This window comes from Sarcophilus harrisii, chromosome X (assembly GCF_902635505.1).
Source record: "Sarcophilus harrisii chromosome X, mSarHar1.11, whole genome shotgun sequence".
Lineage (NCBI taxonomy): Eukaryota > Metazoa > Chordata > Mammalia > Dasyuromorphia > Dasyuridae > Sarcophilus > Sarcophilus harrisii.
In genome coordinates this window covers 13,041,385-13,183,717 of record NC_045432.1, presented here as the reverse complement: position 1 = coordinate 13,183,717, position 142,333 = coordinate 13,041,385, and the positions used below count along the sequence as shown (strand labels likewise).

The window sequence follows — 142,333 nt, the reverse complement described above, 5'->3', positions numbered from 1 at the left end:
TGGCAGAAAATCTGGCTTCGAATCTTACCTCTGCCACTGACTCGGGCAGCAGCTCTTTGGCCATCATTTTTCTCATCTGTAAAAAAATCAGAGGGGTTCGATTAAATTGATGGCCTCTCACTATAGTTTGGCAAGAGGAAGAAATGGGGAAAGGATCAGTTGAGTAAATCAGTCAAGTATCAAGATGCTGAAGGGGAAGGGAAGGAAAGGGAATAAGCATTTATAGAGCGAGTCCTATGTGCCAGGCACCGTGCTGAACTCTTTCTACAAAGATGATCTCATTTGATCTTCAGAATAACCCTGGGAAGCAGGCATTATTATTTTCCCCATTTGACAGTGGAGGAAATTGTGTTTTGCCAAAGATAGTAAGTGTTTTGCCACAGCTAATAAGTGTCTGAGGCTATAATTGAACTCAGGTCTTCTTGACTCTCAGGGAAAAATTAAAAAAGACTTTTCTTTAATACTTCTCTGTTGAATCAATCAGTCAATTTCCTGCTTTACCCTACTATGTGAAAAAAAAAAATCCCTCAGTCAACTGGGATGAAGGTGCATCCACAGGAAGTGTGTGTGTGTGTGTGTGTGTGTGTGTGTGTGTGTGTGTGTGTGTGTTTGGATTGGCTGGGGAAACTTGGATCCTCCATAAAATATAGAGCCAGTTTTGGACCTCCTGGGTTCAAGTGCCTGACCTCTCCCCCGCCTCCCAAAGGTCAAAGAAGGACTTTATGGCCTTCGGAACATTGGAGGTTTTGGACTTTTCACTGCTGACCTAGCTACCATCCCCATCCCCAGGACAGCCAAAGGAAGACTGCTCACCAAAAAACCCCAGCAGAAAAGCTGAATACACCAGCAGTTGGTGAAGCCAGTTCATAGAGCTGATGGTTAAATTTTCAATTGGAGCATTTATACTATAGAAATTAGCAAAGGCTACAAATAAGGGTTTGATTATTTTGTTGATAATCTAGACTTAATAAAGTGAGGAAGAAAATGTTATAAATGCTGATTAAACAAAAAAGCGAGTTGTACTATATGTGTGTTTGTTTTTTCCTAGAGCCAGTTGTTAAATATTTACCAGCATACCTAGGACTACCCATACCTACAAGGAATATCTTGAAGACTCTGGCCAAAGGATTCTAAGTGCTTTGAGTCACCCCTTTGTGTTCCCTTTCCCTGGCCATCCTTGTGAGGGTGTCACAGACAGAAGTAGTTTTAAAGTAAGACCACAGTTCCCATGGCTATGCTTTCTTCCAGTGCTAGCAATCATTCTCCCAGACAGCTTTTCAAAAGCATCTGCTATGGTGGCATAGTTGAGACCGAGCACCCCCGCCCCAGAACATCCAGGCCCCCTCCTCCATTGCCGCGCGTAGCATCTAGAAGAAAACGGGCTGGATTTTAAGGGGTGCATTTGGCTAAAGGCTACCTCATTTGGGAGTCATCCTCAAGATATTCTCCTCAGATCTATCATAGTTTTGGGTTTGCTTGCTGGCTTTTTGCTTTTGTGGGTTCCCGAAGGCACATTTAGTCTTTCTTTGATTGTTGATCCAGACACTATGAGCCAACACTGTCCCAGGGATAGAGGCACTGCGAGCACCCCAGAGAAAACTGCACATCCTCCCGTCTCCCAGAATTCCCAAGATCCTTTTCCAATCAAGGTAGAGAGGGAAGAGCGAATTGCTCTCCTCCCTTCCTCCACCTCCAAGCGGTGCCTTGTCCGGGCTTTAGTTGGAACGCTCTCTCCTCTCCATTGGCAGGCCCTAGTAGTCTGTCAGGCCCAAACTGGCTCGGTGTTTTATGGAGGACCCACAGGGTGTGCCCGGGTTTCCTCAGCCAATCTGAATGCACAGACTTCCTGTGCAAGGCCTGCAGATGACCAGGGCCTTTTCCTAAACACAATCTAATGCATTGTTGATTTCAGAAAGGTGTTTTCACCTAGTTTAGGCGGCAGAGCTGAACATCTCCACACTTCCTTGAAATGGGGCAAGAGGCCATTTGATCATTTGCTCAATCCCCACCCTTACAATGCCTCCGGGTTCTAAATCTGGTCTCTTCTGATCCCTCCTTGAGAATCAGTCCCTCGGTGCCCTCCCAATTATGTCTCCTTCAGCACAGACTGATGAAATGAAGGCCCATCTTTTTAATAACAATATTCTCCTGGTGTTATTATGTGGCTATGAGTCATGGAATGCTACAGCCTCTGAAGAATTGAAAATTAGTATCACCCACAGGGCAATGTGAGCAAGCTGGAACACATTATGAACAAGAATTATGGGGGAGATGGAGAGTAAGGCACGTCATCAAAGAAGAGTACGGGAAAAAAAGATGGGCTGCTCATGGGGGGAGGGGCCGCCGGCACACGGCCCTGTATTGCACCGGGCTGCATGGGATGGCAAAAGCAAGCGGGGAAGACACCCCGCGAGAAACTTCTGGAAGTCCATAGACGAGAGGGCCGCAGGACGGGGCAGGTGTGGGGAGCCCCTGTTATTGAAGATGTCACTGGAGGGAGTGTTTGAATCCAGGAGATCAGAGAGCTATGGGAGCAGCTGGAAACGGGGAAGAGCACTGGCCGAGAGCCATCAGGTCTGGGGAAAAACCCGGCCAGCTGTGTGACTTGGGACTTGTTGCTTCACCTCTCTGGGCCTCAACTAAGAGGTACCATAATAGCTAGAGTGCTGGGCCTGCTGGAGTCAAGAAGGCCCAAGTTCAAATCCACCCCCCGGACACTTGCTAATTTTATGATCCTGGACAAGTCACTTCACCACTGTCTACCTCGGTTTCCTCCTCTGTAAGATGAGGGGTTTGGACAAAATGCCCTGTGAGGCCCCTCCCAGCTCTGGAGCTGAGAGCAATTCTCGGTGGGCCTCAGTTTCTTCCTCCATCCAAATGAAGAGGTCAGATCCAGTGGCCCATGAGGCCCTTTTCCGACCCGAATCTCCAAAGATGCCTCGCGGCCTGGCCCGGCGGGAGCTTCCCAGCCCGCCCTCACATTAATCTCAGCTCCCATTGAACAGCTCCCTGGCCTGGCGCCTGCCCTTCCCTCACCCACCTGCCTCCCTTCCATCCACCAGGTGGCGGCATGCTCCCTCTGCATCTCCATCCTTCCCTCACGCACTTGTACGTCAATCTGGCCTCCTCTCCCCCTGGGCCGGTATGTTCCTCTCTCCCGCCTCTGCTCTTTACCTGGATCACTCCCTCCGCCCCCCCCCCTTCCCCGCGCCCCCATGGCCCGTCCTCAAAGGCTGGCTCCTCCAGGCAGCCTTCCCGAGCTGCCTCCCTCCGGTTACGATAAATGGCCCTGCCCCCTCCCGAGCAGCTTAGCACGTGACTGTGAATCCCACTTATCGGAGGGTCTCAGCCCCCTCCTCCCCATCCAGCAGCCTGCGTTTATTTGAGGCCTATTGTATGCTTGGCAAAGATAAAAGAGAACCAGAGCGAGCAGTCCAGCTGGAGATTACTTGTGCATATGTGCATAGATACAAAATAGATACTGGGGGGAGGGGGAGACAAGGGGGAATGGGAAAATTTTCCGTCTCGGCGCAGTCTCTCACACTGTCTTTTTTGCACTCAGCACAGAGCCTGAAACAGGGCTCAATCAAAGCTCTCCATCCCTCCGTGTGCCCACCTGCCCTGCATCCCCAGGGCCCAGCACAGCGCCCGGTACACAGTAAGCACTTAATGTTTATTGATGAAGTCATTGCTCCAAAGTCCTTGAGGACACGTGTCTGCTCTGAGCGCTCTGCCCCTCACAGTAATGGAAAGTGGCCCCACCCGTGGGCTCACTGGCAGCACCGGGGCCGGGAGGGCGCCCCTGGGGGCCGTGCCCAGGATCCCGCGGCAGGCCTCGGGGAAGGTCTCAGCGACTGAGCAGAGGCCTCTGGGAATAAAGGAACAGGAGAACCTGCCTGGGGGCAAAGGAGCTAGGGCTGGGCCATTTCAGGGTCTCTTCCACCCTCAAGTCCTAACCCCTGCAATCCAAGCCCCCCCACCCCCCACTGCCTGCCTCGGCCACTCACTGATCCCCCGGCCCAGGCAGCCGGGGAAGGGAGAAGGGGCGCCCCGGACTGTCCCCCAGGGAGGCCCGGACTGTCTCCAGGGAGCTTCCAGCCTGAGTTGGGGCAGATAAGGCTCTGCAACAGGGGAATAGTTACCGTTGGGACAGCATTTAGCCGAAGGGCCAGGTCCCCAGGGTGCAGGGAGTGCCCCCCTCCTCCTCTCCCCCAGAACACCGGGTCCTGCTGTTCTCTCCCTTGGAAAAGGGTCCACAATATAGTTCACACACACACACACACACACACACACATACACACCACACACACGGAGATACACACACATGAAGTTTCCCCTGGTCCTTCTTCCACCCCCCCAACTTGTCACACACACTTCAGCCTCCTCCTTTCCCTAGAACCAATAAGGCAGAGATATTAGTATCTAAGCAACTCTGTGTGTGTGTGTGTGTGTGTGTGTGTGTGTGTCTGTGTGTGTGGTGTGTGTCTGTGTGTGTGGTGTGTGTTGGGGGGGGGGGTTGGGGAGGCAATGAGGGGAGGATCTGTTAGCACCTATCAACACCAATGGAGCAGGGGGCCCTGCGGAGCCTGTGAAACACATGTAGCATCATACTGAGTCAGAACCTCAGAATGAGGGGGCAGGAAGAGGGAGAAAAAGGGGCAGGGGCTCACCAGGCAGGGCAGGGGTGCCAGGAACTGCCCCAAGGCTAACCTTCTCAACCTGCTGCCCCACCTCACCCCACCCCATAAGTTTGCCACCCAGTACTACTGCCAGCGCCATAACAGCAAGCCCTGCCCGAGGTCTCACTCAAAGCCCCGAACTGCAGGATGTGAGGATTAATCCCGGCATCATTGCGTTCTCAAGATCTCCCAGCCCCCAATTTTAAACCAGGCCCAACTGAGGCCGAGGAGCCCTCCCAAGCACCAGGAGCGGGAGGACGGCAGCAGGCCCCGGAGAGCCGGGAAAGAAGGGGCCAGTGGCCTCCACAAGGAGCCTCTCGAATCTCAGCATAGTGGCAGAATTGAGGGGGAAAAGGAGCTAACTTGAAATAGGTGAGGTGACCAAGACAGGTGGCTCCTGTGCTGCACAATAACCGGACAACTAGGGCAGGAAAAGAAAAGAAAGAAGAAGAAGTTGGGGTGAGGGAGAAAGGAAAAGAGCGCTTTTCCAAAGCTGGCCCAGCACTCCCTTCCCCATCTCTGCAAGATTAGGAGGAAGCTCAGGTCCCTCCCAAGCTCTTTTCCCCAAATCCCATTTCCTAGACTCTACTGCTTTCTACTTTTTTAAAAAATACATCCTGATCATTTTTGAAATCTTTTTTCATTCAATTTTTGAAATATTCACTTTTTGCCATTTTGAGTTGCATATTTTGTCCCTTCCCTTTCTGCCCTTTTCCCGGAGGACCTTTCTTTCCCCTGTGTCTCGGTTGAAGGGGGATGACAGGGAAGGAGTCAAGATTCAGGAAGGGGGAAATGACTTGTAGGAGCTAGCCACTCGTCCCCCACAGCCTGAAGATGGGGAGGAAGTGGCAGCCCTTTGCCCCTTTTTGCTTCTCTCTCTCTGACCCCCCATATCTCTCCTTCAGTTTCCCCCCTTCTCTCTCCTATTCCATTCCCTCCCCCTCTCCCTGTCTCTCTCCCCCCTCCCTCTCTCTCTCTCCATCCTCAGACTCCTCTCTGCCCCCTCCCTCAACAGAGTCCTCCGCGGCCTTGCATTCGGGCCACCAGCTGCAGGCAGAGGAGGGAGATGCCCCAGAATTCTGGAGCGGAATCCAAGAACGCCAGAGTTATAGAACGGAATTACGGGATGGCAAAAATCAATTACATTAAAGCGATCAACCTCGGACCCAGAAGGGGGGAAACGACATCGCGTCCAAGTTCTTGACTAACCCCCTTCTTGGAAATCCTTCCCCAACCCCACCCCACCCCCACTGCCCAGAGAGGTGGGGGGTGCGAGCTGCAGCTTCCTGTTGGCTGCTGCTGTTGCTGTGGCAACCCTCCCTTCCTGTCTCTGGGAGAAGAGGAACACACACGCACAAACATACACACGCACCACACAAACCCGCCCCGCACACGTATCCCTTTTACAGACATCCTTGATTTCGGGTGGGGTGCGAGGGAGACAGAAGGATGGATGGAGGGTAGAGGATTTGCTGTGTGACCTCTAGCAAACGAGTCGGCCTCTCTGAGCTCCCCCCTCCCCTCCTTGCCATCAGGCTGGGAACGGGGTGCCAGATTGGCGGTTGCCCCGGAGACAGAGGAAGGGACTTGTAGGTGGCAGCAGAGGCAGAGCTGTGTTCAGACCTGTGACATCATCCGAGAAGGCTGCCTTCGGTCCAATGTGCACCGCGGGGCCCGGGGGCTTGGAACGGAGGGGCAAAGACAGGGCCCAGGTGCCCCCTTCTGGCCTGAGGACAGACTGCACACATGCAGTTTCCCAGCCTCCAGCCAAGCTCCCGGCCTACCCTCGATTTCCCTTAATCAGGCAGCTCATCTCCTTAAAAGCTGACAGCTGGAAGGGAGGGCCGAGGCCGGCAGGGGCAAACCCCTCTTTTCACAGCAGAGAAACTGAGGCCCACGGAGCGGGAGTAGCAGTTGGTCCAAATCAGGTTTCCCGCCTCCAAAGCCAGTACTCTTTCCTACTACTGCTATATGAAGCCCACAACATGTCAGGCGTCATGCTACACCTCAGGGAGATCTAAAGCGCTTTTATACAATAGCAACGACAAATCAAAACACAACTCGGCTCTTAAAGGCCTCCATTCTATTGGAGAAAGGCAAAGTATCAACAGCCAATAGACAAACGACAGGTTCTTGCAAATGGGAAGATTTGGGTTTGGGGTTGTGGTGGTGGTGGTTATTGTGGTGATGGTGGTTGTGATGGCTGTGGTGGTTGTTGTTTTTAATATAAAGAGTAGGGTAGAGTAAGAAGGGGCAGAAACAGCCCCAGTCCCTTTTAACTGACACCTTAACTAGGGGAGAACACATACATCTCCATTACAAACTTAGAAAACCGGAACAAAGGCCCTCAGGCCATAGAATCACACTCAAGAGTCCTGAGGAAACTTGATCATTGGCTATCTCTTTAAATTATCAAGTCAATTGAGGAGGAAAAGAAAGTCCGGAAAGAGAAGGAATGGGAATTGCAGCTGAAGCCCCCTGAGGAGGAAGCTCCTAAAGGAAGGGCCTGGCCTCCAGTCTCCACCAGGTCTGCCTGCCCCCCCCCCCCCCCCCCCCCCACCCCCAGCCGCTTTGACCAGAGGAGGCCCTTCCATCTTTGAAGGGTCTGGAGGCTGCTGGATTTCCCATAGTCCCAGAGGCATCCTAAATGGAATCCCTGAATCAGCACTTGGCAGCGTCTGCACCATCGGGAGCCAAGGAGAGACTAGACTCGCAGATCCCTAACGAGAAACCGAGCAAAGAAAAGTAGCCCGCGCTTCTGGGAGAGCTTCTTAAGCATTCTGTGCCCGCCAGAAAAAGCCTTCCAGCAACGAGTTAACCCCTGGTCACGTGTCTCAGCCCCGGCCTTTGTAGTTAAGGTCAAAATGAATGCGAATTTCAAATCGCTTTTTCAAGCTGCGACCATTTCCTTGGGTCCTACTCTCTCGAAATAGAGCTTAGAAAACCAGCCCTGGAAAACGGCGTGGAGTCGCTAGGTCTTTAAAGCCAAATCCGCCACTCTCCCGGGTCTCATTGTTCAGATGCGGAGGCTGGAGACGGGGCATAATTAGCCATTGTTTCCTAATCTGGTCAGATATTTTGAGGGGCTTCCCCTCCCAGATTCCTATCCTCCGGTTATCTTTGGGATTATTCGGCCTATCTTGGTCTCCTTTCCCCAGAAGCCCTTAGTCACTTGAGTGGGCGTGGCCTCCGACAGACCTGGCAGAGCCTTTCCTTCGGAGTGCCCAAGGTCACATTCTGGCCCGGCGCCATTCAGCTTGACCTTTGGGCTTGCCACTGAACTCGCTGGACCCTTCGTTCAGCTCGGCCTCGTTCTAATCTCATTCACTCCGGGGTCAAGACATCATGCTCACGTGATGCCTTCGGCCTTCCGGGAGAAGGAGCGCCCCTGGTTTTTCTTGCACCAAGGGACACGTGTGGAAAGGCGCTCGTCTTGGGGAAGGGCGACAGGGGAAAGTGGGAATACAGAGTCTTCCAAAAAACGCCAACTCTTTACGGGTACTTGGGAAAACAAAATTGTCTTAATGGGGAGGAGAGAGAGGGAAGGCCCGGTCCCACCAGCAGCTTCTCTCTGGGGGTTGGACAGTGTCCGACTTTGGTGGGGAGAGTCTGAACCAGCTGCTCTTGCCATCCCATCCTGCTAAATACTTCAAGAATCCACATAAACCTCACTGAGTCAATGATTTTCAGCCGCTAATCTGGCTAGTAAATCCTGAAGCTTTCTCCCTCCTCCTTTCCATCCACCTCCTGATTCCGGGGATTTCCTTCCATTCTCACCTTGCAGGTGAAGTCTTTCCGGTCCTGACAACCCTCTGCCACTACCCTCAATTGACAATGGCTACCTTACATAAATATACCCTGCAGACTTTTCTAGAACAGCTGTTTTCATGTTCTCTCCCCCAGAATGGGTGGGTTTCTCTGGCCTTCCGTCCCCCCCCCCCCAGTGCCTAGCACGGTGCCCGGCGGGTGGCGTCTCAGTAATGCTTGGGATGATTCTTGCTGAGTAAGCACCGCAGGGGAAGGGGGGGGGGGGGGGCTCGAGCCAAGGGCCCCAGGGCCAGTTGCCCCCTTGCCCTCCGGCAGTGATGTTCTGGTAAATGTTTGATGGGGAGGATGGAAGTAGTGCAGCTTTTCACTTTAATCTTCCTTGTTCACACTTTCCCCCCCCTCCCCCCCTGCACTTTCTTAGGTCTAAACCCACAAAGCAATAACTCCGAGGCCGGTTTGTGGCCTGCGCGGTCCGAGGCCTGGCTTCTCCCCCTGACCTCTCCCCCTGACCGTCTGGCCAGCAGCTCGGCTCTGGGAACCGGTTTAAGCGAACTCCACCGGCTTGTGCCTCAAAGGCCGCTCCGGAGCCTGAGAAAGGGGTAGGCAGCCCGGTGCCGGGAGCCACGCATCTGCGCCAGTGGGAGCTGGGCTGGAGATGCCCAGGTCCAACTCAAGCAGCGGCCCCGCCCGCTCCCTCGCAGCGGGATCCCCTGCAGACGGGCCAGACGCTCCGAGCGAGCCCTGGCCGCGTTTGATTGCATTTTTATGTGCCTGGTTAAGTCATTCCCAATTAGGCTTTATTCTGACTGGAACCAGCACTCAGCGCCTTGCAGGCTCGGGAGCCCCACCTGCCCTGCTCCCAGGCTGCCTGAGGTTACATTGGAGGGAACGGCAGCAAGGGAGAATTGGGAGCGGCTTCTGGAGGGGGGAGGGGAGTCCAGGGGCTCGGCTCCCCGGCCCGGACTTGGGGAATGGCCGCGTGGAGGGCAGCGGCCGGTCCCCGAGGCCTGGCGAGGGAGAGGAGGGAGGCTGGGGGGGAGGGGCTCAGAGAGTTCGCATCTTCCCCCGGAAGCGGGAGAGGACACCTGAAGCTCGCAGGGCAAGGTGACATGATCAGACCTGTGCCCCAGGAATATCAACTTGGCGGCTGGGTGGGGAATGGATTACCGAGAGAGATTGCAGGCAGAGATCAAAGGATCATAAATTTAGGGTGGGAAGGGACCTCAGAGCTCCATTAATCCAATCCCTCATTTACAAGCTAAAGCACCGAAACTGGAAAAAACTGGCCCGGATCACAAGTAGCAGAGGCAGAGCCAGCGCCTCGCTCCCCCAGCGCCACCCCCACCCCCAACACTTGCCAGGCTGCCCGGGACCCTGGCCATTATTTGCTCATCTGCCGAGGGCCGGGGCCCACTGGGAGCTCCCCGGGTCAAGTGGAGCAGGGGCCGCGCACGGGCCTGGCTCTGCCTGGGCTGCACGGCAGCCGTTCCTCCCGACAGTGGGAGGAAGGGGAGGCCTGCGGGCAGCCTTGGAGAGGAACGCGGGGCCTGGGGAATGAGCCTTTAGTTGGGCACTTCTGGGGACACTTGCAAAAACGTCTGGCATCCACATAGACTTCTCGGCCTTAACCGGCTGCCCAGGGCTCCACCTGCATGATCTTAACTGAGTCTCTTGGTCTCAAAACAGCCTGCTAACGAGGGGGAGGCAGGAAAAGAGAGGCTCTTTTTTTAAAATAAGTTCACTTTGTAACTTCATTTCTGTGGGAACTACCACCCCTAGGCTTAGGGGGAAGCCCCTCTAACGATACAGAGAGTACTATTCCACTTCTAGTCTCAGAGGGTGGCTCCAAGACTGACTTGCCCAGGCTTGCTCAGCCACAATGTGCCAGGGTTGGGATTTGAATCCAGAGCTTTCGGACTCCTCTCCTAGAGCTGTCTCTCTCAAGGTGGGTACCGTGAGTACAGGAAGAAGAAGAGTCTGAGGTCACAGAATTTTCTCACAGACCCTAACCCTAACCCTAGTAAGTAGCATTCAAATCCCCATCTCTCTTGCCTCCAAGTCCAGCGCCCCTCCTGTTCCGAGCATTGGCTAGCTAGGGTAGGAAAGTGGAGGCCCCCAAAGCCAGTCTCCACGTTGGGTGGGTCCGAGTTGGGGATTACGAACCAAAGAACGAGCTGGGCCCCGAAGCCCACCCCACACCCCAGTGGCCAGCTACCAAATAGGCACAGGGGTGTTCTAGGTACGGAGAATTGAGCAAGAATAAAGGCATAGGGCCTTAGCAAATTGGCCACCATCTGACTGGGTCATGTGCTTATTCATTATGAACATTTTAAATGGCCCGAAGCCTTATTCTTAGTGTTTCTAAATATTCTTCTCTTGTGAATAAGCCCTAGAAAACACACCCTGATGGTATCAAATCTGGATACCTGGGCAGGCAAGAGCGAGGGGGATGGGGTGGAGAGAAGAGTGGAGCTTAAACTGGGAGCAGATATAATCATAGACTAACAGGAATGCGAGGGCTGGCAGGGATCTCAAAGATCCACTTGTCCGACCCCTTCGTTTTTCAGAGGTGGAAACTGATGTCCAGAAAAAGGTAAAACCTTGCACAGCTGGCATATAGCAAGGGCAGGACTCCAATGAGCATATTTGGATTAGGAATCGGGAATTAATGAAACCCAGAAATCCTAGCGGGATCAGGGCCTCACAAGGAGACGGGGTGAGAAGCGGGAGGTATCCTGTCCAGGATTCACCATCAGGAAAGCAACAAATAGACTCAGAAGGAAGAGCCTTCGTGGGGGCCAAGGACAAGAGCCTCAAGTGGACTGTAGCTCAGAGCAAATCTTTCTTACTTTATCTCTCTTCCGTCCGGTCTCTTGGGAAAGAGCAGCCAGTCCAAGGCTGTTCAACCCACAGGAAGAACTCAAGAAGGTTGATTAATTGGTTGATAATGAGTAGAAAGAACATCAGGATCTCAGGAAGCCTCTCTCCCTAGAGCTCAGTCCTAAGTCCCCATCCCCACCTCCCACATATCCTATCAGCTCTGTGTCATCCATCAGTAGAATTCCTCAAATCTGGGGCAAGGACAACACGTACGAACCGCGAGCCGGGCTTTGCTTAGGAAGGGGGGAAGGGGTAAAAGCCCCAGCTGTCCGGCTACTTTAACCATGGATCTAATCCCGTTTAGGATTTTAGAGACTCCCCGGTCTCCATCATGGTATCTTCTCTCCCTTAATGCAGGCCAGACCTAGAAAGGGCAACAGAGAATTATGGGAATCTTGAAGGTCAAATAGTCCAGTCCCCTGTGAAGGGACAGTCTTTACCTGGGCTATGGAACTTCCCAGCAAAGACTCAAAAGGAAGAGTCCCCCTCCACACACACACACACACACACACACACACCAGAAGGCAGTGGGGCTGAAGACCTGAGCCAGGAAAGGGATGAGTGTTGCATCTTGGCCCCCGACCTGCGAGAGCTATTGTTATGGCTGTTATTATTTCCTCTCTCCTTCCTAAGAAGTCTAGAGAAGACTTAGAACTAGAGCCTCCTCGTCCCGTCCAGCCCCGGGGGAACCACAGTCACCTCTCACCTACAAAACGGGAACAGTAATGCGTACTCTCCACCAGTCCAAGGATGTTATTAAAGGGAAAGAAAATTGCATTTGGAGCCAGAGCAGCTACACTGAAATCTAGGCTTTGCTACTTAGGCCTTGTGTGACATTGGCCAAGTCCTTTTCTTTCTCTGTAAAATGATGGACCTGTCTTCACCTGTTTTAGATGTATGTGTGTGTATCTAGCTAGCTATATGTGTGTACCTCTGCCACATAGAGATACACACACACAATTGTTTTTTCTGGAAACTCTGGGTCAGCTTTCAATGCTGAGCTTCCATTTTGAATGAAACCTCACTGACTGGGCAAGCCAATAGTTTCTGCCGGACCGAGATGCTCTGCTATGACCTCGAACATACGAGAACCGCGACTGGTGTTGCCTTCTTGACTTTTCGATCATTTAGGATCATTGAATAATGGAGAGCTGGGATCTCAGGGGTGGGCCGGGTGTCCTTCCCCGAGAGGCTGAGACTTATCCAACACCATCCATGTGGGCTAAGGATAGTCTCAGAGAAGTCCTGTTCTTCAAATGTTTGTAAACACATTCAATGATATATGGATTAAAGTTCAATTCACAATTTCTCTTCCCAAGCCCATCACTTCTGTAGTTAGAAGATCCCTGATGAGCTATTTTAATTCAGTGTTACTATGATGGAAGAGGAGGGAGGCAAATCTGTTGAACGTTCCTTGTAATATCCTTGAAAGGAACAGTTAATAGCGTCGCTGGCACAAGGAAATAAGTGTTTCAACTAAAAAAAAACAAAACCCTGCATGGTTGCATCGGATCCCCGGTAATGTCTCTTTCAGCTCTAATTCTTTCCATCTCCATCATGTCCCCTCAGTCACCAAGAGGCAGCACGGTTTAGGGGAGAGAATGCTGCCCCAGCGCGATGAGGGTACTAGCAGGATGAATCTGGGCAAGTCCTTTAACCTCTCTGAGCCTCAGTTTCTCCATCTATAAAGTGGGGATAATAATAGTATTTACCCCCCCCCCCCAGGACTAATGTGAAGATCAGATGAAATAATAAAAGTCAGGTGCTTGGCAAGCCTTAATAGGGTTTTAGGAAGGTCAGCTCTGGTTATTATTATTTATCACCAAACTCTCCTTTTCTGCCCCCTCCTTTCGTGTGGCTGACTTATCCCCAGGGTGAGGTCTGCCAGATCCTTTCCCTTTCCCTTTCCCCAATGATCCTTCAATTGATCAGCCCCCTGTGAAACAGACAAAACCCCGGGGAAGAGGCACCTAGCCTGCTTTTCTCCTTGCTTTCTCTCCTGTGTGACTTCTAATCTCATCATTCAGTTGGAAGTATTCTCTCATAAATTAACAAGGAGTTCTTGGTTGCCCGATCTAATTGTTCTTTTCCTAGTGTTCGGCTTTCTGGGCCCTGATGTTAGTTCCCTCCTCTCTTCCTGGATAGACGCTTCCCTGAGTTTTCCCAAGCTGCTCTCTCCTGCTTCTCTTGCGGTCAATCCCACTGCTGTGAAACCCCCTGGGCCGCCTCCACATCTCTATCCTGACCTCTAGGCACAGGTTTCTCCCAGGTTCTAGCCAAGTCACGTGGAAGTCAGGACCTTACCCTCAGGATACCATGGGTGCTCGGAGAATGAAGGCTAAACAACAACAAAACTTTTAGGCCTTTCTGTAATCTTAATGTCTCCAGGTTCAATTATTATCTCTATGTAGATGACTCACAAACCTATTTATGGAATCTTCCAAGACTTAATGCAGCTGGAAAAGCCTCACGGTTATAATAACATAAAGCCAGGCTAACACTTTGGGGACCCCTTAGAGCTCCAGCTCTGGTCTCTCCAGAAGTCCAGGCCTGCATCTCCAACTGCCTATTGGATCTCCCCAAAAGATTGTCCTAACAATTCGTCCTCTGCGTGGCTTCCAAAGTCATGTCCCGGCTTCTTCCTTCAAGGTCTGTCTTTCCCAAGGGAAATCTTTCCCCATCGTCTGTCTTTAATACAAAAACTAACCAACCAAGGCAATGGGGAGGGGGAGGAAAGGGTTTAACTGACTTGTCCAGGGGCGCACAACTAGTAAGTGTCAAAGACCAAATTTAAACTCGAGTCCTCGGGACTCCAGGTCCTTAATTTTAGTTACTTTCCGAGGAGATGTGAGACTACTCCCTGTTTATCCTGTTATGTTTTGTTTGGAAGTTTGGGGGTTTTGTTTGTTTGTTCACAGATTGTCTATGAGTTCCTGGAGAGCAGGATCTGTCTTTCGCTTTTCTTTTTCAAAGCTTAGGAGAGTGCCTGCTACACAATCAGTGCTTAATAAATGCTTATTGACGTCACTTGACATTCCTAAAACATGGATCAAGGTTTCAGGTCCTTACTCAAAAAAACTTCAGCAGCTCCTTTATTGTCTCTAAAATAAAACACAGAATCTTCCACTTAGCTTGGAAGGATCTCCGGGATTAAGCTCCTTTTTCCTCTCCAGATTAGGCTGTATTGCAAATTACTTCCTTTTATATGCTCACTGTTCTGGCCCTCAAACCTATTTGCAATTCCCCATACAGGATATTCCAACTCCAAAGTGTGCTTTTTGGTAGATTAAACCTGGAAGGCAGTCTCTCCTCAACTCTTAGAATCCCTAACTTGTTCACCTCAAAAGCTGCTTTCTACCTGAGGCCTTTCCTAATCCCCCAAATTGGTAGGGTCCTCCCTCCAATATTATTTCATATTTATTATTATATGTGTATTTTGTGTATAATTTGTCTGTATAAACTATTAAAAATTATTTCACGAATTAGAAAAAAATCATAACAAAATTCACTTGAAAGAACCAAAGGTCAAGAATGTCCAAAAAATGAAGAGGGGAAAATGTAAAGGAAAAAGGCCTAAGCCTAAGCAATGCCAGATCTTTCTCATAAGGCAGTTATGAATTATCACAACTATCTGGTGCTGGCTAAGAAATACAAAGGTGGATCATCGGATCAGAGCAGACATATAACACACAGTACCGAATGATTATAGCAACCGTGTGATTGATAATTATACAAATTTAAACTTACAGGATATGAATTCACCATTTGGTAAAAATTGTACTGGCAGAAATTGGGTACAAGGCCAATATCTTACACCATTTTGCAAAATGAGGTAAAAATGGCTCTGACTTAAGATTTCATAAGAAAATGAGGAGAATATGGACCATCTAAACATCAAATTTATGACTAGAAGAATTTGTGAATAAGAGATAGAAAACATTTTGAGATGGAAAATGACCATTTTGATCACATTAAATTACAAAGGTTTTGTACAAAGAAAACCAACGGAGCCAAGGAGGAAAAGGAAAGCAAAAATTTAGGAGGAAAGCAAAAATTTTGAGGGAGAAGTTTTTATAGACAAGTTTTTCAGCTAAAAATCTCATCTCAAATGTACAAAGAGTTTTGTCAAATTTATAAAAAAAATGTGACTCATTCCCCAGGTGATAAATGATCAAAAGAGAGAGAGAGGGAGTTTTCCAGTGAAGAAAACACAACTATTTTTAATCATAAGGAAAAAATCCTCTAAATCATGATGGATTCGAGAAATGCAAATTAAAACAAATTTGAGCTGTCATCTCCAGCCCATCAGGCTGACTCAAATGATAAAGAGGAAAATGACAAATATCGGAGGGGAGGTTGAAAACTCGGTGGAACCATTTTGGAGAACAATCTGGAATCGTGCCCGAGTTACAAAACTGTGTTTACCCTTTGATCCAGCAATCCCCCTATCAGAGTTTCTCAAGGTGATGGAACCAAAATAAGCTCTTTGTTCCGAAATAGTTCCACCAGCTCTCTTTGTGGTGGCAAAGAAGTGCAAAGTGAGGGGACCCCGGTCCGCTGGGGAACGGCTGCCCAAACTGTGCTGAGGATTGTGACGGCACGCTGGTGTGCTGTGAGAAATGATGAGTTTGATGATCTTGGAAAACCACGGAGAGACTTGCATGAAATAAGGGTGAAATAAGGAAAACCCAGAGAACAAGAGCTATATTGTTCAAAGAACAAGTGTGAATGACTAAATTATTCTGATTATAAATACTCAAATCGATTCCAAAGAACCCATGAAGGGAGATATTATTCACTTCCAGAGAAAGAACTTGGAAATTGAAGTGCGAGAGGGGGAGACAGTTGGAAATTTAAAATATAACAAAAGAGCTGATTTTTTTTTTTTTTAAATAGGTTTTAAGTGCATGTCCTGGGGAAACGTGTGTCGTCAGAAGATGGCTGAGCCGGGAATGGGGAAAAGCCAAATTGATGCCTCACCTCTGACGGCCCAGCTATGTGACCTTGCACAAGTGACTTAACTCCTCGGTGCCCCAAGGGGCTCCACGTAAAGCCCCAGGGCCGGGCGCTGACCCGCAGGGAAGGGGGGGCCGAGGAAACAGGCCCTTCCTGCCGCCACCCTCCGCTGGGAGCTGGAAGGGGCATGTTTGGTAAATATCCCCTGCATATACTTGGCCTGGTAGAATGTGTCCCCGGAAGACAAGCCTGTTCTCGCTTCTGTTTGGCTCTTCCCGGATGCTACTGAAGCTCTTGTTGTGGTAAATAAGACGGAAAGTGCCCATTATGGAACCCTCAGAAGCTCGCCCAGAGACACCCCCGGGCGGAGGACAGAAGAAAGGGCAGGCCCTCCCCGCCGTCTCCCCCAGGGGTCTGCCCCACGTGGCTGGCAGGCGGCCCTTCTCTCTTCCACATTTGTTCGGCTGGAACCCCGTTATCCAGCATCCCCCCCCCTCCCCCCCCGCCAAAACCTGTCTCCAGGAGGCTGGCGTCTGGGAGCCCGTGCTCCCCACTAGCCACACACACTCCGAAGGGAATATTCGCCTGCACACACGCACACACACACACACACGCACATGCAATGCATGGAGAAAAAGCCGGCATTAAACATTAATTAGGTGCTAAACTCCGCTAAGGGCTGAGGGTAAAAATGCAAAAGCCAAGGAATTCCTGCTCTCCAGGAATTTATATTCTAATGGGGGGAAACAATAAACTTAAGGCAAAAGTCATCTGGGAGGAGGACCCAGATCGAGAAAGTTTAGGGAGGGATGGAAGGGGGCACCCGTGGGGCCAAGGGGAAGTAGATTGACACACCCCGTCCAGGAACAATGGCTAAGTTGATCTGATTGTGATTCATGGCTCCCACACTGCAAAGGTGGGGGTGGGGAAAGAAGCTGGTGTGGAGGCCGTGGTGTGGGCAGCCAGATTAGAGAGTACAGTCTCTATCTCTCTGTGTCTCTGTGTCTGTCTCTCTCTAATGTGTGTATGTGTGTTGTGTGTCTCTGTCTGTCTGTCTGTCTGTCTCACACACACACACACACACACACACACACTACAACCAGCACCAGTGACCACATCCTCTCCCCCTCTCTCTTTTTTTTAAGTAATTTTATTTGCTCGATGAAATGGCAATGCTGGGGCTAGGGCTGCTAGAGACAGGAAGGAGCACAGACAGACAAACGGACGGGCATGCCCTGGGCCTGAAGGAAGAGGGAAAGGAATCCCCATTCATGGAGGCAACACACTTGGAGCTAAGGGGGACTGAGAGACCAACTGAGTCCTTCGCCCTCCGTGTTAACTGCTGGAGAAATGCAGGTTCTGGGTGTGAAAACAGCTCGCCCGAGAGCCCAAAGGCCCTCCCGGATTTTTAGTTCCCAAACCTCGGTCACTGATCTCCCCCATGTCCACTTTCTTCTTCGCTGCCTCCCCTGTGAAGGGGGTGGGTCCCCAAGCCTTTACTGCTCCCTTTCAGCGGGACTCAGAAAAGCAGAGAGGCAGCCTCGGCCATGGGAAGCAGGATGGGAGCAGTGCTCAGGCCCCGGTCCCTCCTTCCAGCTTCCTGGGTTGCACGTTCCCGGCCTCCTGCGCTCCTCAGCCACCCTCCCTGCAGCATCAGTCTCCCTTCTAGCCAGAGGCTTCTCCACACACCGGGGTCTCCTCAGACGCATCCAAACAACCCAGCCCCCGCCGAGACCACAAGATGGGGGGCAGGGGTGTCAGGCACGGGCACGGGGGTGGGGCTTGGGGGTGGGAGAGGAAAGGACAACCAGGGCAGTCGGGGCACGGGCGGGGAAGAAATTGTGAGTGACGTCCATAAGATCCAAAGGGGGACTCCTCTTCCAGCACTTCCAGCTCCAGGTGAAATGATTTCTGAAGTGGGGAATTGGAAAAAGAAAACTAAGGCTCAGACCTCCCGACCACCTCACCCCACCTGCCTCCAGTCTTCCAGAAGGCTCAGTTGAAATGCTGGGGCTCCCTATTCAAGATCAGATTCAAATCTCTCAGCCTGACATTCAAAGGGAGATCTCCCTCCTCCCTCCTCCCTCCTCCCTCATTTCTCCTCCCTCCTCCCTCCTTCCTTCTCCCTCCTCCAGCCTTTTCTTACTTCTCCCAGAAGCCTTCCTTGTCCTTCCCCTCCTCCAGGCCTCACTGGGCCCCAGACTCCCCAAGCGAGCTGAGGAAACCTACCTTGATGAGTGAGCCGCCACTTGACAGGAGGCCTTATCACTTTTTCTGCTGCCTTCCCTGAGGGACAGGTTCAGCGGGGCCCTCATCCCCGTCCGCCTCGGTGCTCTGTCCCATCTTGGTGATGTGCCGCAGAAAGGATGTGGCGTTGATTGCCCTCTGCAGTGTGACAGGGTGGTTAAGGCCTTGGCTTTGCCCTCGTCCCCCTCCCGATCTGTCTCGGGGTGACCTCATTACTCATCTTGTTCCCACCTTCCACCCCCATATCTGTCCAGAAGGCAGATACTTCCCTCAGCCCAAGGGGCCCAGAGAGGAGGGAGCTCTCCCCACTCTCCCCACCACGAGCTGGGCCTAGGCCAGCCATGTCCTTGGAGAACTCGTCACCCTCCCCGCCCTCTTCCAATCTTACCTTCCAGTGGGTTCGGGCAAAATTCTTCTGGATCTGCTCACTGACAGAACTGAGAATGTTCTTGTCCAGGGCTGTGTCTCCGGAGATCCTAGGGACAGGAGGGGAATCCAGAGGGTCAGGGGGCAAAGGGGGCAGAGGGCATCACCCCCTCTACCAAAGATGCTCACCAAAGGTGCTGCAAGGCTTGCTCACAGGTGAACCGTCTCTCGGGGTCTCTCTCCAAGAGGTGCCGAATGAAATCTTTGGCTGGGAGTTAGGAAGCTGTCGGTTAGGGAGTGACCCTCTGACCACAGCAGCCTCTTCCATCACCCTCAAGAAGGCCCTGGGACTCTGCCTTCGGGGCCAAGAATTGCAGAAAACTCACCCGATTCAGAGATGTCGTCCCAGTACGGGGAGTCAAACTCATAGTTGGCTTTCAGGATCTGATTGAAGAGCTCCGAGTCATTCTCATCATAGAAGGGGGGGTAGCCACACAGACTGGGGGCACCACGGAGGGTAGATCAGTGTGGGGTGAGAAATATCAGGTAGGAGATTAATGAGAGGGACAGAGGGGAAGGGACAGAAAGAAACAGGCAGAGACAGAGAGAGAGATAGAAAGAGACAGAGAGAAGGGGGAGAGGGAGAGAGAGAGAGAGAAAGGGAAGGAGGAAGGAGAAACAGTGGGAGGCAAGGCAGAGCCATCAGCTGTTCAGGTCCCACCTCCCAACTCCCCAAGCTTTGACCCATCCTCAGGCTTGGTCTGGGCTCCCACCTCCCCATCTTTTGAAGGATTCAGGTTAGGTGGCAGGACATCCCTTCTCCAACCCCTGGAAGGAGCCTCCAAGCTGAGTAACAGATAGACAGCTAGAACAACCAATGCTAATTCTGAGTAACTCACAGGATATAGGAGATGACCCCCAGGGCCCAGACATCTACAGCCTTCCCATAGGGCTTCTGTTCCAGGAGTTCGGGGGCTGGGAGCCAGACACCAGGCCACAGAGAAAACAAATGGACACACACACAGAGAAATAGGCAAGCACACAGACACAGGTAGACAGAGCTCAGGAGGCAGAAAATGCAATCCCCTTGGCACCGCCCTCTCCCGGCCTAGCCCATGGAGGAGAGCATTACATGTGGCCCTCGGCATGCAGGGAGCCGCGAATTTACATCCAGGCCAGCCCTCTCCGCTCCCTTTTTCTAGTCCCCTCCCCAGGCACCCATCACGTCGTCTGGTACCGCCCGCCGATGCCTCGGCCCTCACCGACATAGCCCGGGGTTCCACAGGCAGTGCCCAAGACGTTGCTTTCCTGGATCTTAGACAGGCCAAAGTCAGAAATCATGATCTTAGAATCCTCAAAGGGGGTGGCGTACAGGAGATTCTCGGGCTGGAGAGAAAGCGCAGATCAGGAGGAGGAGGAGGAGGAGCCCTAAGCTCGAGGGGAGTGCAGGGAGGAAGGGAAGCACTCTGGAAAGGCTTCAGCCCCCAATTTGGGGGCAGCCCAGGCCCCGGGTCTGGGGGAAGCTGGTCCAAGGCCCACTCCTCCCAGGATTTCTAGGTGCATGGGAGAAGAAATTCCAAGGGTCCCCAGGTTGAGATAGGATTGTCCCAGTCATAGACCGCAGGGACCTCCCTCTGGCTCTGGAGGGTGAGCTTTGTCCTGGGGGAAAGGGGGGAGAGACTAGACAGCGCGGGGCTCCCCATACTTCGATTCGGGTACCTTTAAGTCCCGGTGCACGATGTCCAGGCTGTGTAAGTAAGAGACGGCTCCCAAGACCTGCCCCACCAGGTGGCTGGCGTCCTTCTCTGTGTATGAGCCCCGTTCCATGATCCGTTCAAAAAGTTCCCCCCCTGTCACCCTGGGGAGAAGGGAGCACAGGGGCTAATACTTCCTCCTCCCTCAGGCAGCAGCCCATCTCCCTCTAATAGAACAGGAGCTACTTGAAGGCAAAGCAGGATTCACTTTTGCTCCCAGCATAGCATCAGACACACAGGGATTTGGAATTGTGAATATTAAATTGAATTTGGCCCAGCACCACCTGGGGCTCCCCTTTCCCGATCCCCGGTGGTGGCCACCTCCTCCCCACCCCCTCCACTGTCCCATTCCCCTCACAGTTCCATGGCCAGGTAGAGATGGGAGCTGCTCTCATGGACATCTTCCAGGGCCACAATGTTGGGGTGACTGACCCTGGAATGGGAACAAGGGTTTACTGTGAGGGAGGCTTCAGAGGGATGAGAAGAATGGGGCTGAGGAGCACAGAAAAGGGTACAGAGAAGGGGAGCATTTATACAGAAATACTGCTACACACAAACCCAGAATCACACACACAAGACGCGCGCGCGCGCACACACACACGCAAGGAAAACCAAAATCAACACTGGTTGAGATTTTATCAAGTGCCTGCCACGGACTGTGCTGGATGCCGAATTGACAAAAACAATGATTATCTGTGCATCCCTCCTAGATAAATACATATACCCAGGCAAACGTGTGAATTAGTGGAAAGCTCTTTGGTATCCCAGATAGCCCCTTGTCTTCAATGAGCCCACAGTCATCACATCATAGATTTCAAGCTAAAAGGGGGATTCCAATTCATGTAGACTTCCCCTCCTCGCTTTAAGAGAGACAAAACCAGGCCCAGTGCAGAAGTAAGGACTTGGCCAAGATGATTCTCATAGGAAGTGACAAAGCCAGAATCTGAAGCTCTTTCCACTGAAGAATGCTGCTCTATTCCTACCCCATCCCCTGGATTCATAAAGGACATGTTGCATCTTAACAAGGGACAGCTTTTTGCAAAAGGAATGACTGTCTGATGGCAATATTTCAGGGATCAGCTCCCATGGATCTGACCATTTTTATACAAATGACTGTGTCATTAACTGCCTGCTAGACATTTCTACTTGGGCATCCCATAAGCACCTCAAACTCAACACATCCCACTCTGAAGTCATTCTCTTCCCCCCAAATCCACCCCTCTTGCAAAGTTCCCTACTTCTGTATGGGACTCTACCATCCTTCTGATCACCCGGCTCAAAACCTTAGGGTCATCCTCCATTCAGTTGTTTTTCAGTCATGTCTGACTCTTTGTGAGCCCATTTTGGGTTTTTTGGCAGAGATACTGGAGTGGTTTACCACATCCTTCTCTCAGATCATTTTACGGATGAGGAAACTGAGGCAGACAGGGTAAAATGACTTGTTTGGGGACACACAGCTAGGAAGTATCTGAAGCCAGACGAACCTTCCTGACTCCAGACCTGGCACACTATCCACTATCATACAAGCTAGCTCATCTTTCACCACCCACTTCATTTTCCAAGAAAATCGCCAATTTGACCGCCACACTCTATCTTGTGGCTTTTCTTCACCCTCACAGCTATGGTCCTAGTCCAGACCCTAGACCTGCTGCCTAGAGTATTGCCATAGTCTCCTCTTCGCCCTCCCGCTTTTAGTCTCATCCCCTCCAATCCATCCTCCACACAGCAGATATTCTTAACACACAGCATGCCACCTGACCTGCTCAAGAACCCCAGTGGCGGTGAAAAGACTCATCCAAGATCACCCACATAGGAAGTGCTTATAGCTCTGAAGAGAAAATGCAGACTCTTTGGCCTGGCCCTCCACGAGCCAGTTCTAGGCTCACTAAAACAGAAATCTCCTCGTGCCACCTCTTTTCTCGCCCAGTCGGCCTGCTGGCCTCTAAACTCGGCCATTTTCTCTGCACTGTGGCTACAGGAAGAGCCTGTCCCGATTCCCCCAGCTGCCGTGCTCCCTCAAAAATAGTCCTCTCCATATAATTTGTATTTCATTGGAGACTGTAAGTGATTGGCACCCTCAGCATGGAGCACATGCCCGCCACCCAGTAGCTGCGCCTGCTAGATGTTTGTCGTCCAGATGGGAGATGGTTGCCGGGGTGGGCTTCCTTCTCGGAGTCTCTGGAGAGTCTCAGAGTCTGCCCACTCCTAAGGTCCACCCTGGATAGGGAAACACAGTCATACATAGCACATATATGTGTACGTATGTGTGAGGGAAGGCTGGGAGGGGATGGGAGAATTCTCTGCTCAATTCCCAGAACCCATGGGGCAAGGAGCTTTTGTGAGGATTCTTCACATGGAGGATGTCATCAGAGCCAGGGGCTGGGCCCCCCTTAGGGACCCTGCTGGTGTCCTCTCCTGGATATCTCTTCATCTAGAGAGAAAGGGATCAGCCTCTGGATGGGAAATGACTTGTCCGGCTCTATCTAATCATTTCCAAAGCTGAGACTTCAGGAGGAGCCCTTTCCTCAATGTGCCCGTCAGATCCTAAGCTCCTGACTCTGGGACTTGTAAGGACCTTGGGGACCGTGAAGTCCAGCCCTCTCATTTGACAGAGGAAGCAACTGAGGCCCAGCCTGGAGAGATGACTTGTCCCAGAGGAGATGTGCCCCACTCTATTCAGGGGCCTAGAGGGAGTCAACCTCACCTCCTCCTCCCCAGCCCACAAGCTCAGTGTGCTAACCCTGAATACACAGAGCCTCCTCTCAGGACGCCTTGGCAGGAAGACCAGAAGCTAGGAAAGATTTGACCTAAACAGAAAATAACCAGTCCCCATGAGGAATGAGCTGAACCCTCCTCTCATTTCCCACACCCCTCCCCTTCCTTTTCTGTTCCTTCCCTGCTTACCCTTCCTTCTCTTCTCTCCCTCCTCTCTTTCCCCCTCCTCTCCTACCTCTTCTCCATCCTTCTCTTATCTCCTCCTTTCCTCCCTTACTTTTCTTTCTCTCCTTCCCTTCTTTTCCTCCCCATTACACAGCACGCACACGCGCGCACACACACACACACACACTGACACACATAACTGCACAGACACAAGAAATGCACAAGTGCAAGGGGCAGGGTGATGTGGGGTCAGTCGGGGGAGGCTGGAAAGCTTCTCGGAAGGGCAGAGATCTTCCCCCCATCCAAGTGCACTGTACCCCAAGCATCGGACACTTGCTTACTTCTTGAGAACAGCGATCTCATTCTCTACAGCCACCTCCTTCCCCCTCAGAGCCTTCTTGGGGATGCACTTGAGAGCCACCAGTCTCTTGGAACATAGGTTCTGGGCCAGAAACACCTCAGAGAATGCTCCCCTGTAGAAAAAGAAGGAGGTAAGGGGCTGGCAGCCCAGTGGTGCTTACACCTTGATGGGAAGGATCATTAACAGGTCAGGTGCAAGGTCCTCCGGATGCACTCACACTCAGGGCCACCTGAGTATAATTGAAAGGAACTGAGTCCAAATCTCATTTCTGCTGCCCGTATGAACCTTCACCTCCCTGGGCCTTACTTTCCTACTCCGTCAAATGAGGAGGTTGGATTAGATGGGCCCTGAGGTCCCCACCATCTCTAGATCTAGGTGGGATCTTCTATGTGTCCCTTCCTTTCAGTGAACTTCAGTTTTTGCACCTGTAACATGCTGAGTTGGATTAGATGCTCTCTAAAGTGCCCTTTGGTTCTATCTAGGATCCTAAGCCCCTCGAACCCCAGCAGGGGCTAACCCCTTGGTTAGCTGAGAGCATCTAATACCAGAGTACCCAAAACAAAGGCAGAGAGACATCAGGTGGGCCCCGATTCCGGAAGGGACAAGCAGGCTCTTACCTTCTCTCCGCCCAAAGTACCCCCTGCCTTTGGTGCAGAGGCAGAGGCGGAGGCATTGAAGAGACCTGAAGTCAGAGACTTAATGAAACAGGAGGGGCTGTGTAAATGCCCCCGGACTGAGTCACTGGGGAAGGGAGGCGGAACATCTGTCCAAGGGTTGGGGCCATCTCCAAATGCTCTCTGGGAGAAAGGGTCGGAAAGGCCAAAGCAGTCACCCCCAACCCGGCTCCCGTCACTCACGCGCCGAGTTTCTCTCTGATGTCGTAGATTTTGCCAATATCATCTGTCCTCTTCTTCCAGCCTGAACCCAGCAGCATGTCTGGGGAATGGAGGGGCCGGTCCGGCCTGGAGACAGAATGTGGAGAAGTAGAAGTGGAAGGGCACATCCCGGTTAGTCCCACCCAAGACCCCCGGGGGGGGGGAGAACCCCCTCGGGACGAGGCAGGGCCTCCTGGGGCCAAGGTGCATTTCAGCTGGAAGATGTGACACCCGAGTCTGGACAGAGGCAGGGTGGGGGAGGTCTGATGCTGCCATGAAATCCCACCCCCCCCAACAGGCCCCGCAAAATCAGAGGGTGGCTCCCTCCCTGTTCTAACATTTTATGGCTCTGTGGTTCCATACTCCAACATACATCCGCAGACTGACATACAATATATACATAACCCATCACAGCGTACAGCCCAACTCAGATCTACCACCCACACAAGTCCCCCACTACACACACACACACACACACACACACACACACACACATACATACACACACTCCCAGTCACAGATACACACACAGTAACATACACACATACACACTCACACACAGTCACACAGTCACAGATACACACACAGTCACACACACTCACACTCACACAGTCACACAGTCACAGATACACACACAGTCACACACACACACACCTCCAGACTGCTCCAACAGCAGGAGGGAGACATAGCATCAGTGCTGTGCCCTGCCCTTGCCCCCCCAGCCTTCCCCTTCTCAGACACACACAGATCACACCTACCTCAGTGGCAACGCTGGCTCAGGGCTCCCTTACCCGGCTCAAGCAAGGGGGAGAGAGGCTGGGAAAGTAGGGGAGGGGGCGGAGGGAGGAGTGGCAGCCCTGCGTGTGTGCGCCGCGTGAGTGTGTCTGCCTGACCACCTGCAGCTCTGCGGGGAGACTCCTGAGCTGCTGTGTGACTGGGAGGGAGAGGGCCCCTGCTTGCCTGGGTCTCTAGAGCATCCAGGTGTGTCTGCGTGGGAAGAAAAGGGGGGAGGAGGGAAAGAGGCTGGTGGTCAGGTGTACCTGTCCGTGCTCTGTCTGCCCGCCCCTCTGTGATGCGATGCGTGCGTGAGAGAGTGTGTGAGTATGTGAGTGTGGATCTATTGGGAGCCACTAGGGGAAGGGAGGGGGTGGGGGTGGGGGGCGGCCTTACCTTTCTCCAGCAACTTTCCCCCCAGCCTCGCTGTCCTCTCTCAGCCCAGACCTTCTCCTCCCTCCTCATTCACTCCCTCCTTTCCCCTTCCTTCCCCCTGCCCATCCCTGCCTGCCTCCTCACTCCCCCCCCTCCCTTCCTCCCTCCACTTCTCCTTGTAAGGACATCTAGAGCATACTCCCAGGAGCCCGCAGCACTATGGCCACGGAGCCCCTAAGCTCCCAGGGTGGGTAGGCAGAGGAGGGGAGGTGGGCCCAGCCTCCAAGGGATGCACTTGCCCACTGCTGGCAGAGCCAGGGCGGGGCCGGGAGGGCATGCTCGGGAATCTCCCCCAGCCCCAAGAGGAGACCCCATGGATCGCTAAGCCAGCCTCCCACCCACTTCTCCCAGGCAGAGTTCACACAGAACCAGCTGCCCAGAGACAGAGGGGAAGGGAGCTATGGGAGCACGCCTGGACAGAGGTGTAGCGATGGAGCCTGAGAAAGCAGCCAGGCAGAAACGACCGAGACCTTCACACAAAGGAAGACAAGAGGAGGAAATCGAAGTTCCCAGCAGCCCCCTCCCATCCCCCAGCTCTTTATCCTGCCGGCGTTTGAATGGTGCCGAGGGTGGGCAAGAAGGAGGGTCCACCCTGGACATAGAGGATGCAGAGAGGGGCAGGAGAGCACTGTGGGGATTGAGCCAGGTCAGGGGACTTACCCGTTGCCTGGAGAAATGAGACTGGGCCCTAGAATTCAGATAAATTTCTCAGGACAACACAGAATAGAGGGTTCTCCAAGGAGGGGAGCCAGGCCTCTCCTGCGGTGGGTCCCTTTCCAAATCAGCCAGGGGGACTTTAGAAAGAGGGGAGGAGATTGTTTCCACCAAGCCTCCCCCAGAAGAAATGTCAAGGTCAGGGAGTGTTCCCTAGAATGCCTTTGCCTTTGTGTCACCAACACCGCTGTCTGGTACATGGTAGTCACTTAATAAATATTGATTGCATGATTGGATCTACCCCTGTGCCTGCCAAGTTTTCAGGAGGCTAAGAATCTCCTTAAAGAAAAACCCTGATTGCAGATGGTTCCTGATCCAAACTATGTTATGACTACCTGTTCAGCTAAGATCTGACCGGGCAAGCACAAGACCCTGTACTTCGAATGGTACTGAAAATCACATTCATTCTACCTCTTTGTTTGGTCTGTATCCCATCTTACACAGAGTAGGTGTTTACTAAGCACTTATTTTGCCGAGGTGCCACATGATATCCATCAGACTGGCAAAGCTGACAAAAAATGGAAAATGGCAACTGCTGGAGGGTCTGTGGGAAAACAGGCTTGCTGTGGCACCTCATTGGTGGGACTGAGAACTGGTCCAGCTATTTTGGAAAACACAGTAAAACTATGCCCCAAATGTTATTAACTTTGCATTCCCCTTGGATCTAGGAATACTGTCCTTCTATACAAAGGGTATCAAAGAAAGAGGGCAAGGATTTACATATGCAAAAATATTTATAGCAGTTATTTGTTTCCAATATTTCATTTTTCCAAATACGCGCAACGATAGTTTTCAACATTCGCTTTTGCAAAACCTCGTATTGCAAATTTTGCTCTTTCTTTTCCCCCCTCCCCAAGATAGCGAGCAATCCAATGTGGATGAAACATGTAGCAGCCAAGGAGGTGCCCATCGATTGGGAAAAAGCTAAACAAGTGATAGTAAAATCCACTTCTAGAGAAAGAACTAATATTAATTGAATACAAACTGGAGTATGATATTTTTCATTCCTTTCTTTCTTTTATTTGAGTCTTCTTGTACAAAATGACCACTATGAAAATGTTTTATCTAAGTGCAACCTGTATAACCTATATCTGAATGCTTACACTCTCAGGGAGAAGAAAGGGAAGGAAAGAGAGAGAGGGATAGAATTTGGAGCTTGAAACTTTACATAATTTTTTTTAAGTACATGGATGTGACCAAATACTGCTGTGGTGTTTTAAAAAAAAAGGTGGAAGAAAAAGTTTCAGAGAAACCTGGGAAGACTGTTGATGCAGTGAGTTGAACAGAATCAGAACAATTTATACAGTAACAACAACATTGTAAAGAGGAACAAATGAAAAAGAATAAGAATGATCAGCATAATGATCAAGCATCATGACTCCAGAGGATCATGATGAAATGTGTTACCTAACTCTTGATAGAGAGGTGATAGACTTAAGATGCAAAACGAGTTACAGTTTTTGACATGGACAGTGGAGGGGGGGGGGTTGTTTTGCTTGATTATACATAACTAAAATTGCTTTAGAAGATCATAGTAGGTTATCATTCCGTCTTTTCCTCTGCCTCACAGCCTTATTCTTTTTCCTTTAATCTCTTGGTTCTTTCCCAAGCCATCACCCCTGTACTGACTACACACATTTTTTTTCCTTCCCTATCTCAATCTTCTAGTGAACCAATTCAATTCTATACTATGCTCCACAGTCGAATTTTTTTGCCTCCCTATCCTTGCCTTGCTAAACATCAACTCCTAATCCCTCCCACCATCCTCTACCTTATCGTGTCCATTCACCTGTTAATAAATGGGGATAGAGAAAAATCACAACACTGGGCTTACTGGATCCCCTAGAAGTCAGTTTACACGTGAACTGTTCATCCCCTGCGGCGAGACAAGCCTTTTATATCTGCCTAATTGAGTCACTATTCCACACACAACAGTGGCTGTTCCAAACTTTCTCATTTCCAAGCCTCTCGTGCCTTTCCCACCGCCCTCCTCTCAGCTGAAAACCTTGTCACGTACTTCACTGAAAAAAAATTCAAGCCATTCCCAGAGAACTCCCTCTTCTCCCCTCTCTTCAATTTTACATCACTAAGACGCCTTCTTCCCCTTCACCAAGTGACCCTTTTCCTTGACAAGGCCGAGCCCTCTACACGTACAAGTGATCCCACTCTGCCCCATCTTGTTCAGAAGATCGCTTCTTCTTTCATCCCCACTCTCACTAAAACTCAGTTGTTTCCTGTCTACTGACAGGTTCCAGGCTGCCCACAAACATGACTGTCTCCCCAATCCTTAAGAAAAACACCTCACTTGAATAACCTAATCAATAAATAAAAATTTAAAAATCTCACTTGATCCATTCATCTTGTATCTCTCTTCCCTTTTGTAGTTAAAGTCCTGGAGAAGGTGCCTACAAAATGTACCTCCACTTTTTTTCCTCTCACTCTTCTTAACTCTCTGCAGTATGGCTTCTGACCTCATCATTCAACTGAAACTGTTCTCTCCAACGTTACCGGCGAGCTCTTAAATGCCGAATCCAATGGCTTTTTCCTCAGTCTTCATTCTCTGCGTTCTTTGGCATTGCTGCTCACTCCTGCTTTCTTCTCTCTCTGTTTTAGTGACACTGCTTTCTCCAGATTCTCCTCCTACCTGTCTCACTGCTCCTTCTCAGTCCTTTGCTGGATTTCTTACTGAGTCACTACTACTAATTATGGGGTAAACACCAAGGCTCTGCCCTGGGCTCTCTTCTCCCTCTATCTCACTTGGTCGTGTTATCAGCTCCCATGAGTTCAATTAACACCTCTATGCAGATAATTCTCAGATCTATTTATCCAGCCCTATTATGGGCCAGAACTTGAAACAAGGTGCTAAGTCAGTGGAATTGATAGCGACAATAATCTAATTTAGCCTGGTGCTTAACGGTTCTCTAGTTCACTAATGTCCTTAGTACTTACTAGAGTTCTGCAAGATTCACACCTTTAAGAGAGCATATAGAAGCTCAGAGCCTCAACCAGGATTCAGTCCGGGAGATTCAGAAGCCAGAGAAGGTGCTTAAGCAGGAGCTTAAACTCTCAGAACCAAGGAGATAGGCCTCTAAGAAAGCTAACCAGGCCCCAGGAAAGGAGACAAGACTTGGAAAGAGACAATAAAAGATTTGGCCTTTAACCTCTGGCTGCATTTGGGGGGATTACTGAACTGAAAGGGAGGCTGCCTCCAGAGACCCCAAGGAAACCTCAACAGAGAACATTACATTTTAGAGAGAATATTACATAGCCCTAATCTCCAGTCTTGTATTGCAACTCAACATTTATAACACTAACCTCACTAAGTTTTCCCTGGCCCAACTTCCAGAGAACCATCTTGACCTTTCCTCTCACCATTGTATCTTTTTATGGTCAGGTTCTTTTTTTTCCCTGACTGCTCATTTTTCCAGCATATTTCTTGACTTTGAACTTTATACTAAAGTTGGGCTCTATTTCCAAAGTTTGGAGTGGGAAGAGGCACTGTCCCCGAGCTTCAGGCTTTTTTGTATTGCTATTTTTAGAGGTAGTTCTGGGTACTTCCCAGATAGTATAATCTGGGAAAAGTATGTTCACTGCTCTCTTGGTCTGTGCTCTGTCAGGAAAGGTCCCTGATGCTTTGGGATGGCAATTGATACTGCTCTTTAGGGTCCCTGCTCCCTCATGACCAAAAGTGTTCCTCTTCACCCTTGAATTATGATCTGGAAGTTGGTATAGGCAATGGAGTTGCCAAACAGCATCCTGTGCCCAGTGCTGGAACAGAGGTCCCTGGTAATCTCTTTATAACCAGTTGCCAGATTCTCTTACCATCCCTGGCTTGAGAACTCAGAACATGCTGTTTCTACCACCTAGTCCTGCCATGTTGTTTTATCCATATGGACTCTAAATTAGCCTTCACTTCTATGTCACAGGTCTCTCCTTCCAACTTCCTAAATTGTCTTGGGCTGAAGGAGTGTCTCAGGCTGACCTTTTGTTGGCTCTGCCACTGAGAAATCCAATTTGAGATGTTATCTGGATAAATTTTTTAAAAAGTAAGTGAAGTTGTCAGAGACCATAGTGATTTGCTACTTTACAGGATTTGTGATGCTGCCTTCTGATTCCAACCTTCTGGAATCATAGGATGTCCAGCAAGTACCAAGTTTTATCTAAGTTTTTCCAATAAAAGATAAGTTTCTTGAGGTCAAAATATAAATAAACAAACAAATAAACAAACTTACTGGGGGGGGGGGGGAAGTGTTGGAATCTTCGCAAAGTGTTAAGCCATTAGAGTTGATAGAAACAATAATTATCTAATTTAGCACGGTTCAATATGATTGATTTGATCTTAGAAGGAGATATTTTGGGCCACAACTTGAAACAAGGTACTAAGTACAACTGATGGAACCGATGCTTGTGTTCACACCTTTAGAGAGCTCATAAGTATCTAAGTACTCAATGGAGTTCACACATTTGGGAGATTTCAGGCTTAGTATGAGATATCCAAATTCACACCTCCCTTAGGGCCAAAGAGCACTCTGGGAGATAACCCAGAATCCCTCTCTCTCCAGAAGGAGGAGTTAACCTTTGGGAGATCACATATATACAGGAAGCTCTTAGAGCTTGAGAGAGTTTTTACTTGGGAGCATTCCCAGGATTTGGAGAGGAGCACTCTGGGAGGAAGCCTACAAGCCCTATCTTCAAGGCGAGAGAGATTCATCATATCTTCTACCTTGGTGCTGGCTGGAGTCGGAAGGACAAATTTTTGGATTTGGAGACATTTGGGCGGAGCTCTTGGAACCAAGCAGAGAGATAGGCCTGAGGTAACCGGGCTATATTGAAGGACACAATAAAAGTTCAGATCTTTTATTAGCTGGCTGCGATTTTGGAGTAGTTATTTATTTCAACTGAGACTAAGGCTACCTCCAGAAAAACTTCTCTGAGAAACCTGCTTTCTCTCAGAGAGAATTCTTATATTTTAAAGAAGAAGATCACCACAGGGAAGCATTTTAATCCCATTCTTTTAATATGGCTCAGCAAAGTGGAAATTTTGAAGGGAACATTGAACACAGAATTTCATGGAGAGACATGATCCTGAAGGAGTTTTAGGGAGAAAAAAGACAAATACAAACATATATATATATATTTGGAAAGTAAATCTGTTTATCTAAATGCAGGGAATATATGTGAATAGGAATAATAGCATGTGAATATATCTACAGATGTGCATATAGATACTATATCAAAGCATATATAAATATATGCATATGTGTGTAATTCTGCAATATATATATATACATATCAAACAGATTTTAAATAAATAACACAGAAATGCATAAACAGATACAATCATTTCTACTATTTCTACCTAATCCAACAATATTTGGGAAATTTCATTCAGCCGTGTTTTATTTTTCCAAATAATGTAAAGATAGTTTCCACCATTCATTCTTGGACTCTGTTCCCAATTTTTCTCTCTCCGTCCCTTACTGGAGAATGCTGGGAGTGAGCACTTCCCCTACTCTGCCATCTACTTCTGGGTTACAATCGGGGCATCCTGATCTCCCCGTTACCCAAGCTTAAAACCTCTGTGCCATCCTTGACTCCTCACTCACGTTCAGCCCACATATCCAGTCTGAACCGAACTCTGCTCTCTCTACCTTGCCAGCATCTTCCCAATACACCCTGTCCGTCCCCTGACGCTGCCGCCACCCTGGTGCAGGCCCCTTCCCTTCCAGCCCGCCCCATTGCAATGGCCTGATGACTGGGCTGCTAGCTTCTCCCCCTCCAGTGGACCTCTCATCAGCATTTAGACTGATCTCCCTAAAGCCAGATCTGACCCTGTCACCTCCCTCCCCCTGCAGACTCCCAGTGGCTCCCCCAGAAAGGATTTAAAACCCTGTGCTTGGCTTTTCCAGAGCTCTCTTTCCAACCCAGCTGCTCGCTACCTTTTCAGTCTCCTTACACCTCCCCCAAGCAATTACTCTGTAATCCAGCAACACTGGTCTCCATGGTGTTCCAGGAACTTGATACTCCATCTCTCAGCTCTATTTTTCACTGGCTATTCCCCCCCCCCCCCAAGCCGGCTCTGCTCTCCCTCCTCACCTGGACCTCCTACTTTCCCTGGCTTCCTTCAGGACTCCGCTCCAATCCCTGAAGGCCTTTCCCAGGCTCCTCACTTTCCCCCTTTCTCCCTTCCCTCTGCAATCATCTGCCATTTACATGATACAGCTTTTATACATACATAGTGGTTTGCCTGTCTGTCTCCCCAATTAGAAGCTGAGATCCTTGAGGGAAGGGACGGGTGATCTCTTCCCCTTTCTCTGTATTCCCATCCCCCACACACACACGGATGACCAAACACACAGCACAGTGCTGGAAACAAAGTTAGTGCTTAATAAATGCTTATGGGCTAGATGGTACAATGGCTAGAACGCAGACTTAGTCAGAAAAACCTAAATTCAAATCTTGCCTTAAAATTTTACTTCACTGTGCTATCCTAGGCAAGTCACTTTAAACTCTCTCTAACCTCAGTTTCCTCAATTGTAAAATGGAAATAGTAATAGTACCACAGGATTGTTAGGAGAATCAAGTGAGATAACATATGTAAAGCACTTTGTCAATCTTAAAGCACCATGCAGACACTAACATTATTATTATTATTATTATTAATCACTTTATTATAAGAGTTCTGTTTTTTCTTTTTCTTTTTTTAAATGGGAAAGAGTGTATGGAAGAACATGTGGCAGCCCTTTCTGTAATGGCAAGGAACTGGAAGCTGAGTGGCTGCCCATCAGTGGGAGAATGGCTGAGTAAGTTACGGTACGTGAATGTTATGGAATATTATTGTTCTGTAGGAAATAATGAGCAAACTGATTTTAGAAAAGGCTAGGAAGCCTTCCGAGAACTGATGCTGAGGGAAATGAGCAGAACCAGGAGAACATTGTACACGGCAACAACAAGACTAGACAATGATCAATTCTGATGGACGTGGCTTTCTTCAACAATGAGATGATTCAGGCCAGTTCCAATGGTCTTGTGATGGAGAGAGCCGTCTGCACCCAGAGAGAGGCCCGTGGGGACTGAGTGTGGATCTCAAATAGTATTTTATTTTCATCTTTTTTTGTTGTTGTCGTTTGCTTGCTTGTTTTTTGTCTCATTTTTTTTAATCTGACTTTTCTCATGCAGCATGTGGAAATGTGTTTAGAAGAATGGCACATGTTTAACATATATTGGATTACTTGCTGTCTAGGGGAGAAGGGAGAGGGAAGGGAGGGAGAAAAATATGGAACCTTCTACAAGGGTGAATGTTGAAAACTATCTTTGCATGTTATTTTGAAAAATAAAAAGCTATTATAAAAAAAGGATGTCACACCCCAAAACTAATTGAAAAAGCAAATAGTGGTTGAAACAATATTAATTTTGTCATTTTGGACAAAAGTTTGCCAAGAACAATTTTTATTAATTTGACATTATCCTAAATTCAAGGATTTCTGGCTAGATGGCACAGTGGATGGAACACTGTGCCTGGAGTCAAGACCTGAGTGTAAAACCAGCCTCAGAAACTCACTAGCTGTGTGTCCCAGACAAGTTACTTAAACCTCTGTCTGCCTCAGTTTCCACTTTTGTAAAGTGAGAATAATAAAGGCACCTACCTCCCAAGGTTGCTGTGAGGAGCAAATGAGATATTTGTAAAGTAATTCACACACCTTAAAGTATTACGTAAATGCTAACTATTATTAAAGAGAGAAGTATTTAACTGGCCTGTCAAACATCTTTCTCTGTCCCAAGATATCTCAAATGAGTTAACATTTATAGTAATCTTTTTGTTGTTGTTGTTGAGGCAGTTGGGTTAAGTGACTTGCCCAGGATCGCACAGCCAGGAAGTGTTAAGTGTCTGAGGCCAGATTTGAGCTGGGGTCCTCCTGACTTCAAGGTTGGTGCTCTATCCACTGCCCCACCTAGCTGCCCCCATTTATAGTCATCTTAAAGAAGTCAAAAATCACAACGTTAGTTATGTAGATTGGGGTTACCATTCCAGAACAATTTTTTAAAAGCTAGCATTTATGTAACGTTTTGAGGCTTACGAAGTGCTTTACAAATGTTATCTCATTTGATCCTCACAGCAACGCTGGGATATGGATGTTTTTATTATCCCCATTTTACAGATGAGGAAACTGAGGCAGGCAGAGGTTTAAATAACCTATCGAAGGGCACACAGCTGGAAAGAACTACTCAATCCCTTCCTTGACCACTGTCCTCCTTTCTGAATGGAGAAGGGTAGATTAGAGCACTATCCCTTCCAGGGACCTTAACTGGGCAAGAGATAGTTCTCCTTTTGTCTTTGAATTCTTACACATTTTCCTAAAGGGAAAAGTCTAAAATGAATTTTAAACTGGAAAAAAAAATTGTTTCTTAATGCTTCAATTAAATTAAGGAAATTTGTAATATGCTTCCACGGAGTATAAAATGGGGAAAAGAAAGAAATGCTTACCCTATCTCACCGGTGGCCAATCTCAACGGGTTTCAAATCCACCCAAACTATGGGGGCTTTTTCAGCCAGCTGTTGCCTCGTCATGGCTCTCCCCCGGCTTCTCATTGTCATGAGTCCTCCAGCTCCAAAGCCAGTCCAGCCCAGACTGATGGAAACTACAACTTATTCACTTCAATACCCCTGACCGTCTTCGTTCTCCGTGACCACATAATCAACTTCCTCCCTGCCTCCCCACCTTCTCCCCGCCACGCACTCTGGGAACAGTCATCAGCTCCACATTACTTTCCTGGAAAGGATGTGACAATCAATTGTTCTACGGCTCCACTCACTGTCCTCGGGATTTCCCACACAAAATACCCTTCCACGGCTGCCACGTGCCTAGATGTGTTGTTTCCATCTATTAACAATAATATTTATTATTTACATAGCACATTAAGGCTTACCGAGCACTGGATTTTCTTTTTTAACATTTGATCCTCCTGACGTGGGTGGGGGAGAGACTAGGTGCCATGATTATTTCCATTTTATAGATGAGGAAACTGAGGCAGGGTCACATAAATATCTAAGGCACAACTTGAACTCGTATCTTCTCCAAGTGGAGTGCTCTGTGCAATACTACTATATGCTCCTTGAAGGCAGGGTCTATCTAACTTTCTAGTTGTATTCCTGGTTCTTAGCACCGAGATTGGCACTTAATAAGTACTTAAATAGTCTTACATTCATTCACCTGGTACCTGTTCAGTTTGGTTCTGAACAGAAAACATTTGATTTCCTATATCTGATCTAATGCTCCTCTGGCACAATTAATGTTTATTATGCACCTACCATGTGTCTGGCATTTTGCTAAGCACTGGGAATACAAAGGAAACCAAAATACAAATCCTGGATAAATTGATGGTAGGCTCAAAGAGAAGGCCATTGTCTGTCCCTCCTCCCGTCAGAGACCTGTGACTTTGGGGAGGCGGCGCCATGACTTGCAAGTGATTTGGATTCAAGTGAGGGAAGGCCCGCACAGTCACCAGGCTCGCTTTCTCCTCTGGGTCCAGTGACCAGCCATAGATCAGGATGAGTGGAGATGACTCTGGATGCAGGGGGAGACCTTGGCAGTAAGATTAGGGAGGACTAATGGGGAAAGACAAGTTGCAAGGTGAGATGTTACCTAAGACATAAAGAAGCCAGGAAAGCCCAAAGACAGAGAACGTTCCATGCATGGGAGCCAGACAGGGAAAATACTTGGAATCCAGAGATGGAGTGACGTGCTAGGAACGCCAGGAGATAATTGGTACTGGGCCGCAGAGCATTGTGGGAGAGAAAGGTACAAGAAGACTAGAAAGATGGAGCTGCTTAGGAGGGGCTTTGAATACCGAATCAGAGTTGATATCTGAGGGGTGTGATCATACTTGTGCTTTGGGAAGTTCGATTTAACAGTCGAGTGGACTAGAATGAGTATAGACTCGTGGCAGGCCAATCTACCATCGGGCTACTGCAATACTCCAGCATGAGGTGATGAGGACCTGCATCAGGGTGGGGGCAGCGTCACAGAAGGGGGCAATCTTATAAAGGTAAAATCAACAAACTTGACCACTGATTGGACCTAGGGGATTAGAGGGAGTGAGGAATCAAGGCGACACCTACGTTGCAAGCCTGTGTTACTGGCAGGATGGAGGTACTTTTGGAGAGATAATGAGTTTAATCTATTAAATATCAATTCAAGATACCTAATAAGATGTGGAGAAATGAGACCGGAAATCAGGTTAAGGCTGGACAAGTGGATTTGAGAGTCATCAGTGTCGGGAGATGTGATCATTGAAACCAAGAGAACTGATGAGATAAGCAAGTGAAAGAGTGCAAAAGGAGAAAGCCCAGGCCAGAGCCTTCGGGGACCTTCTGTGTTAGCAGATGTGATGTGGATCAGGGTTTCTTAAACCTTTTACCTGGAGAAATTTTTACATGACCCTGGCTTGAATCTGAGTAAGAGATTTTTGACAGCATTTGTGCACGTGCACACAGCACAAGTGCACGTGTTGTGTATTCAGAACCAAGGCTGCAGTGAAATTGGGCAATGCATCACAGGCAAGTACTGCCAGAAACACCTCGGATTCATTTGATTTGGAATTAACTTCTGGTTATTGTGTTCAGAAACCTTTTACTGCTGCCAAACTTTCTGCAACCCCTACATTCGGTTACGCAACCCTCTATGGGGTTGTGACCCACAGTTTAAGAGGCTTTAATATAGATGAAGATCTAACACTTGAGATGAAAAAGAAATAGTCACATAGGTAAGTGGAACCCAGAAAAAGTAGTGTCCTGAAAACCTATAGAGAAGAGAGTGTCAAGAAGAGTTTGATGCAAAAGGTCATTACCAAAAGGTCCAGAACAGGACATTAGATCTGGCAATGAAGATGAGCAGTTTCTGTTGGATGATAAAATTAGAAATCTAGCCCCAAAAAGGTTAAGAAGAGAGTGAGAAGAAAAAAAGAGAAGGCACCAACTGTAGATGATCTCAAGAAGTTTAGCCCCAAAAGGGAAGAGAGATATAGGACAATAGCTGGAAGAAATGGATGGAAAAAGTAGTTTCTTGAGGAGGGAAGACGTGGCTACAGCTAGATACAGTAGGCAAACAAGCCAGTAAATGGGGAGTGATTGAAAATTAAGGAGGGAGTGGGGAGGACAGTGGAGCAATATTCTGGAGAAATTAGGATGGAATGGAATCATTCATGCATATAGAGGGATTTGTCTTGGCAAGAAGAGCCACCTCTTCGTTTGAGACAAAGTGAATAAGAAATCAGTGGCAGAAGGCACCTTGATGATGTGAGATGAGGAAGAGAGAAAAAGAGCTTATGAGGAATGGCCTCAACTCAGTGAAATATGAAACAAGAGGGAATTGGAAAATGAGTAGATGCCCATCAACTGGAATGACTGAATGAGTTGTGGTATATGAAGCTAATAGAATATTATTGTTCTATAAAAAATGATGAACAAGCCGATTTTAGACTGGAGAGATTTACATGAACTGATGCTGAGCGAAACAGGCAGAACCAGGAATACATTGTACACAATAACAGCAAGATTATGCGATGATCAACTATGAAAGACTTGGTGCTTCTTAGTGCTTCACTGCTCCAAGGAAATCCCAATAAACTTTGAAGAGAAAATGCCATCTGCCCCCCAAAAAAAGAACTATGGAAACTGAAGGGAAATGTGTGCTATAAAGTAGCTACTTACTAATAGATGGATAATGGACAAATTGTTAAAGAATATGAACAAAGAGTTCTCAAAAAAACTGCAAAGTTTTCAAACGCATGTGAAAAAATGTTTTAAATCACTAATAATAAGAGAAATGCAGAATAACTGGAAGGTTTTACCTCACATCCTGCAAATTGGAAAAAGTGACCACAATGTTGGAGAGGTTGTGAGAAAATAGGCACACTATAAAGATCTTTTTTTTTTCAATTTCTTTTTATTAAAGCTTTTTATTTTCAAAACATATGTTTAATTTTCAACATTCACCTTTACAAAACCTTGTGTTCCAAAATGTTTCCCTCCCTTCCCTCCCCACCTCCCCTAGACAGCAAATAATCCAATATGTTAAACATCACACCGCAAATATCGGTGGTGGAATTGTCGAATGGTACAACCATCTGGGAAAGCAATTTGGAATTATGCAAATAAAATGACTACAATGTCCATGCCTTTTGAAGCAGAGATCCTATTATTACTGGGTTTATATGATGAGGAAAGCCATCAATAAGAAAAAAGCATCCATATACTCCAAAATATTTATAGCAGCACTTTTTGTGTTAGCTAAGAATTGGAAACAAAGTAGATGCCCATCGCTTGGGGAATGGCTGAACAAACTGGGGTACAAGAATGGAATGGAAGAGCACTACTGTGTTGCAAGAAATGATTTCTATGAATACAGAGAAGCCCAAAAACTCTGTGAACTGATGCAGAGTGAAGTAAACAGAACCAAGAAAACAAAAGACATAGTAACTACAATAATGTAAATAGATATAACAATGACATACCCCAAAAATCAAAAGGAAATTTAACAAAATTATATGGAGTCTCTTAATCTAACAAAGATATAGGAGAAGACACCCCCAATCTAGTCTTTGGGAAAATGGAAGGTTCACAGGTGTTACCCATTGTACATGTTTTTGGACTTTTTCCATGTATCTATTAATTATGCTATTAATTATTCTCTCTCTCTAAAAAAAAAAAATCCCACAACATTATTTGTCATATGGGATAGTTCTTGAGGAAATGGAGAAGAGAGAGATGGAATACTTAGAAAAGATGAAAAAAATCAGATCATAAAAGAGGGGAAAGGACCCATATGTGCAAAAATGTTTGTAGCAGCAATTTTTGTGAAGGCGAGGAATTAGAAACTGAGCGGATAGCCAGCAATTGGGGGATGACTGATGTAGGTACATTATGAATGTTCTATAAGAAATGATGAGCAGGTTGATTTCAGAAAAGCCTGGAAAGATTTACATGAAACGATGCTGAGTAAAGCGAGCAGGATCAGAAGAACATTGTACATAGCAACAGCAAGATTGTATGATGATCAGTTATGATCAACTTAGCTTCCTCTGCAACACAATGATCCAAGACAATTCCAAGAGACTCGGGATGTTAAGTACCGTCCACATCCAGAGAGAGAACCACGGAGACTGAATGCAGATTAAAGCACACTATTTTAACCTTTATTTGCTTGCTTTTTCTTTCTCCTAGTTTTTCTCTTTTGTTCTAATTTTCCTTTCACAACATGACTAACGTGGAAATGTTAAGTTTAAACTGATTGTCCATGTATAGCCTATATCGGACTGCTGGTTGTCTTAGGGGGGGAGGAGATAAGGGAGGGAGGGAACAAACTGAAACTCAATCTTACCAAAATGAATGTTGAAAACTATCTTTACCAATAATTGGAAAATAAAATATTGAGGGGGGAAAAAAACTCAGGACCATCAATTAAAAAAAATGTTTTTTAAAAAATTGCCCTTGTCATAGTGAGAGTCCAGTTGAGATTCGGTAATGTAAACATGTAGTGGACCGGGCCAGCACCCGTTTCTTGAGTTTTCTCCATCTCTGTTCAGCAGCATGGAAGTAGAAGCAGAGGCAATGTTTGTTGGGAGTAATCCAAGGCCAGGATTTAGAAGCAGAGAGCTTTAAGAAGGATAAAGGGGGAAGGGACTCAAAAGAAGCTAGTACCAAAAAGGGAAAAATACACTAAAAAAATAAGCTTCTTATTGTACCCCCTGGGTATGATTTATCCGCCTACAGCTTTTCATTCCCCAACCCCAACAGAATGTAAGTCCTTTGAAGGCAAGGACAGCATTCTCTTTCTCGTGGATCCCCCCCCACTTCCCCTCCTTTCCCTCTCCCCCCCCCCTTCTCCCTCTCCTCCCCTCCCTTCCCCTGCCCCCCTCCCCTCTGCGGCAAAAGGTCGATTTATTTAAGGGAATAGGTTACAGACAAAATGAAGGGATACGAGCAGATAGGAAATCGAGTTGGGAGGGCTCTTAGATGAAGTGGATTTAGACAAAACAAAGAAAAAGATGCATTGGAAGGAAGGCGCGGACAGGGAGAGAGAAGAACCTCCTGGGGAGGCGGGGGGGGGGGCTCAGCCCCCGAAAGAACGTGGCAAAGCTTTTCTTCCCCAGCAGACCTTTTCTCGGGGAAATGGAGGCCCGAGGGTCCCCGGCCGACCTCCAGAGGGAGGGTCCGAGAGCCACCCGGACTGCACCTGGCAGACGGGCCCAGACTGACCCAAAGAGATGCTAATCAGTGCCTCCCACGGTCTTTCAGAGATGCAGACAGGTTGGAGGGAAACACAAAAGAGCTCCTGGCTCACAATGGCTCTATTCAAGCGGGCCGCCGCCGCCACCCGAGGATGTGTCCTAGCTGCTTTTAGCCATTTAGGCTTCTTCCTGGCCCGGGAAGAGAGCGAGTCCGCTCGTTCCCCGCTCTTTGATTTGCAAAAGAAATCTTTCCAAAGGGGGGGGCCTCTTTTATTTTTTGATCTCTGGGTCGTCTGGACCTAGCCCCGTGTCTGGCCTGGAGCCGGTGCTTCACAAACGCTGGTTGGATAAATCCGGGCGGCCCGTGCTCCCCTTAATAATTCCCGAGTCCCCCGATGGCCACCACCGCGGGATACCCGAGTGTCCCCCCAGCTCAGTGTTAAAACTCGCACGGGAGCTTCTTAATCATCCTCAGATGGGCCGAGGAGAGGCTCAGAGCTGTCTTGAACGTTCAACTCATCAGGAGCTGCCCAGTTCCATCTCGGGGAAACGAAAGAATTAAAGCTAGACGGTCTCCCTGGGCCGTTGTTGGTGAGATTTTGTAAATCAGGCAGCTTAGGAGAGAGGGAGCTGGGAACTGGAGGGAAGCTGACCACGGGTGAGAGAAGAGGCACAAAAACCCGGCCAGTCTGCTCTCCGACGTTTCCTAGATGTGTGACCCTGGGCGAGGCATCTGACCCTGATGGCCTGAAAGAAAAAGGGGGGAAAAAAAGGAGAGTGGTAGGCAGCTCTTTGACCTCAGGCTTACATGCCAGGAGGCAGGTAAGTCCCAGAGCTATAATTGTCCACTCTCCGCTGTAATGAATGCTTTCTGCTCCGGCTGCCGAAAAAGAACTAGGAAAGAGGTGGCCGAAAGCACAGGCTCCGGGGAAAGCCCCTGCCTAGGACTCGGACTAGATGTGACTACCGGAGGGAATGAAGAATTTGGAAAGATATGGAAAGGCTTGGGTGAGGCCGCGGCGAGCCAGGCTGAGCCAACGAGCAGTGAGCCACGCTGGCTGGGGACACGTTTAAAAACCAGCCAGGCTCAGCTGGAAAGCACGGGGCCACTCCGGACTGGCCTGACTCAGAATGCCCACACTCGTCTCTCCTTCACTAAAGGGGAAATGACCTCGCCGCAGAGATGCCACACGGAGTCGGCGCTGGGATCTTCTCTTTTCTGCTTTGGGGGAAATTCATTCGGGAGCGGGCTGGGGATCTGGAGGATGCGCCAAGACAACATTAATCAACGGGAGGCCAAGAAAAATGAGAGCCCTTCCAAAAAGGCTAAGGCGTCTGGTCGTTGACGGGACGTGGCGGAGGGCAAAGGATGCCGGGTTGGGATTTATCCGCTCCTTGCCAATTACCTCTCAGTCCCCGGGCGTCTAGGAGTGAGGCGCTTGATCACTTTGAGTCTTTAAATTGGACTAGTTGACCTCTAAATTCCCTTCCACCTCGGAAGCTGTGATCTCACGGCTGAGCTGACTGAGACATTGATAAATTAGGCTATCTACTCCATACGCCAAGGAAATCCCCTTACACCAGTCTAATTAATTGTTTCCTGAATCTCGGTTTCTGCCATCTTTCTCCGGCACAATGCTTCCTCTTGTCATCTCCTCTCTCTAATCTTTTTTTCCCCCCTTCTTTCTTTCCTTTTTTTTGGGGGGGGGGAGATAATAGGGGTTAAGTGACTTGCCCAGAGTCATTCAGCTAGTATCTGAGGTCACATTTGAATTCTTGATCCAGGGCCATTGTTTTAGCCATGATATCACCTAGCTAATCTTAACTCTCTTTATCTAATTCTTTCCCTACAGACAACTAATGAAACTTTTTAAGAGAAACACCTCTGAACCCTCCCCAGATATCTTGGGGTTTATGCGTAACCCCAAATCAATCTGATTCTCATTGACCACCCATAAATCCCAGGCCAAGTCCTGCCACTATTTGGGTTCAGATTAACTCTGTCATTTCTGCTTTGACCAGAGGGTCATTCCTGCCCAGATTCATTCATTCATTCATTCATTCATTTATCCATTGATCCAGATTTTTTTTTCCCTAGATCAAAGAGATTCTTTTCCTCAATTGCTACTGAGCTTTAATCACTGAATGAGTGAAGACCTTAGCTAGAACTAAGGACAAATCGTTAACCCACTAACTTAACCCAAATCTCCTCCTTCCTTAAAAATCCCTCACTAATCCCTACCATCCCCTCAAACTATTGTCCTAACTCTCCTCCTCTTTTTCTCTGCCAAAAAGGTTAAGAAAGTTATCTGCGCTCACAGCCTCCGCTTTCTCTCCTCTAAGCCACTCCTTAACCCTTGGAAATCTGGCTTTTGACCTCTTGGCTGAAACTGCTGTCTCTAAAATAATCAATGATTTCTTCATTGCCAAACCTTATAATCTTTTCTCAGTCCTCATTTTTCTCTACCTCTTTGCTGCATCTGATCATGTGATTAGCCTTTCATCCGGGATACTTCTCGAAATTTTGTGATGTTGTTCTCTCCCGACTTTCTTTTCATCTCTCTCACCACTTCTCACTCTCCTTCACTGATTCATCACTCAGGTCATACCTCCTAACTGTCAGGGTACTTTAAAGCTCTGTTCTAGTCCCTTTTCTCGTCTCTCTTCACCCTTTTTCTTTTAGTGACCTCATTACCTCCCTCCATCAGATGAGTTCTACATCTATATATCCAGCCCCAGTTTCATACCACATACCTCTTTCAAACTGGGTATCTTAAAAGGTGATATCAGAAGCAAATTAGTGGAGCGTGGAAGAAATTACCTGTCATATCTATAGGTAGGAGAGGAATTCATGACCAAAAAAGAGACAGAGAAGTTCACAGGAGGTAAGATCCAAGATTTCGATTGCATAAAATTAAGAGGTTTTTGCACAGACAAAAACAATGCAGCTACAATTAGAAAAAAAAAAAAAAGCAAAAAACTGGAGGAGAGAGGGAATCTTTTGCAGCAAATTTTTCTGATAAATGTTTCATTCCTAAAATATATAGGGAACTGTGTCAAATTTTAGAGAGTAATAGCCATTCCTCCACTGACAAATGGTTGAGATAGGAATATGAAGTTTTCAGAGGAAGAAATCCAAGTTGCCAATACTCGTGGGGTAAAATTTCACTAAAAATTATAGCACTGCAAATTAAAATAATTCTGAGGTATCTCTCATTTCCATCAGATTGATCAACATGGCAAGAAAAGAAAAGGAAAAAAAAATACTCATGGGAAAACAGGCATACTAATGCACTCTGGTGGAGCTATAAATTAGTCCAACAATTCTGGAAAGCAATTTAGAACTGTGCTTCAAAGGCTATTAAACTGAGTAGATCACACTATTACTACTAGGGCTATATATATTTATACATACACACATATATAGTAATTGCAATATTGTAAAGATAATCAATTTTGAAAGACTTAGGAACTCATGATGAAACAAGCTATCCACTATCAGATAAGAGAACTAGTGGAGTCATGAACACCTCAAATTTAACATATCCCAAACTGAACTCATTGTTTTTCCCTACCTCCTCAAACCCTCCCCTCTTCCAAGCTTCCCTATATCTGCCAAAGTACCACTATTCTTCCCAGTTTCATAATTTTGGCATCATCCCAATATTATCACTCTCCCTTATCCCACACATCTAAAAGTTACTGCCAAACCTTGCCCTTTTGACCTTGCAAGATCTCTCCCATCTGACTCCTCTCCACTCACATGGATAGCAACCACCTTAGTTCAGGCACCCATTACCTTTTCCTACGTTACTGCACCAGTCTCTTTGTGAGTCTCCCTGCCTCGTTTCTTCCCTCACTGTAATCTATCCTCCACTCTTGAGGCCAAAGGGATCTTTCTTCAACATAGATGCAACCATGTCGTTCCCCTAGACAATCAAGAGGCCCACAAATTTACTTAAATTTTTTTTGACAACTGTATTTCAATATAATTGATTTCCTTTGTAATTCCATGTATTTTATACATTTAAATTATCCTGCCAGAGGATTGTTATACAACAAAGTTAAAAATCCATGCTCTAGGGTAAAATATAAGCTCCCCACTCAAGCTTTTAAATTCCCATACCTATGTTTTTATTATCAGTAGACATACTGCCCATTCCTTTCTCTGGGATCCAGCCAAAATGGCTTTCTCTCCGTTCTCAGGATGTGCCATCTCCTCAATGTCTCAGCTTTGGTCTTTCCAGTGTGGAAAGGGCTCCCTCCCCACCCCTTCATAAAGGACCTTCTTTCTTTCAAGAATCAACTCCTTCGAAGAAAAAGGATCCCCACAGGTGCAAAAATGTTTGTAGCAGCCCTTTTTGTGGTGGCAAGGAACTGGAAATTGAGTAGATGCCCATCGATTGGGGAATGGCTGAATAAGTTATGGTAAATTAATGTAATGGGATATTATTGTTCTAGAAGAAATGATAAACAGGCAGATTTCACAAAAGGCTGGAAAAACTTACATGAGCTGATGCTAAGTGAAGTGAGCAGAACCAAGAGAATATTGTCCCCAACGAGATTATGTGATGATCAACTGTGAGAGACTTGGCTCTTTTCAACAATGAGGTGATTCAAGGCAAATCCAATAGACTTATGATGGAAAGTGTCAACCAGAGAGAGAATTATGGAAACTGAATGTGAATCGACACAGTATTTTGTTGTTGCTTGTTTACTCGATTTTTTTTCTCTTTCTTGTGTTTTTTTTTTCCCTTTTGAACTGATTTTTCTTGCACAGCATGACAAATATAGAAATTTGTTTAGAAGAATTGCCCATGTTAACTTATATCTGGTTGCTTGCTGTCTAGTGAGGTGGGGAAAAGGGGAGAAAAAATTGGAACATAAGGTTCTGCAAAGGTGAATATTGAAACTATCTTTGCATGCATTTGAAAAAGTAAAATACTATTAAGACTGTAAAAAAAAAAAAAAAAAGAAGAAGAACCACCCATTCCCAGGACTTGAGAAAGAATGAAACAATGAATAAAGCAAAGAGTCAGTCAACAAGGATTTATTAAGCACTGATTGTGTAGAAAGCACTGGAGAAACAAACAGAAAAGTAAGATTTTTCTAGGAATTCACATTCTAAGGGTTTAGACAACACATATGGAATAAAATGACTAGAGAACTCCTTCCCAAACAGCCTTGTACTTAAGGACTCTGTATATTTTGTATATATTAACTACCAATTGATTCAGTGAATGTAAACACCTCTAGAATAGAGATTATTTCGTTCTTTGCACTTTCCCCAACTAGGCAGCTTTGTGGATAGAGTACTAGGCCTGCCTGAATCAGGAAGATGAGTTCAAATTGAGCTTCAAATGTTCACTAACTGTGATCTTGGTCAAGTCATGTAACTGCTCTGTGTTTCAGTTTCCTGCACTGCAAAATGGAAGATAATGATAGCACCTACCCGACAGGATTGTTGTGAGGATCCAATAAGATCAAACTTGTAAAAAGCACTTAGTACAATGTTGGGTACATCATAGGTGCTATATAAGTAATTCTTCCCTCCACTTCCTTTTTTAGACAATTAAGGTTAAATGACTTGCCCAGGGTCACATAGTAAACATCTGAGATTAGAGCTGAACTCAAGTCCTCCTGACTCCAAGGCCAGTGTTCCATCTAATTCCCTCCTCTTTTTCCCTTTCCTCTGTAGGGCTCTACTGCTTTTTCTATAAACGGATTGCTACCAGATTGTGTCCCAAGTTTCTAGGGATCCCTAGAGACTTTTCCATGGTTTCAGGCTCTCCAGATCCTTCATAAGGATTGGCAGATCCCAATAAAATGTAAAGAGGTGCAATTTGCATACAGGATCTTGATCCCATTAGAGCCCAACAATATAGCCAGCTCCCTTAAAGCAGAGTAATTCCTGCTGTCACTAGATTAGGTCTGGAAGGTTTATGACTTCTGACTGGGGATGGATAGTGGACTGGAAAGTCTTTTGTTTCCTAAAATTCCCCAATTCTCCTACTGATACTGCAGTATCTTCTAGCCTGACCTCTAGAGGTTTGAAGTGTTATTGCAAGGGATCTTGACCATTGGCAAACCAGGCCCTGCGTATTCTGGTTTCCTTTTACTCAAGACAGCAAACAGTTCAGTCATGGCTCAAATTAGCAATGCATCCTCTTTGGATGAGGGTGCTGCATGATATACAAATGATAGATTTTGGTCATCCATCCTGTCTTTTTCCAACCAACAAAATTGTTGATGATGGTACTTGTGGTCAGTGGTTTCATTCAGGTCCCATCTTCCATAATCCCATTTGGGTTTTTTTTTTGCCAGAGATACTGTAGGGATTTTACCATTTCCTTCTCCCACTCATTTTACAGATGAGGAAATCGAGGCAGAGTAAAGTGATTTGCCCAAGGTCACACAACTAGGAAGTGTCTGAGGTCATATTGGAACTCAAGGACTCCAGTCCTGGTACTCTGTCACCTAGCTGCCCAGAATCAACAAATAATAATGGTGAATTTACACTTGAGTTCAAATTCTGCCCAAAATACTTAGTGGTTGTGAGACCTTGCACCTCTGGGTCTCAGTTTCCGTCCCTGTAAAATGAGGTAGAACTAAATGGCCTCTCATGTCCCTCCCGGTTCTAGATCTAGAGTTCTATGTCAGTCCTTTGGCAAATCACTTTCCTTCCCTGAGCCTCAATTTCCTCCTCTGGAAAATAAAAGGAGTTGGACATTTCTTCCTGTGATCCCATTTCGGAGACAGCCAAACAAAAGGATCATTCAACTAAAAAGGGAAAGGCCCTCAAAGGCACTGTACAGAGTTTCCGAATGAAAATAAAAATCTTTCTTCCTTGAAGTTAAATCAAGCAAGCCACGTCACAGCTTGAGGAGACATGAGGAAGATTAGGATATTATGGATTCTGTTTTCTTCTGGAAATCTAAGATTTTAAGGAGATAAAATTCCTGGTCGATAGGTTGGGAAAGGGACTGGGAATAACTGCTCCCTGGACTTCAGCTTTCCCACCTGTAAAACGAGCGAGTCAGATTCCATGAGCTCCCAGTTGCCTTTCAGCCCTCAATTCTCTGATCTGCCACTGCAGATGAGAACAGCTAGCATTTATGTAGTGCCTTGAAGTTTGTGAAGTGCTTTCTGTAATGTTATTTCTATAATGAAGGGCCTTCTTCCTCTAGGGCAAAGGACAGAAGAGTGTGTATTTTTCCACCATAAGCCCCTCTCATTCAAAAGAGAGCTCCTTCTTGTCTGACTCAGAATTAGAAGGCTTAACCACTGGGATGGAAAAGCCCTCTCCATTCCATGATAAAAATTCAAGAAGGTGGAGAGGCCGTGGGGCTACATTCCCAACCCCTACTTCTCAGGTCTCCAGATCACATATGCTACTTCTCCTCTCTCGGTACTAGGGACATGATTTTATTAACACTATATAGCTCATAAGGCCCCACCGGTGTGCTGCTCCCAGCGATTGCCAATTAGCCAGACAATCTTACTGAGATTTCAGTTTGTAGTATTTACTGAGATGTCATGGTAATAACAAATGGATATGAATTATCTTTCCCCCCAAACTGTGTCATTTTCACACCTGTACCAGATAGAATCCAGGGGAAAATAGCCTCAAGCTTATAGAGCACAGGTGGCAACTTATGCCATAAACTCATGGGTCACAGAACTTTCCTCTCCCAGGTGGACATTAGAATTCGAGAATTAAAATGAATTTAAAAGCCCCTTTGGACATGACTAAGTGTACTCGACGAATCCCAGAATATTTCTTATGTAATGTTATTTCATTGTATCCAATAACCAGGAGCATTCTATTCCTTCTCTATCTGATTCCTCAAATCAGCAATTCTCCAAAGAGTGATTCTTGGGCTCCAGAGGGTTCCTAAGATCTTTTCATGGAACTGGAAAAGTCAAAATGAGTTTCACATAACACTAAGACATTATTTGCCTATTAAAATGCTCCTCCAAGGGTGGAACCAAAATGGCAGGAAAAAGTGAGGGACTTGCCTGAGCTCTCCCAAATTCCCATCCAAACAACTTTCAAATAATGCCTCAAAATGAATTCTGTGGTGGCAGAAGCCACAAAAGACGGGGCAAAACAATTTTCCAGCCCAAGACAACTCAGAAAATCAGCAGGAAAAGTCCATTGCAAGAGCGTGAGAGTGGATCTCTTGGCAAGCCAACAGTAGGCTTTGGGAAAACTGAATCAGCAGCAACAGTTTCCAAAGCTCTCAGCCCACAGATGGTAAGGAGATCAGACAACTGGTCAGAAGGAGATTATAGGGGTTCCTTTTCTGGTAGGACTCTGTTACATTGCCCATATGAGGAGCTGGTTCAGTCCTAGGGCAAGAAGGAACACTAGTGCATCAGAACTTGGGACCCTGGTCACAATTTCAGGGTGGAAAAGAATGCTTGTGATTGTCCTCAGACCAGAGAATAGGTCAGAAGAATAGTAAACACAACTCTCCACCTTGGAAAAAGTGAAAACTTACAGACCCCCCCCCCTCCCCAGAACTAACTCTAAAAACAGCTGCACAAAAAAACCTTGAAACTTAGGACAGTGCTTCCTCCACCCTATGAGCAGAGCCCAACTTTCACATAGAGTTAAAAGTCAAGAAATAGGCTGGAAAAATGAGCAAATAAACAAAGAAAACCTGAATATAGAAAGTTTCTATGGTGACAGGGAAGCTCAAAACACAGATTTAGAAGGCAACAAAGTCAAAACTACTACATCGAAAGCCTCAATGAAAAATGTGAGTTCGTATCACGCCCCAAAAAATTCTTGAAAGAGCTCAAACAGGATTTTAAAAATCAAATAAGACAGGTAGCAGAAAAATTGGGGAAAGAAATGAAAGTGATACAAGAAAACCATGAACCGTGAAACCATGCAAGTCAACTGCTTGGTAAAGGAGGCACAAAAAAACACTGAAGAAAATGAGGCGCAAAAATCTACTGCAGAGAACTCCTTAAAAAAATCAAATTGGTCAAATGGAAAAGAAGGTACAAAAGCTCAGTGAAGAAAATAATTCCTTAAAAATTAGAATTGGCCATATGGGGAAAGATAGACAAATATTCACTGAAGAAAAGAACTCTTTAAAAAGTAGAATATATCAGATGGAAAGGGAGATGACAAAAGCTCAATAAAAAAAAATGATTCTTTAAAAATTAGGAAATTAGTTCTTCTTACTTCATTCATCATTAGTTCAGATAAATCTTCCCAGGTTTTTCTGAAATCTGCCTGTTCATCATTTCTTACAACACAATAGTATTCCATTACATTCATAAACCTCAACTTGTTCTGCCATTCCCTAATTGATGGGCATCCTCTCAATTTCTAATTTTTGCCATCACAAAAAGAGTTGCTATAAATATTTTTGGACACCTGGGTTCTTTTCCCTTTTTTATGATCTCTTTGGATACAGATTTAATAGTGGTGTTTCTGGTTCTCCAGAATGATTGATTGGATCAGTTTACAACTCCATCAATAATGCATTTGTGTTTTAATTTTCTCATATCCTCTCCAAAATTTATCATTTTCCTTTTCTGTCATATTAGCCAATCTGACAGGTTTGAGGTGGTACCACAGAGTTATTTTAATTTGCATTGCTCTGATGAGCAGGCAGATTTCAGAAAAATATGGAAAGATTTATAGGAATTGATATTAAGTAAAGTAAGCAGAATCAGGAGAACATTGTGCACAGTAACAGCAACATTGTATGATGATTAACTTTTGATAGATTTAGCTCTCTATTTCCGGCAATACAAAGATCTAAAACAATTTCAAAAGACTCGTGATTGAAAATGCTATCTGTATCCAGAGGAAAAGTATGAATGTAGATTGAAGCAAACTAGTTTCACTTTTTTCTTTTTTTTTTTTTCTTCCTTGTGGTTTTTTCCCTTTTGTTCTGATTCTTCTTTCACAACATGACTAATGTGGAAATGTGTTTAACATGATTGTACACGTATAACCTATATCAGATTGCTTGCCATCTTGGGAAGGGGAAAAGGGGAGGGAGGGAGAAAAAAAATTGGAACTCAAAATCTTATAAAAGTGAATGTTGAAAACTCTCTTTAAGATTAAAGAAATTATAGTAGGTAATGAGGAAACCAAATTATCACTCTTTGCAGATGATATGACACTATTCTTAGAGAATCCCAGAGACTCAACTAAAAAACTACTAGAAACAATTCACAGCTTTAGCCAAGTTGCAGAATACAAACTAAATCCACATAACTCATCAGCATTTTATATATTACCAATAAAGTCCAGCAGCAAGAGATACAAAGAGAAATTCCATTGAAAATAACTGTTGACAATATAAAATATTTGGGAATCTGTCTGCCAAGGCAAAGTCAAGAACATTATGAACACAATTACAAAACACTTTCCCCACAAATAAAGTCAGATCGAATGTCTTGGAAAAATATCAAAAGCTCATGAGCAGGCCAAGCCAATATAATAACAATGACAATACTACCTAAATTAAGCTACTTATTCAGTGTGATACCAATCAAACTCCCAAGAAATTATTTTACCGATCTAGAAAAAACTAATAACAAAATTCATCTGGAAGAGCAAAAGTTCAAGAATTTCAAGTGAAACAAAATGCCAATGATGGTGGCCTAGCTGTGCCAGATCTGAAACTATATTATAAAGCAATGGTCATCAAAACCATTTGACACTGGCCAAGAAATAGAGGAAATGATTGATGAAATAGGTTAGGATCACAGGACAAAATAGTCAGTAACTATAGCAATCTAGTGTTTTTACAAATCCAAAGACTCCAGATTTGGGGATGAGAACTCACTATTTGACAAAAACTGCTGGGAAAATTGGAAACTAGTATACCAGAAACTAGGCATTGGCTTGCACCTAATGTCATATTACCAAGATAAAGACAAAATGGGTTCATGATTTAGACATAAAGAGTAATATTATAAGCAAATTAGAGGCACATATGATATAGTTTACCTCTGAGATCTGTGGAGAAGCAAGAAACCTGTGTCCAAAGAAGAACTGAAACTCATAACTGAACATCAAATAGATAATTTTGATTATATTAAGCTAAAAAGTTTTTGAACAAACAAAAGTGATGCGAACAAGATTAGAAGGGAAGCAATAAATTGAGAAATCATTTTTACATTCAAAGGTTCTGATAAAGGCCTCATTTCTAAAATACATAGAGAATTGACTCAAATTTATAAGAAATCAAGCCATTCTCCAATTGCTAAATGGTCAAAGGATATGAACAGACAGTTTTCAGATGAAGAAATGAAAACCATTTGTAGTCATATGAAAAGATGTTCTAAATCACTATTGATCAGAGAAATGCAAAGTAAGACAACTCTGTGATACCACTACACACCTCTCAGATTAGCTAGGATGCCAGGAAAAGATAAGGAGGAATGTTGGAGGGGATGTGGGAAAACTGGGACACCGATACATTGTTGGAATCGTAAACAGATTCAGTCCTTCTGGAGAGCAAGTTGGAACTATGCTCAAAAAAGTATCAAACTGTGTATACCCTTTGCACAGTTGACCCAGCAGTGTTACTACTGGGCTTATATCCCAAAGAGATACTAAAGAAGGGAAAGGGACTTGTACGTGCTAAAATGTTTGTGGCGGCCCTGTTTGTAGTGGCCAGAAACTGGAAACTGAGTGGATGCCCATCAATTGGAGAATGGTTGGGTAAATTGTGGTATATGAATGTTATGGAATATTATTGTTCGGTAAGAAATGACCAACAGGATGATTTCAGAGAGACCTGGAGAGACTTACAGGAACTGATGTCGAGTGAGATGAGCAGAACCAGGAGATGATTATACACAGCAACAACAAGACTATACGACTATCAGTTCTGATGGGCGTGGCTCTTCTCAATCATGAGATGATTGAGACCACTTCCAATGATCTTGTGATGAAGAGAAACATCTACACCCAGATAGAGAGCTGTGGGAACTGAGTGTGGATCACAACATAGCATTCTCACTCTTTGTTGTTGTTTACTTGCATTGAGTTTTCTTGTTCATTTTCTTTTCTTTTTTATCTGATTTTTCTTGTGCAGCAAGATAATCGTACAAATATGTTTACATATATTGGATTTAACATATATTCTAAGATGTATAACATATTGGATTGCTTGCCATCTAGGGGAGGGGGTGGAGAAGGAGGGGAAACTTTGGACCACAAGGCTATGCAAGGGGCAATGTTGTCAAATGATCTGTGCATATGTTTTGAAAATAAAAAGCTTTAATAAAAAACCTATCTTTATATGTAATTTTCAAAATACAATACTATTAAGTGCAAAAAAATTAGAAAATTGGGGAAAATTTTGACATTCCAGAGGACAAAGGAGCTAGGATTACAACCAAGAATCACCTCTCCAGGAAAAAATGAATATAATCTTTCAGGGAGAAAATTGATATTCAATTACATAGAGGACTTTCAAGCATTCCTGATGAAAAGAGGAGAGCTGAATAAAAAAAAAATTCACTTTCAAATACAAGACTCAAGAGAAACAGAAAAAGATAAAAGGAAAGAGAAATCATAAGGGATCCAATAAAGTTAAACTGTTTACATTCCTACAGGGGAAGATGATATTTGTTACTCCTAAGAGTTCTTATTATCAGGGCAATTAGAAGGAGCATACATAGACAGAGGGCACAGGTGTGAGCTGAACATGATGGGAGGATATCTAAAAAATTAAGTGAAGGAGTGAGAAAGCAGAATGCACTGGGAAAAGGGGAAAGGGAGAAGTAGAATGAGGTAAATTTTCTGACATAAAAGAGGCATGAAAGGGTTTTTATAATAGAGGGGAAGATGGGGAGGGAGTTAACCTTACTTATCAGAATTAGCTCATATAGGGAGTAAATCTCAGTTGGGTATAGAAATATATCTTACTTTATAGGAAAGTAGGAGGGGGAAGGAGACAAAAGAAAGGGGTAAGGGGTCTGATAAAAGGGAGGATTAGGAAGGTGGCAGTCAGAAGCAAAACACTTGAGGATGGACAGAATGAAAGGAGAGAAAGAAGGATAAGCAGAGGGAAATAAGATGGAGAGTTATAACTGTGAAAAATATTATACAGCAAGTTTCTCTGATAAAGGTCTCATTTCTCAAATATATAGAGAACTGAGACAAATTTATAAAAATACGAGTCAATCCCCAAGTGACAAATGGTCAATACATAAGAACCGATTTCAGATGAAGCAATCAAAGCCATGATTAGTCATATGAAAAAGTACATTTTGGAATGATCAGCTGTGATGGACTTAGCTCTAAGACAATTCTAATAGACTCAGGATGGAAATTGACATCCACATCTGAAGAGAGAACGATGGAGACTGAATGTGAATGGAAGCATACTATTTTCACCTTTTTTGTTTACTTTGCTTTTTCTTTCTCCTGTTTTTTCCCCTTTCTGTCTGATTTTTCTTGAACAACATGACAAATAGGTTTAAAAGGATTGTACATGTTTAACATATCAGATTGTTTGTTGTCCAGGGAAGGGAAGGGAAGGGAGGGAAGGAGGGAGGAAAAGTTTGGAACACAAAATCTTACAAAAATGAATGCCAGCCAATCTTCATGTGTATTTGGAAAAATAAAACACTACTGAAGACAAAATGTTTTCTTCAATGCTAACAGTTTTAATTTCTAATATGGTAAATAGCAATAGACAGGAAGCCCTTGGATCTTCAGTAACTTTTAAGAATGGAAAGGGGTGCTGAGGCAAAAAAGAAAAACAAAAGTTTGAGAAGCTCTGCTCTAGCTTGTTTGATTTAATTCAATAGATGGGGCTCAAGCATGTGCGCGCACACACACACACACACACACACACATACACACACATTCCTTCTGCCAGAGTATCTAGTAGAAAGAAGGAAGAACACTTACACCCCTCAGGCCCTGGCAGAAGCCAAGTCTAAACCATGCCAACCCTTTGCCAGCTGTGGAAGAGGGTACTACTCACCTATCTCTATCATTTCACTCCCCCTTCCACCAGCCACCTCAGTACAGAGGCAGACCCAGGGCTGCCTGAGCTCCCTCCACAAGGCTCTTTGGAGACTGTGGGCTTCACTATTCACCTATCAACTGCTGTGATCCCTATGACTTCTCCTTTTCCTTTATTTCAATTACCACCATTTAGGAGAAAACTATTTTCATCCCCTTCCTTTTCTATCTTTTCTATCCTCAATTCTATCCCTGCTTTGTCCTACTGAAACTTTGCCTGCTCTTCTTTTTCTCCCCCCAGCAAGGATATCACTTTTTAAAATATAATAATAGCTTTTTTTTTTAATACATGTAAAGATAGTTTTCTATATTCATCCTTGCAAAACCTCGTGTTCCAAACTTTTCTTCCTTGCTTCCCTCTTCCCCCTCCCCTAGAAAGCAAGTAATCCAATATATGGTAAACATGTGCATTTCTTCTATACATCTTTCTGCATTTGTCATGCTACACAAGAAAAATCAGATCAAAAGGGGAAAAAGATAAGAAAAACGAGCGAGCAAACAATAATAAAAAAAGGTGAAAATATTCTGTTGTGCTCCACATTCAGTCCCCTCTCTTTGGATGCAGGTTGCACTCTCCATCCCCAGTTTATTGGGATTTCCCTGAATCATCTCATTGTTGAGAAGAGCCACATCCATCAGAATTGATCATTGTATAATCTTGCTGTTGCCTTGTATAACGATCTCCTGGTCCTGCTCATTTCCCCCAGCATCAGTTCGTGTAAGTCTCTCCAGGCCTCTCTGAAGTCATCCTGCTGGTCATTTCTTACAGAACAGTAATATTCCCTACCATTCATATACCATAACTTATTCAGCCATTTTCCAGCTGCTGGGCAGCCACTCAGTTTCCAGTTCTTTGCCACTAGAAAAAGAGCTGCCACAAACACTTTTGCTCAGGGTTCTTTCTCCTTATTTATGATCTCTTTGGGATACAGGTCCAGTAGAAACACTGCTGGATCAAAGAGTATGCACAGGTTGATAGCTTTTTGGTTGCCTATCCTTCTACGATGCCCTTTGAAATTCTTGTTCCATAGTAAGCAGATTTCTCTTTCTCCTGGACTTCTTTCTCTGACATTCCTTTCTTCTATTATCTGAGACTCACTGAGCCCTTGCTCCCTTCCGATAACACTATCCCCCACTCTCCCCTACAGCACTGCTGGTCCCTTGTCTTATACATACCCCTGGCACACTAGTCCTGGAGCGGGATGTCAGAATGCTCTTGGTTTCCCACTCTCACTCCCAGATGTTTGCTTCTCCCCCTTCACTCATCAATCTTCTATGTTCCGAAGTTCTCTGAATCAAAATTTACCACCCAATCTAATAATGGTAGTTATGGTTCGCCAACCCCGGGGCATTCCCCATTCTTTCTCAAGGAAGTCACTATCCCAGCTTGCCTTTTGCCTCTCTTCCCCAACTTCTGACTTTATACTAGGGGACTTTAACATCCATGTGGACCACACCTCAGTTCCTCAGCCTCTTTAAAATCCATGAGTCTCCTTCCCTCCACTGGAGCCCAGAGATCACCATTTCATCACTCCCTATAAGTATTCCACTTCCCTAAATAGAGATTCTGGCATTCCCCTAGCTCCTCATAACTTCCTATCGTCCTGCGTCTGTCCACGCTTCAACCCTCCCAAGTCTTATTTTTCACTCCCACCAATTCGTCCAGTTTCTCCAACCCTGACAACTTCCTCAGGCCATGGGCCCCGTTCACTCTCCTTTCTCCATTCTCATCCCAAGAATTAGCCATTTCTCCTCTAAACTGCCCTCTGTTCTGGAATTCCTTCCTCCTTTGCCCTATCAACATTCTTATCTGGACCAACCTCACAGGGGATTGTTTGGTTTATCTACCTCTTCTGTTCCCAAATCTTACAGCTGAGTGGGCACCTTATAAATACATGTCACCAGCCTCCACCACAGCAGGGCAGTCCTTTTATTTCTTTGTGAATTGATTTCTCCCCCGACCCTTTTTGGGTGGCAATCAGGATTAAGTGACTTGCCCAGAGTCATAGAAGTATGTATCTTGAGGCTGGAATTGAAGTGTGTTCCTCCCGACTCCAAGACTGTGCTACCTAGCTGCCCCCTTATCTCTCCCCTTAAGTATCCATTTTAAACCCTCTCTTCTCTCCAACCTTCGCTGCCTCCCCCTCACCCCACTCTCTCAGCTTACCTTTTACTTGCCTGAGGAAACTGAGGGCTTTGTGCAGGAACTCCCTCTCTTCCATTCTTATCATCTCCAAATCCCTTATCTCCTCCATTCTCCTTTCCCTCAGTCTTGGACAGTTATGGCCCTTCTCTTGGCCCAAGATAATTCTCCAATAGTACATTTGACCTTATTTACTCCCATCTTCTCCATCAGGTGCATCCCTCATCACTGTCCAGCTTTCTCAAATCTTCAGCCTCTGCCTATCAGTTGGCTCTTCCCCTGCCAGCTACAAACAAGCCCAAGTCCCCCATCATCCTTAAAAAGCCTTCATTAGGTGGAGCCAAGATGGTAGTTTCAGGGAAAAGTACTGTCAGCTCCACACCCACACCCACTCCCCTTAAACAAACCAAAAAACCTGAAAAAGCACAAAACCAACGAACCAAAACCCTTCCTCTAAACATATTTAGAAAACACACCAGACCAAATCCTGATCAGAAAATCCAAGAAAAAATCATAGTGAGTCATTTTTCCAGTCCAGGTCAGCAAAGAGAAACAGATAGAGAAGTCTTCGGACATTAAGCACTGGATCTGGCCAGAAACACACCCTACAGAACGGAGCATTCCAAGGCAGGGAGGGGCTGCATAAGTCCCAGCACAGAGGGGTCTAAACTTGTACATTAAGTGGGAACAGGTGCCAACTGACAGCTCTATCATTCAGTTACCCAGTTTGGGGCCAGAGATAAGGGCAGACTTAAAAAGAGAACTGCCTCGTGCCTAGGGGTTGTGTTCCACTTTGAGGAGAGGTCTTGGGCTTTATGCTGTACACCAAGAGAGGAATGTGTTCAGAAGCCAGCAGCATCTGTGTGGCTCAGAGCCCAGGAGCAGAGCAAGGTCTCAGCTCCAGCCTCCAGTTCAGTTTGAATTGATTTTTTTCTTGGCATCTATCTTTTATTATTATTATTATTATTATTAAAGTTTTATATTTTCAAAGCATATGCATGGATAATTTTTCAACATTGACCCTTGCAAAACCTTCTGTTCCAACTTTCCCCCTCCTTCCCCTCACCCCCTCCCCTAGATGGCAAGCAATCCAAAATATGTTAAACACGTTAAAATATATGTTAGATCCAATATATATATATATATATATTATATATATATATATATATATATAATATACACATATTTATACAATTCTCTTGCCGCACAAGAAAAATCAGATCAAAAAGGAAAAAACTGAGAAAGAAAACAAAATGCAAGCAAGCAACACAGAGAGAATGAGAATGCTATGTTGTGATCCACACTCAGTTCCCACAGTCCCCTCTGGGTGCAGATGGCTCTCTCCATCAGAAGATCACTGAAACTGGTCTGGATCATCTCATTGCTGGAAGGAGCCACGTCCATCAGAATTGATCATTGTATAATCTTGTCCTTGCCATGTATAATGATCTCCTGGTTCTGCTCATTTCACTTAACATCAGTCCAGGCCTCTCTAAAATCATCCTGCTCATTTCTTACAGAACAATAATATTCCATAACACTCAGATACCATAACTTAGTCAGCCATTCTCCCACTGATGGACATCCACTCAGTCTCCAGTTTCTTGCCTCAGTTTGAATTTTGTAAATCACTAAGGTAGGTTTTTCAGAGCAAGGAGAAGTCTATAGGAAAGCTGCCAGCTGCCTAATAGTCCAATATTAGTCTACTGAAACTCCCAATGGGGCAAGCTATATTCATCATATATTCAGTATACTGAATATAAACCAATCATTATATCACCAGGGAACCATTATTTGTTGTAAGATTAAACCAATCATAATGAAGTAGAAAACTATTAGTCACCATGCTAAACTAGATAACCATTGTCTCCTCGATTCCACCGGGTTAACCTTGTAAGAATCCTTATTTCAAGTACAGAGTTCTGGCCCATAACAGCAAGCACACAGACCTGTTGCTCAGACCCAAACCCAGGTCAGGAACTTGCAGAACTCACACAAGGGGAGCAAACAGATTTTCCCCCAGATCAGACCACTTTGGGAGCACTGAAAGCCCGAAGATACCTAGCCTGAGCTGTCCTTTCGATCCTGAAATAGCACAACACTCAGCACCCCAAAAAAGCTGCATCGCACCTTCTAGAAGCACACAGAGTCCAACTTTAATATAAGGTCTGAAGTCAAGAAGAATGGGCAAACAAATCCCACCATAAGCTATTATGGTGACAGGGGCATTCAAGACACAAACTGAGAAAAAGAGAATGACTAAAATATTTGCAAGCAAAGCCTCAAAGCAAAACACAGCTTGGGCAGAAGTTCAACTAATGTCTTTAGAAGAGTTGAAATTTGATTTTTTAAAAAAGAGTTCTAAATGTCTTTACAAAAAGTCTTTCCTAGACAGCCGTTTCTTAAAGCTATCATCTTATATCTTTCCTTCCTTTCTCAGCCAAACTCCTTTAAAAAGCTACTGTACTTCCTCTCCTCTCATTCTTCAGTCCTTTGAAATTTGTATTCTGACTTCTACACCAAACTGAAACTGTTCTTTCCAAAGTTGCTAATTTCTTTTAGTTTTATTTAATTGTTCATTTTTTAAAATTTTAAGTTCCAAACTTTCTCCCTCCAATCCCTCCCCCACCCACTGAGAAGCAAGCAAAATGATACTCATTATACATGTGAAGTCATGCAAAACATTTCCATATTAGCCATGTTACAAAGGGAAAAAAAAGCAGGAAAAATAAAGTGAAAAAAGTTTCAATCTGAACTCATTTTATTAGTTCTTTCTCTGGACAGAGTCTTTTCATGGGCAAATTGTGGAAAATGATGACTTAAAAAAAATTTCAGAGCAACTTGGTATCTTGATGGATAGAGCAGCAACTCTGGAATCAGGAGTCTGGTCTCAGTCCAAATCCAACCTCAGACAATTGACAGTTACTAGCTGTGTTACCCTCTGCAAGTCACTTAATCCCACTGAGACAGAGAAAGAGAGAGACAGACAGAGAGAGACAGAGAGAGACAGACAGAGAGAGAAAGAACCAAGACAGAGAGACAGAGAGAGACAGAGAGAGAACTGGCTATTTTTGTTTATTTTAAATACATATTGGTTTTTTTGCTTTTATATCACAATTTTTTTTTCCAGTATCCTCCTCCCAGTTATCCATTATAATTCAGAATATTTTTTAAAGAGGAAGAGAAAAAAGAATCCAGCCACACCAATCCATTTCAAACCATTGAAAAAAATCTGAAAATATGTGCAATGTGCCACACCTGTGCACATCCTGCCTCTGCCAAGGATTAGGGGTGGGGATGTCTTCCCATATCTTTTCTTCCATTCCCAGCATGTTCTTTTGTAATTTGACAACATTCATTTTAGATTATTTTGTGGTTGTTTTTTCTGTTTGCATTATTGCATTCATAGTATATATTGCTTCCTTGGCTCTGTTTACTTCCCTCTTCATCAGTTCATATACATTTTTTATGCTTTTCTATAATCATCATATTCCTCATTTCTTATAGGCCAGGAACTGTCTATCACCTCCCTGAACCACAATTTCTTTAGTTGCTCCCCTATCTCTGGCCATCTGCTACAACCAAAAATGCTGCTATAAATTTTCAGTATATATATAGATCCTCTCTTTGGTTCATATGGGGACCTTTTTCAGGTATATTTCTAATAGTGGACTCTTTGGTTCAAAAGACCCAATGGCCTCTTAATTGCTCAATCTTTTCTCAGTCCTAACCTTTCTCAAGCTCTCTGTTATATTTGACAATTTCCTCTAGTCCTCTTTTCCTCTCTTTTTTCTTCTTTAATGACCCCATCAGTACCTTGGATTTAACTATTACCTCCATTTGGATGACTCCCAAATCTATACAATTATTCAATCCCTTCCACATCAAGACTTTCCCCATCATGGTTTTAATATATCATTAGCCAGCATTAGAAATTAAAGGAGTTTTGCACGAACTGCAGACAACACCAAAAAAGTTTAGAAACTCAGAAATGCATAAAATATTTGTATGGTATTGTATGGTATCAGCACATTTTGTCTTTTAATGCCATAATAATTTCGGCTTCTTCACTGGTAAGAAGAGAGGGCCAAAATTTTTATGAGAATTTTCCAGATTGAGGGGTGTGTTGTCCCTAATACCTGAGAGGTGGAAGGGAGAGCTGCAGTCCCACATCACCAATTGCCTATTTCAAATTAGATGTCCCAGGAATGTAATATTCTCTCTAAAATGTAATGTTCTCTGTTGAGGTTTTCTTAGGGTCTCTGGGAGCAGCCTTCCTTTCAGTTCAGTAATCACCACACGAGTAGACAGGGGTTAAAGTCCAAATCCTTGATTGTCTCTTTCAAAGTCCTTCAGTTGGGGCTGGGCTAGTTTTTCTGGAGGCCTAGCTCTCTCCTTGGTTCCGAGAGCTTGGTTTCAAGAGAGGTTCCGCCTACCTTCTCTGGCTTCTGAATCTCCCTGACTTCAAAGGTTTGTGCTTCAGCCTCCAGCCACAACAAAGGTAGAAGATGGAATGAATCTGTCTCAGCCTCCTAGAGCTTCTAGTACGCTTGTCCTTTTGGTCCTGAGAACTACTTGCTTATGCTGTACACTGAGTACAAACCAATCATTACATCACTAGGAAACCTTTATTTGTTGTAGGATTAAATGAATGCTAAACTAGATTTAACCATTGTCTCCTCAATTCCACTTTGTACCTCGTTTCAAGTTCTGACCCATCACATCTCCTCATAGGATTAAATCAATCATACGGAACCATTCTAAATTAGAAAACTATTGTCTATATCAATTCCACTGACTTAGTGCCTTGTAAGAATCCTTTGTTTCAAGTTCAGTATTCTGGTTCATAACATCTCCCGCTTTCTTTTGTTTTAGAACATAGGTGGTCATGACCTCCCTGACTTCTCAAGGAGGTGAGAACCACAAAAAAAGAGATGATCATGTCTTCCCTGACTGCTCAAAAAAGGGGTGAAAACACCATAAAAGGAGGTGATCATGCTCTCCCTGACGTCTCAGGAAGGGAGATGAAAACACCAAAGGAAATGGGAAATCAAATCACATTAGCGGGTTTCTGAAGGGGCTCACTTGAAACAGGTACACATAAATCCATCAATATGGGAGGTATTACACAAATTACATAAATTACTTAAGCACATAGCAATATGTGTAATCATGTGACTACACTACTGTGTACAGGAATACACTATTGTGTAGTCATGTGACAAATAACATGAATCAACCTGAGGAATTATACATGTCCGTGAGTCCTAGAAATAGTCCAAAAGGAATCTATTGTTCATTAACTTCATGTGCCAGGAATCCAATAATTCCTACAAGTTTTGAAGTCCTGCAATAGTCTCATTATGTGTTAGGGAGTCCAATGATTCCTGATGGTTTTCAAGTCCTGCAAATAGTCTTTATCAACAATTTTTCATCTCTGCTGGTTTTAAAGTTCTTTAACAGTCTCATTATCAGCCATGCTCTTTCAGTGTCAAATGTTTTTTAGGTCTTCTCCTTTGTTTCTAGGTTTTTCTCTCTGTCTCTCTCCAATGGACAAGGCGAATACGGCTCATTGGCACCCATCTGATTCCTTCTCCATCTGTGGATATACAAGCAAACCCTTTCCCCCAAGCAGTTAACCTATCTAGTCCCTTCTATTTTCCACTTTCTCTCCACATCACCTGGAGAGTATATTGAAGCTGCTTGCACTGGACACTGCCCTTCTGTTGGGTTAAAAAGCCTGTATTCTCCCCAGTTGTGATCCCTTTCTGCCATCTGATTGCTTTTTTGCTGATTGATCACATCAGAGTCCCGAACTTCTAAAGGTGTAACCTCGGCTGCCATCATGCCCCACCTGGGGCCCTGAAGCTGGACACTGCCTCTCATTTCCTTGCGTCAATCTACATTCTGAGGCCTAATGATAATCTCGGTTGCATTTTGGACATAGGGTTTTAGGGCCTCTCTCACCCTGTCTTCTCATTCTATCTCTAACCCTACATCGGGCTCTCAGATGTCCAATTTTTCCACACTGAAAACATTGATGAGTCTCTCTAGAAGTCCCTTGCCAAGAGGGACCCTGTCTTCCCATGTTCATCATAGTCTGGGTATAATAAACATTTGTGCCCACTGTGGCACAGCATCTTATGATCCCCTCTAAAGGAGCATCCTTGTGTAGTCCTCTTATAATTCTTTTGCAAACCTCATTGGCATTTTCCTTAGCCAGTTGTCTGATGATTATTCTTGTAGTTGCATTTTCTCCATTGGTTCTTGTGGCAGCTCTTTGCAGATGTCCCACAAAATCAGCAAAGGGTTCATGGGGACCTTGCTCTATTTTTGTGAAGGCTTCCCCTTGATCTTTCCCTGGGAGGGAACCCCAAGCTTTTATTGCAGCAGTAGCAATTTGCTCATACACTGCTGTGGGCTAATTAGTCTGTACTGAATTGTCTGCGTACTGACCTTCACCTGCTAGTTGGTCAAAGGTGATTTGTATGTTAGCTCCAGTTTGCCTATTTCGGTGGGCTCGTATCCTGCATAATTTACTATATTCCGAAAGCCACAACAAGTTTTGTCCAGGTTCTAAACATGTCCTTGCTATAGATTTCCAATCACTGGGGGTTAAAATTTCATAAGCCAAATTCTCTAGTAACATTTTAACATAAGACGATATAGCCCCACAATGAGTGCAACCCTTTTTCAAATCCTTAACTTTTTCCAGCTCAAAAGGAGTATATCTTCTCCTTTGTTGACCTGAAGAGTCAAGCTTTTCAATCACAGGGTATGCATTTATTAAATCAGATATATCCCGTCCTTTTTTTTAAGCCTTAACCAATGTCTTTTGTAATCTTGTCATAGGCTGCTTCATAAGTTATGCTGATTGTGTCATTGCCCCTTCCCCTCCTCCTTCTCCCTCTACTCATGAAGGGTTAATTGAGGGAGGTAGGTCAAGGGATGGGGAATGCCCTAATTTCTCCTGCCGTGAAGTATCACACTCTAAATTGTACTTAACTCCTTGCTTGTCTAATTCTTCATCCTTTTCACCTAATTTATCTGGATCCTCTCTCTCCTGCTCTTTATTATTTTCCCTTATTCTATAACTTATATAATTTCCTAAAGCCAGTTGTATTAAATTATATGTATAAAGTGTTTCTTTGGAAATTGAGTCAGGTCCATTATCACTGTAGTATTCACACAGTTGCTCTCCTACTAATTACACTCGTCTGGGTGCAATTCTTTTTCCTTAGAGAACCAAGGAGCTGTGTACTGTACAGTTTCTAAAAGTTCAGTGATTTGCTCCCAAATGATAATCAAACCTTGGTTTTTCATAAGTCTGACAATGCGCTCTTCATATTTTCCTTGAATTGGAAAAGAAGGCTGCTTTCTAAACATCTGTCCCATTTTAGCTGAAGTACTACCTTAGCCCTTTAACAAAGTTTCCTTGTCTATTTTTGTACTCAACCTAATTTCTGGGTCACAAATGAAGATTCTTGATCCCACGTTCAGGTGCTAAAATGTAGTGTTCTCTCTAAAATGTAATGTTCTGTGCTGAGGTTTTCTTGGGGTCTCTGGAGACAGCCTTCGTTTCAGTTCAGTAATCACCACAAGTGCAGCCAGGTGTTAAAGTCTAAATCCTTTATTGTCTCCTTCAAAGTCCTATCTCTTTCACTTGAGGCTCAGCTAGTTTTCTGGAGACCTTCTGGATCTTGGTTTCAGTGGAGAAGCGAAGGAGGACAGCCTGCCCCCAAGATGGTGTGAGATGGGATGAACCTGCCTTGTGCTCTAGCCTTCAGCCTCCAGCCTTCTGTCTGCTTGTCTCCGAATCTCTGAATCTCTCTGGCTGAGGTTTCTAGCTTATATGCCCCACGCTGAGTATACATCAATCATGATATCACTGGAAACCATTATTTGGTGTAGATTAAATGAACGCTAAACTAGATTTTACCATTGTCTCCTCAATTTCACTTTGTACCTTGTTTCAAGTTCTGGTCCATAACATCTCCTTGTGGGGTTAAAGTAATCATACTGAACCATGCTAAATTAGATAACTATTGTCTCTATTGATTCCACTGACTTAGGACCTTGTAAGAATCCTTTGTTTCAAGTTCTGGCCCATAACACAGGAACACCTCAAAATTGAATTCAGTGCCTGTCCCCCCATCTTCCCAAATGCTCCCCTCTTCCAAGCTTCCCTATATCTGCCAAAGCACCTCTTTTCTTCCTAGTCTCACTACCATGGCATCACCTCACTGTCCTCACTCTCCCACATCCCACGCTTCCAAAGGTTATTGTCAAATCTTACTCTTTTGACCTTGCAACGTCTCTCCCATCAGACCCCTTCTCTCCACCTGGATAGATAAGTCATCATCTTAATTCAGGCCCCCATCAGTCTTCCTACATTGCTGCACCAACCTCTCTGTGGGTCTCCCTGCCTCCTGGCTCTCACTGCAGCCCATAGTCCATTCTGCTGCCAAAGGGATTTTCCTTAAGGACAGTTACGGTTCCCAGATGACCAACTCCAGTGCTTCTCTATTACCTCTAAGATGAAAGAATTTTTTCTGTTTGGTTTCTAAAGCATTTTGAAATCGTTTTCCAGTCTCATTAACATGCCCTCTTCCATCCTTGGGGGCGCTCCCATTTCTATGCTTCTACCCAGGCCATCTCCCAAGTTTTGAGGCACTCCGGGAGCCTTAGAAACACCGTTCACATTACATTGAATTTCCAATCCCTATATTTATGCCCACCTGCATTTTGGATTTCCTTCACAGGCTAATTGTACAATATTTCAGAGTCCGATTCTTTTTGTACAGCAAAATAACGGTTTGATCATGTAGACTTATTGTGTATCTAATTTATATTTTAATATATTCAACATCTCCTGGTCATCCTGCCATCTGGGGGAGGGGGTGGGGGGAAGGAGGGGAAAAATTGAAACAAGAGGTTTGGCAATTGTCAATGCTGTAAAATTACCCATGCATATAACTTGTAAATAAAAAGCAATGAAACACAGTTCAGCTGCTAACCTCTAGATATTTTCCTCTTTCGCCCCAACCCAGAGCGCTCATGCTCAGTCCCTTCCTCCCTCCTCAGGTACCAAGCCCTTAGCTAGTTTGTATTTTTCCTCCTTAAATGTATGCTGTATATATCTATATCTATATCTATATCTATATATGTATATATGTATGTATAAAGGTTGTCTCCCACATTGGAAAGTAAACTTCTGGAGGGCAGAGATGGTTTATGTCCTGAGGTCTGGCCCAAATCAGGGTATTGGTTATGTCACCTGATAAAGGATTAGTCACTTTACATGGGATGGGTGGGACGACTGATTCAGCCACCCCACCCCCACCTCCCTTATAAAGGAAAGATGTGCCAGACTAGATTTTAACTGGGAGACACCTTCCTCCCCACCCCTCGCACACACCCTCAGGGATAATGTCAGAAATGGCTTTGTTCCAGCACACGGGGCTCTCCCAGCCGGCTCTGGCTCCCTCCTGCTGCTCGCAGATCTCACCAATGAGCCACTCAACCCTGTAGCCTCAGACTCCTGGATCCCCCAGGGCAGGAGTTGTAGGGGACAGCAGTTCAATCTGGTTTAGTCTGGGACTGGATTTGCCAGCTCCAAGCTGTCTAGAGGCTTAGCTCACTGAGCCATAGGCCTGGGCACTGGGGCCCTTGGCTGGGATGAGGAAAGGAAGAAGGAAGGAAAGGAGGGAGGGAGGGAGGAGGGAGGGAGGAAGAGAAGAAGAGAAAAAGGGAGGGAGGGAAGGTGCTAAGAGGTGAGCTGTCCCTCACGGCAGCGCTCTAGACGAGCACCATTCAGCCTAGGGTCCAAGGCTAGGGGAGCCCCGACCTTAAGTGCTGAAAATTAGGCCTGGGATGGTGAGGCTCAGGAGTGACACGTACAGCTGGAGGTTCTGGGGAGGGGCCTCTCAGGGCGCAGGGGGAGGTTCCCATAGTGGTCACCAGAGGGCCGCCGAACCACACTCCTTCCTTCCTGAATCCCGTCCCTTTGGTGGGGTGCTGAGGATGATTGGAGAAGGGAGAGTCTGGAAGGGGGGGGGGGCACTAGGGAGGCAGGAGAGCTGGGAGGAGGACCGGAGCCTGGGGGCGGGCTGTGTGGGGACAAGCACCTAGAGGCCTACCAGGAGACGCCTGGCTGCGGATTCCACATGGGGTTGGGGCAGGGAGATCGAGGATGACTGAAGCAGATGAATGTGGGTGATTGAAAGAATAGGGGTGCCCCGGACAGAAATGGAGAAATTAGGAGGCCTGGATTTAGGGGGAAGGAACGGGTGTCCCCAATAGAAATGGAGAAATTAGGAGGCCTGGATTTAGGGGGACCGAATGGCTCCTGCTTTGGCCACACTGGTCGGATGTGGGCCACGCCAGTGGAGGTCCCTACTGTGCAGAAGCAATTGTTGCAAAGCAACGAAGAAATCTGGGACTTTTTAGAACTCCTTAAGGTCTGCCACATACGGTGGTTGCATCTCCTTTTTCCAGATGGGCAAGCTGAGGAAAGTTCCTGAGACCTCAGGCCGCAAATGTAGCCCTCCGGCCAAGGCTTGCTTCTTCCCTTCCAAGACCCCCCTATTGACATGCATGCATGCCCACAGGCGGGTGGAGTCAAAGGCCTTCCCTGCCAGTCTTGCCAAGTCATTCCCAACGAGCTGTGTGGTCTGGGGCCGGCCACCGGCCGACCCTAGCTGCTTCCTGACATGGTGGGACCCAAGCGTTGGGAAAAATCACTCGGGCGGCTAAGCGAGAGGCCAGATTAAAGAGGAAGGCTTGGGGCCTGGGCCTCGGGGCAGGTGGGTGACCGGGAGCAGGCTGGGAGCTCGATTTGATTCCACAAGCATTTATTTCTCTAAAGCCTGAGGCAGGACAGGAGAACTCCTGTGCACACATCCCCGCACCCCCACTTGCACATGTTCCCCGCAACCGGGCCAGAGCAGACCCCTCTCCTATCTCCTCCATTCCCAGAAAGGCCTCTCCTTTTTTCCTTAACGACCAATTGTTCCGCTTCTCTCTGGGAAGGAGAAATGGCCGGCCGGCTTCGAGTAGGGGGCCAGGAAGTGCATTCTTGCAATCGAGGGGCTAGGGGATTGAAATTCATCGGTCCTCCTCCACCCCAACTTATCGGAGCCCAGCCGAGGATCCCTACGAGGCGCCACCCTCTCAGACACACTTTTGCTGGGCCCCGGGGAGGCTGCTACCGGCCCAAAGCCTCCGGTAACTCTCCTCAAGGACAGTCTATAGTAACCTTCTTTGTTTCAATATCATCTCCGTTATTGTTGCTTTGTAATCTAATCTCGGCTGATAGTTTTTTCCAGTAGCGTCTTTTTTGCAAATGTATCGGTCTCTAGTCCGGACGCGAGGCATACTTTGTAGCAAAAACAAGCAGCTCGGCAAAATCTACCCATTAACTGTGTCATAGTGTAAGTCATGCTCCATACCCCTAGTCCTCCACCTTTGCGAAAAGGGAAGCCCGTCGTTCCTCTAAATGAGGGCAGTGGAGCTAGCGAGCCCCTGAAAGGGATATTCGCTTAGGACAGCTTAACTATCCCCCCCACACCTCCCCCCCCCACTCCCCGTTCTCAAACTCAAGCTTCCCCATTCGCCCCTTTGGGCCATCCTGCGAGCCCCATCCAGAGTCAGGGAGGGGCTAGAGATGGGGTAGAGAATAGAAGGGGGGGCAGGGAGCACCGCTCTAGGTTGGGGAGGGGAGGGAAGGTGGGCGATGTTTAAAGGTGCTCAGGTGTGTGTGTAGGGGGGGGCGAGGCGGGAGCGAAAGCCCAGGAAGGAGGGGGCCGGAAGATCGGAGGGGTGAGGGGTGGGGGGGGGGGGACAGACACCGTCGAAGACAGGGAAGTAAAGGTTACGGGGAGGGGAGGGAGGGCAGCGATAGGAGCCGGGGCCGGCCGAGGGATTGGTTCTGCGGCGCCGGCCCTAGCGGCGGGGGGAAAGCGGGAGGGGGAGAGGGGGTGCCGGCCAGCCCAGGGCTTGGGGGCAGGGGAATCCGCTAAGAAGCCTTTGCCAGCGGGGGCCCGGCCCATCCCTAGCGAAATGAGGGGAGGAGGAACAAGGAGGTGGCGGTGATGGAGAGGGAGGGGACGAGGGGGCTGCAGGGGGTGGGCGGGTGACATCACCTCAGCACTCGCGCTCCGAGCCGGGGAAATCGTTCTGCCTGGGGAAGGCCGAGAAGGTCAAACCGAGCCGGCTGGGGCGGCCGGGTTGGGGAACCTTCAGGGCCGGGGCAGAAGCCCCCGCGGGTCGGCCCAACCCCGGCCCCCGCCGCGACCTTCGCCGCCGCCGCCGCCGCCGCCGCCGACTTCTTCTCGCGTTCGCAGCCGGCGGGTATCCGCTCGCCCTCCCGCCCCGCGGCGTCCTCTGCCTCTCGCAGTGGCCAGGTGAGCCTCGGGCCCCCAACCTCAGGCTCCCCCTCTGTAGCCGCCGCTACCGCCACTACAGTCGCAGCAGCCGCCGCCGGGCCCGGTCCCCAGCAGCTGTCCGCGCCTTCCCCCTCCAGCCCCGGACACACATGAGATTCTTCAGGCTGACTTTCAAGTGTTTTGTCGACTGCTTCTGAGTAACCCCCTCCCGCCCCCTCGAACCTCGCAGCCCTTTATCCTCCCCCCAACCAGGGGACTCCCCATCCTTTCCCCCTTCCCCTTCCCCCTCCCCTTCCCTCTGGAAAACAGTTTTCCCCCCTCTCCCCAGATTCTGGGGGAGCAGCTTCCTCGCTGCTCCCGGATTTCTGCCCCCTGCCCCCGATCGTTAGGGGCATCTGCTGTCGACAGTTGGGCGACCCTTTAGAGGGGATTTGGGGAGACCACCTTGTGCTTCGGAGCACCCGGGGTATCCGCCTCCTTTAAAGGGGACAGGAGTACCCAGACAGTGTCCTTTGTATTCAATCCGTGATTTCCCTCACACACCCCAATCCGAGCCCTCTGTCGTATCACACACACACACACACACACAAACCCCAATAACACAATAAACATACACAAACTCACACAGACACATACACACACACACAGCCCTGCCCTAATAGCAGGGCCATGGCGAAGAAGACCTCGCAGAACGGCATCTACAGCGTGTCCAGGGAAAAGAAGGGCTCCCTTCTTGACCCCGCGGACGGGGCTCCCCCGGTCAAGACAGAGGTGGTGGCAGCCAGACTGGGGGGCCCGGGCTCGGGCCCGGGCCCGGGCCTGGCCATCCCACCCCGGGAGACATGGACCCGCCAGATGGACTTCATCATGTCTTGTGTGGGCTTCGCTGTGGGCCTTGGCAACGTCTGGCGTTTCCCGTACCTGTGCTACAAGAACGGAGGAGGTGAGTGTTACCGGCCCGCCTTGTCTCATGGATGCTCATCTCCCGTCTCATCTCTCGGCCCACGGCGGCCCCCTCTTGTCTCAGCCCCTGCCGCCGCCCCCTCCGGGGCCCGCGGCCCCCCCCCCCGTCCCCACCCCCATCTGCTTCACCTTGTTCTCTGGGCCCCTACTCCGTTGCGGCCCCTTTTCTCTCCCTCGGGCTGCCTCGCTTCCCACTCCCCTTCCTACTTTAGCCAAGACATTCCTCACGCTGGCCTTCCCCTTCCCTTTGGTCCTCCCCACCTCAGGCCATCCCTACCCAGCCTGAGATGCCAAAGTCCATGGCCAGGGAGGACCCGGAAGGGGAGGGGAAAAGGCCTGTGTGTACATGGGGAGGACGGCAGAGAGATGGCCAGAACATCAGCAAGTGGCTGGGGTCCTGGCGCCCCCCTCCCCTCCCCACGGTATTCCTCCGGGATGGGACAAGGGCTTGAGTCTGGCTGGGCCTGTCACCGCCTGTCCTTGCTTTGCCCACCCTTAAAGACTGGGGAGATGGAAATGGCAAAGATAGTGGAGGCTCTTGGGGGGGGGGGAAGTGTAGACGTGGGGGTTGGAGCCCGAGGCCCGAGACTATGTAAAAGTATAAAACGAAGGCCTTTTTTGCCCCCCCTCCCCAATCATCTCTTGGGGGTTGACTGCTCCTTTAAGAGCATGGGCTCCTGGGAGAGCTCTAGGAGGCGATTCTGTCTGACCACCCTCCACACACCATTCCCCCCATCCTGGGCCCACAGTTCTATATTGAGGGGTGCAACCCCACCCCCAACTGCAGTGGGCTACTCTTTTTTCCATGATGGGGTGCTTCTGCTCTCTTAGGTGCACAGGCCTGGCTTTGTACACACGCGTACACACTAACACGTGTTCTAAGCATGTGTTTATCATTCATGCTCATTCACATGCTGTTACATGTGAATGCTTATACAGCGTGCATCACGGGCACAGGGCAACTGGACATACATACGTGACCTGTCGTATGTATATTCTGGCACACACACTACTTGATGGGAGCCTTGATTTTATTTGTACTCCAACGATGGGGGGGGGGGGTAACCAGTGGGGAGCCTGCTATTCAGATAGCATTTTTTGAAAGGCTGCATGGAGAGTGAACAGGGTCATGGTTCAGGGTCATAGCAGCACTAGTGGACTGAAGCTCAAATCTGGGGGTTGCCTGGGGAGACGGTTGGTCTCAGAACCCCAGTGTCCCAGTAGGTTCTGAGCACTGCCACTGCTGCCAGCCACTGTCCTTGGGTTTGACCCTTCTGCTAGCCCGGTCCTCGGTGGCCAAGGTCCTGAGGCAGGAGGGAGCCCGAGGGAAGGGGCAGGTGGCTTATCTGCCTCCTTTTTCTCCCAAGGGAAAGGGAAGCTGGGGAAAAGGACCGCCTTCAATTCAATTGACCAGGGCTGGGACCCCAGCTGTTTCTGGTTGTGTGCCTGCCAGGTTCGCTCACAAAGCCTCCATCGCCTCTCTCGGCCCACTTGTCGGCCGGCCGCGTCCGCCTCTCCTGTCTGCCCATCTCCCGTCCTCCCTCGTCCTTATCTTTTATCTCTGGCCCCTGCCCCTTCTCCCGTTTCCTCCAGGAAGCTCTCCCATCTGCCCTTCTCCTGCCCAGGTTGTGGGACCCAGGGCCTCTTCCTTGCTCACCAGCTGTCTCCACCCCCTGGCCTGGGCTTCTCTCTCACATGCATGCTCTTGGCTGTTGCGTCACATGACGCAGTGTGGCGCAGACACATGAGGCAGGCAGTCTGGGAGCACGGTTCACAATGTCTTGTAAGGATTACGTGCAATCTGAAGCTTGAGGGGTCTGAGCTCTGTGGCCATCTGCCTCTGGCTCAGTTGCTTTCACACCCACCTGTGTGTCTTGCTGGGGATAGCATCCTGAATAACCAAAATGACTTCTCTTCCCTCTAGCCCACATTACCCCCCCTCCCCCACTCTCCCCAGTGTCTCCCAGAGCTGGCCCCCTTCTCTCCTTCGAACTTGTCCAAGCGTGGGGGGGGGGGAGAGAGAAGCGTGAGGCCCCAGCAGGGGGTCCGGGCAATGAGAGGGAAGGTCCGTCTCCTTCCCCACCCCACCACTTGCCACTCTTCCCCCTCCCCTTTCTCTGAGCTCCCCAGCTCTGCCTGAGCCCACGAGGTTGGGACCCAGCCTATTTTACTTGCAGCTCCAGGGACCGCTGCGGGTGGGAGGGAGGGGGCTTCAAGGACCCCCGCTTCCCTACTTTGTCCTAAGCATTCTTCCTCCCAGTCTCCAGCTTTCCATAGGGGAGAGGCCTAGTTTAGTTTTTCTATTGTGACTCTCCCAGGTGACCTCACTTTTCTCTGGCATCAGTTTCCTCAGATGTTAAGGGGTTTGATTAGAAAATTTCTGCCTCAGAGGATCTCCAAGGTCCTGGCTTTGGAGGATCGTGTCGCGTGTCCCTTTGTGCAGTCACGATGGAAAGTTCCAGTTTGATCAAATAAATACCTTCTGTCCTACCCGGCCTCTAGGTGTAGTGCAGGAATCCAGAAGACCCAGGGTGACCCCGGGCCAATCAAATCTGAGCCCGTTTGCTCCTGCAGGGTGGAGATAAGAGCACCTACCTGCCATGGTTGGGGTAGGATGAACAAGCACTTTGCCAGCCTGGAAGCACCAACCATATAAATGATTGCCCACACTTTCAAGGCCCCTCTTTAAAGCGCTTTAGTCTCGCCTTTCACAGAAGCCTTGGCTCGTGGTGGCCCAGCCGGCCACTTGGGACTCCAGCCGCCGCCTATCGGCCAGGCCGGCTGGGAAGGACGTTTTGCAGGTTTGCAAAGATGGTGCACACCTGGTCTCATCAGAGCCTCCCTTGCAAACAAGGCTGATCTCGATTCATATTTTTTACTATTTTTTATTTAATATTTGTTACCTTCTTCCTCTCCACAGCAAGCCATTCTTTTGGTAAAGTTCTAGGGAGAGGCAGTTTCAGCCAAAAAGAGATAGCATCGGCCGATTCTGACCGTGCGGTGTTCTACACCCACCAAAGGGGGCAGGAATGGGAACAGAACTTTCATCTTGCCTTAGAGTGGGAGGTCTTTAATTCAGGACAAAGTTGGCTTCGGCGTTCAGTTACATACTGTCCCCGTCCAGCTCTGTGCCCGTGTTTTCTATCTCCATCTGCCTCGTTTCCCACCTACCTCTTGACCCCGAGACCAGGGTCCAGGCCGTGCTTCTCAAATTGCCCTCGTGACGTCGGCTAACCGGTCACGTATCCGGCCGTCTGGAGGCAAGCCTGCCACTTGACCGAGGACGGGATGTGGCGGACCGGCATCTCCAGCAGCCCGCCCGGGAGGAGCTAGAGGAAGGCATGGCATTGCTTGCCCAAAGGGGCTGGGCGGCCTATCCCAAGGAGGGGCCCCTTGCAAAAAAGGCCTACTTGAGACCGGCAGGCGTACGGGGAAGTATGAATGGAGTCTGGTGGAATGGGGAGATGTGGCCCAAAAGGAAGGACTTTCTGGACAGCCCTCAACCTGGCCAAATTCATCCCTCCCCATTCGACCTCATGGGGTAAGATAAGCCTTCTCTCATGTGATCCTGATGGCAACCCTAGGAGGTATTTTATAAATAGGGAACTTTAGAGCTTAGAGTGGTTTAACTGATTTGCTCAGAGCCACATAGCTCGCTTCAGTGGGGAATTCCAACGCAGATGTCCTCTGGGAAGATAAGTCTTCTGAAATGATAATTGAATGTGGAATGTGACCTGGATGTGATACTGTTTTCCCCTACAGGAGTATTCCTCATTCCCTATCTTCTGATTGCTCTCCTGGGAGGGATCCCCATCTTCTTCCTGGAGATCTCACTGGGCCAGTTCATGAAAGCTGGCAGCATCAATGTTTGGAACATCTGTCCCCTCTTCAAAGGTTGGCATCTTTGAGCAGCTGCCCTCCCTTCTGGAGTGGCATTCTGAGCTTTGGGTCTGTGGTGGCTGGAGTGGCCGGCACCAAGGCCTTGCCTTCCCCGCTCATTGCCTCTGCCTCCTTCTGCCTCTAGGCCTGGGCTTTGCCTCCATGGTGATCGTCTTCTACTGCAACACTTACTACATTATGGTGCTGGCCTGGGGTTTCTACTACCTGGTGAAGTCCTTCACGGCCTCACTGCCTTGGGCCTCCTGCGGGCATGACTGGAACACTCCGGAGTGTGTGGAGATCTTCCGCCAGGAGGACTGTGCCAATGTCAGTGTGGCCAACCTCACCTGTGACCAACTCTCAGATCAGCGCTCCCCTGTCATTGACTTCTGGGAGTAAGTTGTCCCCCCTCCCTCCCCAACTTGGCCTGTTTAAACTAACAAAGAAAGGCTCCTCCCCCTTCTCCCCCCTCCCCCACCTCTCTAGCTATTTCCTGGTTGGAAAGCACTTGGTCACCCTCTTTTCCCTGCCCCATGGCCCAGCCCCTCATTCTCTCAACATCTTCCCCCTCCCCCCCCCCAGAAAGAAAGTACTTCGCCTGTCTTCGGGTCTGGAGACGCCGGGGGAACTCAACTGGGAGGTGACCCTCTGCCTCCTCGCCTGTTGGGTTTTGGTCTACTTCTGTGTCTGGAAGGGAGTTAAGTCAACCGGAAAGGTAACTGCTCACCCCCGCCGCCCTCCCCCAGCCTGCCTTCTGAACCCCTGGGGCTCCCCTCCACCTTCCCCATCCCCGGCTCCCCAGTACCTCTCCCGCGTCAGACTCCAGCCTCTACCGACGGGGGACCCGGCAGAATCTTTGTCTCTCCTGTGGGTTCACAGCCAAGCCATTATAGTCACGGGGCACATACGCACAGGCCCAGACAATCCCCCCACTTATCCTTACCGCACTCCTCTGCTCCCAGACCGAGGCTCACGGGCTGGGATATGGATGCTGTTTCCACGACAACAGCCCAACAATGTTCCATCCTGGCCCCTTTCCCAGCCCCACCCCTGTTGGGGGAGGGGAGGGAAGAGCAAAGCCCTGCTAGTCTGGTCTGGAGTGGGAGGAGGGAAGGAGTGGGGGGGGTCACTGCCTTTCCCTCTGCCCCCACAGCAGGTCCCAGCCACAGGCCCTACTCTTTCCCTGGATTCTCCAGAATCCAGCATGGAGTTGGAGAAAGGAAGGAGCTAGAAGGCCACTGCCTTCCTCCTTCCTCTCTCCTCCTCCTCCTCCTGCTCCTGACCTGACCCCATTGGCGGGGATGGTGGGAGGATTGGAGATGTTGGTCCTGGGGCCTCCCAGGCTGCCTCTTCTATTTGAGACAATGAAGCAGAGAGGAGTGGGGGTGGGGGAAGGAGGGCAACAGGTGAACAACAAAGGCAGCAAAGTACTGGGGCCCCAGAAGAGGAGTTTGCATGTGCCAGAGAGACTCAAAAGGTCCCTCCCTATTCTGAACCGAGCCTCCACACCCCTGTAGCCTGGGCAGCTGCTTCAGTAAGGGGAGGAGGAGGGTGGGAGGAGGGTGGGAAGAACCAAGGCCTTTCAGCAGGAGTCCCAGTGGGACCTAAAGGGAAGCCCAGGACTAAGCTGGGAGGCCTGCCTGGAGGGAGACGAGTAGAGCTTGCTGAGCCCGGGGTGGAGGGGACTCGGGGGCGCGGAAGCGGGCTTCTGACAGCCTTCGATCTCGGCCCAGATTGTTTATTTCACTGCTACATTCCCGTACGTCGTCCTCCTCGTCCTGCTGGTGAGGGGAGTCATGCTGCCAGGAGCATTGGACGGCATTATCTACTATCTCAAGCCTGATTGGACTAAGCTGGGGTCTCCACAGGTAAGCTGCTTCCACCTCTTCTCCATCTCTAATCTCCACCCTAATGTCCCCCAGAAGTGTAAAGAATTTGGCTAGCAGCCGGGGCTGCCGCAGCCTAGTGCTAAAACTTGGGAGTTTTAGTTGCCCGAGAGCACCAAGCCGGTGTCTGGAGGAGGTCTGGAACTTGAACCCCAGGTCCAATGCTGGAACAGTTTATTACCTCAGAGGTGGCACTTCTCTACCCCCGCATCCCACCCCTCCCCAATTTTACAAAGGAGGAAACTGAGATAGGAAGTTGGGTTTTTGTATTCTCGGCACCTTGAAATCAGCTTAAATGCAGAGTAGCTGCCGTTCGAGTTGAATCAAGAGAGGGTATTTCTGGGTTGCATTATGCCAAGGTTACCTTGGGCACAGTAGCCCCTGCCCGGGCCGGGCCCAGACCTCTTGCTCTTTGTTTATGCATTCTCTCCCCCCCTCCCCAGGTGTGGATCGATGCTGGCACACAGATCTTCTTTTCCTATGCCATCGGCCTGGGGGCACTGACAGCCCTGGGCAGCTACAATCGTTTTAACAACAACTGTTACAAGTAAGGGACTGCTCCCTTCTGGGACTTGGGTCACCACTTCCCAGTGGCGCTCTCTAACTCTCTTCTCTGTCCCAGGGACGCCATCATACTGGCTCTCATCAACAGTGGCACCAGCTTCTTTGCAGGCTTTGTGGTGTTTTCCATCCTGGGCTTCATGGCCTCTGAACAGGGTGTGCACATTTCCAAGGTGGCCGAGTCAGGTATGGGAAGGGCCTGCCGGGCACGCAGGGTCGGTCTGGAGGCAGATGGGGAGGTTGGAGACCATCTGATCCAATCTTTGATAACGGGGGACTCACATACAGGTGCAGATTCACAAATTGAAAGCTGCTACGCGCGCGCACACACACACACACACACACACACACACACACACACGCGTGGGGGGGGGGCAGAAGAGTTTGGCTTAAGTAGCTTCCAAGGCCACCTCCTCAAGCTCTACCCAGCCTGAGCCTGAGAGGTCACAGGAGCTAGGTAACTAGCATGTAGCCGTTTCAGCTCATCTTCCCATTGGACCAATGTGCCCAAGGTTGCACAGCTGGTAAGAACTTGAACTCTGGGTTCTTTGGCGCCAAGGCCAGCACATTTTCAGTACAAAGGCTGGCCCTCAGGCCTGAGTTAGAGGCAAGTGCTGAGCTGCCCAGGGCAGAAGGGAGCCCATAAGGTAGCTAATCGACTCCCTTCGCTCCCTAAAACTTTTGGGTCGGGACACCCATTGGCTCTGCAGGGCACTGCAAGGGGAAGAAGCCCGGGTGCCTCTTGTCCCGCTTCGGCAGCCCGTTTCTAGGGGGACGATTTCTGCTGAAGGAAGGAGAGGAGTACCAGTAGGGAGTTCCAGTAGGCGCTGGCCCCTGCTGTGCTGCCCCAAGGGTTAATGGGTGACCTCTCTGGTTTCAGCAGCTGCTGCAGACCAGCTGCCCCTCCCCTGTTAGGGATCAGATGTCAGGCTGGAGGAGGGGAATGGAAGGAACAGTCATCAGATTCTGATTGGGGTAGGGGGGTTGGACACGGGGATGGGGACTTGATGAGCTGAGAACCTCTTGGGGTGGACAAGAAGCAGTATGACCAGTGCCTCAAGGAAGGAAGGGAGCCTTAAACTCGAGGGGAATCCCATCACCAAACACGATAACATGGAGTTCTTTGAGCCAAGGGAGTCCCATGATGTGTGAGGAATCACACATGCTTGTGTGTGGGAGGGCTGTTGACGAGTTGTGTGTCATCCACAGGACCAGGACTGGCCTTCATTGCCTATCCCCGGGCTGTCACCCTAATGCCTATGGCCCCACTCTGGGCTGCTCTCTTCTTCTTCATGTTATTGCTGCTTGGCCTGGATAGCCAGGTGGGTCCCGGGGTTGGAGGGGGGGGGGTTCCAGAGGGCCCAGGGGGGAGGCGGCATCCAGCATCTCACTGTTTTCCGTTGGCTACAGTTTGTAGGGGTAGAAGGATTCATTACTGGCCTCTTGGACCTCCTCCCGGCCTCCTACTACTTTCGTTTCCATCGAGAGATCTCTGTAGCTCTGTGCTGTGTAGTCTGCTTCATCATTGACCTTTCCATGGTTACTGAAGTAAGGTGGAGGATGTTTGGGCGGGGGGATAGGGTAGGGAGAAGGAAGATCTCGAACTTGATCTCATTTGACCTTCTGTTTTCTGAAGGGCGGCATGTACGTCTTCCAGCTGTTTGATTACTACTCGGCCAGCGGCATGACTTTGCTGTGGCAGGCTTTCTGGGAGTGTGCAGTGGTTGCCTGGGTTTATGGTAAATGGAAAGCAGACATCCAACGGTGGGAAGGGAAATGGGAAGGTGGAAAACGGGCATCTGTTTGATTGGGAAGAAGGTGCCAGTGGGGTATTGGATAGATGAGCTCTCCTTTCTCCGCCTCCCCGCCCCCAAACCCACTAGGTGCTGACCGGTTCATGGACGATGTTGCCTGTATGATCGGCTACCGGCCTTCCCCTTGGATGAAATGGTGCTGGTCCTTCTTCACCCCACTGGTCTGCATGGTAACAGCTAGGTGGGGGGGAAGCGATGCGGGGTGTGACTGGAGGTGGAATAGGGAGGGAGGTGGGCTGGGGAGAGGTGGTGGGCAGCCCCTCAAGTATGACCACCGGGTTTCATTTCTCTCAGGGCATCTTCACCTTCCACGTGGCGTATTACAAGCCACTTGTATACAACAACACCTACGTGTACCCATGGTGGGGTGAAGCAGTGGGCTGGTGCTTTGCCTTCTCCTCCATGCTATGTGTTCCGCTTTACCTACTCTACCAGCTCCTCGGGGCCAAGGGGACATTCATAGAGGTCAGCCTCCTTAATTTGCTTTGGGAATTCGGGATGCTTGGCTTGCTTCTGTTGTCAGAAAGGTGCCTTCCAGTGCGCTGGAATTGGCGTCCATTTGGTAGCCTATTGGGCTTTTGGAGCGGTGGGGATGCTTCCATTTTACAGATGAGGAAACAGACCCAAGAATTCATTGCCAGGCCACGAATGGGTTCCGCCGGGCTCAACTGCTTACCCTGCTGCTCACCAGCAGCTTTACTTGTATCCAAATGTGTTGAGCCCAAGTAGTTATTGAGGCCTAGAGGAACTCTAGGGGTGGGGCAGAAAGAGTCCTAGGGGTGGCGGACTAAGCGAGACTTTTCAAAAAGGAATTGGCAGAGAAATGCAAAGAGACCAAAAGGAGCCATGTGAGTAATTTTAATGGAAGGTGAAATGGTAAAATTGCCATTGGAACCATCCAACTGACTAACCCTCTGTCCTTCTTCCCGTACCCAGCGTTGGCGAGACCTGACCCAGCCCGTGTGGGGTCTCCATCACTTGGAGTACAAGGCTCACGACTCTGATGTCACCCTGACCCCAGTGTCTGAGAGCAGCAAGGTCATTGTGGTGGAGAGTGTCATGTGACCTGCTGTGAAGGGGTGCGGCAAGAAGGGGTGCCCAAAGTGCCCAAAGCCAATGGGAGAGAGATGCGCTCTCCCTCTCCTTTGCCTACCCACCCCACCAGCCTCCCTTCTTTTAGCCATAGTAAAACCCCCTCGCTCCTTTCAACCCCCCTCACTGAGACCCTGGGGAGGGGAAGCCTTTTCTGTATGATATTGATAGAGGGGACCCGGGTCAGGCTGGGGCCATGGTGTATGAGTGCTTGAGTTGAACTGGTTTTCTTTTTTAAATAAAACACCAAAAAAATAAAATTTTAAACACCCACCAAAATCGAGACCCCACCCCCACCCATGGCATCAGTGGCAATTCTCCCATGAGTGGGAATGTTGCCCCCCCACCCCCACCCATGGCATCAGTGGCAATTCTCCCATGAGTGGGAATGTTGCCCCCCCCCCCCCACCCATGGCATCAGTGGCAATTCTCCCATGAGTGGAATGTTGCTCCTCAACCCCACCCATGGCATCAGTGGATTCTCCCATGAGTGGAATGTTGCCCCCCAACCCCCACCCATGGCATCAGTGGCAATTCTCCCATGAGTGGGAATGTTGCCCCCCCACCCCCACCCATGGCATCAGTGGCAATTCTCCCATGAGTGGGAATGTTGCCCCCCCCCCCCCCCCCCCCCCAAAGCTGGAGGAGCTTTTTGATGGATGGGACTTTTCTCCTCACCTGGCTTGTTCCAGCCACTCTGTGTGCCAGCTGTAGCTTTGTTTTTGTACTCTGCTAAAGTAAAAACAATTCTGAGTTTCTCCCCCACCTCCTAGATCATCGAGCTTGTTAGGTGTCTTCTGGCCCCTGACCCTCAAGACCAAATTGCTGACGACCCCGTGTGTGTGCGTGTACGTGTACGTGTGTGCGTCCCTCCCGCCCGCTCTCGTGTGCTCGTGGTGTGTACATATATACAGTGGCTATATATAGATATATATACAGTATATAGATATATACAATACATATATATATACACACATATATATATATACGGTATATAGATATATATGGAATCAAGAATACCAGGTGTAAATTATGCCTGAGGGCAAAGAAGACTTGTATTTTGCACATTTTGTAAAAACTCTAAGAAGAGTGATTTCTGCCTGTATATTTCTAAAAACAGAAATGACCCTCCTCCACCCCCAAGAGTCTGATAGAGATCTAATTTTGTTAGAAAAAAAAAAAAAAAGCTGGAAAAAAAGCCTTCAATCCTAGTCCCCCTTTAGTCAGTTCTAACCAACATGAGTGGTCAGGTCAGAATCTGCCCAGCAATGTTGTCTGGGTGGCCAGTATTCTATTGACAGACCAGCCTGGTTCACACTCATTGACCCCCATCCCAGGAAAGGGCACTGCCCATGTCTCCCTCTTTTCTGTCTGCATTTGAGTATTTCGGTCTTCCACGTAGAAGCTTTAATCCGCTTTATGTCAAAAACAAAAACAAACAAAAAACAAAACCCCAACCCCCCCCCCAAAAAAAACCCTGACAGCCAAAATGGGGTCCCACAGGTCTTGGGGAGGAGGGGGGGGTTTGCGCCCTGGGACATTGTGACTGCTAAAAAGCCACCTGCAAACATAGCAATAAAGACATGTCATTTTTCAAATTGTTGGTTCTGCCTTTCCTTTGGAGTGTCACCTATCTTGGAAATTCCTCGCCCCCCTCCAAAAAAGGGAAAAGATCCTGCCTCATATGTTGGCAGATTTAAATTAAAATTTGCCCTGTACATCCATAAGTTTTTTTTTTTTTTTTGGATAATTGTGGATACTTTTTGGATAATTGGATAAAGTGTGGTCTTGCTGACAAAGCCTTACTGGTAAAAATGAAATATTTTTAAAAAACCAAATAATAGATCTATTAAATAAACAACACATTTGTGACAATAAATACATATTAACAATACAATAAGTACATTAACATTATATATATTAAATTAGATTAATATAGATTATAGATTAAATCATATTAAATCAATATCATAATTATATAATTTATATTATATAATGTATATAATTATCAACAAAAATAAATAATAAAATGAATATATGATAAAATTTAAATTTAATATTAATAAACATCTTATGATGTTTACTGAAGCCTAGAGGAAAGCTCTCTGAGAGGCAAAGGACAAAGCTGCAAAAGCTCTTAGAACCAAGGAGAGAGAGCAAGGGACAATCTGCAAGACTCTTGGGACCAAGCAGAGAAAAAGGCCTCTAAGCTAACCGGACAAGACAACTGAGACAACCTGACAAATCCTTCTTGGAAGGAGAAAATAAATGTTTGCATTTGGCCGCATTCTGGGTGATTTACTTGTAACTGAAATTAAGGCTGCCTCCAGAAAACTTCCCCGAGAAACCTGCTCCCCAAAAGAACCATATTATTATTTTAAAGAAGAAAAAACATAACTTTTATATATTATGTATAATTTAACATAATATATACATTAATATACATATAAATTATGTATATTATATTTACATATATAACATAAATATAATATACACAATAATATATAACATTAACATGTGTATAATGTAATATGTGTATTAATATAATGTATTTGTTATATTAATAACATGTTATTAATAACAATTTTATTGTTTTTATTTTATTTTATTAATAACATAATAACAATAATTTTTGCATCCGTTTTGCAAATTTTATTTTGACTTCTCATAAAATTCTTTTCAAATTCAAGTTCAAAATTCCCTTTTTAAAGCAAAAAAAAAAAAAAAAAAAAAAAGACAAACCAAACAAAAAAACTTCTTGTAACAAGGTAAACTTTATTGATTAACAAAGGAAATGCCAAACAACAAACCAGGTTCAAAAAACCCCCTCCTCAGGCAAACCAGTTCTTTTTCTTTCTTTTCTTTTTTTTTTTTGGGGGGGGGGGGGGGGGAAGGAGAAGGGGCCAAGTTCTGCTGAGAAAACCTCTTAGAAGGGGTCAGTCAGTGAAATCAATGTCAGCAGTGGGGCCCCTGGAAGCAGCCCCTCACTCCTCTTTCTTGTCTGTTGGGCCATTCACTGCAACCTGAAGAGGGAAAGAAACCAGAGAGCAGAGTGACACAAAACCAAAAAGTCTCCCCTGGTGACAGACTGAGTGAAGCTCATTGGGAGGAGTTGGGAGGCTGGGCTCCCACCAGGGTGGGGCCAGCTGGAAGGGACCAAATACCTTGAAAGAACCAACCAAGCCCACAAAACTGCTCCAGGAAAAGCTTGCACTTCCACACTTTAGAAGGTGGCTCCTCTTATCGGAATCAAAGAGACAGGGCTGAAAAGGCCTCCTCAGCTACTTTGGGTCTCAAGCTATGCCTACCAGGATCCAGTATGGACACGAGACATGGCAGCTGCCAGGACCAGCACCTAAGGACCTCCATGGCCAACCATGGCTCCCAACCAAGGGCAGGACTGGTTGTGATTGCCCAGAATAGCTGGCGGGAGCCTATAAATAACTCCCCACCCCAACTTGAGACAAGATCACTCGGGCTCCAGAGTGGTTTTCCACAATCTGGTTTCAGAGCTATTTTGGGGGAAGTATGGGGCTAGGTGGGAAAGGTGGCCCATACCTATTATGTCCATTTCTGCCTCAAGAAAGGCAATGAACTTTCATCACTTAAGCAGATTTCCGGGCAAGAGGAAAGGGGGAGCTGCTGAGCTCCGATGTGGCCAGGGAAGGGAAGCCCTGCTGGCTTCTCGTCCTCTGCCACATGTAAAGAGATTGGGGTAGGGACGGGGAAGGCCCAAGCCATGGCTCAGGGGACTATGATGAACAAAGAAGTCATAGCAATTCTGCATCTCCCCATTACTGCCAGGTGGGAACCTCAGACTGGGGAGCCAGAGTCCCTGTACTTGGCAAGGACACTTTACAATGAGGAGCTGCCCGAACCCATCCAAAGGCCCTGCCACCTGAGGGCCAAGAACATTCTGGCAAACAGCCCGGGAAGGAGTCCTCAGCATGCCCTCCATCTACCACCTGTACTGGCTCCCATTTTTTTCCTTCAGTATTGTTATCACTTTACAGGCAGGGGTGATGCTATCTGGACCCCTCCTGCTCCTCAAATTTTAGAGGCCTAGAGGAAAACTGGTTTCTTTTTCTTCCATTAAATGTTCTCAGTATCCCACAAGCCCCGTCACTATCCCACACCCATACCCGGAGATACACTACCCCGGTGCCAGTCCTGTGCACGTACCTGGAGGCGAGTATACTCCTCCAGTAGGCGGTCATACTCTTTTGTCAGCCCTTCTGACTGCTTGCGCATGGCCAGAGCCTCATTTTCTGCTTTCTCCAGGTCTTGGAAGAGGAGATAGGAGACAAATTAGGTGGGAGGGTCTGGTGCTCTGTGTGCCGCAGTTAATTTTTCAGGAAAGTTTGGGAAGAGTGACTGCCTCTAAAATGAGATTATGTCGTTCTCTTCCCCGCACAAGGTTAAAGGTTAGAGAACTACAGTAAGAAGGTGAGAAAGGTGGCCACACCAACTAAGTGCCCACCTCTGGCTGATGTGCTGGTAACAACGTACAGCCAATGCACAACAATATTCACCAAGTTGGGCGGGGGAGGGGGGGGGGGGGGAGAGGAAGCAAACCAACCCAACCCTGAGGCCATTTCTGTATACCTGGTCCTGACCTTTTCCCCACCACTTCTCAGGACCTGCTTCCATTTACTAAGTGAGCTAAGCTGCTCAATCTCTAGAGGTCTCTGGAGAAACAGGGACTCCAAAGCCAGGGGGAGGGGAGAGAGAACAGAAGGAATGACTTGGCGAAGATCACAGATGATCTGGATTTCTGAGAAGCTCCACTGTCCAGTCCCCTCCTAAACTTTGCTCTTTGTAGCCTTGGAGCCTTCTTTCCACTTTTACTACTCCACCCCCAATGCCCCTTTCTGTTCTCAGCTCAAAGGTATCTCTGGGCTCCCCACACCTCCCCCTTGGCACAGCTATTCTACATTGTGTGCTGCTACAAAACACTATCCGGCTTTCTGTATCCACTGGCACTGCCAGCTCCTGACCTCTGCTTGGCATTGCTGGGCCCCATGATAGCTTGGCATACACATAAGTGTGTGAGTGGGGGGCAGGGGGAGGGGGTGGAGTGGCCTAGCAGAGAAAAGCAGAAGGGGAGAAACTCCAGGTTTTTCTTCCCTAGTTTCCCAAAAAGGGGGCAACCCAGGGGTCATCTTCTCAAGGGCCCGGCCCTTACTTCGCTTGTTGATGGCCAGCTCCTCCGTCAGTTTCTCGAATTCAACCTTCAGGTCTTTGTTCTCCACCAGTGTCTCATCACTCAGGTCCAATAGACCCGCTTCCTAGGAAGAGAACCAAAGAGGCCTGGGTTACCCGGCTTGGAGGGCACTCCCAGGGAATCCAGACCCACCCTTCATCTGCCAATTGAATTGCCATGTTAGGGAATATGGAAGGAAAGCCTCACTGTCAGCCTAGCCTAAGCCCCTCCTCCTCTGAGTGGGCTAAGAGGAAGTCTTGCCCACTGTTTGGCCTAAAATCTTTTATCAGAAGCCAGCCTTCTGGGGGTAGAGAAGACATAGGCAGGCCATTTACTTGTTCACAACCCCCATATCCAATCTGTTGCCATAGAGTGTTGATTTTGTCTTTCTCTCTCTTTTTTTTTTTTTTTGCTGAGGCAATTGGGATTTAAGTGACTTGCCCGGGTCACACAGCCAGGAAGTGTTAAGTGCTTGAGGCCAGATTTGCACTCGGGTCCTCAACTTCAGGGTTGGTGCTCTATCCACTGCGCCAGCTCGCTGCCCCAACTTTGTCTCTCCCTCCTCATCAAGACAACTTAAATCCTACTTTTCCTGATCCTCTTTAATGCTACCACCGTCCGGATCAGTCAATCAACAAACATTTATTAAGTACGTGCTAAGTGGCAGGCAAACTGTTAGGGATGGAAAAGGAGGCAAAAATAATTTGTCCTCAAAAAATCACCTCCAATTTATCAAGCAATCAATGCTTGTCAACTGGCTGTCCCAGAATAAGGACCAGATGTGAAATACCCCACCCCCTTATCACCAGAAGCAACTTTCTGGGTTGCCCATTTCTAGCTGATCTTGCCAGTGGTCCCTCTAACCACACCAGTTGATCACACTTGATTCCTCCCTGCTTCTGACTGGCCACACTTTGGCCAAGATGACAGCATGGGCAACGTCCATTTAGTCCCTCAGTCAACAAAGTTTTCAAAGGCATCTCTATCCTCTCAGCACTTAGAGATTTAAACTTGCCCTAACTTAGCAGTTAGATACCTCCAAAATATGTGGGATGTGACAAGGTTCTAGAAGTAGCATCTCCTCAAATCAAAGATGGTCCTTGTTTCCACCTGTCTAGCTAGAATGCTTTCCTCTACATGACAGCCCTTGAGCTCCAGTTGCTCCAATTGCTAGTCTAAGTACCTTATAATTCCCAGTAAAAGGCTTTACCCAGAGGTATCACATTATCCAGGCTGCTGGCTCACTGGTTCACCTCAAAAAAAAACCCAGGGGGTGCTGGAGACAGCTTGGACTGGCAATCAAAAGCCAATTTACAAATTAGGCCTTGATTTATTGTTCTGTTGTCTAAAGTTGGATAAACTACAGTCCCACTAACCAATGATTTTGTACTGTTCTTGCTTGCTTGAGCTAAAAATGGTGTTTACATTTTAAAAATAAAACTTAAGCTCATGGACCTTCGGGCTATAGTTTGCCAATCCCTGGTCTAGACTTAAGAAAGTGATGGAGAAAAAGTAAATAATGCCAATTTAAAGTATTTCCTGTACATATTCCTCCCCAAGACCCAGCTGTTAACTATTTATCATCATACCCCTAGGGGAAAAACCCGAGGGGAAGAGTGTGACAAAGAAAGCCAGAGGAGGGAGCCAGGGGCTTATTCTTTTTAAGAAGGAAAACCTTACAACCGATCCACTGAGGCAGCTGGGATTGAAGCAACACACTATGGAGTACAGCCCACCCAGTCGGACTTCTTGTGTCTTGCCAAAGGCCAGCAATTTTACAAGATGTTGTCGGCAGGGACATTTCCAGGCAGTATGGGGCGAGGCTGCTCAGGGCCCTGGCAGCTGAAGCCAGAGCAGGAGCCCTTGTGCTTGGCCAATCACTCCAGGCTGCCCATCTGGCACAGCCCCAGGGCTATCACATGGTAAAGGGAGGGACCAGAACTCACCTTCCTCAGCTTGTCATTTTCTTCTATGTATTTCTTGGCGGCTTCACTGGCACCCTCAGCCTGTTTTTTGAAGGCCTCATTGGAGGCCAACAGTGTGGCCTGCTGGGAAATAAGGGTCACTAGGCGTCTGATCAGGCTGTGATTATTTAAAAAGGAAGAGAACAGTATTAAAAATAATAATAATAAAAAAAGCCAGAAAGGGAGAATGGTGGCATAACCTCTAACTACTACACAGACCTCCAACTTCTCTCCAGCCCTGAGTGACACTTCTGGGTCAAGGGGAAGGCTGCTGCAACATCCCCGACAAGGCGCACACTAGTTTCTGAGTGAGTCTGCTCCCTACTGACCTCCCAGAGACATTCTCCACCCTCAAAGGACCGGGAAACAAAGAGAGCTACCTGAAATCTGTCTCCAAGAGCACACTAGGGTTGCTATGTTTTATGAAAACTACTCCCCCCCCCCCCAATGTGTTGGGCTTTTCTTGGTTTTTGTTTTTTGTTTTTTGAAGGGGAGGGAGAAGACATTCACCAGTGTCCCTGGAGACAAAGTGAGAAGTGATGAACAGACTTACAGCCCAAACCCGCCATTATCTCCCTCATCTAAGGCTGGGCCTGGCCCAGTGGGAGCCAGAGTTGTGTAGGGCATTCCCATGGGGGATGGAAAGGATGCTGCTTTAAATCCCATAGGACCAGCCATCTTGCGGCCCCAGGCCTGCCTTGGGTAGTAGATGGCAGGATTGGGGGCAGGGCCTTTAGGCCCTACTTTAACTTCTCTATCCAAATTTCCAAGTGATATGTCAAACACCCAAGTCCCCACAGCCACCACACAAGGCAGAGCCCACAGCAAGGAAGAAAAAAGCACACCAGGACGTGTGAGCAGAATGGGCTTGTGATTAGCCTAAAGAAGTGAATGCAGAGCAGCTGATCCAGTGCTGGCTTCCTAGGCCCCTGAACCAGCAAGCCAAGGGGCCTTAATTAGAAGTAGAAAGAGAATTAAAAGCAGCACACAATCTTCCAAGACAGCAGGCACAGGGTGCTCGTCTCCACCAACCCCAACCTTGGACAGCAGTGAGAAGTTTAAGGATTTCCCCATTTCCCTAAAATCCGAAGAGATACTATTATGTTTGTTATGTAATATAATATGTATTATTTAGGGAGATATTGTTCCCTGGGGGAGAGGGAGTTGCTGGAGTACAAGAACTTCTTTCCCTTTCCCATGTGGCACAAGGACACAAAGGTCATGTAACCAGGGAGTAAGCAAGAAATCTTCACCTCCCAACTCCATTCTCAGAAAGGAATAGAGAACAGACAGGAAGAACACAGCAAAGGGCAAAAAAAACTGGGCCCAAGCTATGGCCCTGGGGCAGACAGTGCTCACTGAGAGCCTCTGCTGGTCCTTTCTTCTTCCTCCTCCTCCTCTTCCTCTTCCTCCCCTCTCCTTCTCCCTGCCCTAAACAAATGTTCACATTTTCCTCATGGTTTTAATGGAAAAAAAAATCTCTCTAAAATAAAGGGCCAGATTTTCCCCAATACCATTTCCACCCCCTTGTGGGGCTCTGCCTTGCCCAGTTTTTGGACAAGCATTCGGAAGAAAGAAGTGGGGGTGGCTCATGGAAGGCCCTCCTCTTTCCATTTTTCATTTAATGAACAGCTAGTCAGTCACATCCAGGTCAGGGGTACAAGAATCAGGGGGGCTCCCCCAGGAACAGGCCTAGGGCTGGCCTGGCTGCTGCCACCTGGCAAGCACAGTGAGTTTCCAGTGACATGTACCCTCTAAAATTAGCGGTCTCAGGGATCTCGTGGTCCAAGGCTCAGATTTCCCTAACTCAGGCTGTAGGACCCCTCCTCAGCCAGGCCCTCTCCACCAAAGGCCTTTCACCAAGGGCCAGGTTGTGCTGCCCAGGAGCAACCAAGCTGATCTCTCAGCTACACACAAAGAGGCATCCGAACCTAAGCACTGGGGGGGATGGGGGGGATGGGGGGAGTGGGAGGGGAGGAGGGAAAAGAAGGGCAGAAGGCACAGTGGAGACAAGAAATAGATGGGGACCACAGGGATTAGAAAAGCAGGCATGTCTGAGTCAGATCATCCCCCTCTCCCCCCCCCCCCAGCACAAAGCCCTCTGGGGCTCCAGTGCAGGAGGAAGATGACGCTAGGTCTGGAGGACCACCCCTTCTGTGGAAGAAACAAGGAACTTTGGAGTGCCACCTGGTGGCAAAGATGGGGACTAATGGGTACTGAAGGATCTTGGAGCCCAAGCTGATAAGCATAGACTGCACTTCCCTCCCCTTCCTAGACAAGTGGCTGACATGAGGAATGTTTAAGAAACTGGTAAGTAGCCAAAGCTGCGTGGTTAAGAGCCCGATCGAAGCCAGGGTAGGGGTGGCCAACCAGCAGGTCAACAGGGAGGAGGAGTCTAGCTCTCCGGCACCCCTGCGGCCTTCCTCCTGTCATTGGAGCAGGGAAAGAGCAGGTCTGACAGGCACTGGGGAACAGCATTCAATCTGAAGCCCTAGAGCTGCCATCTCTTCCCCGTCTCTTCCTGGGCCAAGGCAGAAGACAGGAACTACCAATTTAGAAGAGGTAAGTTAAGAAGTGGAGGGGTCTCAGGCTCTCTTTCCAGAGGCCCCCGACTATCAGTGACCATCATGAACCACCTCCAAGCCTTTCCCCCTAGCCCTCCACTCTTCTCTTTTTGGTCTGAGGAAGACCTAGCCCTATATCTTTCCAAGACCGACCTTTATACTTGGGGTCCTTGGTTCCTTATTCCTTTGCAAACTTTTAAGCACTCTACAAATGCTCACCCTACTCCTGTCCCCAACCCTGCCTTGTAGCCTACACTGTTCCCACCGCCTTCAAGTACATTTTGGTGTCCCTTTGACTCAACTCTTCCAAGCCCTTAAGGTATCAGTCACCTTCCTCTTCTCTATCACCACCAAAATTGTGGGAAAAGCTGCTAGGGGCTGCCAAGTGGAAGGAAAGAAGTTGCTCTCTCCAAGATGACTGCCAAGTCCAGTGGTCTTTCTCTTTGATTTTACCATCACTTCTGACACTGTCAGCCACTCCCTTCCCATCTTCAACAATATTCATCTGGTTCTCCCATTACGCAACTCTGTCTCTTTTGGACCATCACTCATCCCCAAACCCAGGGAGGTCCCCTCAAGGCCCTCTCCTGGGTCTTCTCTTCATTCCCTCCCTTGATGAACCCCATGGAGTTCTACGGGAGCTGACTTCAAAACCCACACAGCCAGTCCTAAAATTTCTCTTAAACTTCAGTCCTACATCATCAATAACCTGCTATCACCACTGGGATGTCTCATATGCATCTCAACTCAACAGCTCAAATTGAACTTAGCCCTAAAACCTGACCCTCCCCCAAACTTCTCTATTTCTGTTAATCAGTACAATCTAGGAGTCTTCCTTGGCTCTTCGTTCTTTGTCACCCCTCCCAACCACCATCCAATCAGTTGCCAAGCCTTATCGAGTCGACCCCCACCATCAAGTCTCAATATATGCTCCCTTTCCTCCACTCACCAGGCTTCCACTTTATCTCAGGCTTCCATCATCTCCCAGCTTCCTCTTTGGGTTCCCTGCCTCCAGTTCCTCACCTCTCCAATCTATCTCCCATATAGCTGCCAAAGCACAGATCAGATCACATCATCCCCTACTCAATGATCCCTCTGGACTCCCTGATGCCCACTCTTGCACACTTACTCATCTTTCTAATTTATCCAAAAGGTCCAATACAGCAAAGGTCCTTGAACCAGGAAAAAAAAATTGGGCTGGATGTCCACTATGAAAAGCCAGAGACAAGCCCTAAAACCTCAAGTTTTTGCTTTTGTTGTTTTACTTCTACTCTAGGTGGCACTAAAAATGAAGGATGAGAAAAGAGGTCCCCGGGTACTCTACAAAGAAAAACATGGGGCTGAAGTGAAACCAGAGAGGGAGGGGAAGGAGGAGTGAGGTGTCATTGCCAAGGGGAATTTTCACAATCCACTGGATTTTAGCCTTATCCAAAGAAGAAAAGGGGAGAAAAAAACTTGAGGAAACAGGAGGAATGAGGAGTAAAGCTTTTCTCTTCTCCCCTGGGAACACTCACACGCGAATTTTGGGGTGTAGGTTCCAAAACCTAGGTAGTTCTTTCTGTCTCTTAGTCACCCCCTGCTTTAAAGCTCTCCTTTCCTCTTCCAAGTCCAAGCCAGCCAGATGGCCATTTCTGCTGACAGTCAACTGACCCAAATTTATCCTCTTCATTCCTGTGAACTATGACCCCAGCTCAAGTCCCCCCGACCCCCTTCCCATTTCTTGTCTAAACTACTGCAACAGCCCATTTCAGATCTACACTCACACTTCTGAATTTTCCCTATGCTCAGGCATGGCCTCCTCCACCCATAATTCTGCCTTCCCAACCAAAGCTCTACTGGTTGAGACTCAAACCCTTCTTTGAAGGCTCAGTTCAACTTGGACATCTTCAGAAAAACATAACACTTGTACCTCTCTCTCCTTCTTACACTTAAATTCATCCTACTAGTCATATTAATTACACATCAGGAACATAATTTATACTAAGACTACATAGAGATCACACCTAAATTTTAAATTCCTTCAGGGTTAAGGACAGCATCTTATTTCCTTTCTATCTCCCTATCTATTCCTTGCATATCAAATTACAAATTTAAAAGTTTACCGTACATCAGCGGTCTGCAAACTTAAAATCCAATATATTTAGTTTCCTTTTTAACCCTATGCATTTTATTTTAATGCCTTTAAAAATATTCTAAGAAGGGGTCTTGCCCAAGGGGTCCATGAAAGGCTGGGAAGCCCTGGAGTAGATGATCTTTAAGGTCCTAACTCTATTGTGATTCTGAGACCTTAGATACAACTCAGGGGCAGAGGAGTAGCAACTTCCTCTCTCAGGGAAGAAGTCCAAGTGTTGGTTATCTAGCCCAGCCTGTCTCTGGAAAAAGATAAAGATCTCTTTTAAAATCCCTACACCAAGCTGCCTTTTGGCCTTTGTTAAAAGTCTTCAGTGAGGGGAGGGCCCACTATTCTCCAGAGGCAGCATTGGGGGAGGGGGGAGCAGGAGAGAAGCTCAAATGAACCAGAATTTGACTCTTTGAAGCTTTCACCCCTGGCTCCAAGTTCTGCCCTCTAAAGTCAAGCAGTGGAAGGCTAATCCCTTCTCCAGGATAGTTAGCAAAATGTAATTAAAGAGTTTTCACAGCCCTCTTTAAATCGATCCTTCATTCTCAGTTGCTTCAACCAGTTCTCATCTGGCATGAACTCAAGGCCCTTACTATCCTGCTTTTGCTCCTTTACATATGTTCCAGCTGAATTCAGCAAGTTCCTTTTATCCTGCAGATCCCAAACTGAACAAATACTCCTAGGAATGGTGTGATCAGGGGCATCACGCTCTGCCTTTGGGTTGGATCTAAGTCACCAGAATCCAAGCAAGAGCTAGAAGGATCAGAAAGATCATCTGGTCCAGGGCTTCCCAACCTTTCTTGGGTCATAGACCCTCTGGGCAGGTCGGTGAAGCCTCAGTGACATTATAAAATACACAAGATTACAATATAAAGGAAAACAAATACATTGAAATACAGTTTTGAAAGCATGTGAAAAAAAATCCAGAGCTCCCCCCTCCCCCCCCAGGTTAAGAAGCCCTGATTCTAATATAAGCCTAATGTAATTGGGTAAGAAATTTTGCATTTCACCCCAGTACTTTTGGGCTTAAGCTCGCCCTGAACTCGCGTTTACACTCCCAGCTCTATTCTCTTAAGGCCATTCCCCACTGTGGGATTCCTCCTCAGGGCCTGCACTTGCGCCATCTTCTGTGTGTTCCTTTCTAAACTCTAAGTTGGGTTCCCTGTGCATACAGATCAGTGTCTTCAGAGATCCCCTTTCCCTTCATGTGAAAAAACACTCTTTCTTGAGAGCTCCCCACCACTCCTGGCCGATTTCCTCAATGGAATTTTAGGCCACAGGATGCTACCAATCCTCTTTCTCACACCTTTGAAATCTTCTCTCTCCAAACCTAGGTAGGATCCATGCCTGACTATCTTCTCTGTACCTACTGCAAAAATTGAAGATTTTTTCTCTAAAGCTCCCACATTTTTCACTCAAACACTCATTTTCTCCTTGTCGAAAGAGAAAGAAAGCACTTGGCCTTCTAACCCACCAATTCTTCAGCATCCAAACAAAACTTGTTGCCAGACCGCCACCTACTGGACAGTTTTTTGTTTTGTTTTGTTATTTTTGCTGAAGCAAGCAAGGTTAAATAACTTGCCCAGGGTCACACAGCTAGGAAGTATTAAAAGTCTGAGGCCGGATTTGAACTTGGGTTCTTCCTGACTTCAGGGCCAGTGTTCTATCCACTGTGCAATTTAGCTGCCCCCGTAAATTTATTTTCAAAACAATGAAAAATGTTAGTATTAAGCAAGTCCAAAGGTGTTGCACAAGAAAGTATCCAGGAAAGTAAAGCCCCCCAATTTGACAAAAACTGCTGGGGGAAATCGCAAATCGGTCTAATAGATATTTCGTTTAAACCACCATTTTATAAAATATATCACCATAAATTACAAATGGATACGTGAGCTAATTTTTTTTAAACCCATAAAAATTAGAAGAGAAGCAGATGATATATACCCTCCTTCAGAATTATGAGTAGCTGATGCATTCTTCATTAAACAAGGGAATAGAAAATTATAAAAGATAAAATGGATCATTTTGATTACATGAAACTGAAAAGCTTCCAAACAAATAAAATTAATTTATCTAGGCTAAGAAGGAAGTGAGAAAATGGTAAATAAACCTTTGTGTAAAATTATCAGATAACATTAATGGTAATTTCTCATATAAGGTAGCCATAACATGGAAAACCACTGCCCCAATAGATAAGTGGATTAATGAATATGGGGAAAGAATTCTTAAAAGAAATGCAAACTATTAATAGGCATAGAAAAGAATGCTCCAAATCATTAATAAGTGGAGAAATGCATGTCAACATAACCTCACAAATTGGTAAAGATGACAAAAGATGGCAATAGTCAATGTTGCAGAGGAAATGGAACAATAAGTACGTTTTTGGTGGGATAGCAAAGGGGTAATAAAGTTGATAATCGTCCATTGGTGAATGGATAAACAAACTGATACAGAAGTGATGATATAATATTACTATGATGAATAGAATTCAGAAGTATGAAAAGACTTACAAGAATTAATGCAAAATGCAGCAAAACAAGGTAAACAACATTAACTATTACATCAAAGTAAATAGAACCACAAAAGAACTGAAGATGAATGTTGCAAAAAGATCTTGGTCCCAAAGAAGAGATAAGATACCTCTGTCTGCTCCTTGTGCTGAGAGCAAGGTGGTGTGGGGCACTAGGTGTACTGTTCAAAAGTTTGGCACATTGCACATGCCAGATTTTTTCAATGTCCTAATCAGTCTCTCCTTTAAATGTTGTTGTTCTATCATCAATTTATTAGTGTCTGTCTTTCCATAGCCTGACCAACAATGATTATTCCCATCTTTTATCATCTTTGTCAATTTGTAGAGTGTAAGGTTTTGATGTGTATTTCTCTAATTCTTATTGATTTGGTAAATTCTTTCATATGACTGTTAATAGTCTGCAGTTCTTTTGAGAACTGTTTGTTCATCTTTGACCACTTACCTATTTGTTATATTTCTGTTAGTTTATATATCTTGAACACCAAACCCTTATCAGAGATACCTGATGGGTGTGGCTAAGGGGGAAGAGAATCAAGAGGAAATCTAGGTGATATAAAAACAAAAGATATCAAATAAAAAAGAAAAACTTTTTTTTAAGATAATAAAAGAATGTGCCATGCATAACCATGACTTCATTTAAGCAAAGGATAGAGGTATTTATAGACAATAAAATGGCTTATAGTATCCATTACATAAAAATGAAAACCTTTTTACACAAACAAAAACAATAAATGTAGAAGACAAAGTGCTAACAGGGAAAATCTCTCTGACAAAGGTCTGATGCCCAAGATAGAGGGAATTAAAATATTAAGAGCAAGAGTCATTCCCAATGGATAAATGGTCAAAGGTCGCAAATAATTATCAAAGGAAGAGATCCAAAGTATCAACAGCCATATGATTTAAAAAAAAAAAAAATAAGAGAAATACAGGGTATCTCAATATCTTATTGCAATTTTAAGTGGAAGAAAGCTTAAAGTTTTTCATCTTTTGGCACTCTTGGATATCAAGTAAAGAGTTGTTTTAATTTACATAGGATATTAGAAAAGTCAGTGCAGTTTTAAGAAACTGCACTGACTTTTGTAATACTCTGCATAAATTAAAACAACTCTTTACCTCACATCAATTGTGATAGAATTTAAAAGATGAAAATAGCAAAATGTTGGTGGGGCTCTGGGAAGATAGAGACACTAATATGCTGTTGGTAAAACTATAAAGTGGTCTAACAACTCTGGAAAATAAATTGAAATGATACTCCAAAGTTATCACATTCCCTTTGACACAGCAATGAGGAATATTCCCCTAGGAGGTCAAAAGACAGAGGCAAAGGCCCTATAAACACAAAAGTATTTAGAATAGCACTCTGGGCAGCAAAGAATTATTATATAGCTAAACAAATTGTACAAATGTAAGAAAATATTATGCCTTAAAAAATGAATATAAACAATTCAGAGAAATTTGGGGAGACTAATGAATTTAGGCAGAGTGGAATAAGGAGAAGCAGGAAGATTTACATGAGATCAAATTATTTTAAGGAAAAAAATGTAAAGAATTCTCAACTCTGTTCAATGCAAGGGCCAATGATAACTTCCAAAAACTGATGTCGTCCCTTCCACCTCTCCACAGAGAGGAGGAATGAGGCCAGATATTTAGGCCTAGCCAATGTATTAATTTATTTTGTCTGATTATATTTATCTGTTATAAGAGAAGGGGTCAGTGGGGAATAAAAGGAAAAAAATAAAAACATAAATAGAACATTTTTTAAAGAAGAATCTATTATGTGGCTTATATGGTGGTATAAAAACATAAAGTCTCCAGTAGAGCCTGCCTTCTCCACCCCTCACATCCCAACCTCCAAAGAGAAGAAATGACAGACTGGGTTAATCCATGGAACCCAGGAAATTCATTCTTCAAGAGATTATGTTGCTAGCCCAGAAAAGGCTGCCACTAAGAAGTGAAACAGGTGAGGCCACGGAGGAACCCATAAAATGCTCATTTCCCCAAGTATCCCTTCCTCTCCCAAGAACCATTCCATATAACAATTGCTTTTAAAGAAAGAGGAAAATAACCTCATTTCTTCTTATGGGGCATACTTATTCTTTGTAATTTTACTGCATTCACTTTTGATCATTTTGTGATAGTTATTCTTTCCATTTACTTTGTTGTAATCATCGTGTATGCTGTTTTCTTGGCTCTGAGTACTTCACTCTGCAACAGTTTTTCATGTGAGTCTTTTCGTCCTCCTCTGTATTCATCGTATTCATAATTTCTTACAGCACAGCAATATTCCATTACATTCATATATCATAGTTTGTTTAGCTATTTCCCCAAGAATGGGTGTCCATTTTTTTCCAATTTTTTGCTATCACAAAGAATGGTGCTGTATTTTGGTGTATATAGAACCTTTCTTCTTAGCAATGACCTTTTCAAGCATAAGCCTAGTAGTGTAGTCTCTAGATTAAAGAACATGGACATATGCTATCACTTTCTTTGCATAGTTCCAAATTGCTTTCCAAAATCGCTGTACTGAATCATAGTTCTACCATGATGTATTGATATACCTATCTTCTGATTTCCCTTTCAACATGAATTACTGCCTTCTTTTATCAGCTTTACCAATTTGCTGAATGTGAGGTGAAATCTCAGGGTTGTGTTGATGTGCATTTCTTTATTAGTGACTTGACACATTCTTTCACATCATTGTTAATAGTCTGAAGTTCTTTTGAGAACATTTTGCTTATATTCTTTGACCCCTTATCTATGACAAAATGGTTTTTGGCCCCATGTCTTCTTATAGTCACATGAGTGAATATGATATAATGGTTAACAAAAATTTCGAGGGAAGAAGAATCCATAAAGTTTTTGAAAACAAGCAATTAAAGAGCTGGCCAAAAATTTAAGACCACGTTCCAGAAAATAACCAAACCTCAGACTAGACCTTTAAAAGTTTATACTAGTGAATACCCAGCATAGAAAGACTTATACAAACTGATAAAGTAAGCAGAACCAGGAAAGAAATACATGCATTGACTATAATATAAATGGGAGGAATATCATAACAATCAAAACGTTTAATGCTGGGAAATTAAACTGACAAAGTTTGGCCCCAAAGAAAAAAGGTACCTAATACCCTCTTCTTTGGGATCTTTTGTATAGGTAGGGGAAGGAGTATAGAACACTGCACCCAATAATAACAGGTTTTTCCTGTGTTGGTTAGTTTTGCCGGTTTTTCCCCTTTCTTTTTTATTCTTTTTTATAAAGGATGATTCTTTGAAAGAAGAGACACATGTGATCTAAAACTATATTATAAAGCAGTTGTCACCAAAACCATTTGGTATTGACTAAGAAACAGATTAGCAGATCAGTGGAATAGGTTGCGTTCACAGGACAAAATAGTCAATAACTATAGCAATCTAGTGTTTGACAGACCCAAAGATCCCAACATTTGGGAAAAGAATTCACTATTGAACAAACACTGCTGGGAAAACTGGAAATTAGTATGGCAGAAACTAGGCATGGACCCACACTAAACACCGTACACCAAGATAAGATCAGAATGGGTCCATGATTTAGGCATAAAGAATGAGATTATAAATAAATTAGAAGAACATAGGATAGTTTACCTCTCAGACCTGTGGAGAAGGAAAGAATTTGTGACCAAAGAAGAATTAGAGATCATTATTAATCACAAAATAGAAAATTTTGATTACATCAAATTAAAAAGCCTTTGTACAAACAAAAGTAATGCAAACAAGATTAGAAGGGAATCAATAAACTGGGAAACAGTTAAGGTTCTGATAAAGGTCTCATTTCCAAAATATATAGAGAATTGACTCATTTATAAGAAATCAAGCCATTCTTCAATTGATAAATGGTCAAAGAAGATGAACAAATTTTCAGATGATGAAATTGAAACTATTTCTACTCATATGAAAAGGTGTTCCAAATCATTATTGATCAGAGAAATGCAAATTAAATCAACTCTGAGATACCACTACACACCTGTCAGATTGGCTACACACCTGTCAGATTGGCTAAAATGACAGGAAAAGATTATGAGGAATGTTGGAGGGGATGTGAGAAAACTGGGGCACTGATGCATTGTTGGTGGAATTGTGAACGAATCCAACCACTCTGGGGAGCAATTTGGAATTATGCCCCAAAAGTTATCAAACTGTGTATACCCTTTGATCCAGCAGTGCTACTACTGAGCTTTTATCTCCCAAGAGCTCTTAAAGAAGGGAAAGGGACATGTATGTGCCAAAATGTTTGTGGCAGCCCTCTTTGTAGTGGCCAGAAACTGGAAACTGAGTGGATGCCCATCAATTGGAGAATGGCTGAATAAGCTATGGTATATGAATGTTATGGAATGTTATTGTTCTGTAAGAAATGACCAGCAGGATGATTTCAGAAAGGCCTGGAGAGACTTACATGAACCGATACTAAATGAAATGAGCAGAACCAGGAGATCATTATACACTTCAACAACAATACTGTATGAGGATGGATTCTGATGGAAGTGGATTTCTTCAACAAAGAGAAGATCTAACTCAGTTACGATTGATCAGCGAAGAACAGAACCAGCTACATGCAGCATAAGAACGCTGGGAAATGAGTATGAACCACAACATAGCATTTACAATCTTTCTGTTATTGTTTGCTTGCATTTTTGTTTTTCTTCCCAGGTTATTTTTCCCTTCTTTCTAAATCCAAATTTTCTTGTGCAACAAGATAACTGTATAAATATGTATACATATACTGTATTTAACATATACTTGAACATGTATGGGGACTGCCTGCCATCTAGGGGAGAGGATGGAGGGAAGGAGGGGAAAAGTTGGAACAGAAGTTTTTGCAAGGGTCAATGTTGAAAAATTCCCCATGCATATGTTTTTTAAATAAAAAGGTATAATAATAAAAAAAAATTATATACATGTATACACACACACACGGTTCAGATACAGGAGTAGACCAAGGTAGGGGCAGAGTCAGAGTGCTGAGAACAGGAATGGGGACTAACAATCCAGTTCTGACAGGGTCAGGGGAGGCATGGGGGACATCTGATAATTTGGGATTACAGAATGGGGAGAGGCACCTGACATTCTGATGATGTCTAAGATAGAAGATCTTTCTCCTTATCTGGATCATCATGATTAGGAGGGAGGGGTGGCATTGCAGAACAATTAGGAACTGAGGCAGAACAATTCAGGGAAACCAAGTCAGGACAATATGGGAAACTGAGACAGCACAATAAAAGAGAATTGTGGCACAACAGGGGGAGAAAAAATACTATTAATTTTTTTTTTAAATAAGATGCTTATGTTAGATCATCTCATTGCCAAGACTTCTGTTTTTATTGACAATGGTGAATGACTGACCCTTCTTATTATATGAAATTTTCTCAGGAACTGTTTCTGGCTAAATCCAAATGTCATACTTTTTTAAAAATGGATTTTTGTTATCTTTTTTTCCCCACATCATCCACATTTCTCCATGTGTCTTTTTTTTTTTTTTTTTTTTTTTTTTTTTAATGTATAAGGTATACATGGTAGATTCTTGGAGACAATAGTCACATTCAGCGCTGGGACCAAACCATGGATCCATTTGGTCCCAGTAAATCTCTCTTTCAAATAAAATATTAAAACTCTCTAATCTCTATATTGCCTCAGTTTCTCCAGCATTACACTCCCTTCCCTTCTTCCCCAAGACAGCAAGCAATCTGATACAACATGTGCAATCCTTCTAAACATATTTCCATATTCATCACAACATAGACATCTTTAACAAAAACCTGGACTTAATATATATGGACTGATATACTATACCCTCTTCTCTTCCTGAAAATTCAGCAATTAGTGATTGTCAAGAATCCTCTAGCAGATCAATTTGCATAGCACTGGGGAGTATCAAATGAACTGTTAAATTTCAAAAGCTGGGGAAAAGTTTGTAAAGATCTAGCCAGTATTTATTGTGCTTGAAGACTGGAGTAGGGTCAGGGGAGGCTAATGGAGACAAAAGGTGGCTCAATGGATAGAGTGCTGGGCCTGGAATCAGGAAGACAGGAACTGAAATCTGGCCTCAGACACTTAATAGTTGTGTGATCCTGGGCAAATCATTTAACCTCTTTTTTCCACAACCCACTGGAAAAGGAAAAAACAGACTACTCCACTGTCTTTGCCAAGAAAATCCCATGGACAGTACTGGAGTGCTGTAGTCCATGTGTCCAACAAAGTGTTGGACACACATGAACGACTGAACAACAACAATGGAGGTAAATGTTCTGAGAACAAAACTAAGAGTTCCACTGGTGAAACTGTAGCACTGAAATCTTGAGGAAAAAACATGAAAAGGTAGATGATCTGACTAGATTCCAGGAGAATCTTGAATCCAAGGCACAGTGATAACTTTGAGAATGGGCGGAGAAAATGTGGGAAGCTAGAAGTGAATTAGCAGGTTTTCTTGTCAAGTTTATAATGCAAGACGTTTTAAATCGAGCATCTAAAGTGCCAAGTCAAGGGGAAGGAGGAAGGATAAAAAAAGCATCAACTACTACTGACTGGTGAAGCTAACTCAGAGTATAAATGAGCCTCAGAAATGGGAAATGAGCCCCATGTCAGGATCCAGATATAGTGGCACTTCAGCACTTTGGAGGGGTGAAGGAAGGGGAATCTGCAGTAGAAAAGAAAGCAATATGAGAAGGAAGAAGACTGGAAATCAAAACCTGGATGGAGACTTTATGGCAATCAAGATAAATCTGTAAAAAATGAAAAGGTGTCAGGAATAGAAAATTGGTTCAAGCTACATTAAAGCCATCTTTATCACCAAAGGGAAGACATCATCTGAGCACCAGATCTAACTAAATTTGGAAAGACTTTGATTAACTCATGAAAACTATTTACTATGGCACAAAAGGATTGAAATTCCCAATCCAATGTAATCAGGGAAAACCAGGACTTGGTTACCCCTGTGAGATAAATATGGAAGACCATACCCCTAATCAGGATGCCTCCATTTTGAGTGCATGTTGACACATACTTGAGGTTATTAAGACCCTAGAATTGAGAATAACTTCTCCAAGTGCTTGACCTTCAGTAGTTCTGTTAACCAAGCTGGGTAGAAATTAAGATTCTATGTGTATTAAAGGAAAGGAAAATAAACAAATAAAACTATCCCATAGCTGCTAAGAGTCCTTGGCAGTTTCACCAAGAGATGATGTCACTATTTTTAGCCCAGTTAGGGAAACACATTTGGACTACTTATAGATTGGTCAGAAAGCAGACATGGACTATGAAAGCTGGTTGGCAGAGAATGAAGGCCCATAGCAGAAGTGAAAAAAAATCACCTATTTGGGGGTGAAGTAATTCAAAAGCAGGCAATTCCAAAGACGAAAAGAGCACTGGGCTCTGTGAATCTGGCATGGCCCTCTTTATTTTATCACCCATGGCACACTGCCATCTGCCCCGTCTGATTTTTTTCTTGGTCGTGATAAGCCTAACCTAAATCCAAGTGCCTATAAAGTATGCCAATGTAAAATCCAGTTTCCTAGAAGCTGAAAACCCTCACTTACTCCAAGAGGTTCTCAGTAAATATTCCACTTCAACCATAGTTTGTAGTCCTTTAGCTTCTTAGCAAAAAAAAAAAAAAAAGATACTGGAGATGTACAAGCTGGGAACTAGAGAACAGTAATACCTTGCAATATACTGTCAGACCTCAATAAATTGAAACCATTCATGGGTCCCCTGTTACCTAATCTCTATAAACCTCACAGGTTTTAGCCAAGGGATAATGGAAACCTTAACCAAAGTGGGGTCCATGACTTGTTTTTTTAAATATGGTAATAACTGTATTTCACTATAGTTGATTTCATTTGTTTAAAAAAAAAAATAAGACAAAAGAAAAGTGTGGGTTAAATGACCATATAGTTGGGTGGTTTCCTAGCAGGTTTATCTGTCCTCATGGTCATTCTCTCATGGGTCCTGGGCTGTAAAGCTCAACATCAACACAGCTGAGACACTATGATATGCTGATTCAATTTAAGTCCAACAAACCTGGAAAGCTACTTTCACGCTGACATCGCTGTAAGTTCACTGTCATTAGAAGTGTTAATGCAGAGGCAAAATGACCACCTGTCAGGATGCTGCCGAGGATTCCCCTGTGGAGTAGGTCACACTTGAGGATCTCTAAGGCCTCTTTTGACTCCTGGATTTTATACATAGTGCCAAATGAGTGGCAAATAGTGCTAACTGAGTGGCATGATGAGTGTAACAGAAGCCAGAGTGGCTGGGCAAGGGGTGGAGAAAGAAATAACTGCAGGCTTGGCAGTCTGTATTCATGCCAAAGAAGTCTTAGTTGTGACTTGCCCCCTCTTCTCCCCACCCCCAGCCAGAGTCACAGCCTCATATTTTTTCCATTACCCATAAATGTGATAAAAAAGAACAACGAATATGTCCAAAAAGCCCGACTTGGAGGCAACATGAAGCTTGTAAATTGCAAAACTAAGATTTGAAGAAATCATTTACCCTTCTTAACCAGTTTCTTCATCTGTAAAATGGGGACAATATACACTACTCACCCCACTCTAAGAAAAGCATATATAAGTGTAATCTATAATTTTAAACTAACTGGGGACAAAGACTATTGGACATCAGGACACCCATAGGATCCATAGACAATTACTTAGCCAAGTGGCTGAAAGCATAAGACTCCTCACTTCCAGCTAGTTTATCTAAGGCCTCCTACAAAAATATGACCAACCTGGCTCCTCCTTTGAAAATTAAGATTATGGGATTATTAAAGCAAGATTTATTACTCCTTGGTTCTCTAGCTCTACCCTAGAAGTAACTAAGTTATTGGACATTTCTGAGCCTTATTACTTCAAGACACAAGAAAGAAGATACACAGAAAAGGAAGAAAAATCATTTTTAGTACTTGGAATTCTGGGATGACAAGTATGAAACTAGGAATTACCCTCCCCCCCAACACACACACACACACACACACACACACACACACACACACAAAACCTTTGCTAAGCCATGCTCTGATTATACCTTTTGCTCTTATCTCAGTAGATCCAAATATTGTGTAAGAGCCCACTACCAGAGAGTTCCTATTTTCAGAACTGCAGGGCTGGAAAGACTCTTTGAGCTTACCCAATCCCTTTGAATAACTCAACGGTTACCAAAGAGCTGCTACTCCAACTTCTGCAATCATGGTAAACTTGCTATTCCACAGCTCATTTCAATTTTGCTTTTTAACTGATGGTTACGAAATTCTAAACTCAAATCCATCTCCCCATGACTTCTACTTACTCCATCCTAGCTTTGACTTCTGAAAAATAACCTTTCTACAGCACTTCATTTAGACTCACAACCCTATGAAACAGGTACTACTGGTATCATTAGTTCCATTTTACAGATTAAGATCTTGAGATTTAAGTAGCTTGGCCATGCTTACAGAGTTGCTAAATTATCAGAGATAGATTTGTACCTAGGTCTTTAAGTCCAGAGCTTAACAGGACAACCCTTCAGATGTTTGCAAACAGTTATATCCCATTAGATTATAAACTCCTTAAGGGCAGGGAGTAGCTTTTGCCTACTTTTATATCCCTAGCACTCAGCAGAGTATCTGGCACATAGTAGACACTTAATAAATGTTCACTGACTTGAATATCCTGACACTAATTTCTTTCTCTTTTTTTTCCTTTCCCAGATGCTGCTCTATGTAGCATCCTACTCTCCTTAACTCTTTCACATTTGCCAAGTTCTCCCAGTTATGTTCTTCCGTGAATTACTACTGGGCATTTCTCATGGTTCTATTGTAGATGTCATAAAGACATCTACAATAAAGATAGACATAAAGATGTCATAAAGTTTATCATTTACATTTTTTAAAAAAGGGGGGTGGGGAGGAGGGAAAAAAGAACCCAGATGTAAATATTCTTGATCAAATCAGCAATTGTCCAAGCAAAGAAGCCTGCCTAGTATATGTGAAAACATTCTGTCCCTAGACAAATGCCTAGCATTCCATTACCTTAAACCATGGCGCTCAATAATAAATGCTATGGACAGCATCTAAATATCTAGTCATTTATTTTCCTTATTCTCTCATTTATAAAGCCACCACTTTCAAAAGAAATGAGATGAAAGCATCACTTATGCCCACGTGTCTTCCCCCTTCCCCAATCCTTAAAGTCCTCTGGCATCCTGCCCAGACAGTCTTCATTCTTGGGAGATCCTTTCAGGGTTCTTTTGGTTGTATTATTTATTCCCACATAAAATCACTGGAAATGGGAGTAGGCCAGCAAGCAGAGTAAATCCCTGCAGACTCTCTGTCACATCCTAGGTACATTTACCAAGATGAGAGTCTGATTTCCTGCTGGCCGTATCAGGCCCACACAGTCACCTGAGTACTGCTGCCTTGCCAGGACAGCTCTTCTTGCTAGTGTCAGTTTTGGGATTTCTCCAACTTGGTAGTGCCTGTGAAGCCTCTCCATTATTCTATGAAGCACCGTGTGCTTATTTTTCTTAAGAGGGTCCAGATCCAAGTTCTATGGGAAAAGCCTCCCTAGTTTCAGGAGCTTATTTCTTCATCTCCCCTGTATCACCTTCTTTTACTCGACCACTCTTGGCTTTAGTTTCAGTTCATCCCTTTCTCCACCTCATATCATCTTAGATGATTTCTCCATCCTATTTACTCAGCAAAATAGCATTTCAAGTGCCTACCACATGACAAAAGATTCAAAGACAACAACAAAACTTCAAGTATCTTACATTCTATTGGGGAGGGAGAACAGAAAATTATCAAAAATATATGTAAGGAAAAACACTAATTTCTGAAGAGAATGTGGAACATAAATGAAGAAGTCAGGAATTTAATGAAGCAGAAGTATATTTCAAGCAATCATGTCAGCCTAAGCAAAGGCAAGACAATGGGAGACAGTATCACACATGGGAAAAAGCAAATTTGGGCTAATCTGGCCACACCCTAGAGTACAGGAAGGAACAGTTTTAAGAGAAGCCTGGCAAGACAAGCCAGAGTCCCAATAGTACCCAAACATGCCCAAACAAGGAGTTTGCACGTTGCCCAAAAGCAATGGGCACTAGAGCTGCTTCAGAAATAACCTTTTGGCAGCTGTGTGGAGAATACTTTAATAAGGAAAAAGAGACTCAGCAATCTCACAATATTTGCTATCACTGAAGAAGTTCCCTTGATTTCCATACTTCCTTATATTTTTACATTAGAGTTAGTATTTTCTAGTGCATCTACAGTCCTTAGGAGATCACTACAAAAACTGATAGCAAATCTTCGGCAATGAGAGGATCTAATTCAGTTCTAATTGATCAGTGATGAATAGAACCTGTTACACCCAGCAAAACAACACTGGGAAATGAGTGTGGACCCCGACATAGCATTTGCACTCTTTCTGTTATTGTTTGCTTGCATTTTTTTCTTCCCTGATTATTTTTACCTTCTTTCTAAATCTCATTTTTCTTGTGCAACAAGAGAACTGTATAAATACGTACACATATGTTGTATTTAACATACACTTTAACATGTTTAACATATACTGCCATCTAGGGGAGGAGGTGGAGGGAAGGAGGGGAAAAGTTGGAAGAGAAGTGTTTGCAAGGGTCAATGTAGAAAAATTACCCATGCATATGTTTTGTCAATAAAAAGCTACCAAAACAAAACAAAAAAAAAAAAAACAACAACACCTGATAGCAAACAACTTGCCTCCACATCAACTGCTTGCTACAGACACTGAGGCTGAAGCCTCTGCTACTTAAGCTAGACTGAACTACTCTCTTTTGTATTTTTCTGCCAATCTGCCCAGGCATGGCCCGCCCAGGAGCCAATACCAGATCTGAATCCCCCTCCCAAAATATCACTGGTCAGACTTAAGAATCAGTCACCTCTTATTTGCTGTACCCAGTGACCAAACATTTTAGTGGCAGAGTCAATTGGTTAGCATGCCATAGGCACGAGTTTGTTCTAAAGCCTCAGCACTCTTCCCATAGGATGGGGATAACAGTATTGAACTTGGAAAATATCACTTTTATAGCCTTTCTTCTTCCCACTTCCCCAAAACTAATCCCACACAGCTCCAGTTACTCCACTCTACCATCCCAACACAGATGTTTCCGTAGCTGCTTACAACTGTTGTAGACACCTATATGTATGTTTCTACTCATATTCTAGTCAATTTGGGGGGCTCCTTCTATTCCTTCCTGCAGTCAATACATTTGGAGCAGTATTAGGGCCTTACAGATGGTTCCAGAGCACTCTCCTTGAGAAAAACAGGAAATCATACCCTTAGAAGTAGAAGAGACTTTTAACATCATCTAATCCAAGTTTTTCATTTTTGGGGAGACACAGAGACAACCCACTACTGTCTAAGTAACAGGACCTGATCTGGCCTCTTAGGGGAAGAGGAGATTGAGGGATTGGACTGCTACCCCAGAAACAGCCTCACTTTAAGGACTGAGAAAGTCTCCAAACAGGAAACCAAGTCTCCTGGCTTCTTTTCTCCATTTCCCCATCATTAGTGGATTTTGTTGTTATGATACATAAGGGAATCATGTCACATAAACTGCCCCAAATCTCCCTCCATGCCCCCACCCTCCTAAGTACTGGGACTCACAAAGACAGCAGCAGAGAGAAGCCAGCGATGTGGAGGTTTCTCTGGGCCCGGAACAACTTCATGTGGAAGTGTTCCATGGCCCCAGGGTTATTCTGCAGGTTCACCTTCTCTGTCACGTCATCGTATTTCCTGATCTCCCGCACAGCATCTGTTGGGGAGCATGAGAGGAAACACAGGAAGGGGCTCAACCACATCCCAGAAAGTTGAGGCTGCAGTGTTAGGCCATGACGTTTGTTGCTGCTCCCAGTTCACTCAAGTTTCACTGAATTCTCATCAAGACTTAACTTAGTGACTTTGAACAGATCTTCTAGAAAGCCAGCCCAGAAACATACCTTCCCCGTCCCTCCACTGAAAGATTCTGGAAATCTACAATTACCAAAGAGTGTATAACTTCCTCTCTCTCACCTCTATCCCCACCCAAAGACAGTAAGCCTAGTCCATCAGAAAAAAGTTTTAATTGTGGATGAGGACTAGGATAATTATAATAGTAGGGGTTTCTCTTCCCATGTCTGACCTGGAAAAACTCAGCTTTTAACTGGAGTACCTCACTAGAGTACCACTTTAAAAATGAGAATCAGCCAGTTCCAAAGGACCTGTGATGAAAAATGTTCTCTAATTTCTGAGAGAGAATCGATGAACTCTAGGTGCAGACTGAAGCAGATTTTTTTCATTTTATTTTTCTTGCCTTTTTCTTTTTTTTTGGCAATATGGTCAATATAGAAATATGTTTTGAATGACTTCATATATAATTGATATACTGTTTTCCTTTTCAATGGCTGAGAGGTGGGAAGGATTGAAAATTTGGAACTCAAATTCTAAAAATGAATGTTAAAAATAATGGAGGTCATCTCTCAAAAACATATTAAAAAAAAAAAAAAAAAAAAAAAAAAGGTAGTCCTGTTCACCATATGAAAAAAAATTCTCCTCTGTACTATTTTTGCCAACCAACCCAAAATCATCAACTTTTCACTTGTGCAGTTTTTCTTGCAGGTTGCAGAATGTATACAATTTCCATTTTTTCCTTTGGTGTATGCATGGTTCTTAGAGAATTGCCTGGAGGCATTAAGAGCTGAATGAGGTGCTAAAACCCAGCCTTCGCCTAAGGCAGGCCTTGAACCCAGGTCTTCTCAATCCTCAAACCAGCCCTTTACTCACAAAAACTGCCAAATGGTAATAAGTTGTAAGCTGATAGCAGAGCCATACTTAACAAGCCCTGCAGTGCTTGGCACAATACCAGCCATCTGGGAGCACCAATTTAAGAAGGCAGAGAGAGAACCAGCTCCAAGCAATCAAACCTTCCATATTGCATCCAGAGTGCTTAATTGCCCCTTAACAAACATTTCCTATACTTGGACATTCCTATCTCAGTTTCCATAGGAAAAACTGTGTAGAAACACATGCAATGCACAAATTACACGACAAAAGTACCAAAATGAAGTCTAACAGTTAAAGGATTTCAAAAGTCATCCTCTACTAGATGGCCTCTGATCTTTCCCTGCCATTACACTTCCCCTTGCCTAAGGGGCAAGGGGCCCAATTAAATTTACGGAGAAATATCAATAGGGTGGAATGAGAACCCAAAGCAATCTGCTAATAAATGATTAATAAACTGCTCTCTTCATACCTAGCTTTTGGTCAAATTCATAAGCAAAGGGAAAAGCTCTCATGCAGTAATTCCTGTTGAAACAGGTAGCAGTCCCAGAGTAGACCTGTCTTTTATTAATTATTAGATATATGTTAATAGTTGTATTTTGTTGTTGTTCAATCATTTCAGTCATATCCTACTCTCTGAGACCCAATCTGGGGTTTTCCTAGCAAAAATACTGAAATGATTTGCCATTTCCTTCTTCAGCTTGTTTTACAGATGAATTTTCAAGGTGACAAGTCTCCTCTCACCCTCTCTCTCCCTCTCTTTCTGGAGGGGGAAATGGGGAAGATGAGAAAGACACAAGTCTGAGTAAACACAGCTATGCAATCAAAATGGGATTACAGAAGCAGAGCTGGGAATCAATAATCCCAGAACTGCCAACCCTCCAACAACCCCTAGAAGGAAAATTGTGTCCTTTGCCTGATGGTTTTAAATTTCCAGCTCACTGCACTAACCAAAATCCATGGAGTTAAAAAAAAACAGGAACACATGTGGCATCTGGATTGAGATGAAGCCCAAAAATGAATTAAGCACCCCATCCTTCCCTCCAAAATATTCCAGGTCTCAAAATGGACCAAGGACAACTCAGATACTCTTTTGCCACTATCTGACTCAAAGCCTTGGTAGTGAGGGTGCTCTGATTAAAAGAGGTACCTTCCAGAATTTTTCTAGGTGAAATGTGTCATATATAGCTATAGGTATGGCATGCAAGCAACTGGCATTGCATATGCTTGAAAAGTGATGTGTCACACCCATCTTGCTAAGAAGCAACCTTGCCTGGACACATCCCCTTTACTCTTGTAAATTAAGCCCTAGAAGAGAAGTAGGATGGGGACCTAATATTATTACAGGACGAGGTTCTTCCCTGCTTGGGCTAATGGAAAACCATGAAGCCATCAAAGATCTTTTGGAGGTGTGGCATTTTCTTCCCTCCAGGGAGGGATGTGATTTCTCTCAAATCCCAAAGAGGTTAAGAGATCTATGTTCTGGCCCCAGTTGTAACACCAATTCCCAAATGCAATAGTTCTTCTATGCTCATCTGTTACTTTTCTTAATTCTTTGTTGTGAAATTCACCTCCACGTGGATCATCCCTGTTTATGAAGGATATCAGAGGACAAATAACCAGAATACATACCTAATCTGATAAAGGGAGGTGCTACAGTTTTGAAGACTAGACAAATGAAAGAAATGGAATTGTGAGAGATTCCTATTTGGGGTACTGTTCACAGTATATATATCTTTCACTCACCAATAAGAAGTAGTACCAGGATAACAATGAGAACCACAAAGAAGGTGTTGCCATAGCTCACTATCAGTTGTACAAGGCTGGACTTAAAAATCTTCTGCCATCTAAGGAGAAAGATATAAAAGTTGAAGATACTCAAAGTACTGTGGGGTCCCTCTCAGCCCAGACTAAGAGAGGGATAGTTTTACCTTAATATCCCACCCTTAGCAGAGCTACTTTCTCAACTTTCCAGTTTGGGGAGTCCGTGCACTTGGACAGACAATTGCTTAATTCCATTAGACTGACAATTCTGGAAAGAAGTGTTAGGTAAGAGATTTTTGTAAGAAGAATTGGCTTAAGAGACCTTGTATGTTAGTTGCATAAGGACCCCCCAACCTCCCACATTCATCTCCATCCCAGACAAGTTACGCTAGAAATCTGGCTGCACAACAAACACCCAAAGGTGAAAGGGGAATGGGGGAGGAGGGGAGAAATTGGTGGGATTTCATATAGATGAAATGCTTTATATAAAATGCTATTTACAGTTTCCTGGATGCCCAGGAAAACTCAGAATTATTCAGGAGTCATTCCCCATTCCCAACAAATTCGACTTGCTTCAGCCTAGTCTGGCTCTTAACATCCTATCAATTAACCATTAAACCTACACAAACCTACACACATACACGGGTCATGGGGTTCAGCATTGCACAACTCATTGTCAGGGCCCCTTAAGCTCTAAAGTTGATCACTTAATAGGCCATACCTTTTGGGAGAAATGAAAGGAATGCAGAGCAGCAGCACAGCCACGACTTCTGCATAGAGGAAGGTAGCAACCGCACTCCATTGGAGACTCATCCTTAGTCACTAGCTGGTTTTGACCTGGAGGCAAAATAAACCAACCTTTGCAATGTCTACAAAGATTTGAAGCAACACAGATCATGAGAAAGGGGTTGGGGGAAAGGAGAGAGAGGAGGTGATCAATCAGCAACCAACTCTGGAAGGGACTATGCTGATCCATCTATACCTCATCAATCCTCCTCAGCTTTCAAAATCATACTACCTTTCTTCAAACGGGAATTAAAACAAATAAATAAACTGAGCCACATTAATAAGGCTGAGGGAACCTGTCAACCTTGTCCAAAGGACAAGGAGATCTCTTGCTCCTATAAATAAATTCACTACACGATCTAATCTTGAGAGTACAGATTCAAAAAGCCCCAAACACATGAACTGCTAATGTGATTCACAGGACTATTACGCCCCTTAAACCAGGAACCCAAATAGAATCTTGACATGCTAAGAGAAGTCAAAACTAAATGACTTCCAGAGGGAAAAGTTCTAAAGAGGATATGTGTTCTCAGAACAGGCACCTAGATGACCCTGACTAAGCCATTTAACCTTTCTGAGTTTCATGCTTTAAAAAACAAAAAACAAAAACAAACCTACACAACGAAAAATTAATCAAGAGAATAGCAGATTACATTTACATAGTGATTTAGAATTTTGTAAATCAATGCATACATCTGGTAAAATGAATGAATTGCACCTGCAAAGAATGTGGAAAAGGCTGGATCTTTCAGATAGCAGAATTAAGGTCTCTTCCTTTCCTAACAAGTAACCGTACTCCACCCTTCCGTTGGAATCTGATAGGGCTTCTTGGACCATGCAGCAAAAACCCTTAGCTCACGCCCTTCCTAAACGCACCTCCTGACTACTTTTCCCTGACACTCTAGGGCAGATCTGGTTAGCTGATAATACAAGGGCCATCTCCCAGACCCCTCCGGTGTGCTCCCGTCCTCCTACTCCGCCCTGGAACCGGGGAAGCCCCCTGCATCCCTCCTCTCTATGCCCAGACGGCTCGGGGCCCGGGCGAGGCGGCGCGGCCTCGTAGGCGGCGGCCCCCTGCCCTTGGGTGAGCAGCTCGCGGGGTATCCTTTCCCTTAGCTCCCAGCCGCCTCCCGCCCAGACGGGCCGCACCCGGTCGCGCCTCACCTGCTTGCCTCCGCACCACAGCGACACAATTTCACAGCTCGAACTGAAGGTTCTCACACCCAAATCCCGCCCCTCAGCGTTGCGTCTACAGGTCGGAAATAGGAAGTTGGATGGTCAGGTCCCGCCTTCTCTGTTCTCCAACCAACCACCGCACTGCTTCCACTTACTGCTCCCGTGACCTCAGAGGGCAGACAGGAAAGCGTGAGCGGGAATGCGCGTGCCCAAGAAAGGGGCCAGAGGGCGTTCTCTACCGGTGACGGCACTGCTTGAAGGCGGGGCCAGCAGGGGGAAGGGAGAGGAAATGGCCTCTCTAGCCTGCCGAGTCCTCCAAGCTCTATGATTTAGGAGACTAGGCGGAGTGTAGCTAGAGGCGTGAGATGGGCGGGGTTGTTGTAGCTCGCGGCTGCTGAAGCAGCTGCAGCTCCTCCTCCTCCTCCTCCTCCTCCTCTCCACCCCCCCCCCCCCATCTCGCTCGCCCCGGGGGAGTGATGGGTGGGGATTATGGGCCGGTGGCGGAGTCACTGTCGCTCCAGTCTGCCTGAAGAGCGGTAGAGTTTGCTGCCCTGGGGAGGGGCCGCGCCTTGAGAAGAGGAAGAAGAGGAGGAGGAGGAGGAGGAAGAAGAAGAAGAGGAGGAGGAGGTGGAGGAAGAGAAGATAGCACTCCCTTCTCCGGACCCCACATCCTGACCTTATATGGTCCACGAGGCTGTCCGGGTCGAAGGGATCACTGACTGCCTGAGGAGGGTGAATAGGCAAAGAGACTGAGAGAGGAGGCAGTAGAGACAAACTGAAGAGATAAAAAGTGCAGTTAGAAAGGAGACAACCTGAAGAAAGACAGAGACATAGAGGAGTGATATAGGGGAGAGGCAAAGATTAAGACGGAGGAGAGACCAGAGACCTAGAACAGAGAGCACAGAGAGAGGTACCTGGTCGGTTGCCGGAGCAATCACCACAGTAGATGCCCTGTTGCACCCCCGGTTTCCTAGGAAACGGCCTAAGGGGCCTGTCCACAGGGTTCCAGTTACCTGGGCAACCTTCCCAACAGCCCCCGCGTAAAGCTTGTGTGCCCATTCTTCCCTAGTGGGCGCCATGCAGGTGCTCTCGAAGGCCCGGCCTTCCCGCTCGGTCTCCCTGAGGCGCCTGGCCGTGGTGCTGGCCCTGACCGCTTACGGGGTGCACAAGATTTACCCCCTGGTGCGCCAATACCTGGCGACATCGTCGCCCCCGCGGGGGCCCCGGGCCCAGACCCTGTCCTTGGCCGAGACGGAGTCCCGCAGCACCTCAGCCTCTTCAGGAGCTGGGACGGTGGGTGGCAGCGCCGCCGCCAACCGCGTGTTCTTGCGCCGGCTGCTCTGGCTGCTGCGCTCAACTCTTCCTGAACGTCTTGTGCAGGAGCGCTTACGCTGCTGGTCCTGCAATCACGGTCAGCAATTGGTCAGCGGCACCTTCTGCGCGGCTTACGTGGCCGCCCTAGGCAGGCGCCTGGCCCTGCATTGTCACGCAGCAACCAGTCATTGACCTTCAGACAGCAGACTGCTGCAGTACCGCTGCATCGCACTGCGACCAGGCCTTCGTGACATGGGCCTATCCTTTATCCTGGAGACCTGCGCTCAAGCTTCGCAACTCGCCATAGTAGAACACGGCTCACGCACTCTAGTTTCAACCAACTGAGAGCTTAGCACGAGTAGCAACATGGAAGCCGCCTACAGTGCACTGGAGAGTCCCTCACGAAATGTGGCTGTACTCAAGTCTTGAGTTGGCCCTAGAGCCTTATTCAACAGGGGAACAAGCATGTACTAGAGTGGTAGCTGAGAGACCTTCATCACTGACTGCAGGCAAGCTCAGCGTCTGGGGGAAATAGGCCAGAAGACAGGAGGCTAGACCCAACCATTAAGAGGCAGTAAGTAACTTCCTGACTAGGGAAAATGCTCGGAAGAACTCCCAAAGGTTTGAGGGACTGGTGGCCAGGACTACCGCAATAGGGGAACTGCTGCTACTATTGCATTCGAGAGAGTTTGGACCAAGCTCGAGATCGCCTTTATGAGGCCATTCGAGGTTAATGCCCAGCATGCTGAGGGCACATGAGGGAACCATGGAATGGTGCAGGAGGTTCTTGCCAGGCCACACACTGGGAAAGAGCTTACAGCAGTTCTTGAGAGTTGGCTGGGAGAAATAGGAAGGACTGGGGAATTATTGGTTCTGGTGGAGGACCAAACTGCATGGGGTGGGGGCTACTTTTCAGACTGCATGCCTGGGCTGGTTGCAGAAAAGGAGAGTTTAGCTGAGACAAATGAGTTGGAGATTGGGCATAAACTAGGATGTGATCTGGTCGGCTAGGGGAAGGGAGAAATGCCAGAGCTCTGAGTGGCACAAGGAAACATGATGGTGAGGGGTTCTTTGCCAGTGCTATCCATGTTACAAACTCCTGCTTTCTTTTACACTTCTGTTTATTTTGTTTTTGAGACTGGCTGCCAGAAAATCTTAGCGGTTTCAGACTAGAGCATCCCATTCAAGTCTCTGCTTGTCTCACTCCATCCCCAAAAACCTGCCTGGCCCCCTTTAGCCTTGTTCCTTGAAGTTTTTCCCAGTCTTCCATGCTCTAGGGCGAGTTCCCTTTTGCCCAGAGCCCCAGGAAGTCTTAGGGCTGAGTCTACCCTAATGACTGAACTGGGAAGATGCCAAGGACTGGGGATGTGATCTCTGAGGACCAAGCTCTTGGCTTTCCAGCAGAGGGGTGGGCGGGGAAGAAGAAATGCAGAGTCAGAGGGACTGGGAGAGACAAAATGTAGGGTTGTCAGTGTTTGGGAAATCTGGACTATTGTTGGTCCCGGGCTGGGGAAAGGGGGAAATGGAGAGCTGCTGCTTTTTGCCATGTGACTTGAGCTGGTTGAATCGAGCCTCAGCTCCTTCATCATCTGGCTCCTCCCTGTTCTCAGTTGTTGAAATCCAGGTAGCCCTCAGAGGGGCCTCTGGGAGGCAGGGGCGTTCAAAGAATGACTCAGACCCAAGCGGGGTTAACAAGCGGCACCAGCCAAGACTGGCTATTTGGGGTTAGAGGTCAAGCCTTTCTGACCTCCTTCCTCCTCTTGGGGCTTCAGTACCTCCATAGCCCCTGCCTGCCAAGTTTCTCAGCCAGATTGGGGCCCCAGGACCTTCCCCCTTCCTCATTTCCTTGAAAGGGAGGGAATGAGAGGATGCTGAGATAACAGGCCCAGTGGGCAGAGGTCACGAGGAAGTTGTGTAACTCCTGTTTGGCTTGGCCTCAGCTGCCAGCTATCTCTTTGTACCCTTTCCCCACTCCAGCACTCCAGCAGGACCTCCTTCCCAGGAGGGAATTGGACACTTGAAAGCGTCTTGAGCTCATTCTCCCCATCCTAACCAGAGCCCCCTCGGGAGACAAAATTGGTGTGGGCCACTTCCTGCCCATGCTTCCCAGGAGGGCGACCCACCCTTCCGCCACTTGGCCACATCCCACTGCCCTCTCCCGCCTGGCTCCGGGATCCGCCTGGGTCCCTGCCTTCACTGGCATAAAGCTCGGGATTCTGATGTGTTTTGGTTTTCACCACCAGTGGCTGGGGCCTCTGGAATGTTCTAACAGAATGGAATCGGCCCTGCCTCAGCTGCCTAACCCCAGGGCTCCGGGAAAGGTTACTCAAGGCCACTGCTCCCTTTCTCTCCTCTCCACTTCCTTGGCTGCCGCTTCACCGCGCAGGCGCCGGCCTCTTTGTTTCACTTTCACCCTGAGCTTGGGAATGGGACTCTCCAGTCCCACAGCCTCCTGCTCACCTGCAGACTCACCCCCTGAGCTCTCTGTGGGACAGAGCCTTGAAGGGGGGGCGCCTTCTCCAAGCTCCTCCCCCCCCTGCCGGTCCTAAACTGTGTGCTTGGGGAAACCTTTCTCCCTCAGCTTGGCCAGCCACACGTGGCTTGTGAGGGAAGTGTGTATTTGAGTGGGAGGTAGGGAGGGAGCCTCAGCATATGCACACTCCAAAGTGTGTATATGCATATGTACATATACATGTCTATTCACACAAAGATCTGCCTGAGTACATCTGTACAGGGAGCTGCCCTCCCTTACAACTTACAGTTACAGGGTTTGGGATCTCTGATCCCCCCCCAAGCTCCTCCCCCCCCTGCCCCCCCCCCCCCCCCCCCCCCCCCGCCGGGAAGGACACCTCGAGAGAGGTTTTGAGCTACTTGTCAAAGTCTCCAAAGCTAAATTGTCCAGCAGGCCCCACTCTATGCCCAGTAGGTCTCTGGATCCTAGGGCGCACACTCATCTCTTTACTGGCAAAACTTGCTCTAAGCAACTGTGATTCAATCTATGACAATCTGGATTTATAGGAGAGATAATTAGAGGAGGAGTGCTTATTTGGCTCTATCAAAGCCACAGGACGGCAGCACAGCTATTGTGTCAGCTGGGCCACAGCTTCGTTTCCCTCAGTTTTTTTTTCACAATCATTTCCCAAGTCCCTATTGCAGGTCCCATCTGGGGGACACAGCTGAAAAACATTTGTCTTGCCCTCCCAGGCTGGTACACATGGTGAGGCTTGTACACAGATAGCTAGACTATAAATCCGAGTACATTAAAGCAGCCTGAGCCAGGGGTTCTTGAATATACTTTGTAAAATGAACATGATTCTCAGAAAGGGTCCTTAAGTTTCACCAGACTGTGAAAGAAGACTGACCCCAAAAAGGTTAAGAACCCCTGGAATAGTGGTTAGAGTAGAGGGCTGGGCCACAGACCTGAATTCTACCTTTGACTATTTGATCCAGAACAGGGGAAGCAACAAAGAAAAAAAACAAACAAACGATGTCATTGGAGTCACAGCCACTGGATCTGAATCCCAACTCTGATCCTTACTAAATTGGGCAGGCCCCTTAACCTCCCTGGGCCTTAGTTTCCTCCAGGTGCTTTCCAGCCCCACATCTATAAACCTGTGACTTTAATTAATCTCAGTGACCCAGGCAATTCTATGAGACTATAAATTGGAGGAAACAGGCTCAGAAAGAGGACATTTTGCCCAGGGACACAGCTGGAGCCAGGGCTCCTGACTCTGATTTTACTATTTCTGAGATCAAAGTTGTAGATTAGAACGAATACTTTGCTCGGTCTGTGACAAATGAGTTGCAGCAGAAAGACTAGAATTAGGAGGCCAGCCAGACTTAGAGGAAAACCTGTAAAAGGGGTGTTTGGAGGAGAGCATGGAGGGATCTCAGGTGGATCGCCACCATCTTCTCTGTAAAGGTGCAGTCAAGGTGAGATGCCAAGATCGCTGATGGAGGTAGGGCTAGGAGATGAAAGAAGAAGGACATGCTGTGGACAATGGCAGGGAAGCAGAGATGAATCCAAAAAGTCAGCAAGCAGGGCTGCCTGAGCTTCAGCACCGGGTGTCCAGAGAGAGTCAGTGGGCCAAGCAGGAGGATTTCAAGTTCAGTCCCTCCAGAGCAGCACTAGAGAAGGTGTGGTCAGCTTGGGGGGGAACCAAGGCAGCTCACCAAAACAGGTCCTGCTGTCGAGGAGACAAGCAGGAGAGGTGGTTTCCCACAGCACAGTCAGGAGACTGAGGAGGAGCTGCTCCATGTCCACAGCCTCAGTCCTTAATAGATCTACCTGGGGAAATGCTATTCAGGAGAAGCCAGAAGCCCCAGGTGACTGCGGAACTTTAGAACCCGGGCCTTACTTCAGACCCGTGTTTGTTACTTATTGTACGCACTCGCTACTTAACGTTCACACTGAGCTTCAATCTGACTTATTTTGAATTTTAAGCAGCTCCCTTGTGTATATCAGGTTGTAAATGCGTTCAGGAAAGAAATATAATTGTAGAGTAACTTTTGTCCTTGGGTTGCTTGTGTGTGTGAGCACATGTGCATGTATGTATGTATGTGTGTGCATGTATGTAAGTTTATTTCCAAGGTCAGTAGAGACAAGACCAGAACCCAGGCGTCCCGATTCCCACTTTAGGGATCCCTCAGCCAGATCAAACCCCTTTTCCCAATTTAACTCTCAGGGTAAACATATGAAAGGTATATATTTTTATCATACTTATACACACACATAGTTCAAGCTTGACTAGCTTAAAATTGCACTGAAATCGACTTTGGGGACACCCAATATAGAGATACTATTTCAAAGTCAACTAGAAGTGACTTTCAGTATCTTTTCTTTGAGATTATCTGTCATGGGTATTTGCCATTGCTGTAACTGGTAACTGACTGTCTTTTGCAGTGATATGAGTATTGGGGAGCTAAGAAATGCAGTGAGGTCTATGCTCCATATGCTCCATGTGCTCATTCCGACTCTGAAGTCTGATTTGTAATTGTCCCTTATATCACCATGGTCAAGGATTTGTTTCCTAGCTGCAACTTCCACCTGGCACTCACCAGGACTGGGGAACTTCACCCTTCCTACTGCCAGGGCCCTTAGTCCCTTCCCTTGTCCTACTCCTGTTAGCACTGAAGATCCTCCTTTCCCCTTTCCTCTGCTAAGTCACTTGGTCTCATGTATAAGAGCCAGTTGAACTCTAAAGCTCCTTCCAGATCTTCAATCCATGGTCCCTTCCCCCTTTTTCTCCCCTTCCTTTTCTCCTTCCCCTTCCCCTTCCTCTTCTCCCTTTCCTCACCACCACAGAGCTTCCTCACCTTCTTCCCACTCTGATACTCTGATTCTCTGACAAGGTCATTTGAAAATAGTGTTGACTCTCAACTCTGACTGATGCCTAGCAGTTGTGTGACCTTGGGCAAGCCACTTTACCTCCTGAGTTTCCACATCTGTAAATCAAAGGGGTTGGCTGAGTGATACAGATATTGGAAGGGCCTTAAAAGGTCTTTGAAATAAAAGTTGTCTCAGCTTTCCCTGAGATAAGAGACCTGAAGGGAAGGGAATGAGCCTTTGTTACTTCTAGGGCTGCATCTATGGTGGTAGATGTGCCTTTGGTTTCCCCAGCAGTACTTCGGAATGAGATTTCTCACAGAAACAATGCTCTATATGGTAGATAGTGGAGTTGATATATGTGGACCATGTGCATTTAAAATATTTTTTGTTGACTTGAATCATCACTTGGAAACTTTGGGACCTTGTTCCAAACTATCTACTTGTAAAGAACTACTGGAAACAAAATCTATTTGTGAATTGGGGACCGTGTGTATGTGTGTGTGTGTGTGTGTAAATGTACAGAGTATCTATGTATATTTAACCCCAATTCTGATCACAATATCACAGGGTCTGACTTGCAAATGTCCCTTTCACATAAGTAGACACCATGGTCAAGGATTTCTTTCTCTTCCCCTTTCCATTGTTGAGAATGAGAAGATTGATTTGGACCGGGGGTTTAAAATCTGAATGCCATTAAAAACATTTTTGGAAAGGGTTCTATCACTTTGTACAAATGGTCCGGGTTGCCGGGAAAGTTAAGGGTCCCTGGTCTTGATTCTTTCTAGTCAAGTGATTATGCAAATACCTCACTGACTGCATGTCATGCTCCTTGCCCAGGCTGCTCACCTAGAACGAGGCTTAGTCCCCAAAGGCAGGGGGAGTGCAGGTGCTCACTGAGCCTCTTTGTCTCCTAGGTGGAACTGGCCCTGCTGCAGCACTCGTACCAAGACCTGGCCTCCCAGATTAACCTCATTCTTCTGGAAAGGCTCTGGTATGTCATGCTGGAACAGTTCCTCATGAAGTACGTGTGGAGTGCCTCGGGCCTCGTCATGGTTGCCGTACCTATCATCACTGCTGTTGGCTATTCAGAGACAGGTAAGAAGAGCCTGTGGGGAGAAGAGTCTGGGAACAGATACCACAAAAAGGTCTAGCTCCAGATGTGGCCCCCCCACTGAGACTGAGAACTGGGGAGAGGTGTATGCTCAGGACCTGGGTACAGCTGTCAATCACCCCCACCTCTCCACTCCCCACATTATCTGAGCTAAGCCACTTGACCTCTTAGTTGCTCGCTTGTCAGAACCAGATGACTCTAAGCACCACGGCAGATCCACATCTGTGATCTGGCTTAGGGCCCTGTGTCTAGTGAATAGTTGAGTCAGGCCCAGAGCCCAATTTTTCTGCCTCCTTCCTGGTCCAAGACTCACTTTTTATACTGCCTGCCAGTCAGAAAAATCCTACTCTACTTTAAGCTAAGTCTTCTCCTTGTCCAGAGCAAGCTATATCTGAGCAGGAAGAAATCTAGAGTTCTATTAATACTATGCATCCTTCATTCAAACATTTTCTCATTATTTCCCTTGGCATTCTAAGCCTTTTGTTTTTCTGTTATTGTTTAGTTCTAAAAAAAGTATCTCTGAAGTAATTTGGTGTAGCACTGAATATATAAATGAACTTATCTTGTATTGTCATTTATTGACATGATTTAACCACGAGCAGTGAATGCTTCTCCAATTATTTGTCTCCTTTTATTTCTGCCAACAATTTTTTGTAGTTTTATTTATATAAATCCTGGGTATGTGTTAGTAGGTTAATTCAGATATTTTATACATTTCATAGTTATTTATAATAGAATTTTTCTTATTTCTTTGACAGTTTTTGTTAATATTCTATAGAAGTGCTGGTAATTTGGGATTTATTCTGTATTTTGCTATCCTTCTGAAAGCATTGTCTCAGTCTCTAAACCGATTCTCTGGAGTTTTCTAAGTATAATATCAGCAATTAGGGATAGTTTTATCTTCTTTGTTACTATATATGCCTTTGCTTTTGTTCTCTTGTTATTACTGTAGGTAGAACTATGTCTTGTTCATTACTTGGCTTGTTTTTCAGCCCCCATCATCTATAATAGGGTTTCTTAAATTTTTCTCATAACTCCTTTTCACTTGAGACATTTTTATGTGGCCCTGGATCTATAGGTATATAAAACAGTTATACAGATCAAATATTTGCTGATAATAAAATCATAATTTTGTGACCCCCCCCCACATTCAGTTAAAAGACCCTATGTGGGGGGTCATGAACCACAGTTTAAGAAGGGATCTACAAGGTATGTATGGGGCTGGTACATATTAGGGGAAAAGGGTGGAATAGTAACTTCCGTATTAAAATCTTTACCTTTCTCTAGCCTCAGTTTCCCCATTTGTAAAATGAAAAAGTCAGACTAGATGATTTTTAAGTTCTCTTTCAGTTCTGACATTCCATGACTATGAAACATTTATTCAGTCCCAGCTTATACAAATGAAACTCACTAATGGAGAAGACAAGACACAACATCATGAAAAAAGGTAATTAGTGCTCAATATCCAACAAGAGCTGCAGACAGCAAGATGACAACTGGAGACTGGATGTGAGCTAGGATTTAAATAAGCAGAGTCAAAGCCTCTTAGCTCAAGAGACAGAGTCTCTCATGCTGATAAAATGGCTTATTGCCCAGTCTTTAGCAGTGACTTCCTGATCAAACACAGATAACCTCTAGAGGGCTCACCTAGAAGGAGATAACCAGAAGCTAATTATGCATAATGGGCAGCCACGGCCACTACGCTCCCTGCATTGTCTTCTCACCCTGGCCCGCCTGAGCCAGGAGTGTTCTGTTCCCACACGTTTATGACCTTTCTGGGCCTGTACATGTTTATCCCTTTTGACAAGTGACTAGTGCCTCAGAATGCACTCCATCTTCCTGTTTCAGTAGGCAGTGGTCCATTCTTCCCCATCTTGAGAGTTCTTTTCCCTATTATTCTATTAGTCTCTGTGTTCCAAGGAAAACCATAGAAGCATAGTATGTTAGACCTAGAGGCGATCTTGGAGATTAGCCAGCATATAACCCCCTCATTTTCAAATGAGGTTCAAAAGGATCTTGCTAAAGATTGTGTGGCTAGCTAAGTGGCAAAGAGGGAACCCAAACTTAGGTTTTCTGACTCCCAAGTCCAGTGTGGTTTTCATGGGCATCAGCTGCTTTTTAATATCAGACCCTGCACCCTTAGAGTATGACTTCTTGTAATTAATTTTTCCCCTTTTCCTTCTCCAATCCCTCTTTTCTCTCCGCCATAGCATATGTTTTCTAGGCTTTTATTTTCTTATCTGGAAAACGCAATAATCTCAGAGGTCCCCTCAGTGCCCAGAATCCATGATTCCAAATTGAGCCTCTCAATACAGTGCCTGTCATAGAGGTAGTGAGGTAGTGACTGCTGATTCCCATTGCCCCTAAGTGGCCTTTCATATGATGAGATTGGCAAGCCCCATTCATTCAGACTCCCTGTGCCCCCGTGACTCTTTCAGGCCATAATGCTGTCTTCTTGCCTCCCTCATCCAAAGAAGGATTGGAGGTTATGATGCAGAGATGGCACATAGCCAAGAGGCCATGGCTCTTGGCACATATTGGGCTGGTCATTGAGCTTTTCCTTTAACATGGCATTGGGATTATCCAGGCAGTTTCACTTCCATTGCCTCAGTTGATTCTCATGACAACCAAGTAAGAGAGATAGGGCAGAAATTATTACCCCCATTTTACAAATGGGGAAACCAAGTAGAAGAGCCAAGATAAGAACCTGGGTCTCCTAAAAATCTTGATTAGTTCCATACTCTTTCCATTAGCCTTCACTGTGTACCCAGTGCTATGCACTATGGAACTATAAGAGAAATAGGTAATGTTGGTCCTGTTCTGTTAGACCACCATAGCCGGGAAATGAATATGTTTCAAATACCTGGCTGTCTTGGGGTAGTGGCTCTGTTGTATGACTATGTTGTAGTCACTGCTCATGTTTAGCCCAGAGCCAGCTGGAAGAGGAGTGGGGCTGCCACTGCTGCCTTTTTGCCATTTCTGAGGACCAAGATGAAGCCCTGCCATTGGAGGCCAGACTGACTAGAAAGAAGCATCGAGCACAAGCTTGCCCTGCTCCCCTCCCCCCAAAAGGCTTCTAAGTGAACTAGAGAGACAAGCTTCTCACATCTCCAGGGGGTGCTTATAGGGGGACAGCTGTAAGGTAGGTCAGACCCTGGTTACCAAGGGCTTTGGATACAGCCACTCAAGGAGTTTGCACACTGTCCATGAGACAATCGGGATCTGTTGGAAGATTGATCTATGGAGGTAAAATTGGCTAGGCCAGTGGAAATATAAGTCCTATAGCTAACTCTCTGTTCTTCTCCCATCCTTCCTATGTAGACTCAGAGGCAGTAAAAAAAGCAGCCTTGGAGATGAAGGAAGAAGACCTGGTGAGTGAGCGCACTGAAGCCTTCACAATTGCCCGTAACCTGCTCACAGCTGCTGCGGATGCTATTGAGCGAGTTATGTCTTCCTATAAAGAGGTATTCTTGCCCCCGGCTTGCTCCAGGCTTCCTTCCAGAGTGCCAGGCCAAGACTGATTTTTCCTCACCCCTCCTGCCCCCCCAGGTGACAGAACTGGCTGGCTACACTGCCCGAGTGTATGAAATGTTCCAGGTATTTGAGGATGTCCAACGAGGTAGTTTCAAGAGGCCTGGGGAACAAGAGGACTCTCCAGTGAAGGCCAGACCTGGAGCTCTTGTGAGGCATGGGGTGCGTATGGAGGGGCCCCTGAAAATCAAAGGTAAGCACTTGCTTTGTTTCCTTTCATTCATTCATTGAATCAACATATCAAGCGCCTGTTGTCTTTTGAATGGTTTCTGACTCGTGTTGCCTCCATGGTTGCCTGTTATTGTCACACGGTCTTAACTCTTAAGTCCATCATTAAGTCCCTCCAATTCAGTTTTATCCCATGTCTCCAAACTCATGTCTCTCTGCCCTTGCTCTGGATAGACCGTGCTTATCTGGTTCCTGCCTATCTTCTCAATTCCTTTCTGTCCCTCTGGATCCCCCACATCCTTCAGGACCCAGCTCAAGGTTCCTCTCCCTGCTGACGCCTTCCCTGAGATGACCTGTTGGATGCAGAGACGCTCCCAGAGGGGCGGGCTTTATCTGTCATCCTTATGTGGCTCTTCATGGCTGCTCCTGCTACGTGTCATGGGCTCACTGGATAGCTAGGATTAGAGGGATAAGAGGGAAAATGGATGCTGTTGGTCATCTAGTCTAATGCCCTCATTTTTCAGATGAGAAAAAAAATTTTTTTTTTTTAAATTTAATAACTGAACTGCCCAGAAAGGTAACTTGTCCAGAGTCCCATGAAGAGGTTAATTACTAAGCCAGACCTGCTGACTCCAAGTCCAGTGCTATGGATAGTCAGGAAAAGTCTCCGAGTGGCTGCTGGATGATCTCTTGTCAGGGAGTTCCTACTCAATGGTTGGTCAGTCCGATGCCCTCTGGGATCCCTGTCAACTTCTTTTTGTAGATGCCCATTGCCAGCTGCTGTACAAATTCATGGATGTCTACATGTGCACTCACTCATCCTACCCCACTGCTTCTAGCCTTTGCTAACCTGTAGATCAGGAGCTTTTAAGTGCTGATTTGCATGTGCTTTGTATGTGAGAAACCTACACTACATTCTGTGTCCCTCAGGAGGCTCCAAGCTCATGTTCTTTGCTCTGTGTAGATCCCTCAGTGTGCCTACCCTACATCTGAGAGTGCCCATGAATTGTCTCTTTTGCCTTTCCCCCCCGTTTCCCTCTAGTCCCTGCTTGCCACGGTAGGGCAAAATTCAAGTCCCGTGCTGGCCTCCAGAGTCAGCACAGTTATCAGAACTCCAGGCAATGCACCACTCTGTCCTCCAGGGTAGGCATTCATCCTGTATCCCACTAGGCATTGCATGGGCGGGTACAGAAAAGAGCCACGGCTCCAGCCCTAGCCGTCCTCGTTCTGATATGAGAACAATTGCAGACGATCCGAGGTAGCATACATGTGATGGGTAAACGGTGCTGCTTGGACAGGTGGCAGAAGAGAAGTGTATAAGCACGAGTGTTTAGGGAAAGAATGCTTCCCGGAGGGATGGGAGGAAAGTTAAAGGAAAGATGGAAGGGAGACAGGTTGGGATAGTCCAGGGAAGGGGAAAGAGACAGAACGCACATAGACACAGAGGGCTGAGCACGAGCACGAGCATCATGTGTTGTGGGGGCAGTGGATAAACTGCTGTGCTGATGAGGCAGGCCAGAACAGTGCGTGTTTGTGGGAGTGCACGTGTATGTGAATAATGTGTGCCTATATGGCTGAATGTGTGCATGTGAGGTGTGTATGAGGGTGTGTGGGAGTTGATGTGCCCAGGTGTGTGTGTGTGTGTGTGTGTGTCTAAATATATGTGAGTTGTGTATGAGTGCACATATAGGCGTGTTCAAGTGCTGTGTGAGTGTGAGAATGTGTGTGAGTAAGAATAGGGGTCCTCAAACTTTTTAACTAGGGGGCTAGTTCACTATCCCTCAGACTGTTGGAGGGCCGGACTATAGTAAGAACAAAAACTTGGTTTTGTGGGCCTTTAAATAAAGAAACTTCATAGCCCTGGGTGAGGGGGATAAACATCCTCAGCTGCCAAATCTGGCCCATGGACGTAGTTTGAGGATCCCTGTATTAGAGTATGTGTATTAAAAGCTCAAAGGTAAAGGTTGGAGAGCAGGCAGGGGAGCTGAGATGTGACTTGGAAGCAGGCAAGGGAGAGACTGTTTCCTGCATATTAGGTGTGATGGTTCTGCCCTTGGGGACCCCCAGTTGCCACTGGGAAAGGATCTGTAAGAGCCTCCTAGTCCTGCCTCATCCCAGCTTGTGGGGACTCAGTCATCAGTGTTCCATCCTCTAACAACTCAGTGGGGTTCTCAGTGGCTTTCCAGGGAGCGGTGGCCTGCAGGCTCTTCAGTACCTTTCTAGGCCTCGCAGCAGCCCCTCCCACCCGCTTGCCGGCCTTGGGGTAACCAGCCTTCCTTGCTCTTTCTCCCTTTCCTTTTCCCCTCAGGCAAGGTAGTGGATGTGGAGCAAGGGATCATCTGTGAGAACATCCCCATCATCACCCCAACAGGAGACGTGGTGGTGGCCAACCTCAACATCAGGGTAGGCCAGAGGCTCCATGTGCTGTCAGGCTCTGCCCTGGCACAGGGGAAAGGCTGCTTCTCCAGGGGCAGCTAGAAGGGAGAATTCCAAGGCAGACACCCATCAGCTGTGTGTCTTAGGCTTCTCTTACTGCCCATCTAATCTAGATAGTTTCGGAGCTTCCTCCTAGCTCCAAGGTTTAATAGATGACTCTGTAATCTGAGGGTAAGAGGAATTCCCCAGAGAAAAACCTCAGGCCTGGGCAATCGTGATCTGCATGTGTTGGCATCAGGACAGTGCCCTCGGATCCAAGGTTAGTGTGAGCAACCTCCAGGTCACATGTGCTGCCAGCAGGGCAGAATTGATCAAGGAGGCCAATGATCGTTGAGAGCTGGCCTACGGTCCCTGAGCCTGACTGCTACTAGTTCTCCTGCTTATCTCTCAGTGAGCTCTGGGTCTACTCCTCCCACCTTCCAGGCAGATTGAGAAAGAGATCCTACTCCTCTGACCCTGTGCTCCGGGGACTTAAGGGCTGGCACCCATTGCCCTTTGAACTTCCTGCTCTCAGGACCTTCACACATTGACCTATGAGCAGAAAGGCTCTGCTGCTCTAAGGCTGGATTCTGCTTTCAAGAGATGCAGTCATTGGGAATGAAATTTTCTTTTATATGCACTAGGGAGGATCAGCATTGAAAGAAAGGCCCAGGTGGACTAGTCCTTCCATGTTCATGGAGCCCAACTCCATGGGGGGAAGGTGGGGTAGGGAAATAAGAAATAAAATCCCTTTCTGTGCCTGTTCTCAGGGAGCTTCCAGTCTCATGAAAGCAACTAGCTTCCCAAATAGGAAACAGAATGTTTGAGTGTTAAGTAGACTGATGCCAACACAAAGTACACTGGTTATGAGAAGGAGGGGAGAAATCAATGTGTATGGAGGAAGGTAGGCCCAAGCTAAACCTCAAAGACTGGGGAGGGTTGGAAAGACAGCAAATGCTTACCTAGCACACACTATATGCAAGATTTGCCCAGCAGCTACCATGGGTAGCCCTCATAAAAGGGGAAAAGAGCAAGCTAAGTGGGAGCCAGCTAGTACCGGGGAAGACTTCCTGGGAGAAGTGGGACCTGAGCCAAGCTTTGAAAGATGTGGAGGATTGAGCCAAGAAAGAAGCCCTAGGCTTTCCAGACAAAGGAAATGGCCCATGCAGAGATCTGGAGATGGAAGCCAGCCAAGTGAGGAGAGCGGCCCGTCTGTGGTAGAGGGATGGGATTAGATCCTGAAAAACTTTGGCCCTTGGGTTCAAGATTTGGACTTGCTGTCATGGGTAACAGGGAGGTTCTCAAAAGGAAAAGAAGGGAGGGAATATAAGTCTCCTAAAGAATACACTTGGTGTACTAAATCACTCCTGTAACTCTTCCCATAGGTGGAAGAAGGCATGCACCTGCTCATCACTGGCCCCAACGGCTGTGGCAAAAGTTCTCTGTTCCGGATTTTAGGCGGGCTTTGGCCAGCCTATGCTGGAGTCCTCTACAAACCTCCACCACAACGCATGTTTTACATCCCCCAGAGGTGAGTGAGACAGTAGGCCTCTGCGGCCTCTGCATCCCAAACAGGGATGCAGTCCCAAATCTGGGGTCATCAAGCTACTTATTGGGATGGCGTGGCAAGGAGCCAAGCCATCGGTGAGCACCCCCACTCCTGTATGTCTCTCACAGGCCCTACATGTCAGTGGGCTCTCTGAGGGACCAAGTGATCTATCCTGACACAATAGAGGACATGAAAAGGAAGGGCTACTCTGACCACTACCTGGAGGCCATATTGGACATTGTGAACCTCAACCACATCGTCCAGAGGGAAGGAGGTGAGTGCTCAGGGATTGGGGAGGGTCCCCCCTTCCCCAGCATCCCCATATCCAGGCACAGAGGAGTTGTCTTTCCACGGTGGAGATAGAATACATTATCTCACGTTTCTCCAAGCCTCTCTGGCCAAAGCACGGTAACAGCTGAACGTGTTGACCTCCCAGGGTGATCCTGGCTTTTGGCCAGCTCCTTCTCGGACAGGCCCTTCTTTGGAGAAGCTTCGGCCCTAATCTCTATTTTCATTTGGAGTTTAGTCAAGGTGCTCCTCTACACCTGGGGCATAGAAGAGACAATCTGGCATAGGGGCAGAGGACAGCTCTGCTCGCACCCCATCATAGGGAAACGCTGAAGCCCGTGAGCTCTTGGGCATAGGGGAGATTCCTTTTTCACAAGGGAATGTCAGGGCTCTGTAGTCTTTGGAATGGGAGAGGGAGAGCAGCCCCCACATTGGCTCTGATGGCCCAAAGGGACCTGTCATGTGGTGGCACATCCATCCCTTTTCCCTCACATTTGCCCCACCACTCTCAGCATTTAGTCAGTGCCTGCTGTATGCCAGGCACTGTGCTAAGAATTTGTCCCAGGTCCCCCTCACAAAGCAGGCTCATTCTCCCTTTGCTCATTTGCTGGCTCTGTCCCTGTCCCCGTTTCACACAAGTTCCAGGAAGGAATCCTAGGTAACTTCAGTGCTCACACTGATCCTCCACCCTCGGAAAGCAGGGAGTAAGAGACTGAAAAGAGAAAAAGATTCAATTCTGGAGTCAGAGGGTCAGAATATGAAAGCCAGCTCTGCTCCAGTAGCGTTTATTGTCCAAGCCAGCCTCTTGACTTGACATCCTTTTCAGTTTAGTCCCTTGTTTTTATACTAAATTACTTCAAACCCCTCCCAGCCCTACCCTCGGCATGCTTGTTCTGGACCCGCATGACTGGGACTCAGAGTCATTTCCTAGCTGTGGGCCCCAGTTCCAGCAGAGTGCTTGGCACAGTGGGTGACATGGCATTTTTATTAATTGGTTGATCATGACAAGTCAATAATGTTGTAGAGCATCCTTTTCCTCCTTTGTAAAATGTAATGAGTCACACTATTCCCCCCCCCCCAGGGTTGTTGTAAGTAAAAAGTATTTTATAAAGCTGCTGGTAGTGCCCAGTGGCCAGGACCCCAAGTTCAAAGGTCAATTCATCTTTCAGCCTCAATTTTCTCATATGTAAAATAATAATAATAATTATAGCACTACCTGGCAGGGTCAAATTCAATCACCTAACAAGGCATTTTGCAAATCTTCAGCCTAGAAATACCAAGTATTATTAAACCCTAACATACTAGAGAAATGATGCGATTGTTAGACCAAGCCCCAGGACAAGGAGCATTGTTGTCTTTTTTTTCCTATTCCTCTCAGAGTGCTCATTAGCGATAGTACAGGTGTCAAACAACTTTTTAAATGATTTTTTTATTATAGCTTTTTATATACAAAACATGCCTGGGTAATTTTTCAACATTGTCCAGGCCCTCACTTCTGTTCCGACTTTTCCCTTCCCTCCCTCCACCCCCTCCCCCAGATGGCAGGCGGTCTTATACATGTCAAACATCAAACACCTTTTCTAAACTGAATTTAAGGCTCCTCTTCCTTTTCCTTCCTCTGCAGGTTGGGAGGCTTCCTGTGACTGGAAGGATGTTCTCTCAGGTGGAGAGAAGCAAAGAATCGGCATGGCCCGAATGTTCTACCACAGGTCAGTTGGGGTTGGGCTGGGGAGAGGGGACAGGCCTGGCTGACACCGACTGGGAGCTTGGAAGGCAGTATGCATGTGTGTGTGGGGGGAGGGGTTCCTTGCTATGTCCCTCTGGGGTATCCGCCCATGAAGAAAAACCAAGACAAAAGGCCTCGGTGCTGACCGAAGGGTCAATGTGTTCTCCCAGATGGGAGAAGGTGATGGGAGCATCATCCCCTTGGAAGAGAGTACAAGTTGGAAAGGACAATTGTCCTTCAAAATGGTTTGTCTCTGTTTTCTTGGATAAGGGACCGGGGGGACCCCCCGCCCCATCCCAACAGGGTAGACCTTGGAGTCCCTGGGCCAGGGATAGGAAGGCTGTGAGTTGGCCCTTGGGCCATATTGAAGACCTTTGTGTCCCTTTACCCATAAGCAGGTGGTTGGGAGTTTGCTGCATTTCCTCGTTCTTGGATGTTTGAGATCAGAGATGTGACACTGGAAGAGTTCTCAGACACATCTTCCTCATTAAAATGCAGCCCCCATAGGGAGCCCTCTTGCTGATAGCACTGTGCTAGACTGTGGAGGGGGCTGACCCGGGCCTCTGCCCGGGGAAGCTCAACAGCCCAAATTGAGGCTGGTGAGTGAAGAGGACATGAACAGCAAGCACCAAGCCCTAGAATGGAGGACAACCATAGCAGTGTATCTGGCTGCAGGTGTTCAGGATGCTGGGAAGTTAGTGGGAGAAACCATCTCCTTTGCAATTCCTGCTCTTTCAAAATATTCCAGGGGTCTTTATTCTGAGAGTGGCAGGTGCCGTGAAGCCAAAAAGCATTGCTCGTACCCAGGAACTCGGGCCCAGAGCAGAGCCCGGGCCCTCTGCAAGCTTCCCTTCTGCCTTCTCTCTTCCCTGCCTGGCCGGGGCCAGGCTGAGCTGGAGTCTTTGGAGAGTAGGGCAGATGTTCCCTCTCAGAAAAGTCTTGGACTTTTCCCCTTAGCAGTGGAAGGGCTTTTGAAAATCAAATAACTGAGGCCCAAAGAAGTTGGAACTGGCCTAAGACAGCATAGTCAATTGTAGAACCAGGTCCTGTGTCATGGTGCTTCGACCCCTTCCTTTTCCAGGGGATGGAACTGAAGCCCCGAGCGCTTAACGTGCATAGGATCTTTCCCCCGGCAGAGCTGGGCTACAACTGAGCCTTGGAGGTTGGGTAGGATTTCTGGCAGGCATTCCAGCAAGGGAAGCAATTCAAGCAAAGGTGTTGAGCACCAACAAAGATGAGAAGGGTTTCTTGGTTTGTCTGTTTTAAGGGAAAGGATCTGTGTTCCTCGTTGTCTCCCCTTCCAGGCCCAAGTACGCACTTCTGGATGAATGCACCAGCGCCGTGAGCATTGATGTGGAGGGCAAGATTTTCCAGGCTGCTAAGGACGCGGGCATCGCCCTGCTCTCCATCACCCACCGGCCTTCCCTGTGGTAGGTGCCCTCTCCCCCAGAAGGAGCACTGTGCTCCAGGCGGGCACGAGTCCCGAGTGGCCTTGGGCTGCTCACCCACATTTCGGGTCAGGGCTCGTGGTGCCCTTCTGAAGACCCAGTCCACACGGGAATCGGCCGCACGCAGGATTGCCCTTTGGGTAGAGGGTTGCTGCTTACTTAGAGATGCCATGAAATGGTAACAGTGCAGAGCAGAGGTGCTGGCTTAGGGATGCCAAGCCCAGGACCTAGTGCCCGGGCATGGGACACATGCCCACTGGCTTCCTCCCTACAGGAAATACCACACACACTTGCTACAGTTTGATGGTGAAGGGGGCTGGAAATTTGAGAAGCTTGACACAGTCACCCGCTTAACCCTGAGAGAGGAAAAGCAGCGTTTGGAGCAGCAGCTGGCGGGCATCCCCAAAATGCAACAACGCCTCAGTGAACTTTGTGAAATCCTGGGTGAAGATGCAGATCTCCACCATGTTGATCCATCTCAGACCTCCCGCCCCAGTCCCTGAGGCCCTGGCCTCAGCCTGGGCCTTCTTCTGGCCCAGGAGACCATCCTATAGCCAAATATCCCTGGACACTTTGTCCTGTGTTCCTTAATCCACAGCCCTCCTTAACCTTGTGTTGTGCCCCTCAGATCTCCCCAGATCTCACAAAGGAAGCAGTGGGATCTCCTTTTGTCATTTCCCTCCCAAGGAGATAGATAGAATCCTGTGTGGTTCTGCCCCCCATCCCTGTCTAGGGACTTGTTTGCTGGGGGGTGGGGGGGGGTGAAGAGATGGGGGAAATACTTACCTTAGTAACTGTCATCTGCCCAGCCAACACCTGGCTTGCCCCAGGTCTGTATTAGCTGGAGGGAGGAAGGGTGAGGGGGGCTGGTTGGTAATTAGTAACTGTGAAGTAGATAGCATGTATGTAGCCAGAGTCCTTTCCTTTTCCCCAAGGGGGTTGGGATGGGGTGAGTTGGTTGTTGCCCTACTTGTACCACCAAGCATCCTCCTCAATTATATTCTTGGTGAAGGCAGAGGCGTTAGGTTTTGTGCCATGACAGGTATGGTGGGTGAGGAGCCTGGGACCACTACCGCCACACTGCCAGCCAAAGTCCACACGGAAGGCTGCATATCGCTCACAATTCTCTCTCGCCGCTTCTCTTGTCCCTTCCTCCTCCTCCTTTCTTCTCTTCCCACCTCGCCGAGACATCTTCTAGTCTGCCTGATCTCCCAACACCTCTCAGCTTCTCTGCCAAACTGGAGTGGTCTCCCGGCTGGACGGGGGTGGCACTTCATCCATCTTCTCCGCCGCCGGTGTTCCAAAGAGCCCTCGCCCACCCACCCACAAGAGGGAGAATTGCACAATATTTCCTACTCTTAAGAATGTAGTCTTTTCTCTGTCTCAGTAGTACTATCTTGGTCTTTCTCTCTCTCTTTTTTAAGTAATTTATTTGATCCAGTTTTATATTTGTAATGATTGCCAATGTGAGTATTCCACCAGAGAGATGGGGAGGTAGGAACAGAGGTTAAGGGAACTGTTCCCTTACCCGGGTTTGTTGGCACGAAGGGTTTGGTCTGCCCACGCTTTTGCCCTGGTGTGTCAGTATTGAAGGGTGGAGTGGAACGGAGAAGGGGAGCAGGGGACATTTCTCGCGTAGACCAGTCCCCTCGATATCTGTGGGCCTGCCCCGACTCCCTTTGACACCAGCTAACACTGCCAACTACCTACCAGCCAACTCCCCACGCCACCTCGCTGAAGCGAGGGACCTAGGGAAGGGGGAAGTATATCCCTCTGCTTGCCAAAACCACTTTGCCCCTCCCCACCTCTGCGCCCCCATGGAGGAAACATGCTATGAGGGGTCCCTTCATTTCTTTCCCTGCCCCTTCCCCAATGCCAAAGTGTACTCAGGAGGAGAGGGAGATCAACTATGCAAACCCACACACTCACTTGTGGATGGAAACAACAGAAGCCGCGTGCCTTAGCCCTCCTCCTTGGGGCTGGGGGTGAGCCGGGCCCTCCTTGTCCTCTTCCACCCTCTCTCCCAGTCATTAAAGAAAATGTGTTGGAAATTCAATCCCGCCTCTTTATTCTTTTTTGGGGGGGGGGTTAAATCCACCCACAGCCGTGAGACCTGCCCCTTCACATCCGATTTTAATTTGTTCTCAGATGCAGATCTTTAAGCGATTACTGTGGATCATCTTTTGTTTGGGGCATAGTGGTGGTTGTGGGGCAGAGGCTCCCATTTTATCGGGGAGGAAGAGGAGGGAGGGCTGCAGCATCTTTTTTTTTTTAATAGCTTCTTATTTACAAGTTCTATGCATGGGTAATTTTACAGCATTGACAATTGCCAAATCTTTTGTTCCAATTTTTCCCCTCCTTCCCCCCACCCCCTCCCCTAGATGGCAGGTTGACCAGTAGATGTTGGGGCTGCAGCGTCTTGATGCAACTTGTGCACATCATGAGTTAGGATGCCAGGCATCTGAGTCCAAGGAGAACCTTTATTTCCTTCTGGGGCGGGGCAGCTACCTCATTGAACTGTGAGGTGCAAAGCTTAAAGTGCTAGCCGTGCCCACTGTAAACAAGGAAGGGTCTTGATTAGTAGGGGGAAATGAAGTTCAAAGTGTGCTTCTGACAGTGGCGACTAGGAGCAAGGTTCTGAACTTGTTTCCCTGTGTCCGTCAATAACAGTATGGGCTTGCAGGCGTTGCATTGTAACTTGGGGCTGTGAAGAAAGCTGAGTCCCCAAACTGGAGCAGTTCCCAGGCTCATGTGGGAGATAACGAGTTCTGGCAGAAGCAATTTGAAATAATGAGCAGAGGAAAGGTACTAGAATTAATTAAAGGGCTCCAGGAAAAGTTTCCTAGGACTTGAAGCCAGAAGCCAGTTGCTCATTCCATGCATGGGGGATAGCTGGACAAAGTGGCCAGAGTCAGGAGCAATGTGTGGGAGAAGAAACAAGGAGGCCGGGGTATAGAAAAGTAGGTAATGAAATGTAAGGTGTAAAGGGGCTGGGAGGGGGCAGATCATAATGCATCTTGAATACCAAGCAGGATTTCATTTTTGATCCTGGAGCCGCTGGACGCGTGACACTCCCCTCTCTGTTCAGGCCCAAGTACACACTTTGGGATGGGAGTGGGGCAGGAACATCAACTTGACAACCAAGTGGGGAGCAATTCGAAGCAGGGAGACCTGCCAGCAGCTCATGCAATAGTCCGAGTGTGAGGGGCACTGCCAGGATAGTGGCAATATCAGCAGAGAGAAGGGGGCGTTTGAAAGTAAAACTGATAGCCCTTGGCAACGGATGAGGAAAGGGGAGAGGGAGTAATCAAGGGTGACAGATTTCAATGATGGAGGAGGATGATGGTCTTTTTCAAAAATTTTTTCTTTACTCAAGCCTTTTATTTTTTCAAAACATGCATGGGCAATTCTTCCACATTAGCTTTTGCAAAACCTTGTGTTCCAATTTCCCTTCCCTTGTCCCACGCCCTCCCCTAGATCAAACCAGTAAAAAAAAGAAGCAAAACGAAATGTCAGCAAGCAACAACAAAAAGAGTGAGGATGCTAGGTAGTGGTCCATGCTCAGTTCCCACAGTCCTCTCTCTGGGCGTAGATGGCTCTCTTCATCACTGAACAATTGGAACCGGTTTGAATCATCTCATTGTCAAAGAGCCACGTTCAGATGATGGCGCTCTTAACAGCAAGAGGGAAAAGTTCGGGAAGAAAGAGAATTCTTGTTGAGTGTCAGATGTCTGCAGGACATCCAGTTTGAGATGTCCATTGAGAACGTGGAGATGCAAGATGAAATACAATTTCTTCAAAAGCTTAGGGCCTTGGGAAGGGGTGAGGGAGGGAGAGAAAATTTCGGAACTCAAGGTTTTGCAGAAGTGAATGTTGGGAACTATCTTAACATGTATTTAGGAAAATAAAATCCGACTGGAAAAAAAGTTAGGGCTAGATAGATATGAAAAACATCACTGAATCTGCAGGAGCTGATGATTATATAGAGGAAGAAAAGAGTCTGTGAGACCACCACTTTTGGTGGGCATGATTTGGATGAAGGTCCAACAAAGGAGACAAGAGAGAGGAATGCCATAAAAACCCCAATCAGAGAAGGAGAGGACTAAAAGCGTCAAGGGCAGCATAAAGGTTGAGAAGAAAGAGGATTGAGAAAGGGCCATTTAGATTTGGTAAATAGATGCTTGACTTGGGAGAGAACAGTCTCAGTTGACTGATGAGATGAGATTGGAAGCCAGACTGTTTAAGAAGTGAGTGAGTGGAAAGGAAGTAGAGCCATCTATGGTAGACGGCCTTCTCAAGGAGTCTGGCCACTAAAAGGGGAACCCGGGAGGCTAGCAGCATGAACGGATCATGGGAGGGGTTTTTGAAGATAGGGGAAATGAGTATGTTTGTGGATAGCAGGGACACAGCTAGTAGACAAGAAGAGAATGAAGAGAAAATAGATGACATGATACAAGGGGCGGTTTGCAGGAGAGGATGAGCTGGAGGGGGGTAATCTGTACAGTTAGAGCCGTCTGCCTTGTCAAGAAGGGTCAGCTCGGACACTTATGTGAACTGCTGCTGAGTGAAATGAACAGAACCAGGAGATCATTGTACATGGCAACAACAAGACTACACAATGATCAATTCTGATGAATGCAGTGAGATGATTCAGGCCAGTTCCAAAGGTCTTGTGATGGAGAGGGGACCATGGGAACTGAGTGTGGATCATCATATAGTATTTCATTCTTTTTGTTGTGGTTTGCTTGCATTTTATTTTCTTTCTCGTTTTTTCTGGTTTGATCTGATTTTTGTCAGCAAGATAATTGTATAGATATGTCTGCCTAGATTGGATTTAACATGTATTTTTACCATGTTTAACATATATTGGATTACTTGTCATCTAAGGGAGGGGATGGGGGGAAGGGGGAGAAATTGAAACACGAGGTTTTTCAAAGGTCAATGTTAAAAATGTATCCTTGTATATGTTTTGAAAATAAAAAACTAATAAAATTAGAAAGATTTTTTTTTTTTGCAAGATGGATGAAGGCTCTGGGTGATGTAAAAGAGGAAGGAACTGGTCGTTCAATGGCTCCAATGTTTTTCAGAAAAATACGAGTCAAGCTTCTCAGATGAGGAGGTGGGAAAAAGAGAAGCCATGGGTGGTTTGGGAAGGGATGCCAAAGTTTGGACGGTTCATGGCAGAGAATGAAACAGTTCATTTGGGAGGCATAAAAGTATTGCTCGGCGGCAGTGAGTCTCCAGTCGAGGTTACATAACCAATTGGAGTGGATCCAGTCGGCCAACTTTATCATTTCTCCGCCACTGCTCAGCTGCAAAATCTGTATCTGTCTCCTGGGGCTGTGGCGAGACTCCCGTGAAAATGGATATGGAGGCGTCCGCTAGATGGCGCTGCAGAGGAGAGCACCGGCCCTAGAGTCCCGAGGACCTGAGTTCAAATCCGACCACAGACACTAAACAGTTCCTAGCTGTGTGACCCTGGGCAAGTCATCATCCCAATTGCCCCGTAAGGGCGAGAGGGGGGGGGGGGGGGGGCTCAAGAAAATGGATATGAAGCACTTTGTCAGCTCCAAACTGGGGACCCGAAATGCAAAGCACGCTGCGGGGAGGAGCTCCCCAGGGGCCCGGACCAGATTAAAATGGAATTGGGCCATTCGTAGCAAAAGAAATAAACCCCAGTAATTATAAATAATAGTACATTAAAAATGTAAGTTATTGAATGTGATCCGTTATCCTTCCGGCCGGATTTGGGGGCGCCACCGTCTACACGGCAGCAGCTCTTTACTGCGCCAGCACTGACGGGGTGAGTGTTGATTTGTTTGGGGAAAGGGGGAAGAGGAAGAGGAAAGCCGAGCCTCTCACTCGGGGACTGGGGGTGGGAAAGGGGCTCGAGAGAGGGAACGGCGAGTCCGGAGGGAGGGAGAGGCAGACCGCGGGGGAGGGGGGGAGGAGGGAGGAAAGGGGGCGGGGAACGGGCTGAGTTGCTACCCCAGCCCCGCTTTTTTTTATTCGCTTTGTAGGTTTGAGTTTCTAGGTATTGTTGCAGTCCCTTTTAAAGCTGCAGTTAAGTCTGCCGCCACCAGGGGGTGCTGTGTAACGGGGGTTTTGTGGCGGTTTCGTCCCAGCCCCCAGCCCCCAGCCCCGCGCCCATCTTCCCGCTTCGCCCTAAGACAATGACGCCGTTGGTCTGTTCGTTGTTTGTCTTGCCGTGTAATCGAAGGAGAAGGAAGTGTACAAAGTGAAAGGGGTTCTTGGGGAGAGGCGGGAGAGCCGCTCGGACCCGGGGTCCGCGGGGAGAGTCGGGCAGCCGGCGCCCCAGCTGCCGGAAAGGGAGCAAGGGCTTCTAAGAGGCCAACGTCCAGGAGCCTGTCCTAGCTAGGCTTTCTCAAGTAGTCTAAGGTTTGCCAATACGGTCTCATCCGCTCCTCCCCCACAGCCCGGGAGGGGGCTTTAGTAGCCTCACTTTCACTGATGAGGAAACTGAGGCTGGGAGAGTAACTAGTCCAGACTCACACAGCTGGTAAGTTAAGGGCCCGAGGTCGAGTTTGAACTCTGTGTCACTTAACTGCCGCCACCACTTTGTTACAAGTGGGTACGAAGCACTTTGTCGGTTCGGTACCCGACGCCCCAAATGCCGAACGTGCTGCGGGGAGGGATCACATTAAAATGGAACTGGCCAATACGTAACAAAACAAAGAAACCCCAGTCATATATGAATAGTAGTACATTAAAAATGTAACTTTGTGAATTTAATCACTACGGTACCGGCCGCAGCCATCCAACTTTTGGAAACACAAATAAGCAGTTACAAAAATGGGAAATTTATAAGAAACGGCAAATCACTCCACTAAAAAGGGCAGAAAGGAGCCGCTAGAGTAGGGCACAAATGAGACGCCTGTTGACTACCTCCCTGAGCTCCTTTTTTAGCTCACCCAGCCACCATCTTGGTTCTGAGGGACTTCCTTGGGAAGCAAGGGGCACACAATATTCCACATGCAAAGTTACCCAGCAGGATTTTTAAAATCTCTGTCTTTGTGTCTCCGGAATCTCTTTGCCCCTACCTAATGAAGGGTCCTGGATCTTTGCCCTGTGGTACAGGGACTCGTTTCCTCAATGAGAATAGGACTTACTCCGTGTAGGGTTTCCCAGGTGAATAGCTTAAGACGTCATCCCTATCCAGAGAACTGCAGAGACTGGATGTGGATGAGAAATAGTATTTTTACCTTCTTTTTGTTGTTGGTATGCTTTTTTTTCTTGTGTTTTTCCTGCAGAGCATGAGGAATATGGGAATATGTTTAGAAGAATTGCACATGTTTAACCTGTATCAGATTGCTTGCAGTCTTGGGGAAAAGACACAGGGATGAGAGGGAGAAAAATTTGGAAGACGGGGTTTTGCAAAGGTGAATGTTGAAAACTATCTTTGCATGTATTTGGAAAGATAGAATACTCTTTAAAAACAAATGTGAAAAACCATCATTACAAGTAATTGGAAAGAGCAAAATACTACTTACAAAAAAATAATGAAAGTCATGGGAAATGGAAAAAAATTAAACTCTATGCACAAGACAAGTTGGATGTAGTTAAACGAGAATTGGAAAGTTTCCGCACCAATATATAGGGGATCAGCGAACTTAAATGGACAGGAAAGGGTAGATTAAAAAAATGTTATTCCTTAAATACAAAATAAGAAGAGAAAAAATCTTCCCTTGTACACAGCAGAACATGAGAAAAGATCCAATATAGAGTTTTATGAAGTATTGAGGTTCTATAAGGAAGAATCAACAGGATGATTTCAGGGAGGCCAGGAGAGAATTACATGAGCTGATGCTGACTGAAGTTGATGGGGTTTAGATTTGGGGTTGCCAAATGAAATTAGGATTTCTGGTGCTCAGGCAGTTAAATGAGGTCTAGTGGCAGCACAAGAGTCCCCGGTAAAGGAATTTACAGACCCGAAAACCTAGATTGATAAAAAAAGCTTATTATGGGGATTGGAAGTAGTTAAAGTCTAGTTAAAGAAATAGGTGACAGTAAAGAGGCACTGGAAACAACATTCCAGTAGGCAGAGACCCTTGGTATTGGAACCTCTGCAAAGAGAGGGTTTTAGTTTGGCTCTTTTATCATAGGGGGCTTTGGCTACAAGCTTAAAGGGGCTCATGGAGTCCCAGGTTAGTTGGCTCCTCGCTGGGTTTCAGCTGAGGCTAGAATGGGAATTGCATTCAATGAGTTTTGGGACTGAGCCAACCCCACCCAGATAACAAAGATGAAACTTTATGCTTGGGGTAGAGTCCCCTCACTGAGGCAGAATCAAAGGAGGTTTTCTCCTTTAAGGATTTTTCAGAGTTCTGGGGTTCCCTCTTCAAAGTGAGTAGAACCAAGAGAACATTGTACACGACAACAAGATTATGTGATGATCACCTGTGATGGACCTGTGATGGACATGGCTCTATTCAACAGTGAGGTGATTCAGGCCAATTCCAGTATACTTGTGATGGAGAGAGCCATCTGCATCCAGAGAGAGGACTATGGGGACTGAATGTAGATCATAACATAGTATTTTCACCTTTTTTTGTTCTTGTTTGCTTGCTTATTGTTTTCTTTCTAATTTTTTTCCTAGTTTGATCTGATTTTTCTTGTCCAGCATACTTGTGGAAATATGTACAGAAGAAATGCATATGTTTTAACATACATGGGATTATTTGCTGTCTGGGGAAGGGGGTGAAGGGAAGGGAGGAAGAAAAAATTTGGAATACAAGCTTTTGCAAAAGTAAATGCTGAAAGGGGCAGGCTAGTTGCCACAGTGGATAGAGGACCAGCCCTGAAGTCAGGAGGACCTGAGTTCAAATTTGATCTCAGATATGTCCTAGCTGTGTGACCCTGGGCAAGTCACTTAACCCCAAATTGCCTCAGGGAAACGAACTTTTTTTTAAGTGAATGTTGAATCAATGTTATAGGAGAATCAGAACAATTACTCTTTCCAACAATGAGATGACTGAGGCTAGTTCCAATGATCTTGTGATGAAGAGAGCCATCTACACCCAGAGAAAAGACTGTGGAAATCACTGAGGATCACAACATAACTGCCACTTTTTGTTGTTGTTTGCTTGCATCTTGTTTTCTTACTCATTTACTTTCTTTTTTTAAGCTGATTTTTCCTGTGCAGCAAGAGAATTGTATAAATGTTTATACATATTAGCGCTAACATATATTTTAACATGCTTAACATATGTTGGATTGCTTGCCATCTAGGGGAAGGAGGAGAAAATCTGAAACACAAGGCTATGCAAGGGTCAATGTTGTCAAATTATCCATACATATGTTTTGAAAATAAAAACCTTTAAAAATTTAAATTTAAAAAAAAATAAGTGAATGTTGAAAATAATCTTTGCATATATTTTGAAAATAAAAAGCCATTATTAAAAAAAGAAATGATTCAATATAAAACAATAAATTTCCATTTCAAGAAAATCTATATAATCAATATTACACATTGTCTTCCAAGCTACCCAGCTTTTCTGTGCTTCCTTCTAAGTTTTGTTTTGTTCTCTGATATGTACTTCTTATCCCCCACCCACCCTCAAGAAGGCTACAATTAATGGCAAATATATACGTGTGTGTATACACACATATACATATATAAATATACATGCAGATCTATAAACATACATATATATACATATATGGAAGACATACTATACATATTTCTATTTGCCTATTCTTTATCTGGAAATGGATAATAGCATCTTCCTAAGTCTAAGTCTTCCCATGTTTTTCTGAATCAACCAACTCATCATTTCTCTTATCATAGTAGTATTCCTTGACAATCATGCGCACACAGTGTTTTTTTAGCCATTTCCCAAGTGAAAGGATGCTATCATTTTAACCAGTTTGAAAGGTGTAACATATCCCAAAGTTGTCTTAATTTGCATTTTCTAGTCAATAACGATTTAGGGCATTTTTCATATGCTTATGGTTTTAATTTCTTCATCAAAAACTGTTCCTATTATTTATCATTTGGGGCATGACTCATATTCTTATAAATTTGACAAAGTTCTTTATATATTTGAGAAATGAGACCTAAACAATATTGAATAATACTGGTGACACATAGTGTAGTATGAGATAGTGATTACTACTCTGCTTTTTTACATGATGAATTCTACTCCAGCCCTTTAACTGTGTGTATCTCTCATGTTTATTGTTTCCTGAAAGTGACAATTCAAATTGTAATTCATTTAATTCATCCCGCTATCTATTTCCATTTTATGAGTAAATTCATTCATGAGTACTCATACTATGTATAAATGGTCATATTTAAAGTTATTACTTGTTAACTACTGATAATATAAACTATTTAGGAATCTATCTGCCAAGGGAAAATCAGAAACTTTATGAGCAAAATTACAGACCACTTTTCACACAAATTACGTCTGATCTAACCAATTGGGAAAATATTGAATGCTCTTGGATAGGGCAAGCAAATATAAAATTGAAGATACAATATTGCCTAAACTAATCATTTATTTAGCACTATACCAGATCCCAAAAACTATTTTAATGACCTAGAAAAAAAAATAAAACAGAATTATATGGAAAACAAAAGGTCAAAATTTAAGGGAATTTAAAAAAAAATCAAATGAAAAATAGCTTAGCTGTACCAGATCTAAAACTATATTATAATAGCAGCAGTTACCAAAAACCATTTGGTATTGGCTAAGGAATAGATTATTGATCAGTGGAATAGGTTAGGTTAAGGGATAAAACAGTCAACAAATAAGCAACCTAGTTTGATTAACCCAAAGACCCCAGCTTTTTGGATAAGAATTATGTTTGAGAAAAATTGGGGAAAATTGAAACGAATATGGCAGAAACTAGGCATTGATCCCACTTAACGCCAAACCAAGATAAGGTCAAATGGGTTCATGACCTACACATAAAGAATGAAATTATTAATAAATTAGAGGAAACAGGATAGTTTACCTCAGACCTGTGGAAGGGGAAGGACTTTATGACCAAAGAGAACTAGAGATCTTATGATCAAAATAAAAACAATTATACTAAATTGAAAAGTTTTTGTATAAACAAAATAATGCAGAAAGATTAGAAGGGAAGAAAAACTGGGAAAATATTTTTTACAGTCAAAGGTTCTGATAAAGGCCCCATTTCCAAAAATATAGAAAATTAACCTAATTTATAAAAAAATCAAGCCTTTCCAATTAAAATGGTCAAAGGATATGAAAGAAATTCTCAGATGAAGAAATTGAAAATTTCTAGTCATATGAAAAGATGCTCCAAATCATTATTAATCAGAGAAATGCAAATTAAGACAACCTAAGATACACTTACACCCGTGATTGGCTAAGATGACAGGAAAAAAATAATGATGATTGTTGGAGGGGATGGGGAAACTGGGACATTGATGCTTGTTTGGAGTTTGGAACGAATCCAACCATTCTGGAGAATACTTTGAACTATGTCAAAAGTTATCAAATTATATCCTTTGATCCAGGTTATACTGGGCTTATATCCCAAAGAGATTATAAAGAAGGAAAGGGACCGTTTGTGGAATTTTGTGGCAACTTTTGTGGGTGGCGAACTGAAACTGAGTGGATGCCCATAGTTGGAGAATGGCTGAATAAATTGTGGTATATGAATATTATGGAATATTATTGTTCGTTAGAAATGACCAACAGGAGGATTTCAGAAAGGCCTAGAGACTTCAAATGAACGATGCTGAGGGAAATGAGCAGGACCAGGAGATCAATAAAACCCCACAATAAATGATGATGACCAGTTCTGATGGACCTGGCCACCTCAGCAATGAGATCAACCAAATCATTTCCAATGGAGCAGTAAAATGAACTACCAGCCCAGAGAAAGAACTCGTGACTAAAACCATT

At 46.2% G+C, this 142,333-nt stretch overlaps 4 protein-coding genes across 5 annotated transcripts; 2 read left to right on the top strand and 2 right to left on the bottom strand.

Annotated features, from left to right (window-relative positions):
- Positions 1 to 17,419: 17,419 nt before the first annotated feature.
- On the bottom strand, positions 17,420 to 26,016 carry PNCK (pregnancy up-regulated nonubiquitous CaM kinase). Of its 2 annotated transcripts, XM_031944546.1 has the most exons (13): positions 25,937 to 26,016; positions 25,525 to 25,753; positions 24,749 to 24,853; positions 23,872 to 24,003; positions 21,009 to 21,083; positions 20,616 to 20,754; positions 20,159 to 20,282; positions 19,796 to 19,871; positions 19,283 to 19,395; positions 19,086 to 19,164; positions 18,919 to 19,006; positions 18,513 to 18,668; positions 17,420 to 18,194 (listed from the first exon to the last, which is right to left on the bottom strand). In XM_031944546.1, exons 3-12 carry the CDS (start codon positions 24,823 to 24,825, stop codon positions 18,549 to 18,551), a joined length of 1,023 nt encoding a protein of 340 aa, XP_031800406.1. In that variant the 5' UTR covers positions 24,826 to 24,853; positions 25,525 to 25,753; positions 25,937 to 26,016; the 3' UTR covers positions 17,420 to 18,194; positions 18,513 to 18,548. The 2 variants fall into 2 exon arrangements, with proteins under 2 accessions (XP_031800406.1, XP_031800405.1); XM_031944545.1 differs by lacking the exon at positions 25,525 to 25,753.
- Positions 26,017 to 69,357: 43,341 nt separating this feature from the next.
- SLC6A8 (solute carrier family 6 member 8) lies at positions 69,358 to 80,041 on the top strand. The gene is made up of 14 exons (XM_031944352.1): positions 69,358 to 69,485; positions 70,130 to 70,410; positions 74,193 to 74,324; positions 74,455 to 74,704; positions 74,892 to 75,024; positions 76,043 to 76,177; positions 76,639 to 76,742; positions 76,818 to 76,942; positions 77,966 to 78,078; positions 78,167 to 78,304; positions 78,393 to 78,495; positions 78,640 to 78,740; positions 78,865 to 79,035; positions 79,507 to 80,041. Exons 2-14 carry the CDS (start codon positions 70,137 to 70,139, stop codon positions 79,633 to 79,635), a joined length of 1,908 nt encoding a protein of 635 aa, XP_031800212.1. The 5' UTR covers positions 69,358 to 69,485; positions 70,130 to 70,136; the 3' UTR covers positions 79,636 to 80,041.
- Positions 80,042 to 82,417: 2,376 nt separating this feature from the next.
- Positions 82,418 to 111,652, bottom strand: BCAP31 (B cell receptor associated protein 31). The gene is made up of 8 exons (XM_012553183.3): positions 111,546 to 111,652; positions 110,317 to 110,432; positions 109,578 to 109,678; positions 106,680 to 106,827; positions 86,812 to 86,947; positions 84,848 to 84,950; positions 83,845 to 83,945; positions 82,418 to 82,685 (listed from the first exon to the last, which is right to left on the bottom strand). Exons 2-8 carry the CDS (start codon positions 110,406 to 110,408, stop codon positions 82,647 to 82,649), a joined length of 720 nt encoding a protein of 239 aa, XP_012408637.1. The 5' UTR covers positions 110,409 to 110,432; positions 111,546 to 111,652; the 3' UTR covers positions 82,418 to 82,646.
- A 277-nt stretch (positions 111,653 to 111,929) lies between these two features.
- Positions 111,930 to 132,492, top strand: ABCD1 (ATP binding cassette subfamily D member 1). The gene is made up of 11 exons (XM_031944747.1): positions 111,930 to 112,968; positions 113,071 to 113,177; positions 119,115 to 119,295; positions 122,633 to 122,775; positions 122,861 to 123,035; positions 125,319 to 125,413; positions 126,811 to 126,956; positions 127,103 to 127,248; positions 128,887 to 128,971; positions 130,293 to 130,418; positions 130,711 to 132,492. The coding sequence occupies exons 1-11, from the start codon at positions 112,635 to 112,637 to the stop codon at positions 130,937 to 130,939; spliced, it is 1,767 nt and encodes a 588-aa protein (XP_031800607.1). The 5' UTR covers positions 111,930 to 112,634; the 3' UTR covers positions 130,940 to 132,492.
- Positions 132,493 to 142,333: the final 9,841 nt, after the last annotated feature.

Excerpts from the sequence above, each read along its gene's own strand:
- SLC6A8 (XM_031944352.1), top strand. The coding sequence starts at position 70,137 with ATGGCGAAGAAGACCTCGCAGAACGGCATCTACAGCGTGTCCAGGGAA. Across the intron at positions 76,743-76,817 it reads TTTAACAACAACTGTTACAA|GGACGCCATCATACTGGCTC; the intron begins GTAAGGGACTGC and ends TCTCTGTCCCAG. Across the intron at positions 78,496-78,639 it reads AGTGGTTGCCTGGGTTTATG|GTGCTGACCGGTTCATGGAC; the intron begins GTAAATGGAAAG and ends CAAACCCACTAG.
- ABCD1 (XM_031944747.1), top strand. The coding sequence starts at position 112,635 with ATGCAGGTGCTCTCGAAGGCCCGGCCTTCCCGCTCGGTCTCCCTGAGG. Across the intron at positions 126,957-127,102 it reads ATGTTTTACATCCCCCAGAG|GCCCTACATGTCAGTGGGCT; the intron begins GTGAGTGAGACA and ends TGTCTCTCACAG. Across the intron at positions 130,419-130,710 it reads ACCCACCGGCCTTCCCTGTG|GAAATACCACACACACTTGC; the intron begins GTAGGTGCCCTC and ends TCCTCCCTACAG.
- BCAP31 (XM_012553183.3), bottom strand. The coding sequence starts at position 110,408 with ATGAGTCTCCAATGGAGTGCGGTTGCTACCTTCCTCTATGCAGAAGTC. Across the intron at positions 106,828-109,577 it reads CCTGGTACTACTTCTTATTG|ATGCTGTGCGGGAGATCAGG; the intron begins GTGAGTGAAAGA and ends GCTCCCCAACAG. Across the intron at positions 84,951-86,811 it reads AAAATGACAAGCTGAGGAAG|GAAGCGGGTCTATTGGACCT; the intron begins GTGAGTTCTGGT and ends TTCTCTTCCTAG.
- PNCK (XM_031944546.1), bottom strand. The coding sequence starts at position 24,825 with ATGCTGCTGGGTTCAGGCTGGAAGAAGAGGACAGATGATATTGGCAAA. Across the intron at positions 21,084-23,871 it reads GAGATCGCTGTTCTCAAGAA|GGTCAGTCACCCCAACATTG; the intron begins GTAAGCAAGTGT and ends TTCCCATTCCAG. Across the intron at positions 20,283-20,615 it reads TCGTGCACCGGGACTTAAAG|CCCGAGAATCTCCTGTACGC; the intron begins GTACCCGAATCG and ends CTTTCTCTCCAG.